A 102,748-nucleotide genomic window follows, 5' to 3' on the forward strand; every position below is an offset into this window, starting at 1 on the left:
TTAAAACTGGAGAATGGTTTATTCAAGTATTCAAGCAGGTGCGGAATAGAAACGAAACCATACACGATGCAGGAACCATTTCTGGAGGGACGTGACCTGCCCGCGTTCTCCGTGACCAGCCGTTGGTGGACCGTCAGGATGGACACGAACCATGCACGTTAGGCTGCAAAGAGCCGCCCGTCTTCCTAAGAGAAGACAAATCTCATTTGTCACTAACTTCATGGAGAAACTCCACATCACCAACAAGCCTTTAGATCACCAACCTTGTTTTGGCCCTATTAAAACTCTTGAGAGGATCCCGAGTTGGTATTTTTCTCTAATACTGCCCAAATAAACCTAGCCTTTAGTAAACCTAGAGATCACAGGCATCGATGCACACTCTGCATGCACAATAAAAAATACAACCGAAAGCAAACGGCCAGCAACTCAAAGACACCACTGAGAAAATCTGTATGTGTAGATGGATAGGTTAAAAAAATGCAAAGGTTCACATGAACACAAGTTTTTACCATTTAAAAGTCCACTAGAGGTTACATGTGAATTCTGGAAAGGGTGTGTGTATATAACATAATCAAGTAAAATATTTTAAACAAGTCCATTGTGCCTCAGTTAGTTTTAAATTGCAAAATCCAATACACAGGTGTTTAATAAATTAGTGCAATATGAAAGAGTTTGGAAGATGAACATGTGTCCATATTCGATCAAATGGAAGAGTTCACCACTTCTGCCAAGAGCCTTCTCTCAGCTCGTTCTCGAGCTCGCTCTTCCTGGGCTGTCGACGGATGCGTGCTCAGGTTCAGACAAACCGACCCCAGTTATCACACTGCCTGGATGAGATGTCGATTTTTATTTTATTTTATTTTATTTACTTTATACCTCAGTAAACACGTGGAATTTCACACACTGCCCTGGTGAACTGAGTATAGAGCCACCTACTTTGTTCCCTTCTTAATTATCCTTAGGAATAACTGCACTGATCATTCTATTTCTAAGGTCCATTTATTGACCCCGTCAAAACTGAGAGCCAAGTGGAATACTTCTGCTTCTGCTTCTACAGAGAAAAGGGAAGGGCTGACGCCTCCAATAAGGCAGATTTCCTACAAGTCTGTAGTTTTTTTGGGTGGTTTTCCTTTTTGAAGTCATGCTTGTTCTTTGGTAGTCACCAGGTGGGAGACTAGGGTTTCCTGGGGCTGGGGAAACCCAGAACCCAAGCTGTCATCCCAAACCTCTCTTCTCAGTCCCACTGCTGGTCCAGGGACGAGCCTGCAGCTGCTCACAGGGTCGCGGAGCTACAACAGAGTGCTGACAATCTTCTTTCAATACTAGTTTTATCTAGAAATAAAATAAATTCATAATGAAAATCATGTCTATTGTCAAAACCAAAGCAAGGAGAACTAATGGGGAAAAAAAACAAACCCATCACCATTAATTCTCCACGTGCACCCTTGCCCCTGACCTTTCTTTGGCCCAAAGTTGGCCATTCTGAGTATTTTGTCTTCCTTCTGCCTGATAATTGTTTGGATGCAATTTCCAGCTCAGTGACGCGCAGTGGCAAAACTTAGGCTGGCACGTAAAACACAGGACATTTAGATCTGAATGGCCAGCTTACTCCCAAATGCAAGTCATTTCAGAACTGGCATCCCTTCGAGGCTGTGTGGTGTGAGCATGTACACTCCGAAGGGCCCACCATCCCCTCCTCAAAACCCAGGGCTTCTTTCTGATAAATGATACCATCACCCGGCAGCCTATCAATCTCCACTCTGCTGTCTATCCTACATCTACCCTGGAGTCTTCATAAAAGTCTTCAGTCACCAATAAGCTCACGAGGCTTAGAACAGTTGCCTTCATTATTATTAACAATAAAACCAAAGCTCTCTACAGACACAAACACACATCTGCCAACACGGTCATGCAGTGTGAAAATCCGAAGCCACCAGGATTTCATGTGCATTATCTCGAGCCCTCGAACAACTCTCTCATCTTTCAGAAGAAGAAACAGACCACGGGTAGGGTAAGGGATTGGCCCAAAGCCAAGATCCAAACCCAGGCCGTATGGTGCCGAACTCTGCCCACTCCTCCTACTGCACCTGTAGGAGACAACTGGGTTGCCTGTGTTCTAAGTCGACTTACATTTATGTACATTTTCGATGTCGGCAGGGTCCTGGAGAATCTTAGTGAGGCCTTCCAGAAGAAGGGCTGCCTTATGGTAGCGATAAACGATGTCTTCGGTCTGCTGAAACATCTCATCCAGGGCGGCAGACTGAACCTGAAGCCAAGTCGGCAGAAATGAGAAGAGTCTCAACTTTTCCCCAAAGATACGAATCCATCTGGGCAAATGCAGCTTTTAATGGAATCTATCTAAAATTAACACATTTGACAAAATGATATCCTCTACCAAACTATATAAAACTCCAAAATTCATCAGAGAGGCAAAATAAAACAGGAGCTGCTTGACGAAAGAGTTTGTCTGCCATCTCACGTCATCTCAGACTCAGACGCAGGACTCGCAAAACTTACGTTCCTGAACTGGCTCTTCTAGGACTGCACTAAGAAGCTTCTTTTAAACATACACTTTCACACTAGCGCAGCCTGACACTTCATTAAAGTACATTTTGTAATAATAATGGGGCGTCTGGGTGGCTCAGTGGGTTAATCCTCTGCCTTCGGCTCAGGTTGTGATCCCAGGGTCCTGGGATCGAGTCCTGAGTCGGGCTCTCTGCTCAGCAGGGAGCTTGCTTCCTCCTCTCTCTGCCTGCCTCTCTGCCTACTTGTGATCTCTCTCAGTCTGTCAAATAAATAAATAAAATCTTTTTAAAAAAGTACATTCTGTAATAATAAGTAAGTGGTGTTAGAAGTCATCTCTTGGGGGGGGACGGCCCGGGAGGTGAGGGCGCGGAGGCTGCGGGGGGGGGGAAAAAAAGTCATCTCTTAGCCTGTTTTAACCAAAGCATTTTCAAAAGGGCGTAGTCGTTCATTTGTTCAGAGATGTGTGATGAGCACCTTCCCTCGTTCCCGGCGCTCTGCACATGGTGAAGGAGAGCGCACCGTCTAGAAGGACGTACGGGGCTGGGAAACATGGCATCCTAACGCCAAGGGATATGTGGTACTAGAGAGGGAGCCCCGAATGGTAGGGAATACAGGCTGGGTGCGTCTAACCCAACTATGGATGGAGAGAAGATCCAGGAAAGCCTCCAGGAAGTGGTGTTTAGGCTGAGTCTGGAGGAGGAGCAGGAGATGGCCAGGTGATGGGAAAGGTGGGGAGGAGCTTTCCAGAAAGAAGGGACAGCAGAAGTAGTCACAGGTTGTGAGTATTTCAGAAGTTTTCCCAACAGTATTCTGAAATGAGGCCCAGATGGCATCACTTAGGGTGAGTCAGCGAACCAGGACTTAATGCCCAACCTGAACGCAGTCTCGGTCACTCAGGAATGTGACGTTACCCAGTCAACATGGCATTTCCTAGTCAATGGACACGTTCTGCTCCCTCTTAGGAGGGCAACTTTGCCCGAACAATGCACTTCTGACTAATAAATTCCGTTCTTCTTTTTTATGACCTCTCCCTTCCCTTTTAAAAACCTTTGTTTTATTGAGCTCAGCAAAGGTCCCCACTGCTTGCTAGGTGGGATGCTGCCTGACTCGTGAGTCATTTAACAAAGACAGATCTCCAGTTTTACTTGGCTGAATTTTGTCAACATGCTCTTTAATCATTAAATGCCAGGACTGTCAGTAACCCAGTATCCTAATGTATTTGTCGATATCATCCGTGTCTTCCAAACAATACTTTAAAGTCACTTACAATTAAAAAAAAATTGGGGTACAGAAAGTCCATTCTGAAAAGGAAGAAGAAAAAGCTAACTAAAGATAGTGCTAATATCCGTGAGTTTGCTGTGCAGCCTGGGCAAACTTACTCAAGCTACACTGCTCTTACTATCAGAAAAGAAAGAAGCACCGTGAGTGCTTTGGAGAGAACGTTTTTCCTGGCAAACTTCTAAAAATCATATACCATATGAAGTCTTAATTCAGTACAGAGAGACAGAATGCATATTATTCATAGCAATAGTTTAGAGCAACATAATATCTGTTATTTTTATCAACAGTTTATATTCCAAAATTATTTTCCTATGACTTGATAATGGCTTTCAAAATGAGGCCAAGGGTAATGTAACAGTACAATTCCAAGTGGACAAATTTGGAGGGGAAGTGGGAGAAAATAAGGTTGGTCAATAATTCCCCCCACTTAATCACTTCTTTAACAGTCCCTAATTTCATCTCTACTTCAGAGCAATTCCCCCCCCATGAGACAGAAACAATATTTCCAATAGTACAACAATACAGTTGGAAAAGCAGATTTTACTTTGCGTCTTTACTCAGGTAAGGTCAGTAAGCAGTCGGGGCACATGCGCTGGTGAACAGCAGGATTTCTCCTAATGTTTTATTCCCAAGTTTCTGAAACAGTAGAAAATGCAGAAAATGCAGATCTAGCTAAAGCCTTTAGATGCGAAGTATAAAAAGATTAGACTGTGCCTAATGTGAGCAATTTTTAAGAGGTACAATAAAATGTCACCACATGTGGTAGCCAATGTCACTTAATGTGTTACTTGGGCTAATGACATCCAATTACCCCTGTCATTAAGAGGGAGTCACAATGTTTGGGGCTTGGGAATGGTTAAGGGCAGAAACTTTTTTTTAAAAGGATAACGTCAAAGGGCGCCTGGGTGGCGCAGTTGGTTAAGCCTCTGACTCTTGGTTTCAGCTCAGGCTGTGATCTCAGGGTCGTGAGACTGCGTCCTGCATCGGGCTCTGTGCTGAGCACAGAGTCTGCTTGAAACTCTCTCTGCCCCCGCAACTAGTGTGCTCTCTCTCAAAATAAATACATCTTTAAAAAAAATAATAAAGGGAAAGTATGAAGTAGGTATTCAACTCAGAAGATCGGCCTATATAATATTCAATATTTAAAAGGGTTACCATTTCTACAGCACAAGTATAGATGAGTTTCTCTGCAGTCACGCTGTTGATTTCATCAATAAATCTCTGTTTGTAGAGAAGAAGCGATTCAGCTTTTCTGTAAGTTTCTTGCACATGGTGATGCAGAATTTGTATCGTTCATTCAGATTTTTAACAACTGGAAAGAAGTCGAGATGAGAACTAATTTTAATTTTCCTCCCAAAATAAAAATAAAGTCATAGTGACATGCACCTTTTCTGCCAATTTAAGGAAAGTGGCACTAAATGATCCTTGGGGGAAAAAAATGACCAGAAATCAGGTTCTTTCATGGGTTCTCTTCCAGTTAAGGAAAAGTTGAGAATAAAGAAAGCCTTTTTGGCTGTTCTCTGTATCAATTAAATGGCAAGAGCACAACCCAGAAAAGTCAGCATCTTTGCCCATCTAAGAGTTTTTACTAGCACAGACTCCACATCAAACTCTCTCTAGGTGTAAAGGGGAAGAGGGCGGTGCGAGGGTGCGGGCGTGGACGCGGGTACTGTCGCACACCCCCTGTACCTTGTTTCACAGCTGTGGACGGGCTCAGCTTCCCGGACTTGATCTGGGCTTTGGCGAGATGCAGAGAGGCTGCTAAGAGCTGTGCGGCTTTCATGTATAACACCAGCTGCTCCACGCGCCTGCGCCGGAAGGAAGGCAGAGAGTGTTATCCCGCGAGCCAACGCGCCCCATTCCGCCCTCTACGCATCGGGTCACCAGAGAGCATTTCTAAAGGAGTATCATCCTCCTTGACATTTTTTAAAAAATATTTTATTTATTTACTTAACAGAGAGAGAGAGAGATCACAAGTAGGCAGAGAGAAAGGCAGAGAGAGAGGGGCAGGAGGCTCCCCTCTGAGAAGAGAGCCCAATGCAGGGCTCGATCCCAGGACCCCGAGACCATGACCTGAGCCGAAGGCAGAGGCTACATTTTTAATGCACAAATAACTCCTGAAGGGAAAAGGTTCAGCACAGAAAAAAACGTGTGTGAAAAGACTCAAGATCAATACAACCTCTTCATCATCAAATACTTTCAACAGTATAAGTCACAAGGAAGACGCAATACTAAGGCTGCAGAATCTTCAAGTCTTGGCTCACAAGTGGAATCTAGGCCAGTGACATAACCAAGAGCTCCCTTGAAGCTCTTCATGAGACACAATCCCTAGTGTCTGACAGGACCTCCATCTCAGACACGAATTTACAGAAAGCAGGGAGAATTTGGAAGCGAACGACAAAGGGGGCACGTACCCCCAGTCTTGGCTCAGCTGGCTGATCTGGTCCACGACCACACTCTCCTGGATTGGTACAAGGAGACAGCGGATGTGCACAGCTCCGGGTGGCTGCCCCGCACGGCCGTCAGGTCCAGCACGCACTCCGTGAACATCAGCATCACGTTGAGGTGGCGTAAGGTGTCTGTGTGTTCTCTCTGTGGCAAAGCCAAACTGTCTTAGAAACTTAGAAACTAAGAAGACGGGCATACTTGTTTCTGTATATACACCGCGGCCGAAGCTACCGTGTTTTTATACTTGCGAACATCAGAATGAGTAGAACAGACTACAGTTTTTAAATTCCCCGAAACTAGTAGGAAAATAAGCACAGGTGAAACACAATGTGGGTGTGTGGGAATTGTGTGCATGCGTTTGTGTGTATGGATGAGAGCAGCCACAAAATTAAGTTTCAAAAATATGAGGTCACGTGCTTTTACTAGAAACAATAACGACAACAACAAAACTAAACAATAAAATCAACATCTGAGACAAAACATGACAAAATAAATACCGGGATTGAAAGGCTATTCCATACACTAAACCACTCTTCTTGACAGGTCTGCAAATTCTACTGACTTACAGTTTGAGAGATGCCTTATTTTAATTCCCAGTGGGTTTTCAGTTCACAGTGATTCCTGACACCAAAGCTCTAAAATCTTGGTGAGCTGTCCAGTTAGTTAAAGAGGGGAGTAAGCGTAGACATAATAGCAGGCATTAAAAATGAGTAGTCTAAAATTAGTGTTGTTTTGAGATGTGTTTTTAGCTATAAATGTTTCTCGAAATCCTAAGACTAAGCTTCTCATTCTCCTTTTATGATTAAAAAAGGATGAAAATCATTTCCTCGAGAAAAGAGAATAAAACCAATTAACTTGTGACGGTCTCCCTACTCTCTTACATATATATGTATACATATACATGCATATAGCACTATATATTCTAATATACCGTTAAAAGTACTGGAAAGCAATTTGTGTCTAATGTGATTGAAAATACTCTGACAACTGCCTTTCCAATTGTAGCCCTGGGTTAAACACATGTTCAAAATTACGACTGAATTCACTAGGAAATCACTGATATATTTTGCATGCACCATTTTATAACTTCTCTGCGAAAGAACAGACATTCACACAAAACAGAAATGCTAGAGGTCCAGCATGGAGAGAGCATCTGTTCTCTGTTGGTCTGGAGAACTGATCATTTCGACTGGAAATGCAAGCCAAGTCAGCACTGTAATCAGCAGGAGGACACAGTGTGGGCTCCCGAACGATGTCCGGGAGGCAGGACTGAGGAACTGAACTGGCACTCCCTGTGCAGTCACCGAAGGAACCTCGCCTGTTCTCAGTCTGTGTTCGCAGGATTCTGATGCGGGTCTCCCTGCACAACTGGCTCCAGGAGGGCAGGGGCTGGTCTACCAATGCGAGCGTCTGCCTGCTGGGGTTATTTCTCCGGGTTAGTGACGCATCTAATTACACTTGATTACTTTTAAGCCTAAGTGTGTCATTTTTATGTTATAAAGGGAAGCAAACACTGAAAATAAAAAGTTCTGGTTTCAGGACCAAGATTATGCTTTCCAAGTCCTACCGATGGAAAGAAACTAAACTTCAGACGAAAAATCTGTATCTGTCGCTTCCTATCAACCAAAGCTTGTTCTGGATGAGTGTCACTGTCCACATTATTCTGAAAGCGTGTCAGCAGTGGCTTTCAAATAGAAAAGACAAGGCGAGGTAAAGAAAAGAAAAACAACAACAACAACAACAAAAACAAACAGGCACTTTTGGGAGCAGTCTGCTCTCCCCCCCCCCCCCGCCCCCCGTGGCTAGAACGCCCTCCGTGGCTCTTCTCACCTCCATCAGTGTCTCCTCCGGCAGCTCCGGGGCTTCAAAGGTGACGAGCCCCTCCAGGCTTGGGGGTGAAGCACCATAGGGCATGTATCTCAGGCTGGGAGCAGCCTCGGCTCCTGGAGGGGAAGCTCCCCAACCGGGCCCCGGCGGGGAGCCCACACACACGCGGCTGCTGGCAGAGCACAGGGAGCCCCCGGGGCTGCTGGAGCCGGCTGCAAGGGGACAGGACGGTGAGCACATGGGCCGGTGGGCTGCGTCCCCCACTCCCGCCAGGCCAGCAACCGTCACGGACCCCCCAGTGGAGCCTATGAAGAGGTTTTATTTCTCCAAGGTCAACTTTATTCCTTGTTTATACATCTATTTTATCGACATCATCATGGCTAGGTCGTTTTTTTTTTAAAGATTTTATTTATTGATTCGAGAGCGAGTGAGCCAGAGAGAGAGAGAGAGAAAGAGAGAGAGAGAGATCAAGAGCAGGGGGAGGGGCAGAGGGAGAGGCAGACACCCCACCGAGCAGGGAGCTGGATGCAGGGCTCCTTCCTGGGGTTCCAGGATCATGACCTGAGCTGAGGGCGGCCGCTTCACCGACTGAGCCGCCCAGGCGCCCCTTCATGGCTTGTTTTAAACAAGTTTATAGCGTATACATTTCTCCCCGTAGCCCCATAGTCCTCCTCATCATAGAACGCAGCAGAGGCACAGCAGTTCCCTAAACTTCTGTATGTGATGACTGTCTGGAGGATTTACACTATTTCTGGTTTTTTAAGCCACAGATAACACTGTAATGAAATCTAAAGTTTTCCCTTCATTTGGATGATGCATTTGTGATTAGGTACTCTGAAGTGGTATTATAAACAGGAATGGGGTTACCGCAGGTCAAATGTTACATCTTCACAGCTCTTGTGACAACTGCCACACTACTTTCGACCCCAGGTGTGAGCACACACACAGACCCTACCACACCTCAGCAATGCTGGGCACCTCCATCTTCTAGCGCTGGCTTAGCTAACAGGTATAAAATGTCACTTTCTGAAAATGACATTTTACTATTATTTAATACTTTCAATAATCCGAAGGACAAGATTATTGACTCTACTTCCTCTCTCACTACCTGTTTATAATCCTTTGCTTATAAATCTCCCGACATTTTGATTGGTAACTTACGTAGCAGAAGAGAATTTAAAGGACACAAGGTACAATACAGATGACAATGCTAAGTGATAACTCATTTCCAGTCCAAGCTAAATGCTTCCTTAATTTGGGGTATTAATAACCAATTTATAGAGAATGGATGATAAAACCAATCTACTGGCCTATCTAAATGCAGGTAGGGCTAAGTGCAAAGATTAGGACCCGAACTATGAAAAAAGGTGAAACTGAGGTTTCTAAGAACAAAAGCAAAGATAAACAACCATCTACCATTCCAAAAAATTTACCAGAGGTACTGAAATACGCCTTTAATATAAAGACATAACGAGCACCGCAGACGCGCCGCTCCTTCATCATGGAGAAGTCACAGGTACATTATACCACTATAATACAGTGTTATCAACATGCAGTGCTCTTATCTTACAAAGTTTCCCCCCTACAAATAACATCCCATTTATGCCTTATAACCCCTTTAAGGTCAAGAAAGTGATGATCTCAATGTCACTGGTAAGGAAACTGAAGTCCAGAGAGGCTGAGGGACTCGCCCGAGTCGCATCATCAAGTCATCGACAGAACACTGCACTCCAAACACAAGCCAAAATGATAATAAGACAATTCTTCACCTGAGGTTGTTCTTGTTCGAAGGACCATATGGGTACAAGTGGGGGCCGTGGCACTGTGTGGAGGAGATCCTACAGTGAACAGGACAGCTCTGGAACTTGCTGCTGTTCCTATAGGAGGTGCCAGTCCACCACCACAAGCTCCTGCAGGGGCTACAGCGAAAAGTTCACACAATGTTACGTCGCTTCCACGGTGTTTCGATTTGGGGGTGGGGTTACAGGGAGACCATTACTTTTATAGTTGGGTTTCTGGGGGCTTTTTTACATTAGGTACTTATTACTCTTAACATCAGAAAGTCAACACAGATCTGCATTAGTAGTATTTTACAGTACTCTCTTCTCAGCTGTGAACCTTCCTTACACCAAAAGTGACTCAGAGTCACTTCATAGACTTCTAAGGGACATGAGCTGCTGTCACACCTGTTAAGGATCATTCGAAAAAGTGGAAACCAAGAACTTAGGATAAAAATATGAGGGAAAGATGAAGGGAGATCAGCACTCTCCACGGTGTAAGAGCCAGAGAAAGTTGAGTCATAGTACACGTGGGCCTTGGAATTGCAGCCGTACATCTATCAGGAAGAAATGGGGGTGGACCCAATGTCAGGGGCCCTGATGGGTTGGTGTGGGTTAAAGGAAGGGAAGGTGGAGAGTCCCTCTCCACCAAACTACACAGAATCAATAAAAGGTGTCCAAAGCCTTTTCACACTCAAGCATCTCAAAAACATTACATTTCTGAGGACACAGAATGGAGGTGGGAGTTAACAATACAAATCACAAATTTAAAACCAGATACAGAAAAAACCTACCATCAGTGTCCATCCTATCCACAACAGAGCATAACAAACTTGAAGCATCTAATTAACAGAACAGAGAGTTTATACAAATCTCCTAGGAAGCCATGAACAGTAAGTGGAAATTAATTAAACAGTATCTATTTGTAGGTATTCCTGTATTTAAATATGATTATGGATGTATTTTAAGAGACAATGACCCTACTTCTTTTAAGGTCTTAAGTTTTTCCTATTATCAGCAGTTTTTATTTTCAGAAATGGAGACTTCATGATTAGAAAGAGAAATCTGTGATTTCGAAAGATGACAGTAAAGTTCATGTGGAAAAGAGAAGAGAAAAAGAGGATAAAAATGATCAAAGATGCATTTTATGCCTAAATGTTGTTTAGGGAGAAAAATCTGGTTTCATACACACAAACTTGGACTTAAATTACAACACATATTCATGCAGACCTTGCAAACCCTATAAATTTAAATTAATTTGTAAAAGGGGGTGAGACGTAATACGGTTTTTCAAACAAGCTAATTCCAAAAACTGTTCCAACTCGTAATGACTGACTTCTGGAAAACAGCACCAGAACGACGACTTTCAGAATGGCCGTGTTAAGTGTGAGCAGCATCAGAGACCTGCTTCTCAGTGCAACAACTGTAACTGGTGAAAATTAATTTTCTTATTCATTTAAGAAAGAGAGTGGGGAGTAGGGAGTGAGAGACACAGAGTCTTAAGCAGACTTGGTACTGAGCAGGGAGCCCAACATGGGGCTCGATCTCACGACCCTGAGATCACAACTGAGCAGGAACCAAAAGTCAGATACTTAACTAACTGCGTCACAGAGGCACTGTGGTAAAAATTCTCTCTTTAACAAACAACCACTTAGGGGCACCTGGGTACATGCACCCTTATGTTCAATGCAGCATTATTTACAATAGCAAAGATATGGAAGCAACCTAACTGTCCATCAACAAATGAATGGATAAAGAAGATGTGGTGTAGGTGTTTTACTTATACAGTGGAATATTACACAGCCGTAAAAAGGGATGGGCTCTTGCCCTTTGTGACAACAGGGATGGACCTAGAGGGTATTATGCCCAAGTGAAATAACTCAGACTGAAAAAGACAAATACCATGTGATTTCACTCACATGTGGAAATGGAAAAACAAAATAAACAAACAAAAAGCAGAATCAAACCTATAAATACAGAGAACAAACGGATGGTTGCCAGAGGGAGGGGAGGTGAGGGGAAAAAGGCAAAATGGGTGAAGAGGAGTAGAAGATACAGGCTTGCAGTTAAGAAATGAGTAAGTCATGGGAATAAAAGGTACAGCACAGGGAATACAGGCAATGATGCTATGATAGTGATGTATGGGGACAGATGGCAGCTACCCTTGTGGCGAGCACAGCATAATGTATAGAGATGCTGAATCACTATGTCGTACACCTAAAACTAATGTGAACTTGTATGTCAACTATACTCAAATAAGAAAAAAATTTTAAGGTAAAGTATGATCATAATGTCTCATCAAATAGAGAATATCATTAAAGAGAGAGATTATAAAAAAGAACCAAGGCAAATTCAGGAGTTAAAAAGAACAATAACTGAAATTAAAAATTCACTACAGGGGTTCAGCAGCACATGTGAACTGGCAGAAGAAAGAATCCATGAACTTGAAGATAAATCGATAGAGACTGTACAATGTGCAGCACAGAGCGAAAAGAGAGCCTCAAAAGAACTAGGAGACACCACTAAGTGTACCTATGCATAATGTGGATTATATGCATGCTAGGGGTGCCAGGAGGAGAGGAGAGGCAGAAAAAAGCAGAAAAGAATATCCAAATTGATAATGGCTGAAAATTTCTCAAGTCTGATGAAAAACATCAATCTGTATATCCAGGAAGCTCAACAAACTCAACGGAAGATAAACTCAAAGAGAGCCACCCCCAGAAACATCATAGTAAAACCGTAAAAGCCAAAGACTAGGAGACAACCTTCGGAGCAGTAAGAGGAAATCATGTGTCACATGCAGAGGTTTCATTCAGTCTACAGCTCAATTTGGAAAGTACAGCAACTTAACAATATTAAGTCTTCTGATCTATACATACAGGGTTTCTTTCCATTTATTTATGTCTTCTTTATCTCATCACTGTTTTGTAGTTTCCAGAACCAAAGTTTTCTAGTTTACAAGTATAAATTTGTTCCTAAGTATTTTATTATTTCTGATGGTATCTTACACAGAATTGTTTTCTTAATGTCACTTTCAGATCGTTTCTTGCCAGTGTATAAGAAATACAGTGGATTTTTGGGTACTGAAATACAGTGGATTTTTGGGTACTGATCTTGTACTCTGCAATGCTGCTGAATTTATTAGTTCAAATAGTTTTTTAGTGGATTACTTAGGATTTTCTACATACAAAATCATGCCATCTGTGAAGAGAGGGAGTTTTACTTCTTCCTTTCCAAGCTGGGTGTTTTGTTTTTTTGTTTTTGCTCCACTGCCCTGGTTAGAGCCTCTGATACAATGTAGAATAGAAGTGGTGAGAATGGGTATCTTTGTCTGTTTCGTGATCTTACAGGGAAAATATTCAATCTTCGACCTTTAAATACGACGTTAGTTGTGCATTTTTCATAGATGTTCTTTATCACGTGCGTAAATTCTATTTCTAGCATATTGAGTATTATGTATTACATTAACTGATTTTCATATGTGAAAGCAACTTAGCAGTCCAGGGAAAAATTTCACTTCATAAAATTTCCATTTCACAATGGAAACTCAAGGACCCAGAATAACCAAAACAATCTTGAAAATGAAGAACAAAGGACTCTCATTTCCTTGGTTACTATAATGGTATAATAATCAAGGCAGTATGGTACCAACACAATAAAAGACATATAGATTGGTGAAATAGAATTAGGATCCAAAAATAAACACATTTATAGTCGACAGATTTTTCTGACAATGCTAACAATGCAATATGGAAGAAAGAATAATCTTTGCAATAAACGGTGCTGGCACCACTGAATATCTACACACAAAAGAATGAAGTTGGACCCCTACATCACATCATCCACAAGAAAGTCAGTTAAAGTGGATCACAGGTCTACATGTAAGAGCTAAGATACAAAACTCTCAGGAAAGGGGCGCCTGGGTGGCTTCAGTGGGTTAAGCCTCTGCCTTCGACTCAGGTCATGATCTCAGGGTCCTGGGATGGAGTCCCGCATCAGGCTCTGCTCAGCAGGGAGCCTGCTTACCTCTCTCTCTCTGCCTGCCTCTCTGTCTACTTGTGATCTCTCTCTGTCAAATAAATAAATAAAAATCTTAAAAAAAAAAACCTCTCAGGAAAGAATACAGAGTTAGGCAAGGGTGTCAGATGTTATTTAAGAAGGGGTATCTACGGAAACCCAAAAAGAAAACAGAGAGGGTTAGCCTAACACCTACAGCTACAACAAACACTAAGCATGGCCTAACTCCTAGCCGGGAAAACAAAAAAACCTCGTAATATTTAATTCAATTCCTGCTATCCAATATATCAGGTCAGGCTTTCAAAAAAAAAAAATTAAAAGATATACTTAATGGTAAAAACAGTTTGATGAAACAGAGCAATCTTCATAACCAGACTCACATATAGCACAGACTGGAATTATCAGACTAAAAATTTAAAATAAATATGGTTAATATGCTAAGGGCTCATTAGGGAAAAGTAAACAACATGTAAGAAGAGATTAGTAACATAAGCAGAGAGAATGGAAACTCTACAAAAGAATCAAAAGGAAACATTATAAATCAAAATCACTGAAACAGAAATGAATAATGCACTTGATGAGCTCCCCAGTAGATGGACATGGCTCAGGAGAGAAACAGTTAGCTTGAAGATGAGCCAATATCAACTTCCAAAACTGGAAAGCAGATACAAAGAAAAATGAAAACAAAGACGGAATAGTTAAGAACTGTGGGACAGCTACGAAAGTATAGCATATATGTAAAGGGAGTATCAGAGGGGAAGAGAGAGAGAAAGGAACAGAAGAAATATTTGTAGTTGTAATGATCGAGAAGTTTCCAAAATTACTGCCAGAACCAAACCACATTTCCGGGAAGCTCAGAGAACACCAACCAGGATGAATCCCAAAAAAACTGTATCTAGACATACATCAAACTGCACAGAATCAAAGACATGGAAAAAATCTTGAAAGAAGCCAAAGAAAAAGCACCTCACCTATAGAAGAACAAGAGTAAGAATTACATTGGACTTCTCTTCAGAAACCATGCAAGCAAGAAAAGAGTGGAGTAGTCTCTTTGGATTAGAAACCATGTTCAATCAGATATTTGATAGTCCACATTATTTCCTTCTTCAGATGCTAATGGGGGAGTCAGTAAGAAATTATAGAGAAAATGAGAAAAGATGACAATGGTGAATCCCAAATTTAGGTGTATATAATAATCATGGGGAGAGTATTTTTTTTTTGAGATTTTATTTATATGAGAGAGCATGAGCAGGGGTGGGGAGGGGCAGTGGGAGAGGGAGAAGGCGGCTCCCTGCTGAGTGGGGAGCCCAATATGGGGCTCGATCCCAGGACCCTGGGAGCATCATGTGAGCTGAAGGCAGACACTTAACCAACTGAGCCACTCAGGAACCCAGGAGTTTGTTAAAAGTACTGATTCCCAGAATCCATTCCCTGAAAATTTGGTTAAATAAGTCTGGGTTATGGTCCACAACCTGCCCGTTGTTTTATTTTTTGACAAGCAGTAATCCAAGTAATCTAGTTGTGGATCTGTAGACATAACAGTCCCTGAAACAACTATGAAAAAGGCTAGGGGATCTCAGTGACCCATGGTATTTTTTATAGGATCTACTCACTCACTGTATAAGAAATGCTCAAGAGTACAAGTGTATTTAAGCTAACTTTGGTCAGTATTACCCCACCAATAAAAACCAATCTTGGGTCAGAAATCCTCCTAACTCATAACTGGTGGTGATTAAGACACCCCACAAGCATCTGTCTTGATGGGCTAAGACAAAAGATGAAGTGGCAGGGAGTGGGTGAAGAAATCTCAGGGAGTGTGTGAACAGTCAGCAGAAGCAGATAGGTAAAACAATTAATTTCTCCTGCCCTCCAACCCCACCAAAGATGTCCATGGACTAACATCTGGAACCTGTAAATAGGCTACATTACATGGCAGAAGGTAATTAAAGTTGCAGATGGAACTGGCTTAAACATAAAAGATTATCCTAGATTATCCAGCGGGTCCAACGTAATCACAAGGGTCCATTAAATGTAGAATAGGGAGGCAGGAGGCCGGAGTCTAGACCGGCCATCGTTGCCTTTCAAGATGGAAGGGGACCCCAAGCCGAGGAATGAGGGCAGTCTCTAGATGCTGGAAAAGCCTAGGAAATGCATTCTCCCCTACAGCCTCCAGAAGGAATGCAGCCTTGTCAACATACTGATTTTAGCCCAGAGAAACCCACTGCAGGCCTCTGACCTCGGAAACTGTACAACGCTACGTTTGTGTGGTTTTAAAAACAGCACACTTGTGCTAATCTGTGGCAGCAATAACAGTAAACCAATGCACATACTAGCAAATTACCTACCTAGAAAGAAACCCCATTTTCTTACCTATATCCATTGGTCGTTCTGTATTTAAACTGTCCGTGCTGCCCTGATGTCCACCTAAAGGTATCTTCGCTTGTTGGTCTGATAATTTCCCAGCACTGACAGATCTAGAAAGAAGGCATGATGTTCATAATGGAAAGTATACTTTATTTTTATTTATTTATTTATTTATTTATTTATTTATTTATTTATCAGTCAGAGAAAGAGAGAGCACAAGCAGGCAGAGAGGCAGGCAGAGGCAGAGGGAGAAGCAGACTCCCTGCTGAGCAAGGAGCCTAATGTGGGACTGGATTCCAGGACCCTACGATCATGACCCGAACTGAGGACAGAAGCCACCCAGACATCCCTGGAAAGTATATTGTAAAAATCCCAGTATTTAAAATAATAAGGGAGATTCAAGGCAAGCCATAAAAGGGTTAAAAGGAAGTCAGAGAATAAGGAGACAAAAAATAGATACCAGACAATTCAGGGGAGAGACGAACTTCAATAACCCAAACAAACAAAAAGCATACATAGAACATTCAGGAAATTCAGTGAGGACTCTGTATTCAGTCACAGGAAGCACCTGTGGTTTTCAGAAATTCTAAATGTATACAGTTCATATCATTACCCAAGTGGCGTAGACCAGCTACGAAACTAATTTGGTCTGGTCTGTCTTTATCGTAGACATATATGTGCTATTGCAGTTTTCACACCGAAGGCTGGGAGGAAACGGTGTCTTTTACCTGCCAAACACCGTTTTGTTCTGCTGCTCAGGCTTCTGCCTCTCGCCGCCTTGAGCCAGGAGACAATGAGGGCACTCCCGTGGGTCACTCCCGTCTTTAGTCTGCCCTTCAGAGGGCCCGTGGCGAGTCACCAAGGCTAGCAGGTTGGAAGACGCTTGCGTTTTAGGTATTTTGAAAGGAGCCGTGGTCTGAGGAAATACATGCAAGCCGGTTACTACCCCACGTGCAGCATTCGGAATCGTCAGACCTAAGTCAGACCTCGATTCACATCCTGACTCTTCCACTGACAGCCTCTGCGGCCGTGGACAGCTCACTCGTTCTCTCTGGCCTCAACTTCCTTTCTTCGGGAATCAGTGGCATCATGTATAAAAAGCATTTGGCATGAAGTACTTAGACTGTGCCTGGCTCACGGCAAGTCCTCCTTAAATGGTAGCTATTCAGTATCACCATGAATCTCTTCTATCAAGCACAGTAGCCCCCATCGTGGCTTCGCCTTCTGTGGCCGACCCCGGTCTGGAAGCAAGTGATCCTCCTTCCGATACACCGGCAAAAGGTCAGTGGTAGCCTAACGCTGGGTCACATGCCTACATCACTCCCTCACTTCATCTCCCCACGCAGGCCTGCTCCCACCTCACATCCTCCGCTCCTCCCTCTCCCAGTGCCCCTCCGGCCATCACTTGTGCTTTCTCTCTCTCTCAAAAAAATAATTTTTTTGAAGATTTTATTTATTTATTTGACAGAGATCACAAGCAGGCAGAGTGGCAGGCAGAGGGAGAGGGAGAAGCAGGCTCCCCGCTGAGCAGGGAGCCTGATGTGGGGCTCGATCCCAGGACCCCGGGATCATGACCTGAGCAGAAGGCAGATGCTTAACTGACTGAGCCACCCAGGCACCCCAATAAATAAAATCTTAAAAAAAACTGCCCCATGATTATTATATATTATATATATCTTCGGTGTATTTTGAGAGAGAGAGACCACATTCACTTAACTTTCACTGTGGCCTATTGTAACTGTTCTATTGTATTATCACTTTGGTTATTAATCTCTCACCGTGCCTAACTTATAAATTAAACTTTATCGTACTATCTGTGGTTTCAGTCAACTGCGGAGGGTCTTGGAGCATATCCCCGGGGGACAAGGGGACTACTGTCGTGAGCTCAGCTAAGCTACCCCACAGCACTGCGGACTCCGCGTCACTCCATGTGGCCACACAGCTGCAGGGCCTTGAACGGACACCGGCCCCGCATGCAAGTGCAGGCCCTGGAGAGCAGACTGCGGTCACAAGTACATTTAAATTCTGGAGATGACTCCTCCAACACCCCTGGTGGTCTAGTCTCCCCCATGCCCCAGGCTTTCCCCTTGGATGCTGCACACACGAAGACTCCTGTGGAGCTTACTAGAATCCCAGTTTTTCAGCTCAAACTGACCAATTCTGCTTTAGCTCAGGAACCCCAAAGTCCTCCATCCCGGACCCTAATAAAGCCATGTGCCCCGGTCCTGTCTCTGTCTGCACCTGCCTGGACATCCCCGTGTAGCCTCTGGAGGCATGCAGGTACTTCTGCCAAGACACGTGAGCAACGGACTTCTCTGTTCCAGTCTCTCTGTGGTGGTCTGCTGCTGGACCTGAGCTCACCACACGGCACCCCGTGCTCCACGTAACGAACGTTAACTGAACAAAGTCGTCATGCCGACTAAAGAGCTTAAGGAACACACCTTAGTAGGAGAGCCAATGATGGTTGGTAAAGGAGTTTTAAAGAACCAGTCCGAACTGCGAGGAGAGGACCCCGTGTGCTTGGTGGGAGAGGTTCCGAGGCTGCCGGGCCGACTGGGCTGAGGTGAGTAGCTGTACCCAACCCCGGCGTGGGACGGGCACACGGGGTCCGAGTGCTGCTTTCTGAGTTTCTGCTTGTTCTGGTAGATGTCGGTGAGGGTCGGGGCACTCTGCAGCCTAGCACCCGACAGGAGAGACTGTGGTGACGGAGCCGGTGGCACTGGGGAACCTGCCACGGACATGCATACAGGTTAACCCAGAGCACGGGCAAACACTGAAGAAGTCAGAGGACAGTTCTCAAAATGGAAAGTCGAATGAATGTCATGTTCTTCAGGAGATAAAAATTGTGTATTTGGCAAGAGATGATTTTGGGGATAGGTGGTAATGGTGGTGGGTATGTTAGCCGCTCTTAGCAGCAGCTAGCAGATAACTCTAATTAGCACAAGAAAACTACATCATAAATGATCAATGTCAATAAAAACTACAAAAACCTGGGTGCCTGGGTGCCTCCGCTGGTTAAGCGACTGCTTTCAGCTCAGGTCATAATCCTGGAGTCCCGGGATCGAGTCCCACATCCGACTCCCTGCTCCGCAGGGAGTCTTCTTCTCTCACTGACCTCACTCCTCTCGTGTTCTCTGTCTCTCTCTCAAATAAATAAATAAAATCTTAAAAAAAAAAACTACGAAAACCTCTGTTGAACTGAAAACAAATGATTTCTACTTTTTATGTGAATGCATACTTGGGGATATCAATGTATTACTCTCTTTTCCCACCTAGCAGCTAAAAGAAACTTTTCAAACCAATCCAGAATAACCTTTTATCTAATTAGATAATACACTTTTCTGGGATTTTATTTCACTTGCCTAAAAATCACAAGCAAATATGGATAGTTTAATTATTTTTATTAGTCTCATGAATGAAATTCATTTGTAACCTAAAGCGTCCCTGTTCCCCACAAAGAAAACCCTCGTCCACAGGAACTCTTGCCTCCTCAGGGGACACCGCAGTAAGAGCCTGAGAAATAGGGTCCTGATACGGTGAACGGCTGGAACGGCAAGAGGACTGCCCCGCACAGACCTTGTTGCCAACTTCAGCTCTACTAAGCCAGACCGGAGCTCCAGATACAAATTCTTCGGAACTTGTTGCAAGCCAAACTACCCCCAATAATTTATAGGTACGGACCTATAACCATAATCTTCCCAAAAAGGAAATTGTAGTTTTTGCTACTGACCGCTTCTAGCCTAATCTCATCCTAAATCTGGTATTTAATCTTTCAGAACTGGGTTCTGCCGACTCTGTGTGCGTGTGTGTGTGTACGTGTATATATGCATAAATATGCACATAGAAATAAATAAAATTAGTAGCAGAATGTTATAAATCTGGAAAAAGTTATCTAAGGTTTATTTTTAAGGAAACACAAAATATGAAAAACTGAAAAACTAAGAAAAGGTGCTTTCCTCAGTGACTCAGGATTCCTTTAATTAGCCAACTCCTCACATTCACATATAAAATTTGACTAATAAAAGTGTGATTTGCACATATCTTTTATATATTTTATATTAAAGCAAATAAACTATATTTCTTGTTTATCTCATGCTAACTAGCAGCTGTTATCAAGAACAGTATTAAAGGAACGAAATTTCATTTTCTAGATTGGTTTTCTTTCCTTTTTTTTTTTTTTTCAAAGATTTTATTATCTACTTGACAGAGAGACAGTAAGAGAGGGAACACAAGCCAAGAGGGTAGGTGGGAGAGGGAGAAGCAGGCTTCCCGCCGAGCAGGGAGCCCGACACAGAGCTCAATCCCAGGACCCTGGGATCACGACCTGAGCTGAAGGCAGAAACCAACTGAGCCACCCAGGTGCCTCTAGATTGGTTTTTATTATCTACGTGACAATGACCAAAATTTAGCTCCGTTAATTAACAACTTCCAAGAGAAAAGATACCCAAAGGAGATATCTGATTAACTATACGATATGCTAAAGCCTATTAGACCAAGATCCTAGAAAGTAGGACAACAGAATATTTCATATCAGTTCTATTCCTTTGGTAAGGCCAGAAAAACATAACTGAAATCCACTTATAACAGGATTAAAATTATTAATATGCCAAACAGATCTCCTACTTGATGAGTTTCTACTCCTGGATTCGTGACCCTGAGGATGCCCACAGCAGCACTGACTCAGCTGCTCCGGAATGGTCCCAACTGTGAGCAGGGAAACGGGGAAAGGAGAGAGAGAGGATTCAAAACCAGTGCCGGAAGGAGCAGGTGAGCCTTGCACCAGCTGCACCGTACATGACAGTCGGCAAACCCAGATGAGCACAGCTTTATTCCAGCGGGCACTTACTGACCAGCGTGCAGGATGCAGGGTGCTGGGCACACAACGATTGAAAGAACCACAGAATCGGCCTTGAAACAAGGGCAACAGGAAAGAAAGCCACGGGAACAAACCAATGCCTGCAACTGGTAGGTGACTTCAGACCGAGGAGGAAGGAGCTCGTGGTGTTGGAGGCTGTGGAGCTACAGGGGGCCCAGCCAGGGGACCGCACAGCCGGCGGATGGCCCAGCTGCTGTCCTTCTGCACCCACCACGCTCCTGCCGCCCGTCCCAAGCCTTGCTCCCTGAGGCTGCTCACAGCCAACACCTGCACGTGGACGCGGCACTCGTTCAGGCTGGTTCAAGCAGGTCAGGAAATTTGGACCATCTAGGGCTTGGGGACACCCCTGGGGCCTGGCTAAAACGTCCTTAGAATTAATTCACTCTAGTCACTCTATTCAAGGTTCCTGGGCCCACTCCTCCTACCTCCCCCTCTCCCTCACAGGGGTCAGGGCTGCAACGAGGTCTGAAGGGCCTCCCCGAGAGCCCTCCTATCCCTGCCCCTCACACCCATCCCAGGCGCCTCCCCTGTCGTTTTGGCACGTCTCTGCAGCTCCCTTCTCTGCATCCACCTCTGAGAACCCAAACCAAACAGAGGAAGAGCTGGGAGAGCTCAGGGAGATAAAGCAGACAGGAGACGTAGGTCTATAACCAGATGGTTACACAGGCAAGCAAGGTTAGAGCCCGAGGAGGGGCCTTTTCCTTGAGGGCAAGGACAAGGTTTGGCTCTTTTCTCAGGAGACCCTGAGGTGCCCCAGGAACTGCTGAGGGGGTGAGGGAGGGCCAGGATTTTGTTCAGGGAAGATTTTTCAGCTAAACAGCAGCTTCGGAACCACTGCAATAGGAGTGGTGATACACATTTTTAAAAACTATCATTATGGTGGGTTTTTTTTTGAATCAGGGCTCCTGGGCATACTTCAATCCTTCGCACTCTGCCTCCTTTTGGAATTTCTTCATGTTCCCTACTCTTATCTCAGCAGTTTTGCCTGAGAGTTGAGCCCTATACAGGGGTATAAAAATTTACCTTTTAGAAGTAAAAAAATACATATCTATTTATATGGGGGGCCCAGTTTGAGACCTGCTGCCCCGGGGCCCTCTCTGCCCCTGACCCCGCTCTGCCCCGTGACACCGGTGCCCTCTCCCTCAGATTCTGCAGTCTCCGCCGCTTTGGCCTGTCTTGCATGTTTTCTGAAGTTGGAGCATTTTGTCTCTCAGTTCATGAAACCTGTGGTTTTAGGTTCGTTTTTCTGTTTGTTTGGGGTTTTGTTGCCTGGGCTGTGGGGCTGCTCGTGTGGGGATCCCCGCTGTGCCCTGCATACTTCCCAGGCGAGGTGGAAAGACCCAGGCTGAAGCTGCCACCATCTTCCTCCCGGAGCTGGAAGGCCCCCGGGGGACCCAAGCCAGCGCTGCTGTACACACGAGTGTCTCTTAATCCTCACAAATCTGAGTGGTCAGTAGGGTAGGTGTTTCACTCAATTATTATCTAGAGTTTCTGATTTTGTGCGTTTGGAGCCCAAACCCAGTGGAGATACTTTTTATCCATGAGATCCATTTCACATTTCCAACAGCCGTCCCGACAAAGATAAATGTATCTGGGGATGCTGACACGGGCCCGGGAGAAGGTCGAGAGTGGGCGGGGTACGATATGGCTCCCCGTCAGCTGAAACTCACTGCCATCATGAGCCACCGCTCCTAAAGACAGTGTCATGTCAGATCTGCCACAGTGGAAAAAAGGTGAAAACAACAGTTCCACTCTCCTTACCCAAAGGGGAAGGTGAGTAAGGCCTGGAAGACCCAGTGGAGAGTCTTCGTCCGACTGTCTGCACTGTGTCTGCGGGCGCCGGGGAGCAGGATCCCAGCCGGAGGAAGCCCAGTGGGCTGGTGTTGGACCTTCGTACCACTGCAGATCTGAAAAGAAAAATAAAATGACTCCCTCTCTGGCAGGTTCTGGGCTCTCCTTCCTTTTTTCTACAACTTCTTAACAACACGTCAGGGAGTAGAACTTTTAAAACTATGTAATATAATCACATGGAACAAATAGAAAACGTATAAAGTTATATGGCGTGAAGTCTCCCTCCCATCCTTATATTCTGTCTGCCTACTTCTCGACACTCCCTCAGTCCTACTCCAAAGGTTACCACTATTTTTAGTTTCTAAGATATCCTTTCAGAATTCCTTAAGTCATATACAAGCAAACAAACTGAAAATATAATCTTATTTTCATCTTGTTTTAACAAAGGTAATGTATACCATACCATTTTCTTTTTTTTGTTTGTTTTTGGTTCCCTTTATACACTTAAAATTACTGAATATCCCAGAAAAAAAAATTTTTTTAAGAGAGGGAGAGAGAGGGGATTGGGGGTGGAGGGGCAGAGGAAAAGAGAGAATCTTAAGCAGGTTCCACACCCAGCACAGAGACCAACACAGGGCCTGATCTCACCACCATGAGATCATGACCTGAGCTGAAATCAAGAGACAGATGCTTAAATGACTGAGCCACCTAGGCACACCTATCCCAGAGTTTTTATTTATAAAACTTGAATCTATCAAAACTTACTGTATGAGAAGCTAAAACTGAAAACAACTGGTAATTAATAATTCATTAAAAGGAATAAACTTATTACATGTAACGTAAGATTATGAAAATTAATTATATTTTCCAAACAAAATAAACTCATGAGAAGCACGACACTGTTTTACATTTTTTTAAATATATGATGTCTGGCTCGGTAGCTGGGATTCTCAGAATTGTTTGTGCATTCAATCTTTTCTGTAGCACATATATGGGGGACTCGCATAGGAAAATCCAGCCTTACACGGACATGTAGCCAGAAAAGGGAGGAATATTTTGGTAGCCTTTTCAGATTTTTGTGATGCTTGTCTTGGAGACTACACCAAAACTCAGCCATTGGACTCCTGGATGATCTAAAAGAATCATTGCAATGTGGAATCTGAAACCATGCCAATGAAATTTTGTTTTATACCAGGCTCTAATCCTTTGCAAGGTATCTTGTGCTTGGACTAGATTTTTTTATCCATGCAGGATTTTTAAACACTTGGCATTCTGAAAGAGTATATGCAGGTATTCCAAATGTTGACATATCACACAGTATCAAAAAGTCACATCCATAACAAAATATCACCACAAATCTTAACAGAAGTGGCCATCAAGGCATAAGAGAAGCTGTCAAGATCACAGTGGTGAATATGGTGAGTATATTTTCAAAAATTCTAATTTTTGCTCAAGAGCTCAAATTTTATGTCAGTTGTTTTCTAGGAACGGCAGACTTCATTCAACTGTTTTCAACAAAATGGCTGCCCAATGCCCACAACTGATAGCTTGTCAGCTGTTCGCCCATGAAAAAATGGTGTTCCATGAAAAACAGGGTGAGTTCAACTTGCAACTGAAACAATCATGCAAGTGCTTTTCCTTAAAAGAACTACTCCAACGTGCACCAAAAGTGCTTTATGCCCACAAGCTACTTAAGGTTGCGATTTTCAGGGCGCCTGGGTGGCTCAGTGGGTTAAGCTGCTGCCTTTGGCTCAGGTCATGATCTCAGGGTCCTGGGATCGAGTCCCACATCGGGCTCTCCGCTCAGCAAGGAGCCCGCTTCCCCCTCTCTCTCTCTTTCTCTGCCTGCCTCTCTGTCTACTTGTGATCTCTCTGTCAAATAAATAAATAAAATATTTAAAAAAAAAAAGGTTGCGATTTTCAAAGAGAAATAGTAACTTTTACTGCTTCCTTAAAGACATTCCTTGGTACCACTACTGTGTGGTGGTAAGAGATATGAAAAATCACAGTGCATTTGGGTGCCACTACCTTGATGCATTTTAAGGCACCAGCAGTTTGCACGTCATTGCTTCTGTATCATTAGTGCATATGTCAACTTAGCGAAAAAAAGCAAAGAGTGTCCCAGTATCATTATGAAAATAGTCTTGACCTCATGAACCTTTCAAAAGGGAGTCACACACAAACCACACTTTGAAAATCACTGCTAATTCTGCTATTACTATGCTTTTCTCATTTTATAATATACCTTGGAAATTTTTCTACCTCAGTACAGAGAGAGCTTCCTTCCTCTTCAAGGAAGGTGCTCCACTGTCACAGACGGACGTTAAGGACTCAGTCACTTACTGGTGGGCACTTGGCTTATTTCTTATCCCCTGCTATTATCAAATTAACAACCTGTATATGTGTAGCTTCATACACAGGCAAGGACTGTGTAGCTACAGAATAAGTTACCAGAAGTTCTAATGCTGGGCTCAAAAGATATATGCATTAATAATTTTCACAGGTTTTGCGCTAAAACATCCTTTGTAGAAAGCTCTCATGAGTTTTCATCTCATCCTATGACAGCGTGAGTCTTTTTTCATTCATTCAACTATGCATTTGGTGAGCCCTTTTAATCTAAAATCATCTACTCTCCAATTCTAGAAAACTTTTTCTTGATTATTTCCTGGAAATTTTCTTCTTTAACTTGTTCTTTCTGGAATGCCCACATTCCCTAATGCTGGAAGAATATTTTTTATTCATAGTTTCCATCTTTATTTGATTCATCTATTTCAGATACAGCCTCAACTTTGTCTTTCAACATTTTTTTTTCAGTTATATTTTGGAATGTCCAAGAGGTCTTTTTGAAGTTGATGGTTTTCAACAGCATTCTGTTCTAATTTACAGATGCAGTCTCTACCCTACTTCTCAGGGTACACATTTTCCACATAAGCTTTCTTTTCTTTGTATTCTTGCTATTTCGTCCAGATTGCACTTTTTTGTCTTCAGCCTTACGCCTCACTTGCAGCCCTGCCTTCCCTGAGCTCTGGGGGCTGGGGTCTTGGGGGCACCATGGGGCACTCTGACGCTGGCCCTACTATAGCGGGGCCCCCTTTATCTTTTTTCTGTTTTCCAGAAAGGTGCTGAAACCTCTCATCCACTGACCATGTGTTCTTATCTGACTTAGCTTTGTGGACTTAGACCTTTTCGTTCTTGCTACCTTAGTGGTAGTTTCAGTTGGGTTTCAGGATGTAGAGGAAATAAATGATATGTAAATGATCTGTACAACCAGTGAGGTTTCATCTTTAATAAATTCTTCCTTAATTCTTAAGAGTTATTATATATATATATCCTACTATATCATCCAGCTAAGCTTAACCACCATTTAAATAGATTCATTATAGGGGTGCCTGGGTGGCTTAGTGGGTTAAGCCTCTGCCTTCGGCTCAGGTCATGATCTCTGGGTCCTGGGAAGAAACCCCGCATCAGGCTCTCTGCTCAGTGGGGAGCGTGCCTCCCCCTCTCTCTCTGACTGCCTCTCTGCCTACTTGTGATTTCTGTCAAATAACTAAATAAAATCTTTAAAAAAATAGATTCATTACAGAAGTCTTTTATTCTTCAGTTTTGTACATCTCCATGATACACACAGTTAAAGGATTATGTTAAACCATGGAAAGTAATAGATCTTTCAAAAACAACAAATTTTTTAAAAGAAAAAGAAGGGGAAAAAATACTCGCTTACCTTGGAGAACCATGTATATTTGTGCCAGAGCTGGCAGGAGATGTAAGATTCTGCTCTATGCGCTGATAATTCCTTATCTGAGTAGGAACTGGAATTGGTGCTGTCTCACTGTGAGGCGACACAGTGGGCTGACACTGACTGCAATGATCATGGATTGAAAAAGGAAAGAAATCCAAGTGAGACTGTTTCTCTTTCATTTGACACCTTGGTGATATTTAGAGAAAATTCTAGAAGAGACCAAATGATCATGTTCATGTGAATAAAAAATGATCATTTCAAAAATAAGGCCCCCCAAAAAAAAAAAACCACACTGGAACTCTCCAGGCATTTATAAGCGTTTTGAGGACTAAGAATCGTAATAAGAACTGGAAAAACATTCCTCTGCAACAGTAGGAGAAGTCTGTAGGCTGGCAAATTTTTGTTTCATCTGCTCACGTTCTGCTATTCATTATTATGTGAGGAGAAAAAAATATTTCTAGGAAAATATGCTGGGTAAAAGAACAGGAAGTTCAAGAGCAAAGATGACTGGAATGTTTACAAAAGTCATGAACGCAGTAAGCATTCCCAAAGAACTCTGACTTTTAAAAAGATTGAAAATAACATTGTACAACTCTCAAAGCACATGACTGATCTGAGGTCCACATGTTGAAGTGTTAGTGCTGGGTTTCTGTAATAGCCTCTCTCCTTGCTTTTCATAAATTTGGAAACAGTATGTCCTTTCGATTCAATCTACAACCTATCAAAAACATCACGGACAATACTGGACCTTAAAAAAGATGATTTATTTCATTATTCTGTCTGTCTATAATACTAAAAAGCCCCATGAATCTAACATTTTTTCTCAAATTACATTGCAGATATAAAGAGATCGGAGATCTAGTTAGCCTACAAACAGTATGATTATCTTTTAAAGTGTCACTTTAGGGCTTTCTGAACCATTAGACTATCTCATATTTAAATAAAAAGAAAATCTCATCCATCATAGAGATCGTAGCTGCTTTCCCCAATAGCCCAACCATTTATTTTGACTTCTCGTCTTGCGCGGAAACTACATCTTTGGTAGTAATAATTTTATAATTTTATATAACTTGAAAATTTAAAAAATTAAACAAAACAAAACAAAAAACTTCTACTACTGGAAACTAAACAGTGACAAGTGTAACATTAACTATCTTTTAAATACAATGATTTGTGCTTTTAATATTTATATACCTAATTGTGAAGTTGATCTATAACCTGAAAATTAAACAAGAATGTGAAGGAAGAAATATCATCTTTCTACAGTCTCACTTCAATGAGTAAGTACACTGTTGGTGAAGCAAGTACATCGAGGGCTTTTTTTAAAAAAAAACATATACATTTTCAAGTTCTGATATTTTCCTGTACTAGTTAATCACCAAAGGAAAATTAGAGTGGAATAAAATTACCCCAAGAAGTAAACTTAGCAACCTCATACATAATGCAAAGCCCCTGTCCCAGGGAATCTCAGGCAATCCTCCCCCAGCATGTGAGGATGTGAGCAGCAGGTGTCCTGTAAATCTGGTGTCTGGACAGAATCTCCAAGCAGACTTGCTCCACCTACACAGTCTTCCCTGGAGAAATTCGCAGAGCACCAGCTAGCTAAGACCACTGCAGCCACTTTTCTGTCTAGCTTTATATTAATAACACTATTCAACCACCACCTGACTCCCTAAGCCCAAGGTGAGGAGAGGGCAGGTCTACGTAGGCCCCTAGTCTCCAGCACGAGTGGAAAGTCCTCTTTGACCTGCATTGAATACTAGAAAGACTAAGCAGTCTGCCCAAATAAAATATGCTGTGATTTTATTGAAATGAAGAATTTTTGTCTAGAGGTCAGTATTTTCCTGGAAAGAAATACAGTGAAATATTTCAAAATAATTTCAATAAAAGTGAGGTTCTAAGGGAAGAGTGAGATATACTACCACTAACATTATAACGACTGGACTACGAGATGATAGTTGTTAGGACATGGAGCTCCAGGATTTCAATGTCTCTGCAGAGAATAGGTCTTGTTCCTGCATCAGACCATTTTGATTTTGATTCCCTATGGCCCGGGCGCAGATGGTGCCTTTCTTTGCTGCATAATTTTAATGTATTTGTAATAATCTGTTTCCACATGCACTTAATATCCTGTGGTACAGTGTATGATTTTTTTTAAACTACTCACTACCTCTCTCTGAACCCTTTTCTACAGCCCCTAGTGTGTGTACTCCTGCCACAATCCCTGGGCAGCAGGCTGAGAGAGCAGCTCCCATGGGGGACATGCTGTTCCCTCTGAAGAGCAGAAGCTGACAGAGCCATTATACAGTTCTGCTATCACTATTGTTTCCCTCTCTTGGAAGACCGGCATGTCCCAATTCCTGTATAGAGTCTGAGACAAAAGTACCAAAAAAGCTATAGATCTATGTGATTATTAGGAACACATAAACATGCAATTTGTGACATCAGGAACATAAGGGGGAAGGGGAAGTAAACTCCCATACTCTCTATAGTAGAATTTTTGTATGCAACTGAAGTTCAGCTTAAAATGGATTGTTGTATTTTTTTTTTAAGATTGTATTTACTCATTTGACAGAAAGACAGAGAATACAAGCTGGGGAGCAGCAGGCAGAGGGAGAAGCAGACTCCCTGCTGAGCAGAGAGCCTGATGTGGGACTCGATCCCAGGACCCTGGGATCATGACCTGAGCCGAAGGCAGAGGCTTTAACCCATTGAGCCACCCAGGTGCCCCTTAATTTAATTTATGAAAAGACTTTATTTATTTGAGAGAGAAAGAGAGAGAGCATGAGAGGGGTAAGGGTCAGAGGGAGAAGCAGACTCCCCACTGAGCTGGGAGCCTGAAGCAGGACTTGATCCTGGGACTCCAGGATCATGACCTGAGCCAAAGGCAATCACTTTACTGAGCCACCCAGGCGCCCAATAAATCTTAAAAAAAAAAAAAAAAAAAGATATTCCATGCAAATAGTAACCAAAGGACAGCAGGAGTGGCAATATTAATATCAGACACTTTCAGCCAAACACTGTTACAAGAGACAAAAAGAGACATTACTAAAGGGCCAATTAGCCAGGAAAGTATAGCAATTATAAATATTTATGCACCAAACATCAGTGCTCCGAAATATATGAAGCAAGTATTGACAGAATTGAAGGGAGAAATAGACAATTCCACACTAACAGCTGAACAACTCAATACTCTGCTTTCAATAATGGACAGAACAACCAGATGAATGAGCAAAAAAGAAATAGGACTTGAACAACGTTCTAGACCCTGTAGATATAAACAGAACACCCTTCCCACCACGAACAGAAGAATATACATTCTTCTCAAGTGCACATGAAACATTTTCCAGGATAGACCACATATTAGGCCACAAAACAAATCTTAAAATTTTAAAAGACTGAAATCATACAAAGTATCGTTTCCAATCATGATAGATAGAAAGTAGAAATCAACAGAAGAAGGAAAACTAGAAAATCCACAAATACAGAGAAACTAAACAACACACTCTCCCATCCAAGTACTAACCAGGCCCGACCCTGCTTAGCTTCCGAGATCAGACGAGATCGGGCGCGTTCAGGGTGGTATGGCCGTAGACTAAACAGCACACTCTTAAACAAACAATAGGTCAAAGAAGAACTCACAAAATAAATCAGAAAATGTCTTGAGAAAAATGAAAATATAAATACAACATACCAAAACTTATGGAATACAGCAAAAGCAGCACTAAGATAGATGTTTATGACTGTAAATGCTAACATTAAAAAAAAAAAAACAAACTCAAGTCAAAAACTTAACTTTACCCCTCAAATTATAAAAAGCAAAACCTAGGAGCACCTGGGTGGCTCAGTCAGTTGGGCATCCAACTCTTGCTTTTGGCTCAGGTTGTTATCCCACGGGTTGTAAGATCAAGCCCCACGCTGGGCTCCATTCTCAGCAGGGAGTCTGCTTGAAGATTCTCTCCCTCTGCCATTTCCCCCACTCACACACACTCAGGCACTCTCTCTCCAAAATAAATAAATCTCACAAAAAAAAAAAAAAAAGGAACAAACTAAACCCATTTCCTAAAAAAAAAAAAAAAAGGAAATCATGAAGATTAGAGCAGAGATAAACAAAACTGAGAAAGCAGAAAAATTAAACTAAGAGTTGGCATTTTAAAAAAATCAACAAAACCAACACTTAGCTGGGTTAAGTAAGAAAAAGAGAAGACTCAAAATCAGAAATGAAAGAAGGAATGACAACTAATGCCACAGAAATAGAGAGGATTACAACAGAATACCATGAACAAACAAGTGCTTGCCAACAAGTTGCATAACCTACAAGAATCTGATAACTTTCTACAAACACACAGCCTACCAAGTTTGAATGATAAAGGAAGAGAAAAATCTGAACGGACCATAACTAGTTAACGAGATTGGATCAGTAATCAAAACTTCCCAGTAACATAAAAAGCCCAAGACCAGATGTTTCACTGGTGAATTCTACCAAATATTTAAAGAATTAGCATCAACATTTCTGAAACTCTTTCAAAATATTGAGAGGAGGAAACACTCCCAAACTCCTTCCATGAGTTCAGCATTAGACTAGTACCAAAGCCACGCAAAGATACTACCAAAAGACAAAAACAAAAACAAAAACAAAAAACCAGAACAGTTACCCTGATGAAATTTGATGTAAATCCTCAACAAAATACTAGCAAACCAAATTCAACAGTACATTGAAAGGATCATGTACCATGAGCAAATGTGATTTATAATATACCTACATTAATAGAATGAAAAACAAAAATCATATGACCATGTCAATTCATGCAGAAAAAGCATTTGACAAAATTCCAACATCCTTTAATGATAAAAAGCATTCAGCAAACTAGGAATAAAAAAAAAAATTACCTTAACATAAAAAACACCATATATAAAAAGCCCATAATTAGGGGCGCCTGGGTGGCTCAGTGGGTTAAAGCCTCTGCCTTCGGCTCAGGTCATGATCCCAGGGTCCTGGGATCGAGCTCTGCATCGGGCTCTCTGCTCAGCAGGGAGCCTGCTTCCCTTCCTCTCTTTCTGCCTGCCTCTCTGCCTACTTGTGATCTCTGTCTGTGAAATAAATAAATAGAACTTAAAAAAAAAAGCCCATAAAAAAGCCCATAAAAAAATAAAGCCCATAATAATATCATACTCAATGGTTAAAGACTGAAAGCCTTTTCTCTATAGTCAGGAATAAGACAAGGACGCCTGCTCTCTCTGCTTCTACATAGAATTCCTAGCCAGAGCAATTAGGCAAGAGAAAGAAATAAAAGGCATTAGAACTGGAATGGAAGAAGTAAAGTTATTTCTGTTCATGGATAACATGATCTTAAATGCAGAAAGCCCAAAAGATTTCACACAAAAAAAGCCATTAGAACTAATATATTCAGCAAAGTTGCAGTATATGAAATCAACAGACAGATATAAGTAGCATTTCTATACACTAACAATGAGCAATGAAAAAAGGAAATTAAGAAATCAGTGCTAAGATGGGATTGGGAGGGAGACAAACCATAAGTGACTCTTAATCTCACAAAAAAAACTGAGGGTTGCTGGGGGGAGGGGGGTTGGGAGAAGAGGGGTGGGGTTATGGACATTGGGGAGGGTAGGTGCTATGGTGAGTGCTGTGAAGTGTGTAAACCCGGCGATTCACAGACCTGTACCCCTGGGGATGAAAATATATGTTTATAAAAAAGAAAAAAAATTTTTTAATTAAAAAAAAAAAGAAATCAGTGCTATTGGGGCGCCTGGGTGGCTCAGAGGGTTAAGCCTTTGTCTTTGGCTCGGGTCATGATCTCAGGGGCCTGGGATCAAGCCCCACATCAGGCTCTCTGCTCAGCGAGGAGCCTGCTTCCACCCCTCTCTCTGTCTGCCTCTCTGCCTACTTGTAATCTCTGTCTGTCAAACAAATAAATAAAATCTTAAAAAAAATAGTATCGAAAAGAATAAAATACACAGGAATAAATCTATTTACAATACTTTTTACAATACTATTTTTTACAATTTTTATAATACTCTATTTATAATACATTTTACAATACAATACTATAATACTTTTTTGATACTATTTACAATAGTATCAAAAAGAATAAAATACAGAGGAATAAATCTAACCAAGGAAGAGAAAGTCTTGTATATTGGAAACTACAAAACATTGCTGGAAAAATTATAAATAACACCCTGTCTTCATTGACTAGAAGATTTAATACTGTAAAGATGTCAATAGCACCCAAAGTGATCTATACAGATCAATCCCATCCCTACCAAAATCTCAATGGCATTGTTTTGCAGAAATAAAAAAATCTATTCTGAAATTCATATGTAATCTGCAGGGACCCTGAATAGTCAAAGCAATTTTGGAAAAGAAAAACAAAACGGGAGGTTTCATACTTCCCGATTTCAAATCTACAGTAATCAAAACAATATGGTTGGCATAACGACAGACACAGAGACCAACAGAATGGAATCGACAGCCCAGAAACACACCCTTGCATATATGGACAAATGATCTTCAACAAGAATGCCAACACCACTGGATGGAGACACAAAAGACAGTCTCTTCAGAAAATGTGAAAACTAGGTATCCACAGGCAAAGAATGCAGCTGGACCCTTACCTTATACAATACACAAAAATTAGTTCAAAATGCATTAAAGAGCTAAATATAAGACCCAAAATTATATAACTTGTAGAAGAAAACACAGGAGAAACGATTCATGACACTGGATTAGGCAATGATTTCTTTAAATGACACGAAAAACACAAGACAACAGAACAAAAAAAAAATAGACAAATGAGACTACATCAAATCTAAAATTTCTATGCTCAAAGGACACATCAACAGAGTGGGAAGAATATCTTTGGGATGGGAGAAAACATCTGTAAATCATATATTTGGTAAAGGGTTAATATCCAATATATATAAAGAACTCCTACAACTCAACAACAAATGATAGACAAATGGCCAATAAGTATATGAAAAGACACTCAAGGGGCGCCTGGGTGGCTCAGTGGGTTAAGCCGCTGCCTTCGGCTCAGGTCATGATCTCAGAGTCCTGGGATCGAGCCCCGCATCGGGCTCTCTGCTCAGCAGGGAGCCTGCTTCCTCCTCTCTCTCTGCCTGCCTCTCTGCCTGCTTGTGATCTCTCTCTGTCAAATAAATAAATAAAATCTTAAAAAAAAAAATTAAAAAAAAAAGACACTCAAAAACCACTAGAGAGAATAGCAAATTAAAACCACAATGAGAGAAGAGAAGTCAAGATGGCGGAGAAGTAGCAGGCTGAGACTACTTCGGATAGCGGGAGATCAGCTAAATAGCTTATCTAAAGATTGCAAACACCTACAAATCCAACGGGAGATTGAAGAGAAGAAGAACAGCAATTCCAGAAACAGAAAATCAACCACTTTCTGCAAGGTAGGACTGGCGGAAAAGTGAATCCAAAGCGATGGGAAGATAGACCGCGGGGGGAGGGGCTGGCTCCCGGTGAGCGGCGGAGCAACGGAGCACAAAATCGGGACTTTTAAAAGTCTGTTCCGCTGAGGGACATCGCTCCAGAGGCTTAACTGGGGTGAAGACCAGGCGGGGTCAGCGCGGCCTCAGCTCCCGCAGGGTCGCAGAAGGATCGGGGGTGTCTCAGTGTCGCAGAGCTTACCGGTATTAGAACGGGGAAGCCGGCTACAGAGATAGAGCCGAGGAGTGACTCTCAGCTCGGGGTTGCCTTGAACCGGTCGCAGGCTCGGTCAGCTCGGAGCACGGCCAGAGGCCAGGGTGACGGGAGTAATTGGGCGCTGTTCTCTGAGGGCGCACTGAGGAGTGGGGCCCCGGGCTCTTGGCTCCTCCGGGCTGGAGACCGGGAGGCCGCCATCTTCATTCCCGTCCTCCGGACTCTACGGAAAGCGCTCAGGGAACAAAAGCTCCCGAAAGCGAACCTGAGCGGATGACTCAGCGCGGCCCCGGGTAAGGGCGGTGCAACTCCGCCTGGGGCAAAGACGCTTGAGAATCACAACAACAGGCCCCTCCCCCAGAAGATCAACGGGAAACCCAGCCAGGACCAAGTTCACCTACCAAGGAGAGCGGCGGAATTCCAGAGGAGAAGAAAGCAAAGCACGGATCTCATGGCTTTCTCCCCATGATTTTTTAGCCTTGCAGTTAATTTAATTTTTTTTTCTTTTTCAATTTTTTTTTCTTTTCCTCTTCTTCTCCTAAATTTTTTTTAACTTTTACCGTTTTCTTTTTTTAACGTTTTTTAAATAGTTTATCTAATATATATATATATATATTTTCCAATTTTTATATTTTTTCTTTATCGGCTTTCTTTTTTTTAATAGCTTCTTTCATTTTTTTTTTCTTTCTTTCTGAACCTCTTTTTATCCTCTTTCTCCCCCCTCACAATTCGGGATCATTCTGATTTGGCTAAAGCATATTTTCCTGGGGTTGTTGCCACCCTTTTAGTATTTTACTTGCTCCTTCATAAACTCTTATCTGGACAAAATGACAAGGCGGAAAAATTCACAACAAAAAAAAGAACAAGAGGCAGTACCAAAGGCTAGGGACCTAATCAATACAGACATTGGTAATATGTCAGATATAGAGTTCAGAATGACGATTCTCAAGGTTCTAGCCGGGCTTGAAAAAAGCATGGAAGATATTAAAGCAAACCTCTCAGGAGATATAAAAGCCCTTTCTGGAGAAATAAAAGAACTAAAATCTAACCAAGTTGAAATCAAAAAAGCTATTAATGAGGTGCAATCAAAAATGGAGGCTCTCACTGCTAGGATAAATGAGGCAGAAGAAAGAATTAGCGATATAGAAGACCAAATGACAGAGAATAAAGAAGCTGAGCAAAAGAGGGACAAACAGCTACTGGACCACGAGGGGAGAATTCGAGAGATAAGTGACACCATAAGACAAAACAACATTAGAATAATTGGGATTCCAGAAGAAGAGGAAACAGAGAGGGGAGCAGAAGGTATATTGGAGAGAATTATTGGAGAAAATTTCCCCAATATGGCAAAGGAAACAAGCATCAAAATCCAGGAGATTCAGAGAACCCCCCTCAAAATCAATAAGAATAGGTCCACACCCCGTCACCTAATAGTAAAATTGACAAGTCTTAGTGACAAAGAAAAGATCCTGAAGGCAGCCCGGGAAAAGAAGTCTGTAACGTACAATGGCAAAAATATTCGATTGGCAGCAGACTTATCCACAGAGACCTGGCAGGCCAGAAAAAGCTGGCATGATATATTCAGAGTACTAAATGAGAAAAACATGCAGCCAAGAATACTATATCCAGCTAGGCTATCATTGAAAATAGAAGGAGAGATTAAAAGCTTCCAGGACAAACAAAAACTGAAAGAATTTGCAAATACCAAACCAGCTCTACAGGAAATATTGAAAGGGGTCCTCTAAGCAAAGAGAGACCCTAAAAGTAGTAGATCAGAAAGAAACAGAGACAATATATTATAACAGTCACCTTACAGGCAATACAATGGCACTAAATTCATATCTCTCAATACTTACCCTGAATGTTAATGGGCTAAATGCCCCAATCAAAAGACACAGGGTATCAGAATGGATCAAAAAACAAAACCCATCTATATGTTGCCTACAAGAAACTCATCTTAAACCCGAAGACACCTCCAGGTTTAAAGTGAGGGGGTGGAAAAGAATTTACCATGCTAATGGACATCAGAAGAAAGCAGGAGTGGCAATCCTTATATCAGATCAATTAGATTTTAAGCCAAAGACTATAATAAGAGATGAGGAAGGACACTATATCATACTCAAAGGAACTGTCCAACAAGAAGATCTAACAATTTTAAATATCTATGCCCCTAACGTGGGAGCAGCCAACTATATAAACCAATTAATAACAAAATCAAAGAAACACATCGACAAGAATACAATCATAGTAGGGGATTTTAACACTCCCCTCACTGAAATGGACAGATCATCCAAGCAAAAGATCAACAAGGAAATCAAGGCCTTAAATGACACACTGGACCAGATGGACATCACAGATATATTCAGAACATTTCATCCCAAAGCAACAGAATACACATTCTTCTCTAGTGCACATGGAACGTTCTCCAGAATAGATCACATTCTTGGTCCTAAATCAAGTCTCAACCGGTATCAAAAGATTGGGATCATTCCCTGCATATTTTCAGACCACAATGCTCTGAAGCTAGAACTCAATCACAAGAGGAAATTTGGAAAGAACCCAAATACATGGAGACTAAACAGCATCCTTCTAAAGAATGAATGGGTCAACCAGGAAATCAAAGAAGAATTGAAAAAATTTATGGAAACAAATGATAATGAAAACACAACAGTTCAGAATCTGTGGGACACAACAAAGGCAGTCCTGAGAGGAAAATATATAGCGGTACAAGCCTTTCTCAAGAAACAAGAAAGGTCTCAGGTACACAACCTAACCCTACACCTAAAGGAGCTGGAGAAAGAACAAGAAAGAAACCCTAAACCCAGCAGGAGAAGAGAAATCATAAAGATCAGAGCAGAAATCAATGAAATAGAAACCAAAAAAACAATAGAACAAATCAACGAAACTAGGAGCTGGTTCTTTGAAAGAATTAATAAGATTGATAAACCCCTGGCCAGACTTATCAAAAAGAAAAGAGAAAGGACCCAAATAAATAAAATCATGAATGAAAGAGGAGAGATCACAACGAACACCAAAGAAATACAGACAATTATAAGAACATACTATGAGCAACTCTACGCCAACAAATTTGACAATCTGGAAGAAATGGATGCATTCCTAGAGACATATTAACTACCACAACTGAACCAGGAAGAAATAGAAAGCCTGAACAGACCCATAACCAGTAAGGAGATTGAAACAGTCATCAAAAATCTCCAAACAAACAAAAGCCCAGGGCCAGACGGCTTCCCGGGGGAATTCTACCAAACATTTAAAGAAGAACTAATTCCTATTCTCCTGAAACTGTTCCAAAAAATAGAAATAGAAGGAAAACTTCCAAACTCATTTTATGAGGCCAGCATCACCTTGATCCCAAAACCAGACAAGGATCCCATCAAAAAAGAGAACTACAGACCCATATCCTTGATGAACACAGATGCAAAAATTCTCGCCAAAATACTAGCCAATAGGATTCAACAGTACATTAAAAGGATTATTCACCACGACCAAGTGGGATTTATTCCAGGGCTGCAAGGTTGGTTCAACATCCGCAAATCAATCAATGTGATACAACACATTAATAAAAGAAAGAACAAGAACCATATTATACTCTCCATAGATGCTGAAAAAGCGTTTGACAAAGTACAGCATCCCTTCCTGATCAAAACTCTTCAAAGTGTAGGGATAGAGGGCACATACCTCAATATTATCAAAGCCATCTATGAAAAACCCACTGCAAATATCATTCTCAATGGAGAAAAACTGAAAGCTTTTCCGCTAAGGTCAGGAACACGGCAGGGATGTCCGTTATCACCACTGCTATTCAACATAGTACTAGAATTCCTAGCCTCAGCAATCAGACAACAAAAGGAAATTAAAGGCATCCAAATTGGCAAAGAAGAAGTCAAACTATCACTCTTTGCAGATGATATGATACTATATGTGGAAAACCCAAAAGACTCCACTCCAAAACTGCTAGAACTTGTACAGGTTTGCCTCCCTCTATGTTTTTATTTCATTTTTCCTTCTCTTCCCCTATGACCCCCTATGATTTTGTGAGATACACATATTCTTGATTTGGCAATTTAATATTGTAAAGATCATTAACTGTTCCTGTATAGGTCTTATAAAATCAACCAAATACACATCAAAATCCCCAAATGTTTTTTTGTAGGATTTGTCAATCTGAAATTAGACTACATGGGGGTAAAAGTGGTCAAGAGTAGCCAGGGTGATTCCAAAGAATACTAAAATGCTCTCTACCATCACCCCTTCCCCCCCCCCACACACACACCACACACACACATACACAAACACACACACAAATTTAAAAATGATTATAATACAGACAAAAAGACCAACAGAATAGAACACCTTAAAACAAACCCAATTCTTTATATAAACCTAACAGGACAAATCTGGAATTGTCTATCAACAGAGAAAGGACAGAATATTCAATACTAAGATCCCTACCTTATTCCATCTACAAAAGTGAATTCCAGGTAAAGTTAAAGATGAAAAAAAAAAAATCTTTATAAGTCACCATTATTCCATTGGGGCAGCATGGCACAAACTACTGATTGCCTACAACTTGTCTGTACCAATATTTTATAGATCCGAAGTTGAAAATTTCTAGAGCATCCATGTGGAAGAAACTCTGATACAAGGACATCTGTTACAATATACTTTGAACAGTGAAAAGATAGATATTATCCAGGTCAACCTCAGCAAAAAATGGAAAAACATGTGGTTTAGTTGTATTACAAAATACAGTTATACTATAAATTTCAGATATTAAAATAAACTGCATATGTATCTAGATATGTACCTAGGTATGTAACAAAAACATGAATAAAAAACTAAGCTATAGGAACGTTCCTTATACCATTTACTTAAAACTGTAAAAACACAAGAACACGGTACGTCATTTATAGATATAGGATATGCAGAAGTATACAAAACAAAATCTACAGTAAGAATTAACCTCTGGCAAGAGTGGAACAAGGAAAAGGACTTTAGCTGTACCTATACAGCATTTTTTATCCTTAAGAAAAGACATCTAAAAAAACATGGCTAAACACTGACATAAATAAAATTAGAATGGGGTGGATTTGTGTATCTGCTGTATTATTTCCTGCTTGAAATACTGCATAATTTTTAAAGTCTTAATTCCTTTTTTAAAATAGAAGAAAACCACCGTATGTTGGATTTTTACAGGGAACTCCCAGCTATCGGAGCACCGATGGTGAACCGCCCCACCTTCTCCTGCAGCCTTGTCCCTGGCTCCCCCCTCCCCAGGGGATACATCCCCAAAGCTCATGCTCTGGGGATGACAGCCTTCACACCTGGCATGATGCCTAACAGTAGCAGCTGTGCCATCAGTATCTGACAAACAACTACACAGACCTCTGGACACGAACTTCTCCAACCTGCACATGATCAACTTGATACTATTCAATTATCGAAGGAACCCAATTTCTCGTTTTTCTGATCCCGTTCCTTTACCACCAAACCACAGTTCCTTCTTTCTTGATGGTTTTGTCAACTTCTTTTTTGTAGGTTTTCTGGTGCCCTTTACTGCTCCTCAGAGCCCTGACCGTATTTAGTCAACTTGGATTCTGCTTCCTTTATAAAAATTCTTCCCATATATTTGTGAAACTCATTCCTGACCTCATGCCAGTCTCTTCTGAAGGGCATCCAGACTGGTTTTAAATTCCCTTGACTCTTAAGGTGGTTTTTGCAACAGAGGTCTTCCTTTAATTCTGCTGACTTTTCTATTTCTTTCTGTGTGGATACAAACAGAATTTGAGATCATTTCCTGCAAACTTCTCATCTACCTTCAGAATCCAAATTTACTGCTTCATGGAAGATGACTGAGCAGATTTTAGAATGGTAGGTATATAGTTCTGGGAATTCACACAACTAAATAAAGTGCCCCTTTGAAAAGGTGCCCTGCACGAGAGAGCATGATATAAAGGTTAAAAGTAAATGCTAGTCTAGTAAATTAAGAAATATAATGTGTACAAGTAGAAAAGATTCTCACATGAGTGGTCTGACGAGATGTTGTGTGGAACCAAAACAAAGTCATCCGTGTCACAAGAAGAGTTCTTGCTACTAGTACTGGCAGAATCTTTGGACACTTGTAGATAGTTGGGAGGACCCAATGGTGGGGAGGATAAGTTTTCTTCCTGAATATGCTGCATATCTGGAAGGGACTAAAATTAACAACATAAAATTAAAACTGGCCTAGTAATAAAATGCACGTCAGAATAGCCATTAGACTAAGGAATACTGTCTTCATAAAAGTGGGCATAAAGTTAATTCCATCTTAAAATTTTGGAAAAAGAAATCTCTTTGGAAAATCTTTCCCTTAGAAAAGCACAGTTTAAAGTGTCTTCATATAAAGATTTCTAAAACGTTTTCCAAAACTGTTCCTAAAAAATATATCATACCACTTATCACGTACATGTCTCCCTCTCCTGACATTTCTGAGGTGTGTTCTCGTCATCTCAACATGCCCAGTTTTGGCTCTTGGCCTAGCAAAGCAGGTACTCAAGAACTATTCACTTGATGACTAAAACACTATGTCCAGGGACTTTCGACTAACAACATCCTGCACACATTTTAAAAAGTTTTAAACCTCCAGTGAAGAAAACATTATAAACAGGAAAGCAAGAGACCACGTTATGCAAAAAAAATAAATCGATAAGGATAACTACGTTCCAGCCTAGAGATTTATGTATGCTCACAGAAAACAAGATCTGGAAAACCTTACAGGCTGTGGGTACATTCCTTTTGTTCTTCTTTTGTTAGGGGGAGGAGTGGGTTTGCAGGAGAAGGACAGGAAGGAAAGGAAAGCATATAAAAGGTATATAAGCAAATACACAGATGTAAGCAGTTGTATATCCTGTGGCATTTGCCTAGTTCAAGGACTCAAGTGACACCTCTAATTAAATGTCTTGGTTACACAATGGTTTTCTGAAACAATGAACTTCCTAATTTATTGTGTTAAGTCCTCTATGACCTTGTTTAACCTTCGTTTCTATTTAAAAAAGGAAAAATACTACACAATGCCCTTTGATCTTAAACCCATGTCCTAAACACCCAATTCACTGCTAGGGCTCCTTCGAATGTCACTGTGCAATGAAATCTGTATCAGATCTCCTATCGTGTGTGTGTGTCTGTGTGTCTGTGTGTGTGCGACACACATGACATACAATCTCCTCATCACTTTTTTTTTTTAAAGATTTTATTTATTTATTTGACAGAGAGAAATCACAAGTAAGCAGAGAGGCAGGCAGAGAGAGAGGAGGACGCAGGCTCCCTGCTGAGCAGAAAGCCCGATGCAGGGCCTGAACCCAGGACCTGGGATCATGACCTGAGCCGAAGGCAGGGGCTTAACCCACTGACCAATTCAGGCGCCCCCCCTCATCACTTTTTAAAGAGACCGTATGTGTCTAGGTAATAAAGGGAAGGGACAATGGAAAGACTACCATGACCGATCATCTACCATGGACTAGACACCGCTGGGTGCTTTCCATGTCTTACCTAACCCCAGTCCTGTTCTGAAACCCACGTCATACATGGATACAAACAGCTCAGCTCAGAAATTTAGGAAATTTGCCTGAGATCACACAGCTAAAAAGCGCTCAAGCTGAGATGTGATTCTAAGCAACTACTCCACAATTCCTTTCCAGTCGTTTAGGCAGGCCCTTTCTCAAGCTCTTCCAAGCCTTCGTCAAACCGTCTGCAGCCACAGCATCTGAGTGGAAGGGATCTTCTCCTTGCTCATCTCTCCACCCCACGCTCTAAGTCCGGTGCCCCCCGCCACCTCCTCAGAGACCTGGACCAGCTCCCTCTGCCCTTGAGGGTCTCACCCTCTTCCCTCTCCTCTGGTTTTCTTCCCCTCTGTGCATAAACACATTCCATTTTCTCACACCTCAAATCCCTGCGGTCCTCTTAATTACCATCTTCTCTCACTTCTTTTTAACAATGTTTCTCGAAATTATCAGTCTTCACTGACTCGAGCTCCTCCCCTCCTATGTATCGCTCAACCCACCATAACCCGCTTTCTGCCTTCTCCTGTGCAGTCACACGGTCTTCACCAGGCTGGCCAGGCTCCCCCCGGCCACGTCGTGGTACCCGCGCTATGCTTCGCCCGCGCTGCAGACCACTCAACACTCTATCCCTTCGTTCAGTGAACTGGCTTCTCCTCCTGCTTCTTAGTCTGTTCTGTGGGTGCCTGCTTCTCTTTCGTCCCTTAAAGGAGAGAGATGGAGTATGGCGTTCCCCAAGGTGCCACTCTGGACCCTCTACGCCTCACATTTTTAAAAAATTCTGTTCAGTTAGCCGCTGCACCGTACGTAATTAGCGTCTGATGCGGTGTGCAGTGACTCACTGGTTACGTGGAACACCCAGTGCTCATCACGGCCCGCACTCCTCACAGTTTTAGACGCACCGCAGCGACCACTCTCACCCTCCAAGTACCCCCTCACTTCTGTGGCCTAGATCTCTCCAGTGAGCACTGGACTAACTCCCCACCTTTCTGCTCCAAAAGCGTTGCTCCCCGCACTCCCTGCCGGAGTGACTTCGCCATCATCCATCCATTTGGTCTCCTGTTCAAGCAGCTCCAAGCCTGGTGAACTCTACCTTTCTCTTACCTGGCCCCCACCTTCCCTGTAGCTCAGGCCCTCATTCTCAGAAAAAGAAAAAACAAACAAGAAAGGTGCAACAGTATGCGGGGTTCTCCGTGCTCTAATGGAGAGACCACTCTACTCTCTACTGCTCTCAAGCCCCGGCTTCCACCCTGCGGCGGCTCACAGCACACCTCCTCCTAAAAGCACTCGGAGGGCTCCCACAGCCGAATCCCGTCAGGAGACAGCAGCCCCCTGCCTCTCTAGCCGCACCTGCCCCTCCGCTGGTCACCAGTGCTCTGCGTCCCCCAGCCTGGACTGCTCCGAGGAGCCTTGTCCTCAGAACTTCCAGCAATGATGGAGACGGTCTACATCTGAGCGCCTGGTGTGCTGGCGACCTACTAGCCACAGACGGCTGAACACTTGAAATGTGGCTAGCCTGACTAAGGAACAAAATGTTAAATTTCACTTAATTGTAACAAATTTAAGTGGGCCCGGAGGGGCTCCAGGGTTCCTTCAGGGCATCATGCTTCCGGGACTCCATGAATGGGAATTCTTCTGCCTATAATACCATTCTTTTACTAATTCACCTTGCTAGGTCTTTCTTCAAAAGTCAGCTCAATGCCCTCCCCTGAGCAGCCTTCCCGAGTTCTTGGTCTGATTTCACGCTCCCCATTCATGTTCCCACAGGCAATAATGAGACACACACATAAGCTTCCAATAGTGGTTGCTTTATCTACCTCGTCCCCACACAACTAAATTAAAAGCTCCTTAATGTAAGGGACCTGGTCGTTTCATTCATTAGTATCAACCAGAACCTTACACAAGCTAGGTGTTTAATAAATGTTATGAAACCAAGAAACATGATCTAAACAGCATTTAACCTATAGCCACTATCATAACTAAAAGACTGATTTGGATTTTTTTTTTTCCTTTCAAGATTTCTCTGGAATCAAGTAGCAGCTGGGTATTTGTGTGAAAATGTAAAAAGAGAATGTTGTATGTGCATGCCTGTGAGTATCAACCCTCCACACGAGTCTACTCCAGCCGTAGGAAGGAAGGGGAGGCATACATAAAATCATCTTTTTTTTTGGCAGTTAACATTAAAAGCAAGGCCTATTAAACCATCCCCTTTCTCACTATCTGGAAATTATACAGAAACATTCTGGATTTCCTTTTACTCCTCAGCTTTCCTTTTTCTCTTTTTATTTTCATTTCAAGCTGCCCTTTTTTTTTTTTTTAAGTCAGCTCCATGCACAGTGTGGAGCCCCACATGGATCTTGAACTCACGACCCTGAGACCAAGCCCTGGGTTGAGATCAAGAGTTAGATGCTTTATGGACTGAGCCACCCAGGTGCCCAACCATTAGCTTTTAATAAAAGCCATCTAAAAATGGTTTTCCCACCAAAGTTTCTAGCATCTAAATATGCTTCCTCTCTCTCCCTGGCATGTCCTCACCTCTCTTAGCACTCCATCTCTTGGCCAGCAGCCTGAGCCAAGCTCCAAGCGCTCTCCCCTTCAATGCTGCCCCACCCAACAGAAAACCCCAACTGGCTCTCTCCAGTCAAAGCAATCTCCAATTCAATGAACCTCCTACCGGACCCCCTCTTTCTCATTCCTTGGTCATCCTACAAACAGGCTCCTCTCTTCTTGCTCTCTCCCACATCTTTCTCATAATTAGATTCTTCCCTGTGGTTCCTTTCTCAAGCATCAACTTCGCTTTTCACGTCTCACACCGCATCAAATATAGACTTCATAATAATAGCTACAATTTAACAAGCGCGCCCAAGGCTGCTGTTCAAGAAGCCTGCCTTACAGAGGAGGTGGCCCCGGCTCAGCGCTGGAGCTGCTCCAGGTGAAGCATGAGCCAGTGGCCTGGCCAGTGCTGAAGCCAGATGGGCCTGGCCCCAAATAAAGCCAACTGTCTTTCCATGCCAGTACACTTCCTCCGTGTTTCTCGCCAGTCACTCCAAATCCAGTGTTTTCTAATATTCCAGACTGAAGCAGGAAATCCACAACACTTTTTTTCCCCTCTTAGCTTTTTAAAAAAAATTTAGGGGAATATAATGTCTTATTAGCCCATCTTCTTTTTCTACTAGGTTTAAGTCTGGAGGGTTAGGCAAAAAGGGTTTTCTTGCCGGTTTTCAGACTCGTCTGTTTGCGATCGGCTGCTTCAGCATCTGCCTTAGCCAGAGGCTGTTAGGTTTTCCTTGAAAACAACAGTAACAGCAGTTGCCACTTACTGAGTATTGTGTACCAGACATTATAGTAAAGTGCTTTTGCTCATTTACGCTTAAAAGAACCTATGAAATAGGTCAATTACAGCTTTCCCTATGAGAAACAGGCTCAAAGAGATTACGTCATTTGTCCTGGTTAATGCCGCAAGTAAAGGGTGCAGAAGCTCCAAGTCCCATGTTCTTAAACCTCTGAGGTGAACCCACTAATTACACAAACACTTCCTCTTATGACTGCCTCACCCTCCACCGGCAGAATTCAAGAAATTCACATCTGCCAGGCTAATCTGGAAAACAGTCACCAGAGCTACACAAGAGCCCTTGGAACTTCAGCTGATGGGAAAGCCTCAAGGTCACAGCCCACAGCAAGGAGTGGGGGAGGAGTCGGAAGAGGGCAGAGTGAAACCCTGGCAGCACAGAGCAGAAACTCTCAGGATCTAGAAGCAGCACTTAGGCTGGAGGCAAGAGAGCCACAGAGAAAACGGCCTGGGAAGCCCAGAGGAGGGAGGCGGCTGGGGTGGAGCAAGTCCTGAAGGGCTGGGAACCGGCATTCAGGGAACTGAAGTGCAGGGAATGTGGCTCCAAGGTCACTCACCACCACTGGAAATTCTATGTGCAATAAATATCCAGACTGATGCGATGATAGTTGGAGAAAATGAAGTTACTACCTCCCTGCCTCTGATGGGTACTCTGCAGCTGTCATCCTTTCCAACCCACGGGGCATGAAAAGTCGCGAGTACTATACTCGCTGTTGAGAGGAAAATGGCCCAGGGGATGACATTTCTGGCTGAAGCTTACAGAGCTACAGAGGGCAGAGTGCAAATCTAGGTCCACTTGACTCAACAATAATGTTCTCTGCCCAAAGCCCAGCAGTAGCACTGGAATGGGCAAGTCAGAATGTAAGTTCTAGTAAACGCTGCATGTCAGAAGGGAATCCACAATGTATCCCAGGCTCCCTTAGGGACAGAGGCAATAGCCTCACTCTGAAATTATAGTTAATAAAACCAAAACTTACTGGTGGAGAGGCAAAGCGACAGGATGGAGAGCTGCCACAGGAGCTCCCAGAGATGGAGCCAGCATACACGGCACTGGAACTGGGCAGGCTGGGGGGAGAAACACAGGTGAGGAGAGATGTGCGCTGCAGAGACTTACACAGCTCGTCTAAGAGAAAACCTGTCGAAACGACGACATCGCTGTGCTGGCCAGATTCATTTACCTACTTATTACAGTCCTTGTGGGTAAAACTAAACCTGCAGCAATTACTACAACTATTTCAACTGGGACTTGGGGGAAAAAATGACTGGAATTCAATAAATAAAGCTCAATGAAATCTTGAGTAGCACAATCAAAAATTAATTTGTGACACAAAATACTAATTTTTCCTTAAGTCTGCCTTCACTCTTCAAGTAAAAATGCAAAAAAAAAAGGGTACTCACATTTTTTCACTGGAACTTGTTCAAGAAAAGGATGGCTAAAAAATGCTTCTGTAATGAAAAAGGAGAATGCAACCCTTAAGCTCAGGTTGAGTAGCAGACGGGTTAATCTTGTTGATTTTTTAACAGTGCCGAGATCATAAATAATTATTATTAACTTCTTTATGTAGCCTCCATCTCCTTCCACTGTAGAAGCCTACGATTTTTATAAATCGTCTATAAAAATTATCAGATTATAAATAAATCTTAATCCACGAAAAATTTAAAGTAATAATTGTGAGTTTTGCAAACACGCGTTACCAACGCGGCAGGCTCCACGCAAGCAAGCATGTTCAGGGACCTGTGCTGTCCTCCTGCGAGGGGGCAGGGGGCTGTGAGCAGGCTCCCTGAAGTGTATACGGAAGCATGGCTGGGGTTAACTGTCCTAGAGGCAATCCAGGCAGCTGATTTATATAATAAATCCCATCCTTCTATCCCAGAAGAGATATTCCTACAGCTCGTTTCACGTTTTGTTTTGTTTTTTTTTTTTTAATCTGTAAGTCTGATTTAATTTCTTTGGCTGTCTACCAAGGATAAAACCTACATGATAAGCCTGCTAATTAAAGGTAAATAAGTCAGTGAGGTCATGGCCGTTCATTATTTTACTTTAGCTTCCTGTGTGTTTAAAGTATTTCATTAATTCTTTAAAAACCCATAAAGCGAATCTCCTGTCCCAGACCTGTATGCTAGTAAATCTCACAGAGCAGGCAAGGAGGGCGGTGTGACACCAGCATGGGGTTTAAATGAGGAGGTACGAGATCAGGAAAAGCTTAACTCAGGGTCAGTCTAGCATATCTTCTACTCTGAAGGGCCCTGGGGGTCTTACTGAAATAAATCGCCAAAAGCCACTCAGTGTAAATATCAGTTACAAGACTTGCTAAGGAATAGACATGTGGAGGGTTTTGAAGAAAAATATATTTTCTACCAGAGATCATTTTTGGAACAAAAATTACTATACATATACATACATTCTAGTTTGACCTATAAGATTTTTAATGCTAATTTTTTAAAAGATTTTTATTTATTTATTTATTTATTTGACAGAGACCACAAGTAGGCAGAGAGGCAGGCAGAGACAGAGGAGGAAGCAGGCTTCCTGCTGAGCAGAGAGCCCAACGTGGGACTCGATCCCAGGGCCCTGAGATCATGACCTGAGCTGAAGGCAGAGGCTTTAACCCACTGAGCCACTCAGGCGCCCCTTTAATGATAATTTTTACACTGAATATCATAGGGATAAAACAGAATGCATTGAATGTATTGAATACATTGAATGCAAATGCTCTGAAACCACATCCCAAATCGATTGCTACAGCAGGGAAAATATACAAATACTTAATATATAATCTAGTATTTTAAAACTATTATTGATGAGTATATTGTTTCAGTATTGACCCCTATTTCTCATGCTTACAGAGCAACTCTCAATTTAATTTCTCCCCCTGAGAGATAAAAATATTTACCAAGTCCATGTGCAGAAATTTAGTTCCAACTTTACAAAACTTTAAGGAAATACATGTTCAGACTATTTCACCTTGTCCCCTATATGGGAACTTTCAGAGCTATTGTCTACTGAGGACATTTGCTAAGACAACAAACTGAGTGATTCATATACCAGTTTATTTAATCCTCACAAACTTAACTCACAGGATTATCTTCCTTTTATGGACAAGGATAAAGTGCATAAAGGCCATGTATCTTCTCCAACGTCAAAGCTAGCAAGCTGAGGGACTAGAATTCAAACCCTGGTCTGTCTTATCCAGGAACCTATATGGACTTCCATAACACACATGAACAGACCAAAACTCTGGACTAAGGTTTTGCAAATCTCTACTGATATTACAACTAATTACTACAGGAAAAATCAAACACTTTTTTTTTCTTTCTAAAAATGTCAAGATCAAGGTTAATTTAAAAAGCATTTTCACTGAACATGTCTTATGGCTTTTCTGGTCTGACATTTAAGTTGTGTTGTTTTTACATATGACTGCTAAGAGTAACATCGAAGAACAATCTTTTACATGAGATTGATAAAAACAAGTTAACAAACTGCCCCCAAAGAGGAGCTGAGACCCAGATAATTTCAGGGGAAAATGTTCTTTCAAAGCCTTCCGAGACTGGACAATCCCTATAGTATTAAGCATTCCTAGACCATGTAAAGTTAAAATACTCAGAAATTTTTAGCTTTAGGGGCACCTGGGTGGCTCAGTGGATTAAAGCCTCTTCCTTCGGCTCAGGTCATGATCCCAGGGTCCTGGGATTGAGCCCCACTTCGGGCTCTCTGCTCAGCAGTGAGCCTGCTTCCCCCCTCTCTCTCTGCCTGCCTCTCTGCCTACTTGTGATCTCTCTCTGTCAAATAAATAAATAGAATCTTAAAAAAAAAAAAAAGAAATTTTTAGCTTTAAATGATTGTATTATAAAAAGAAGAAAGGCTCAAGATCAGTGATACGGCTTTCACCTTCAGAATGTAAAAATCTGAACTCACAGCCTTGCAGAGCACCCAGAGCCCGTTCTCCCAGAGCCCTCACACCACCGTGAAAACCAAACTGCCACGGAGCGGCCCCTGCCTGTCTCCTGAAACCCCATCTTCGAGGCCAGGGACTTTCCACCAGGATTCTGGAGTGTTTCTCCTCCTTTGCCTCCTCCCAGATCTCCAAAATACATCCCCAGCCTAGACCTCTCCTCTGGACTCCAAGTGCCCTTTGGGCATCTGCACCCCTCCGTTAAATGTGTGTCTTCAGTTTAACAGATCCAAGCTGAACCCCTGCTTTGCCCCAGAGCCTGCTCTGGCCACAGAGCCTCAAGCATGCCTGTAACAAGCAACTCGATTACTTCACGCACCCAGGCCAGACACCCTGGAGGCATCTTTGAGTCTTCTCTCTCTCACACCCCACATCCAATTCATCTGTAAATACTACGGTCTCTACCTCCAAAATGATGCAGAATTCAAGGGACTCCCCACCACTTCCATGGCTGTTATTCCAGCCTAAGTCCCTTCATCTCTCACTGGGGTAACTGCTGTAGTCCCTAGATTGGTCCCCGGGCTCCTGTCCACACCGCCCCGCTCCACAGTCTGTTGGCAATAAGCAACCAGAATGATCCTTTCTAAAACATCGGTCAGATCCTATACTCCTGAGCTCACACTCTCCCCATCACACTTTGAGCAAAAGCCCACGTCTTTAACTGGTCTTCTAACTGTTCCTCCAGCTGACATGGCACTCCCAGCCCTGGGCGTTTGTACTGGCTGTTCATTCCGCCTGGCAAGCTCTTCCCACAGACGTGCACACCGCCCACTGTCTCACTATCCCACTGTCCATCAATCAAGTCTTTATTCAAAGGCCACTTCCTCAGAAGGGGCTTCATGGAATTTAAACTTTCAATCCCTCCCCCATGGGCATTTCCCTTCCCTCTTCTTTCCCAGAGCACTTATCACCTTCTTTATGGTGCGCTGATTAAACTTTACCCCTTGTTTGCCTCTCCTGCATGAGAATATGTGCTATGTGATGACAGGGATTTTCTTTATTATTTATTACTCTATCCCCTGTATCTAGAACATAGCGAGCACTCAATAAATATTGACAAAATAAGGGAAGAAAAAAGATGAAGAGAAAGAAAGAAACTGACTTGAATTTTCTCCTGAAAACTCTGTAGTATCTTTTTAAAAACAACTTTTGGGGGGATACACAAAAATCAAATTAGAAAGCACACAGAATTTGAAAATATTACTTACCAAAGTCCATTCTATCTTTCTGGTTTCTCTGAAGCAAACCCAAGAGGAGATTAGCCAAGTAAGGTGATGTTTCTCTGGGAATACTGGGGGAAAGGAAGAAAAAGACTCTTAAGTGGTGAGTTTATACAGATTAAACACATGACTTTCGCCTTCACGATGGTACGTGAAAATGTATATGTAGATTCACAAACACATCTTAAACCAAGAAGATCATGGTAAAGCTTCATTCCTTACAGAAGAAAAAGAAAACAAAAAACAAAACACTAAGCCACTGCCTTTGAGAACGGGCATCCATTCGGGAGTTTCCTGCATTGTGTTTATTGATATTATCTGAGTATGTGCAGGCATAAAGCACTTCAGAAGCACAATCAGCCTGGCACTCATATTTGCCAGAACTCTCTATTAGAAAAAGAGCCACCTCCTGTTGTCTGGTAAAGGGCACAGCTCCAATTCGAGTGAGCAATAATACAGCTTCCTAAAATCCACTAAGAAAAAGACAAACCAGTAGAAAAATGAGTAATAGGACCGTGCAATTCACAGAATAAAAACTACAAAAGGACATGAGACAAATGAAAGAGCACCAACTTTATTAGTAAAGAGAATAATGCAAATTAAAGAGCCAATTGGTCCCCTTCTGTTTGTGAGGCACCTGCTGTGATAACATCCCATGTTGGTGAAACTTCGGGAAACAAGCACTCTGTCGTGGTGCTGCATTAGCTAATTGGGAGAGCGTCCCTTGTGGTCTCCTAATTCCATGTCCAGGAGTCTATCCTAAAGAAATACACAGGAGTGTACACCAACACACACACACTTCACTAAACACTGTTTGGAGTAATCAAAAAATGAAAACAAGGATCTGATTAAACAAAATATGACAAATTTAGCCATGGAACTCTATGAACCATTTAAAAGAATGAAGTTGACGCTAACTGGTGTCTATGATACACTGTACAGTAAAAAAAAGTTGCAGAACAATTTGCCAAGTATGATGTAATTTGTACGAAACATGTACGTGTACATATCTACAGGAGGTACAGAGCCAGCTCATGTCATCCTGGAGAGCAGGGAAGACCGAGGGAGGTACTGACCGTCTAGTTCACGCACATCTATTCTGTTTGTGTCTCCCTTCCCCCCAAGAACATGTAAAACTTCTGTAGTTTCTTTTTTCCCTTTTAAATATACTTTACATTTTAAAAAAGAAAAAAAAAAATGGTACAGCACTATCCAGGCACCTATGATGCACCAGTAATTTTCGGATTTCTGGTTAAAATGAATGTTCTCCCATTACTGTCAACTGAAGAAAGATTCAAGACTGGATACCGGTAACACGAGTTCAAATAATGCTGCATTCACAGACAGTAAAACCCAGCGTAACCAAACACGTACCTAGGCATTAAGCTCCTGTTTTTTTCATAAAACATCCTGAAGTCTTGAGGACTATTGGCCTGTTTAAAAACAACAACAACAACAACAACAAGGTTTTATTCCCTAGACAATGGGGGCAGAAAGTTCAAATCACGTGATCCACACTCAAATGCTTGCTCTAAAGCACATATTCTGAACCTGAAAGTCCTGGGTTGCAGAAGGGGCCACATATGGGCACCAGGAACTTAAAAACCTCTGGAACTTTGTGCGAATTCTGCCTATCTGGACTTAGGATATCTTTGCCGAGGTCAGCCTCCCAGAGGAGCCGAAACTTAGGAAGAGTTCAGAACCACTACTCTGGCGGTCACGCAGCCGGCCCAACACCTACATTTTTATTGTGTAAAGTCAGGGTATGTTTTCTCTTAGGGCTGCCAAGGGCACAAGGAAGGGAAAGAAACAAACAGCTGCTTCTCAGTCCCTCCTGGACAGCAGATGCCGCCCTCCCACACAGTAAGAGCTGCAGGATTAGTGGCGCCCCCCCCCCATCCGCCCCTCCCGCTGCCCCTCTGTACCCAACGGGGCTGAGAGGGTAAGTGTCTAAACCAGGCGGGACACTGATTTTACATCCTTTTTTACTGTACTGTTTACTCTGTTCCAGTTTTCAAGTTCAGAAAAACCTCTCTGTAACCGGGCAGTATGAACTCATGGCGATTAGTTCTAGAGGGCCTCTTTCTGACAGGATGTGAGGGGAGTGGAGAAGAGGGAAGAATAACCCCAAATCATGTCCACCAAAACTAAACCATCAGCCTTCTCTCACCGAGCAGTGCCAGGACCAGGAAGCTGGAGGCGGTTTCCGCTCATCTTCCGAGTCCAGGCCTAGCCCTCATGTGGAGTGCAGGGCCTCCCACACCCAGCTAAGCAGGAAGCACGGAACATCCCTGTTCACACCACTTCCCACCAGGGTGTCAGTCCTGTCCCTGGCTAGTTGTCACCAGCCTGGGAAACATAAAGCGAGCTTTATGCCCAGGCCAACGACAAAGGGAGGGCAGATAAAAAAAGGAAAAGCCAAAGATGTTCTGGCTCACTATAGCAGTTTCTGCCTGTAACAAAATCAAAACAAGTCACAAGGGAACCAAAAACACCGTTTTCAAAGAAAGTATTCCCTGTTTTCTAAGTCAAAGGCAACTGCGAAATGAGAAGATCCCAAAACTGAGCACAGAAATAAAAAGTCCGGCTACCTGAAAAGGTGGTTTTCCAACTAGGCATTGATATATCACCGTTCCTATGCTCCACAGGTCTGCCTTAGCATCATAATGTTGAGACATAATAACTTCAGGAGCCTGGGGATAAAAACATACCAGACACATGCATGATGTTATTTATCTTACTAATATTGATAAATTAACTGGTAAAGTTCACACTCCCAACAAATACTAAAATGAGATCACACTACGACACTTGCCTAATCAGGTGATCCTGCTGTGAGCTTAAACCACATTCGTACACTGGGATTTACTAGGAAATCTCAAAAACAACATTGCATGAAAAGAAGCAATTTATAGAAACAAACATTTCTATGTATTACTATGGGACAGCAATGCAGTAAGAGTATTAAGGTTATAACTAAAATACACACCAGCTACAACACAGAGGTGACTTCTGGAGTAGAAGTGTGGGATATGGGAAGAGGGAAAGATTTAAAGGACTTGGGCTGTTGCTGAAATATTTTACTTCTTTCTTAGGGGGAAAAAAAAAGATCAAGGCACATATGGCAAAATGTTACCTTTGTTAAAAATGGACAATAAGTACACAAGTGTTTGCTGTATTACTCCCTGTTTTTCTGCTCATTTGAAAGCTTTTAAAATAATACACAAACTATGATGAAAATACAGTAAGGACTGTCTTAAAAGCAAAGCCATTTGTCTTCTCTGCTGCTTTGTTACAGCTCTCTTCCCACCTCTTACTGGATGCTGCTTCTTAAAAATGCCAGTAATCTGGATAAACATTAAACAGAAATGTCAAACACGCTCAAAGCCAGAGAAACTTTATTTTCCAGGAGTACGATTTTTAGCTGTCATCCCTGGTAAGCTTCACACTGACTTAGATCAGAGGAAATCCTTACTGAACGCAAGCCCATTTTACATTTAGAACTGAGACAGGTACATGCATTTACTTGGCAGAATTCTGAAACTCCAGAATTAAGCTACTTCCAGGCCTGATGCTTCCCACTGGTCCGGAATTTTCATAGCCTTCCCTTTTCAGACATGACAACATCCGTACGGAAGGATGAAGACGGAACTACAATTTTTCAGCTTTACCTCTAACACTAACTGAAAAATCTTCTATGACCCAGGGATCTTGTCAAGAGAAACAACATGAAAAGATGAGCATGTCCACCCTAAAGATGAAGAAATGCCCAAGAGGGTTTTGTTGTTGTTGTTGTTGTTTTCCCTAATATCACACTCCAAGTACAGCATGACCACGCTTCATCAATCTGTATTTTCAATTTACTCTAACAAGGAATTTTTTTTTACCCCCAATAACTAATTTTTAAAAAAACTTAAAGCTAAAAAGCTTTAGCCAAAAACTCAAGCTAAAAGAACTCCATGCTGGGTGTGGGGCCTACTTAAAAAAAAAAAAAAAATCAGCTAATGGGTAAAAGTGACCTTTATAGTCCACTATTTTAAAGCAAAAGATGACTTAAAGCATTATCAGTAATACAATCACTGTTAGTAATACAGCAGTTTAGGCTACACATAAAATCACACCTGAACTAGAAACCAGCATCATACTTAAAATCCCAGTGCTAATGGCACCATACACAGGCAAGGACAAAAAAACTCACTCACCATGTACATTGGGGACCCACACAGTGTTGCAGCCATCATGTTACTCTGCAGGTAACGGGCAAACCCAAAATCCGCTAGTCCACAAAATAAAAGGGAGAAAAACAAAACATACCTTTACTCACACTTCACTTAGATCACACCTTCAAGACACAAGAGGGCACAAAGGAACTGTGAGAAATTTGCAGCTTATTGGGTAAGCCTGCCTGCCAAGGAAGAAAATTTCTACCTCAGTTTCAACACGCTAAGAACGGTTAGTGATCACCAACTGTACAAGTCCCTACTCTGCCAGTTTCGTACTCAGGGAGCGAGCACCAAGCTTTGTGAGAGAAAACGCTAATTGCTGTAAACGACTCATTAATACTGTTCTAAGTATCAGTGCCAGGTGGAGAATTAGTACTTCTTCTTTTCCCTTCTCCAGATCCAGATGTAAAATACATAAAATCAGAAACTTCCTAATTTTTTAAAGATTTTATTTATTTATTTGAGAGAGAGAGAGAGAATGAGCTGGGAGAGGGGCAGAGGGAGAGGGAGAAGCAGACTCCCGGCTGAGCAGGAAGCCCAGCGCAGGGGTTCCCTCCTTGGACCCCAGGATCATGACCCGAGCCAAAGGCAGACGCCCAACCAACTGAGCCACCCAGGTACCTCCGGAAATTTCTTTCCATACTGGTTAAAAAAAAAATTCTAACCACACAAAGAAAAGCTTAAAAAAATACCTAGGATTACAAACTGCTTCAAATAATTGTTAAAAAAAAAAAAGAAAGAAAGAAAGAAAGAAAGAAAGAAAGAAAGAAAGAAAGAAAGGTTGATCTAAATGGTGTCTTAGATCCCTTGTGTTACAATTCCATGAGCTGTGAAGGGCCCAGGTTCTTCAACTGCATCTACGACGACCATACATCAGCTTCCCGCTGATGAGAAGCAGAACAGCGTTTGGTGCTGGGAGCTGTGTTTGGAGTTCCTAACATGGGCCCCTCGGTTCTGAGACTAGGGGTAGGCTGCCAGTAATGTACAGGGTTCCCATATCCAAATGCACCTTGCTGAACTCAATAAAAATTTCAAAACTGCATCAACAAAACCCATCATTCCAACAAAGTTGAGTTAAAATTTTCTAAAACTACAGAGTCTCAAGGCTGTCCTTTGCATCAAACACTACATAGCTGTTTACCTATTTTGATGAATACTACTGATGGTGGATTTTCTGCGATTCGCATATGACAGCAAGATGTTCTGGGGTTTGAGATCCCTGTGGATTATTCCTTTGCTGTGCAGAATCCGCATGGCAGCTGCGATCTGATGCAGAAACACCCTAATAGTATCTTCACTGAGAGTTCCTTTAGCTGGTAGAAAAGGAATCGCGTAAATATTTAAGCACACAAAATCAAATACCATCTGCATCTCCCATCAACAGAATCAAGTTAATAACAGAGAGGGAATGAGGAACCGGGAGTCACATTTTTTTTCTGTTTTACTCTAATAATTTAAGTCTATGAAAAGATAGCAGACACCTTGAACGTTTCACTCGATCTGTTGTAAAGAGAACTGATTTAATTTGCATCTCTTGTTTTCGCTGGTGTTTTTCTTTCCCCCGGTTTTTACTGGTGAAGGTGCCCACGAGACTCTAAGCACAACAGGTACCCTGCAAACGGGAGGCGCCTCGGCAAACTAAAATAGAAGTGCCCCCTTGTTATCAGCCAACAGTCTGGGAGAAACGTCCAGATTTCATTCCGGGCATTATGTGAGCACAAATTAAAAGCAGGTGGGGTCAATGAATGGAGACTGGGACCTTTTACCACCACTTGTAGCTGTGAGGGGTCTGCGCTCCCACAGGGCTCTCCCTCCTCTTCCCTGCTACAACACTCCTGTCCCACCACACTGTCTCTCATCACTAGGCACCTTTAAGAAGGAACGCTTCTACTTGTTTTCAGTACTATAGAGAGATGGTATGGACGTTACTGGAAGGTAGTCATAAGACAGTGGCCACTCCAGTGTGTCTGTGTGTATGCTGGGGCATACGGAATGTTAACAGCTTGATCGGGAGTCAGGCTGCCTCTCTCCAAATCCCAGCTCCTCCACCTCCTCACTGCATGACCCTGGATGATGAACCCTCTGGGCCTACTTCCTCATCTAGAAAAGCTGGAAACAGATTAACCACATGGGGTTGTTGTGACAGTCAAACAAGATAGCACCTTTAGCAATGAAGACTTTAGAAAAAGCCTGGCACAGAGTAACTATTCATATATAGTCAATACACAAAGATAAACTTTTTATTACAATGGATCTAAAAGTCACAAGTGTGATTCCTTGAATCCACATTAGGGATTTAATATCCATGACCCTCCCTACTAAATCCTTTGTGAACATACGTCTGTATGTGAGCATACAACTCTAGAATATGCTCTACATAAACTTTCCATATGCAATTAAGAAGATAAAAACAACGTTATACTTGAAACAAATGAAATGTTAGTTTTAAGATCATTTAAGACATATTATAATGACATTTTATGTCTTTAACATCTTCAAATAAGGTAAGTCCCCATGGTTTATAAATAGTTTCTTCTGTTTTACTTTTTTTTTTTTTAATCCTTTGGGGCTCTTTTCTTGATGTTTACTGAAAACAAAAAGGAATATAAATACACTAAAACCTATAAAAAGTGGTATCTTCCATATGCCATCCCTTGGGATTAAGCACTGCTAAAAATATGGAGTGTATTCTTCCAGATCTTAGTGGGTGGGTCAAACCAATGATTAGATCTTTATTTTTGTAATGTTTTACTTAAGTTACTTTGCAAAAATTAGAATGAACAGTTTTCATTCATTTACATTTTCGCTCTAGGGCTACTTTAAATGACTGCAGCTGCTCAGAACTTGAATTTTTGCCTCATTACATACAATTGAGTATACTTAAAATTTATTTTAAGTATAAAATTTGGACTTCAGAGTCCAAATTCTAGCACTGTTCTTGGGGGAGGGGGATGAGTGATCTAGTTTAAGCTGTTTTTGAACACAAACTATAGTAAATATTCACATAGTTCTATGAACATGGAATGCATACTTCTCAACACAACCCCATAAACTCAATTTCTCATGTTAAAAACTTAGTATTTTAAAGGCACGGCCAACATCAAAATTGTTCCAAATAAATGAATTCTTGAGCAAGTTAGCCCAGAGGGAGGATACTCAGCACAGCTGCCACACTCAATGAATCCTGCCAGAATGCACGGTGGAGTACACCTTGCTAATTAATTTAAAATGCTTTTAACTTACAATCCATAGAATTTGCTTTCTGTCCTTTGAAAATGTGAATGGCATTTTACTTATCAAAGCAAATAAAGGACTAAATGATCACGTTGTGTTAGAACAGCATTAGATCGTCCAGACCAGTGCTCTCCAACAGAAATACATGACCCACATATGTAACTGTAAATTTTCTAGTAACCACACTTTAAAAACTAAAAAGAAACAGGTTTAATTAACATATATTTAATCTAATAGATCCAAAACAATTTCACTTGTAATCAACATAAAATCCTTAGTGACATATCACTGTTTCTTGGAGGTAAGGCTCTGGTTCTCTCTCTCGTTGTGCAGGCTCAGGATTGAGAAGGCATCCTTCTCCGTTGAGCGACGTGTGCAGGGATGGTGTTGGCATCCCACACTGACTTCTCTCTCACAGGGAGGCAGAGGGACTTTACCTCAAGTGTTCACACACACTCAGAGTTAGCAGACCGCTTCCCCACGGAGGGCGCCAGGCGCTGAGCCGGCAGAGGCCGGCCCCTCAACCCGGGCGCTCAGCCCTCAGGAAGGGGGCCGCTTCGTCTCTCATCCATGCTCTCTCTTCTCAGATGCTCTTTGGGGGAGGACGCTTTTCCTGGAGATGACGGTTGCTCTGAATTCAGGGCCCCGCTGGCTCCTTCAGCTTCCAAGCCGGCTGAGGACGCCAGGACATTCAACAAGGTAGGCAAGAAACCTATTCAAAGGGGCGCCTGGGTGGCTCAGCGGGTTAAGCCTCCTGCCTTTGGCTCAGGTCATGATCCCAGGGTCCTGGGACCCAGCCCTGCATCTGGCTCTTTGCTTAGCAGGGAGCCTCTTTTCCCCTCTTTCTCTGCCTGCCTCTCTGCCTTCTTCTCATCTCTGTCTGTCAAAGGAAGAAATAAAATCTTTAAAAAAGAAAAACAACAACAACCCTAAATATTCTTGTTGTTCATTAGTACCCCATGTGTCTCCCTTTTATTTTTACTGATTTAATTTAAAGAATTGGTTGATTGATTGACTGATGTGACAGAAAGAGAGAGACGGTGAGAGAGGGAGCAGAAGCAGGGGAAGCAGGAGAGGGAGAAGCAGGTTTCCTGATGAGCAGGGAGCCCCAGGCAGGGCTTGATCCCAAGACCCTGGCATCAGGACCCCAGCAGAAAGCAGATGCTTTACAGTGAAGCCACCCAGGTGCCCCACTCCATTCCCTATTGAATAAGTTTGATGAAGCAACACTTTTTTGGGTCTGCCTTCTGTGTGTTAACACTAACACATTGTGTTTTCCTTTGCTCTTTTGTGATCACTGAGGATGTTAGGAATCTTTTCATGTGTTTATTGGCTGATGTTTTTCTCCTTGGGATATTTCTGTTCAAGTATTTTGATTGTTTTTAAGTTACCTACCTTTCTTTATTGATTCCTAGTTATCCTATCTAGATTTGTATACAGTTCCTTAGTTGGTATATCGATAGAGCTTTTCATAGTTTTAATCTTGTCATTTGGTGGGCAAGATTCTTTTTCTAACCTTTCAATCAGTGGAGTACAACTTCCCAACCTTTCTTATGCTTCATGGTTTTGGTGTCCTGTTCCACTGATCTCTGCCACCTAAAAATGTTTTTATCCTAAAATAAAATGTTTTATCCTAAAAATGTTTTCCTATTGTATCTTCCAGAAAACTTCTGATGTCCTCTTTCATATTTAGACTACATCAGTGTGGAATCGAGTTTTAGGCTCTTATGTTCCATGTGGATATTCACGTCGTTTAGCACTGCTTTGCCAAAGTCTGCCCTTTTTTGTTTGTCTGTTTTCTCTGGTCATTTCAATAATCTTTTTGTAATAAATCCAATCCCATCGGATTCTCCTCTCACTCTCTTTCTCCCTCACTCTTGCTCTCGCTTCATTCTTCAGATTTGCTGGGGAATGACTAGTCCTTTTCATTTCCATGGAAATAGGAGAATTGGCTTATCCACGTACACAGGCACTTGCTAGATAGGAAACTGGGATTGCATTGAATCTCTCCATCAAGCTGGGGTCAATTGAAACTTTACAATACCGATCATCCAATCTATGAACCTGTTCTATTAACCTAGGTAACATATTAACATACTGGACATCCCATTTATTTAGATCATAAATTCCCCTTAGTAATCTTTGATGGTTTTCTGGGTGGAGACTTGCTGGGTAGAGACTGTATAAAGTCTTTGGATAGATGAAGTCCTTGTTTTGGTGCTCTCATCAATAGGATTTTCAACCTTTGTTCGTATTTCACAGAATTCCAATGAATTTTTCTTAATTTTTAACTTATATCTGATGACCTTGATTAATTCACTTCCTGATTCTCATACTTTGTACATTCTCTTAGAATATCTTTCTATACAAATTTCACTCATTTTATCCAGTTCTTATACCTTTAATGTTTCCTCCATAATTTATTATACTGGCTATGATGTCCCCTTCTAGGTTTGTAGATTAGTTGTTCAATTTTAGGTATTCAATAGTACAAAATTTTTTCTCTGCCTTGGTGAGCTTATTACGTATCTCCTAGAAGCAGCACATCATTATGTGTGTATTGATGCAATCTAACACATTTAATCTTTTCATTAGAGCATAGAACCCATTGACATTTCATGAAATGACTGAGCCCCTAAATTTTTGTCCATTGCCTTGCAATTTGTTTGCTTCATCACTTCTTATATCCCTTTTTAAAAATACATTTTTTTCCTTTATGTCTTTTAAATGCTGATAAATGCTGTCAGCCTCCAAATCTCTGGTCACTTAAAGTACATACAAAATGAGAAAAAGTAATGTAGACTTACAAAGAAGAACCATTTAGCGTTTATAGATCCTTCTTTTAAAACACTAGAGAATTTACTTTCCCCAAAAGAAACAAATTCAGAAGGAAAGAGTAGGATGAAAGTCACCTTCGTCAGCCCATAAACAGATACTCAATACCAAAAAATACTGTAAACTCCAAAAAGATGCGAACTGTTTTTAAAAGAGATGGCAGACGACTTTAGGTAACAATAACTTTCATGGAGATTGAGGAGGTAGAGGTGGTCGAATTGTTCAGTAGGCACCAAAAGCATGCGAATAACCTTGTACTGAAAGGAAGGAAGACTGAGATTCTTAACAAAAATGTTGTATTAGCAAAAAAAAAAATAAAAATAATAATAAAAAATTAAAAATAAATAAAAAATAGAATATATATATATACATATATATATGTGTGTGTGTGTGTGTGTGTGTGTGTGTGTGTGTGTGTGTATGCATATAACCTACCCCAGTCCTTAACCCAGCACCTGGGAGCATGACCTTATTTGTAAATAGGGTCCCTAGAGATGTAACTAGCTAGGATAAGGTCATATTTGAGTAGGGTGGGCCCCTAATTCAGTAGGACTTGTGTCCTTCTAAGAAGGGAAACTTGGGATACACAGATATGCACTGAGGGAGAAGGCCATGTGAAGAAGTCCAAAGCCAGGGCAATCCTTCAAGCTGGGAGAGGGGCCTGGAACAGATCCTTCCTTAATACCTACAAAAGGAGCATGACCTACCAACATTGTAGCCTCTAGAACTGTGAGACTGTCCATTTCTATTGTTTAAGCCACTAGGTTTGTGGTATCTTGTTAGAGCAGCCCTAGAAAACTAATATAAACCTTGTTAGAGGAAAAGAAACCAACCATAAGCCCATGGGGAATTGGGGGGAAAATTATATATATATATATATATATATATATATATATATATATATATTTATCTAACTCTTTAAAACATTGAAAAGGAACACACATTTGTGAACCCTGTGAAAAGGAAAACAAGCAAACAAACAAACAAATAAACAAAAACTGAGCCCCAGGATTTACTCGGCTTTTCACCTGGAGGAGTTCTGGATGGTGGGGATATGGAGGAGATTCCAAGAAAAAGGCGGGAGTCTCACTGGTGTGAGGATAAAGAGATTGGAATTCAGGAAGGCTGGAGTGATGAAAAGGTCATGGGTTCCAGAAACAAGGAAATCAAGTAGAAAACAAGCTGTTGGAAATACACACTGGAGTCCTCTTTAGTCCTTGCTCAATAGGAAGAAGTGTGTGTATAAGAAAATGCCCCAGGTTCTAACAAGGAGGAAAGGGAACTGAACTAGATGGTTCCCAAGACTCATACAAGGCTAGAGGTCATTTGAGTTCCAACCAGCCAGAGGGAAGTGTTCTTTTGGCTAAGTCAGAATATTCAGTAGAGACCCGGTAAGGATCGTGAGTTAGTAGCGGGACTAAATGATCCCTCAAATAAAGGTTAATCTACAGATTCCCTGAACAAGTGGGAGAACAACTTTAGAAAGAGTCAGAATTACCTACTAATATCTCACTGCCCATGGGACAGCCAATAATAGAAGGCAGATAGCAGCCTACAAATGACTCAGTTCATCTAAAGGAAGGCAGTTCAAAAGGGAAGAAGGAACAGACGGGAAAAAGAAAACACGACTAGCGAGGTAGTAGACTTCAACTTAAACATTTCAACAATTACCTTAAGAAATAACTACTAATATTCTATTTAAATAAAAGACCTAAATGTCAGTGAAAAATCAACTTTAAATAGAAGGATGCAGAGGATAATATGGATTTTGTGAACAAGAAAAATGATGGAAGGGGCTATACCATACACATACTAATCCTAAAAGGCTGAATTTCATAGGTCTTGACAAGAGACAATAGAAAGACAACAAAGATAATGAACAGAGAAAGAAGACAGTTCAGGACAACAAAGGATCAATTTAGAAAGACATGGCCATCATAAAGGTGCCTGCATCTGATTAGAAAGCTTCAAAATCCATGAAGCAAAAACATCCTGAAAAAAAGACATGGACAAATCCACAATTCAATTGGGAGAATTCAACACTCCTCTGTCAATAATTCATAGAAGAAGCAGATAGAAAACTGGGAAGTAAATAGACCTAAAAATCCATTCAACCTACTTGACCTGTTTGGCACTCGAACACAACGCCCAACAAATGCAGAATGCCCACGGACGCAGGAAATACTTATTGAGATCAACCACAGTCAAGCCCATAAAACAAGGCTCAAGAATTTTTTTTTTAAGATTTTATTTATTTATTTGAGAGAGAATGAGTGAGAGAGAGCATGAGAGAGGAGAAGGTCCGAGGGAGAAGCAGACTCTCCAAGTTGCTGGGAGCCCGATGCGGGAGGAGTTCCTGCAGGTCCCGGGTCATGACATGAGCCCAAGGCAGTCACTCAACCAACGGAGCCACGCAGGCGCCCCTCTCCAGAAATTAATTGGTCAACAACAGCTGAGGGGCTCCTGGGCCGCACCCTCAGTGAAGAGCCCAGCTCTTGGTTCTGGCTCAGGTGGTGATGTCAGGCTCTTGAGATTGAGCCCTGAGGCAAGCTCTGGGCTCAGGGCACAGTCCACTAGGACTCTCTCTTGGTCCTGCCCTTCCCACCTCCCCCACTCCCGTGCGCTCTTTCCCTAAAACAAACAAACAAAATCCTTCACAAAAATGAACAATGGTTGAGAGTGGGAGGGGTGCGGAGAGAAGCAACCAGGCCGGGCGAGCAGGAGGAGCCCGAGATGCTGCCCGCCCTTCCCGGGCGCGCTTGCTCAGCCGCCGCTGCAGGGAGCAGCCGAGCGCCGGGAGCCGCGGCCGCGCCAGCCAGGCGCAGGGGCCCAGACCGCCGCGCTAGCAGGGAGTGTCGCATCCGCCATTGGAGCGCGCTCGCTTGGGGGCCGCGGGGCTGCAGACCCGTCCAGGGAGGCGGCGAGGGCGGCGCCCAGGCTCCGGCTGAGGGGCTGGCGGGATGTGCAGGGAGATCGCTGCGGGACTGTCGGAGCTGCTGCAGGGCTTAACTGTGGAGGTGGCGAGGCACCAGCCTGCGGACCTGCTGGAGTTCGCGCTGCCGCACTTCAGGCGCCTGCAGCAGGAGAACAAGGGCAAAGGCGCCGCGTCCCTTGGCCATGAGGGCGGGACCTAGGGGGCGCAGGCACCGCCGCCAGGGGCCGCACCTCCAGTAAGGGGGCCACTTAGCGGAGGAGCCAGGAGGCGGGGAAATTTAGTTTTCTTTTGACAAGGAGGATTTTACCAAACAGCTCATACCTAGTCTTCAGAAAGTCAGAATTGCAGGCGCCACCAATGCCTCTTCTCAATCCTTGGCGCCTAGGGAAAATGTTGGGGGAGGGAGGTGAAGACAGTGGTTGAGACGGAGGCAGGCTAATTTCAGGACAAGGGCCCCAGTCGCGCCTCTCCCACGCTGACCGCCAGGGGGCGTGCCCGCTGGCGCAAGGCAGAGCCTTGGACACGTGACCACCGGCTGGCCCTCCAGCTGTACTGCCCCGGGCCCTGGCGGCGGTTACAATGGGGCGGGGCTTGGGTAACAACCATAGGTAGGGAGCACGTGGAGGAGAAAGCAGTGGCCACTGGAGGCTGGGGAGGTGACCTAGGGGCCCAGGTGGCAGGAGGGCCAGGCCTTTGAGGCCCTTGGAGGGCGCACTCTGTGAGTCGGGGTTGGGGTTCCTGGTGTGGGAGGGCCTGGTGCCCCACAGGGGGTTGGGGATGCTTGGGGGCCAGGTCAGCCTCAGAGAGACCTAAGCTGGAGGAAGGACCTGTGCCTCTGTGTCCCCCTTCCCTCCCCCACAGACCCCTGCACTTTCCTCCCCTCCCCTGGGCCCTGGCATCAAGATTCGCTGGCAAAGTTTGCAGTTGGAGCAGGCCTGTACTCAAGGCCCTGGGCTTGAAATCTTAGCAATGCTTTTTCCACCTGAAGGAACAGAGCATTAGAGAGGTCTGCCTCTTTCCAGCGCTGTGAGCCGGTTATGTCATTTCAACTCCCAGAACCTCAAACTCCAGTTTGTCTGAAGAAATGAATGAGAGACTATGGTAGAAGGCTGTTAAACTTTGTAAACGATTGCTGCCTTCCTCAAGCCCTCTGTGGCAGCTGCACTGAACATTTTACATAGGTCATCTCAACCCCAGAATTTAGGGTTCTCACTTTTATCCTGCCTGTGAGCAAATATGCACTCTGAGGGTACAGCGATTTGCCCATGGTCTCAGAGCAAGTGAGTGGTGGAACCAGGATTGGGTGCTAGGAGAGGCCGACTGCAAAGCCCACGCTTTTAACCACTAAGCTGTTGCTTCTGTCCTTATTTACATTATGAGAATTGTTGTAAATGCCTGGCTTATCATTTCGCTTGCCTGTGGGAATATGAATGTATACAAAGTGGGTTACAGAGCTCTAACATTATTCCTGTAAATTGAAAGGTCCTGGCATCAATATGCTTCCGATTAGGTACAGGCTTTCCCAGAAGTATGAAATTCTTTTTATTCCCGTGGGAAGGAACCAGAGCTGGTATTGCACAGTTCATTGATAGGTTCATGCACTAGGAAATTAAAATGGGAAGCAGAGTGAACTGCTGATGGTTATGGTCAATATTTCTCTAAAGGAAACTCCACAAAGAAGAATGTCAGGTGCAGGGGAGATACTTACACTGACTGATTCCCAGTCAGTCATGTCAGGAACTTCCCTAGTAAGTAGTAATTTTAAGTCATTCATCTATTCTTTCTTTCATTCATTCATTCATTCATTCAGAATCCTGGAATGCTCACCATTTGTTAGGCTATGGAGATAATACAAATAAGATATAGTCCATTTTCTTAAGCAGCTTTAGGGTGTGTAGGGAGGCAGACTGATACCTGAGCACCATAAAACAATGCCCTAAGTGCAGTGATTGAGTGATGCATGGGAGATATTTAAAAAACAAAAATCAAGGACACTTAGCCCAGCTAGGAGGATGGTCAGGGAAGGCCTCCTGGAGGAGGTGTGCAGGGGAACTGACAGAAAGAGTTCCTAGGGGTTAGTTAGAATGCACTTGTCTTAGAACAGAGTCAGCGTGATTGTAGTAATGTAGGCTCTCCCCCTGAAGGAGAACTCAGCTGTGGTCCAAGGAGAAGTGACTGACTCACCCATCCTTGGAGATGACCAGGGCCACTTAGAAGAATGGTTTCCTGTGTGGTTCTGCTTGGAGGCCAAGAATAAACTTGGCACACGCGTGATTCATGTTATTTAAGTACAAAATGTCCCAGGCTCCTTTTTATTTTTTAAATTATTATTATTTTTTTAAGATTTTACTTATTTATTTGACAGAGAGAGTGAGAGAGAGCACAAGCAGGGGGAGAGCAGGAGAGGGAGAAGCAGATGCCCCACTGAGGAGGCAACCCAATGTGGGGCTCCATCCTAGACCCCAGGATCATGACCTGAGCCAAAGGCAAACACTTAACCAACTGAGCCTCCCCGGGTGTTCCCCAGCTACCTTTTTGAAAGAGATCATATTTCCAGTGTGAGAGGAACACTAAGACTTGCTGAGTAGGAACAGAAAGAAAAGTAAAGGAGGGAATGAAGCAGCTATACACTGTATTTGGAATCACAATCTTCTTTTATTTCTTTTTTAAGAGAATTCTTGGTGAGTCAAAGGATGCATTAGAATCAGAGCATTTGGAAACAAATGAGCCTTTAAGAGACTTGAGCTCAAAAGGAAAATTTCTTGATTTGGATCAAAGCGGTTCCGAGGAACCAGAGATTAGTTTCCCTGAAACACAGCCCTCAAGTGAGCTTGGGGACAAAATCGACCAGATGCCTCAGGATGAACTGGGACGGGAAAGGAGAGAGGAAAAAAGATGATCAGACTTAAGTGAGCGAGGAGAGGAAGAATTCCAGTCCAAAGCAGAGATCCCGGAGAAATCACTGGTGTCTACCAGCGAGGACATACTGTTTCGAAAGGATGACCGCGCCAACATGTATCCTTCGGTAAGGGAGTGTTACATGGTTTTTAGTGCCCTCTAGTGCTTTAAAAGCACTGTGAAATAAGGGGATTTTATGCATATGGAAGAAAAAAATACCACCAGAAATATCCTTTTGAACTAATAATATTCTCGTATGTTTTAAAGTTCAGTTCAGTGCTCTGGAGGGACATGTGTGACAGGAGTGCTGCCTCTGGGCCTGACATCTGGGTCAGACAGTGTTGCTCCCCAGGCAGGAAATTCCAGACGTGGTTTGTCTGTTACATAGGGTGCCCTTTCTTGTGGGAGACTCAAGGACAATCTCTCCCTCTCCTCCCCATTCCCCTTCTTTCTCACTTCGTCCTCCTGCTCCTCCATTCCTTTCCCCTTTCCCTCCTCTCCTCACCTCTTCTGCCTTAGATGGCTTGATACCTCTTCACAAGCTCCTAAAACCATTACGGGCTCCTAAAACTGCACATTCAGAGACGGACCAGAAAGCAAAAGGTATGGAGAAAGTGAAAGCCACTGAGAAAGGCACCAGGGGGTCGACTGGCATCTGCCTTTGTTGCACAAATATTACCATTTACCAAGAGGAGAGTTTTTCCCTTCCTCCTCCATGTGCCACTGAAAATTGCTTTCTAGGATTCACCTCCCTTTTTCCCTGTAGATTCTGCCTTTGGAAGATTTGTAAGTGATCGGATGCACGTAAAGTGACACATAGTGAGCACTGGACGGGTGTTCACATCTAGATGGTGATAGTGGTGGTGGTGGCAAGGATGGTAGTGATGATGAGGATGATGGCAAACTCCTAGTGGGAGATGCAGACAAATGACAGCCTCGTTTCTGTAGACTGGGTTTACTTTGAGCAGTGGAGTTCAAGGTCAAAACTTGGGCTTGTCCAGTCTGAGAGATAGAACAAGTTTTAGAGCCCGTGAAGACTTTTGGCTTGATTAGCCAGCTAGCACGACATCTGGGGATATCGCTAATGAGAGCAAGTGTCCTGCATGCCGGGGTTTGGGTCCCCTGTTAGCCTTGGGCTCACTGCAGAACTCAACTCTTTTAGACCACCTCCCTCCACAAATTTGTTTAGCTCCTTGAGGACACCGTCTTTCTATTCCTTTCTGTTCCTGTTCCTGTATTGGTTTTCTCTCTCTCTCTCTTTTATTTTTAAATTTTATTTATTTGACACAGAGAGAGAGAGATCACAAGTAAGCAAAGTGGCAGGCAGGGAGAGAGGGGGAAGCAGGCTCCCTGGAACACGCCGAGATCAAGAGGCATAGGCTTTACTGACTGAGCCAGCCACATGCCCCTAAAAGTCTATTTTTTGGAGCAGTTTAGATTGATAGCAAACGAAATGCAAAGTACGGAGTCCCCATATACTCCCTTGTGCGCCCCACCGGGTTCCCCTTTTGTTAATATCTTCATTAGTTGGGGACATTTGTTAGAGGTGATGAGCCCATGTTGACTGTTATTATTAACTAGGGTCCATATTTTACTTTAGTGTCCACAATTGGTGGTGTGACATTCTCTGGGCTTTGACTAAGGTATGATGAGGTATATCCACCATTGTAGTGTCCTACAGACTTGTGTCACTGCCTTCAAATCCCTCGTGCCCCACTCTCCATCCCTGCCTTCACTGCCTTGCTCCCTGGCCACCATTTATTTTCCCCCCGTCTTCATAGTTTTGCTTTTCCAGAATATCATGTAGTTGGAAACATACAATGTGAAGTCCTTTAAAAAAAAAAAAAAGATTTTATTTATTTATTTGTCAGAGAGAGAGAGAGAGAGAGAGAGAAAACACATGTTGGGGGAGGGGCAGAGAGAGAGAGAGAGAAGCAGACTCCTGGCTGAGTAGGGGGCCCAATGCAAGGCTCAATGCAATTCTAGGACTCTGAGATCATGACCTGAGCTGAAGGGAGACACTTAACCAACTGAGCCACCCAGGTGTCCCCACTGTGAAGTCTCCTTAGGTTGGCTCCTTTCACTTAGCAAAATGCATTTAAGATTTCTCCATGTCTTTTCCTGGCTTGCTAGTTCATTACTTTTTATTTCTGAATAATACTCTTTTGTATGAATCCACATTTCTTATAAACTGTTTTAATCACTTCCGTGATTTTTATAAAAGACTTTGCACACAAAAATATGCATAAGTAAACTACTATTGAATTAAAAGTAATAGATTTGTAATACCTCAAATTTTTCATTTCAGAAAATTTTTATCTTGGATTTATTCCTGGGAATATGGAATTTTAAATCATGCTTAGGGAATTTTGTCTCTTCGTGCTTTATTCTTCCAGGGGAAATGGTATATGAGGACCAAATACAAATATTCCCAGCTGAATCATTGCCTTTCTTATGAAGTTCCTCAGTGACTATACTGCAACTTCCCCCTTCCATATATTTTCATGAAGTAAATTGAATTTCACAATATTAAGTGCTCACTATGTGTCAGGTACTGAGCAGTCTAAGTTCTGGGGATTAGGAGGATAGGACGTTCTTTCTGTTTACTGTTGACTTTCTTTTCTTTTTTAAGCAAGGTATAATACACATGCCATTAAATTTACCTTCTTAAAATTTAAAATTGTGGTAAAAAACACATAAAGTAAAATTTAGCATCTTCCAAAAAAAAAAAGATTTTATTTATATATTTGACAGAGAGAGAGGCAGAGGGAGAGGGAACATAAGCAAGGGGAGTGGGAGAGGGAGAAGCAGGCTTCCCAAGGAGCAGGGAGCCTGGCAGGGGGGTCGATCCCATGATCCTGGGATCATGACCTGAGCCGAAGGCGGACACCCAATGACTGAGCCAACTAGGTGCCCCTCATCTTTCTTTTAAATATTTATTTATTTATTTGAAAGAAAGGGGGGGTGGGGAAGGGCAGAGGAGAGTCTTAAGCAGACTATTCCTGGAGCCCAATGTTGGGCTGGAGGCCACAACCCTGAGATCACGACCTGAGCCAAAGCCAAGAGTCAGTTGCTGATCCAACTGTGCCACCAGGCACCCCTAAAATTTACCATCTTAACCATTTTGAAGTATACAGCGTCGTAGAAGGTACATTCACACTGTGGTGCAACCAACACCTGGAACTCATCTCGTGAAACGGAAACTCCCTACCCATTGAAAAATTCCCCGTTCCCCAGCCCTGCCCCTGGCAACCACCATTCCACTTTCTGTCTCTATGGATCTGACTCTTCTTGGGACCATGTCCATAGAATCCTCCCGTATTTGTCTTTCTGTGACCGGTGGATTTCACTTATGTGATCTCCCCAAGGCATATCCATGTCGTCATAGAGCGTCGGATCTCCTTCCTGTGGAAACCTGAACAACACTCACATGTCGTTCATCCCTTCATCCGTCATGGGACACTTGGCTTCCTTTTACCTTCTGGTTTCTGTGAAGTATGCTGCTCTAAACATGGGCGTGTGAATGTGTCTTTGAGACCCTGCTTCCAGTTCTTTGAGCTAGGTATCCAGAATTGTCATTGCTGCATGATACACTAACTCTGCTTTCAGTGTTTGGAGAGCTCTCCTTGGGGTTTTCCACAGCAGCTGCACGATTTCACATTCCCACCACGAGTGCCCAGTGGTTCCAATTTCTTCACATCCTCCTAAAATTGACCCCTTTAAAGCGTACCATCCATTACTTTTTAGCATGTTCACAAGGTTGTGCAGCTGTCACCACTGTTTAATTCCAGAACATTGTCATCCCCCACAAAAGAAATCCATATCCCCTAGCCGTCACTCCCCGACCACCTTCCCCAGGCCCCCAGCAGCCACTGGGCTCCTTTCCACCTCTATGGATTAGACTGACCCTGCACTGTGTGTGGCCCCTTTCACTCAGCGTCATGGATTCGAGGGTCCTCCATGCCCTAGCATGCAGCTGAGGACGTTCTTGAAGTGATTTCCCTCACTTTGGACCGATGATGTGAAATCTTTCCCCTCCAGAGACTGTGTCAGGGGTCTCTGGCATCACAGTTCTGGGCTCGGCACACTCAGGGTCTTCTTGGTCTTGCCTCTTTCTTCCAGACCATGACTTGGTCTTTTGGATGGAACAGTTCTCTTCCTGTTTCCTACATTTGAGATGAAAACCAGTGAGTTCTTTGGTACGCCTGTGCTCATACTGCGGTCATCTACGATGTCTTCAAGAATACTCAGCACCATCTTCAGGTATGCAAGTTTTCGTTGTTGCTTTTTAAGATTTTATTTTATTTTATTTATTTATTATTTTTGAGAGAGCAAGCAAGAGAGAGCAATAGGGAGAAGCAGACTCCCCTGCTCAGTGGGAAGCCTGATGTGGGGCTGGATCCCAGGACTCTGAGATCAAAGCCTTAGCTGAGGGCAGATGCTTAACTGACTGAGCCGTCCAAGAATCCCCAGACATATATTTTAATAAGGACCTTCCTTAAGTCAATGCCTAGGTCAAAAACATCACAGAGGGTTTCCCGAAAGCCTAGTCTGTACTCAAGGATCCATGCCACGTAGGAGCAGAATTTGCTCTCTAGATGTCCAGAAACACACACAAGCCCAGCAAGCAGCCCTTCTTGGAGCTTAGTTGAATGTGCAGCACTGAGCACAATGCTGATGGGAGGGAGAGGGGGTAGTTTGTGTCTGCAGAGTGAGGAAGGAGCAGCAGGCAGATGGGCTGAGAAATAGGGACCATGCCAGGCAGCTGTCCAGCCTCCTGCAGAGTCAGGTGGCTGGGAGTGGACTTGACCATCCATCCATTCATTCATTCATTTATTCCATAGGTATTTATCAGAGCCTCTTTGTTTCAGACTCTGGGTCTGTAGTCAAGAACAAAACAGATCTAGCGCCCCCCCCCCCCCCCATGGATCTTATAGTCTCATAAATACACAATTACGAATTACAACAAGCACTCCAAAGGAAATGTGGGCTGCTGCAGGAGAGAGGTCAGGAGTGAGAGATGGCCCTCCAGTTGGTTGCGCTGGCAAACATGCCCTTTGTGCCGAGATCTGACTGACTGAGCAGAATGAACCAACCAGGGGCAGTTTGGGGAGGAGCAGTCCATACCCAGGGAGCTCCAGGTTTGCAGGCCTGCCCAAGGGGCCCAGAAAGAAGGCTGGTATGACTGACATGGAGTGAGCAAGGGGAGAGGAAGGAGGGAGGAAATGGGCTATTTCCTGGCAGGGAGCACTAGCATCTTCTTTGTTTCCAGAAGGTTCCTGAGTTACTGGGAAAGGATTCTGGGTGGATGGGAATGAAAGCAGGGAGACCAGCGGACAGGCTTTTGCTCCAGATCTGCTCAGTGGCCTGAGTGGACACTGTTTAAGGGAGAGGAGGCCAGCAGGGCTTCAAGGGGGCTGGAGGTGAGGCAGAACCCCAACATTTATTCCCCACCTGGGTTCAGAGTTGGGCACATGCCTACATCTGTAGGGAGCCCCTGTCCTTGTGGGGAGTGTGGCTTACCCTTCAGGGGTTTGAGGGAGAGAAAATCAGAAAACCACTGGCTATGGTGAAATGCCGTGGAAAGGCCATAGGAGTGGACATTTTAGCCCGGTGAACCTGGAAGGGGAGCTTAGTTCTCTCTGTGGGGCTCAGACTCTCTGGCCATCATGAATGTTTCAGAGCATTTTCTCTGCGTTTCTGCAGGGCCTCGCCAACGTGATCTCCTGCCTCTTCTTCAGGGAAGACAGGCGGTGGATTGCCGCGCCGACAAAGGGCCCGACTGCCTGATAATCATATGGGACTCCTTCACAGGGTAGGCGTGGCGCGGGCATGTTTTTCCCTACTCAGCGTAGCGTATCTGCAACCAATGAGAAATGCCAGTCCAGGCATGCAGAAGCCAGCGGTGGGATGCCGGGTGAGGGTGAAGCGGCCTGGGGAGGCTGGCCATCCTGTTGCCTTGCGGCCCGGTCGAGTGACATTACCTCGTGAATTTCCCCAGTTACAATTCTTGGCTCTTTAGGCCAAGAAACTTGGTTTGGCGATGTCCCAGAGTAGATGAGGGAGGTTAACACTAACCCAGCTTGGAGGCCTAGAGAAGCGAAGTGATTTTCCCTATCTACAAAAAAAAAAAAAAAAAAAAAAAAAAAAAAAAAAAAAAAAAAAAAAGAGGCTGATCATACCCACTATTTTAGTTTCCTTGGGCTGCTCTAAGAAATTACCACATTCCTTGGGCTGCTCTAAGAAATTACCACATGTGGGGCACCTGGGTGGCTGAGCAGGGTAAGCCTCTGCCTTCAGCTCAGGTCATGACCCCAGAGTCCTGGGATCGAGCCCGCATCAGGCTCTCTGCTCAGCAGGAATCCTGCTTTCCTCTCTCTCTCTCTGCCTGCCTCTCTGCCTACTTGTGTGATCTCTGTCCATCAAATAAACAAAATCTTAAAACAAAAATAAGAAATTACCACATGCTGAGGAGATTAAAATAACAGAAAGTTATTCCCTCACAGTTCACGAGGCTAGAAGTCTGAAATTAGGGTGCCCAAAGGGGTAATTCCTCCTGGGGCTCTGAGGGAGAACCTGCTCCAGGCCTCTCTCCCAGCTGCTGGTGGTGGCTGGCAGCCCTGGGTGTTCCTTGGCTGGTAGACTAATCACTCTATCTCTGCCTCTTCACATGGCGTTGTCCCCTGTGTGTCTCTTTGTGTCTGCACTTCTATGAGTTCAGCAGTCATTGGTTTTAGGATCCATCCTAATCCACCCTCATCTGAACTAATACATCTCAAGGACCCTGTGAGCATTATATGCTCACATCCTGAATCTCTGGGTGGACCTGACTTCTGAGGAGGCCCTCAACACACTGCAATTACCTTACAGAACTGTCATGAAGACCAGTAGCGCACAGTACATGGCCCATGATAGGTGTTCATGTGTGTTTTCTTTCTTCATTCCTGGTCCTAGAGGCAGAGTGCAGTGCTAGATTAATAAGATTGTAAGGCCCTGGTTGAGTTGTGGGTGTGGTGACATGGGGGTGGATGAATCCAGTTGGGGACGATTAGGAAGAAGTTGTTTAAAGCTCTTGGGTGTTCTGGAAAGTTAGGTTGAATATTCTAAGATACAGGTCCCCCAGGTGACTGGTGATGTCCTAGGGCCCTGTTACTTAATCCTGGTCCGCATCTTACTAGACGTCTCAGTGGCATTTGACACTTGTCATTTCCTTGGCTTCTCTGATCCCACGTCCCCTTGATTTTCATCTGCCTTCTGAGACTCTGCTTCCTCTGGCCCAAGATGGTGAGGAGGATGCGGTTGGTCCTTTTCTCCAGCCAGGAGGGAGCAGACCTGGGGTGGTAACCACACCATCTTCATCTCCCTAACCACCTCATAATTCCTCTTTTCATGGATGAGGTAGCTGCTGGACCTGGATGTCCCATGGATATCTCCTGCTAAAATGTCCCCAAGCCCTGTTGCATCTCCTCCCAGAGGCCTTCTAAACCCACCTCTGCTGCCCCTGCCCACCCACTCCTGCCTGGCCAGCCTCCTTCTCTGCAGCTTCACTCTGCAACCCAGCCTCCAGGATGGTGATTTAGAATACACATAACATGAAATTGACCATAATAAAAATTGACATTTTTAGAAAAGATTTCTTTATTATTTATTTTAGAGCAAGAGAGTGTGAGTGGGGGAAGGGCAGAGGGAGAGGGAGGGAGAATCCTCAAGCAGACTCCTCGCTGAGTGCAGAGCCCAACATGGGGCTCGATCCCAGGACCCTGAGATCATGACCTGCGCCGAAACCAAGAGCAAGCTGCTCTACCAACTGAGACACCCAGGCGCCCCATTGTAAACATATATTCTTTTTTAATTTAAAGATTTTATTATCTCCTAGAGGTAGAGGCTTTAACCCACTAAGCCACCCAGGCACCCCAAATTATGATTTTTAAACGTCTAATTTGGTGGCATTAATTACATTCACAATGTTGTGTGACCATCAGCACTATTTCTGGAACATTTTCATCACCCCAAACGGAACCTCTGTGACAGTGAGCTCCCCATTCTCCTTCCTCTCAGCCCCTCACCAACTTTCTGTCTCTATAGGTTTGCCTGTCATCATTTTATGTCCGTGAATCATATGTGGCTTTTTATGTCTGGTTTTTCTCTCAGCATAACGTTTTCAGAGTTCTCCCGTGCTGTGGCATCAGTCAGTGCTTCCTTTCTTTTCAAGATTCTATCACATGGATATACTGATTCTGCTTATCTACTCATCTGTTGATTTTTAATTATCTTTTAATTGAAAGCTAACGTCTCCTTTGGCCATCATCTCCAATCTTCGCCCTCTTCCTGGAGGTAGTCAATTTGGTGTGTTTCCTTCCAGAACATTTGCTGTTGTCCTAAATACAGATACATGGACATGAGCGTGTAGCATCGTGTGGTTGTTTTCCACAGCATTTTGAGTGTGATCTTTTCCCAAAGGCAAAATCTGTTTGTGTTACTCCCCTGCTGAACACCCTTCAGAGGCTGCCTCTTGCCGACCCAGCCTGAGATAAGAGGGAAAAACGCATCTTGCATTCTAGTCATGGGAACTCTTCCCCAGAAAGTGGAATTCCCCTTCCGTGTGCCTGGCTGTCACCTGTGGCTGTCACACGCTTCCAGCTGCACGTAGTGGGATATCCGACTTATACATGAGGGAAAGTTGTTCTATCCCGTGATAGAGTCCACAGGAGGAAGGGTGGGCCCATCACGTGTGTCTCTTCTCTGAAACTGTTGCCAATAGCTCCCCTTCCCCAGGCACAGCTGGCCCCTTAAAAAGGCTTTATTCTTTGCTTTTTTCTTTTCTTTTCTTTTTTTCTAAGATTTTATTTATTTATTTGACAAAACAGAGAGCACAAGTACGCAGAGAGGCAGCCGAGGGCGGGGGGAGTAGACTCCCTGCCAAGCAGGGAGCCTGATGTGGGGCTCGATCCCAGGACACTGGGATCATGACCCGAGCTGAAGGCTTAAGTGACTGAGCCACACAGGTGCCCTTCTTTGCTTTTCTCTTGCTTATAAAGCTGTCTCCCCGACTAGACTAGGAGTGACTCTGGCAGTGATCTTTTCTTCTTTTTTCTTTTTAATTGCAAAGTAAGTGTATCTGTGGTTAACAATTCAATATGTCAATACGAGTTTTGTGATATAGTAAATGATGACTTTGGGACCCAGAAAAGGTTACTTGGTTTTAGAATTAATATTCACTTTATTAAAGTTATAAACTAAGAACCATAGTTTTCCTTAAGCTTTTTATTCAACTTTTAAATCTTACTCTTTTTATAAATTAGCAGATTTTTACAATTGCCTTTAAGGGGGTTTTGATTAATTTTGACCCAACTCACAAATTTGATTATTAATTCTTTTTAAACATTTTTAAACTGCACTTAGAAATTGAATATATTTGGTTTTATCTCTAAGTTCTTTAGTAGTCTGATTAAAAGATAAACCCTTCACGCATACTTAGGGAATTCTTGTAAATCTAGTAAATTAGACATAACTATGGCAAATCTTAAATACTCATAAGTGTTCTAATATTGTTTATAAACCAGTGTGATTTGAATGTAAAATCACAAGTCTGAGTCAATGACGGGCTTTAAATTAGAGTCACAAATTTAATCCATCAGAGGCTCTGATATGTTAAATTTTTTTAAACTTCACCCATTCCTAAGCAAAATAAACAGATTCTCTTCCCACCATTATGTTTACAAAACATGCCCAGCTGACATCACTGGCTCTCTGTTTAATTCTGGAAACCACAGGGATAAGATGCTTTTCCCCACTAAGGACATCACTGTGGCATTCACAGCAATGTTAGGACTGCCTTCTCTCAAATGATTTTGGGGGCTAGTTCTCAGGGGGATGAAGTCTTCTCCAGTGACAAAGAACCAGCCAGGTCCTCAGCTGGGGCACAGACTTGGTCCCAGCCAGTTGGGGCACTGGAGTGACCTACGAGGCCTGCTGATATTTCCTGGAACAAGGGCTCTGTAATGAAAAACAATGGGGAACCACCAGCCCGTGGTCCTCAATCAGGACGTCCTACCACCGGCCTTCACTCCCCCGACCCCCGTGCTGCCGCCCATTCACATCACTCACAGCCTTGCTTCTGTTGTGTTTTTCTGGCATGCTTAGATATTTAAGTATCTCATTTAATTCTGCATGTGACAAGGTTTTTCCTGCTTCTTAGGGTTCTACAGTCTTGCCAGTGACACGGTATAGTAGTGAATGAGGGAAGGAAAAGTGAGTCCTTCCTTACCCAGACACATGTCCAGAGTCACCCTTGTTTAGTTTAGAATCTGTTCCTCTAGACTGTTCTGTGCGCAGAAATGTGTGCGCTCTCTCTCCCTCATGCAGGATGAAGCTAACTACACTGTTTGGCAATTTGCTTTTTTCACAAAATTTTGGTCACCTTCCCACATCGGCCTCATTCTTTTTTTTTTTTTTATGATTTTATTTAGTTATTTTGCAGAGAGAGAGAGAGAGAGAATAAGTAGGCAGAGCCACAGGCAGAGGGAGAGGGAGAAGCATGCTCTCCACTGAGCAGGGAGCCTGATAGAGGACTTGATCCCAGGACCTGAGCTGGAGGCAGCCCCTTAACCAACTGAGCCACCCAGGCGCCCCTGCCTCAATGTTTTTGCAAGTAGCCTAGTTTTTCATTATATGGTTATGTCATAATGTGGATCCGTGGATATTTGTGTTTTGAGACTTTTTTGCCATTAAAGCAGTGCCATTTTGAACATGATTTTATATTTATCTCTGTTTAATTTCGCTATTATTTTTCTGGGAAAAAATCTGTAGAAGAGGAATTGTTGAGTCCTAGGGTGTGTGCATTTAAAATTTTGACAGATGCAGCTAAGTTGCTGTCTAGAAAGCCTGTGCTTATTTTCATTCCCACTTAGGCGGGAGGCGCTCGTTTTCCCGAGAGCTGGGGTATTGTCCTAGGCATCTTTTTTTCCTTATTTGCGTCCTTCATGCCTGGCACAGAATCAATGCTCAATAGTGGGTGAAGTCGACTTCATAAAGAGAACAAATAGCACATTTGCATAATGCTGAGTTAGTTTTATTATTTTTTAAAATGAGGTAAAATTCACATAAGGTAAAATTCGCCGTTGTGAAGTCTGCGATTCAGTGGTATTGAATGTGTTTACAATGTTGTGCCATTGCCGCTTGTATCTAGTTCCAACTGCTGTTTTAAAGTCATCTCTATGCCCAACGTGGGGCTGGAACCCACAAATCAGAGGTCAGGAGTCACATGCTCCGCCAGCGGAGCCCGCTGGGTGCCCCTAGTTCCAAAACCCCAAAAGGAAAACCTAAAGCCATCATCATCCCTCCCATTCCCCCTGACAGCCACTGACATGCCAGTCCGTCCCTGTGGATTTTCTAATTCTGGACACGTCATATCAATGAGCTTGAACCATGTGTGGTCTCTGTGTCAGGCTTCTCTACTTCACGTGATGTTTTGGGGGTCCACCCCTGATACAGCAGGGGTCATGCTTCCTTCCTTTGTATGGCTGCATCACAGTCTGTTGTATGGATGGAGCACATTTGTTTCCTCCATAGCTTTTGAAGCGAGTCCCTCCGGGGAGCAAGGCAGACCTCCGCAAATGGGTGTTCCCTGGTCCTGTTTTGCAGCATTCCTGTGCACACAATATTTGACAGCTGCCCAGAAGGCAACGGCATCAGGGCCATAGCCATCACCCGGGATGCCAAATATCTGGCAACCATCTCCAATGCTGAAATCCAGGTATGGGGCACGTGGAGGTGGCCTCAGGGGGCTGGCCGGCCTGTCAAGTGGGTCCCGGTGAGCAGCTCTGCTTGGGCGGTGTGGTGATGTGATGCTCTCAGGGAAGGACCGGACCCCATGGCCCCTCGTTGGGGGTTCTCTTTCTAGGGTTTAGCTCACAGTGCCATGTTCCCGAGCCAAAGTTACATGGCTACCACGAAAGGTGTCGGGTTTGTCAACAGCCTTCAGGAACCTTCTCATTCTCCTCCATCTGCTGTCACTCACAGGAAGTTTGCATCTGGAGGTGGACCTTAGCCGTGGAAACGCCAGCATGTACCCTCAACCTCTTCAAAGAGTATGGTGTTCAGGTGAGCTCAGTTTGAGTGTGCAAAGCTAGTCTACAGTCACACCGAACCCAGGTCCAAACCTACTTTTGGTTTTGCTGGCGTTCAGTTATGGTACACTAGTGCGTGTAAAAAAAAAAAAAAAAACACTGCCGTGTCCTTGATCTCATTTTAATCTTCTTGATAGTGAACAATATTTTTTGAGCATGTGTTATGTGCCAGGTTCTGTTAAGTTTGTTACAGCAAGTATCTCCCGCAGTCCATGCAAACGTGCTGGGAAGGAGTTCTTTAGTAACACAACGGACTGCTACTGTTAAGTACTAGGTAATTTGTCTGAAGTCATGGGCCAGTGGCCTTTCCTGTTCTAGACATGCTCTTAACTGCTCCTGAGACCCAGAAATTATTAGTCTCAGTTTGCTTGAAGCAACTTGCCAAGGACACCCACCAAGCCTACTCTTCCGTTCTGTGTCGTCATACTCATACTTGTACCCTTTGCTCACCACATGGCTGCTCGGTCCCTACGATGTGCCAGACACTGTGCAAAGTGCTCACCTGGGTGCAGGACCCAGAACCTAGTCAGAGAGCATGGGTAACTGGGCTCAGCCAGGCACACGTCATGCTGCAGCTTCATGTCCATGTCTCTCCTTCTGACCCCCCACCGTCCCTCTAGTCTCCGCAAAACATTTCCTCACAGCTTTTATAAGCTGAGCTGATACAGTAGTCACCGGCCATAGCGAGTTTTTCTGTTGCTGCAAGAAACCGCTCTGGGACTTTTTAGAGCTTGCCCAATTGCTTTGGGCAGTTGTCCTCTTAACAATCCATGAGCACAGAGGCGCCTGTGTGGCTCAGTGGGTAAAAGCTTCTCTGAGCTTCTGCTCAGGTCATAATCCCAGGGTCCTGGGATGGAGCCCTGCATAAGGCTCTCTGCTCAGTGGGGAGCCTGCTTCCTCCTCCTCTCTCTGCCTGCCTCTCTGCCTACTTGTGATCTCTGTCTGTCAAATAAATAAATAAAATCTTTAAAGCAAACAAACAAACAAAAAAACAAAAGAATCCACAGGCACAGGCTGTCTTTCCATTCTCTTACATCTTCTTGAGTTTCCTTCAGCAGTGTCCTCTGCAGCAAACAAACCCTCCACCAAAGGCTTATTCTTAGTTCCTTTTATGATATCATAAGTGGATTGGTGTTCTTCATTCCCTCCGTGGGTTTTCACTGCTAGCCTATAGAAACACAATTGATATTTGTAGGATTTTGTGTCATGAAACTTTGCTGAATACATGCGACTACTTGGATTTAAGTTGATTAGAGTGAGATAAAACTAGCGATTCAGGGGTGCCTGCGTAGCTCAGTGGGTTAAGCTGCTGCCTTTGGCTCAGGTCATGATGCCAGGGTCTTGGGATCGGGCCCCGCATTGGGCTCTCTGCTCAGCAGGGAGCCTGCTTCCCCACTCTCTCTGCCTGCCTCTCTGCCTACTTGTGATCTCTGTCAATTAAATAAGTAAAATCATTAAAACAAAACAAAAACAAACAAACACATTCATTTCCTCGGTGTCACTACATTTCAAGTACTCCCCAGCCTCCTGTGGCCAGTGGCTGCCATGTTTGACAGAACAGATGAGCCAACATCTCGGTCACAGAGGAATGTGCTGTGGACAGCGCTGCAAGGCCCCAGGTCAGGAAGGATTCTGCCATCTGCCTGCTCTGCATTCCTGCCCGCCCAGCTGGACAGAGCCCTTCGTTTGGGCTTGAGTCACAAAGGGTGAGCGAGCTCTCAGCCCAGCCCAGCCCAGCTTTCTAGTAGGCTGGCTGTTTCGTTTCTAGAGTGAACTGTCTCACACCTTCTCTTCATCCCTCCACAGCCCTTCCTCCTCCTCTTGGCTGATGACCTCTCTCATTTTGCGTTGAGAGAATGGGGGCCATCGGATACAAACACTGGCCTGTTCTCACTCCCAGCCTACAACATGCTTCATCCTCACCACCGTCTCCTGCCCTTCTGCGTGTAAGAGCGGCCAGTGCCCGAGATGCCACTCCTCTCGGGCGCCCGAGGCCCTCTCCTGCAGCAATCCGCTCTCCCTCCGCTGGGTGGCTATACCCCGAGCAGACACACATGCGTTCGTTTCCCCCAACTCTGGGGGACACCACTGATGGCGCGTCTCCTTCCGGCTCTGGCTCTCTGCGCCTCTTCACAGTTCCATGTCTCTGAGGTGCTGTCTGTGCCTGGTTTCTGACTTCATCATGTCTCATTTACTCTTTTGTGCACAAAATATTTGATCTCTTTGTATTTTCATTGCTAAAGGAGGCATACATCCAAAATGTGTACATTTTAAGGCATGAAACAAAAGGTACCTGTGTGTTTCCTGCCGCACAAGAAAGAACATCACCCAAACCCTAGAAATCCCTTTGTCCTCCTTCCACAATCCCATCTCCAAGTTAACTAGGGTTAACTACTTAACTGGTGTCCCAGATTTTGTGTTACACATTCCCATGCTTTCCTGTATACTTTTGTCTAGCAAGTATCTCTCAGTACTTTCTTTTTTTTCCCCTCTGAGTGAGAGAGAGAGAGAGAGCGAGCAAGAACATGAGCAGGGAGGGGCAGACAGAGAGGGAGAGAGACTCTCAAGCAGACTCCATGCTGAGTGCAGAGCCTGATGTGGAGCTCGAACTCAGGACTCTGAGATTCTGACCTGAGTCAAAACCAAGAGTCAGATGCTTAACCAACTGAGACACCCAGGTCCCCCCCACCACTTTTTTAAAGTAGGCTCCAAAGCTAGCATGGGGCTGGAACTCAGGACCCTGAGATCAGGAGCTGCGGGCTCTATTGGCTGAGCCAGCCGGGCGGCCCTCCCTCAGTACTATCCTATTTTGTTTTACCTGTTTTGTTTGGTGCATCGGGAATCATAATTGCTTCATTTTGTCTGCCTTGTTTCTGAGATTCATCCATTTTGATTGCTGAGCTATAATTCACTATTTTCATGCCTATCTAGTCTCTTCTTGTCTGAGTATAATATAGCTCATTTATCTATCCTACTGATGATGAACATTTTGGGTCTTCTGATCTGTCTTCCACCTACCCACAGCTCTACCAAGTCTGTGCTTATCACAGTCACTGGCATTTCCAAGTGAAGCGAGCACTATTACATCGGCATGAGCACCGTTCCCAGTGGGTGCTGAAGACACCTTCCCTGGGCTCACAACCTTCCCTGGGCTCCTCTGTGGGCTTGTCCTCTTTCACTGCACGCCTTCTAAATGCTGGCTGTCCTCAGAGTTGAGTTGTGGGAGCTCCTCTTATGGCAACACCTTCTTCCTGGGTGTTCTCATCCATTCCCGTGACTTTTAAGTCCTGTGCACTCCCAAGATGCACCCGAAATCCTTCCTCCCCTCTCCATTCCCACGGCCACCACAGCTCCCTGCGTGACTACAACATCCTTCCAGCTGGGCTGTGTTCACTCTTGTCCCAGTCCTTCCTGCCTTCCTGCAGCAGCCAGAGCGACAGTTCTTAAGTGAGCTGGACAGATCATACCATTCTCTTACTTAAAGTCTTTGAGTGGCTTCCCTTTGTGATGGGGATAACCCTAAGCTAATTTGAGGCTCAGGATGGTACCTTCCTCCAAGGAAGACTCACTTTTGCTTCTTGCTGGCATCTGGCAAAGTTAAGGAGATTAACTGTTTAATTGCTTCACAAATCGCAGTGATTTGAGGCTGATTTCCAGCCTTTTTGAGGACTTGTCCATGCATTTGCTTCCAACAGTTCTTCCCCCCGGCCACTCCCCCCCCCCCCCCGCCCCTCCTGAGGCCGTTGAGCTGTCCTGAAATTACTTCTCAAACATTGGTACTGGTCCTTCACATTCCTGGAGCAGGCAAGGAGTAGGTGATGGTGTGGAGGTGGCAGGAAGGGAACGTAAGTCATGTTTCTAGAAGCTGTCTCCCAGGGCTGCCCCCTGCATCCCTTCACCTCAGGCCACAGCCACCCCCTCCCACACACATACTCCCACAGGACACGTGCCTCAGTCTCCCCAGGGAGCTCCGTTGTGGTGTGGCTGTGGTTCAGCTTCTGCACTTTGTGTGGTTTCCTCACTTGCATAGTTACCACAGGGTGATTTATGGGAAGGGAGCCAGGCAGTCCATGCTATTCTCCGTGTTGGCAGGAATCAGAAACTCTCTCCAGTATTTGCATTCAATCCAAGTTACCTTGCAGCCTTGTCAAATTTAGATATGTGTATGTAGCAGTTTTTGTCCAAAAGGACACAGGGTAGAGGTTATTAGTGAATATTGTGCTACTTTTGCTTTTCCAATTTACAGATGATGAATTATAATAAATAAGACTAAATAAGAAAGAGAGCACATTTGAGACCATTAATTTTAACACTCAGGGTTTCAATTCTATTCCTATTGCTTACAAAATGCTGTTGTCTTTTCTGTTTTATATTCCTACTCAGCTATTTAATATAATATAAATATTATTTATTTTTAATGTTTAGCTTAGCCAGAGAAAAACAGAAAATTTGTCATAATGTAATATATTTCCATACTTTATATTTCAGAGCTATCTTACTTTTAATCCAACAAATAATAAAGAATTGGTGAGCAAAAATAAAACACAGGCAATATATTATTTGTGGGTAAGTAGAAATATTTTGATTTGTCTTAAATGTAGCGACAAGTATATGTTCATTCCCCGAGTAGAGATGTTTTGGTAATGTAACCGTACAGCATCTACTTAGGAAGCAATAAATATGTATTAAAATGTTTTGATTTAATTATAGCATTTACTTTAGTCTCATTGGAAACTAGTGCATTAAATCAGAAGCAGATAATTTAAATTTCATTTAATTTTTTAAAGTAGTGAGGCAAATATTTATTTGAATGTATTTAACATGTTTAAAAAATACAGGGTTTTCCAAGACCTTGGTTTTTACCCCCTTTAGGAAAGGAATTAGCAAACAGATCAGCAACGTACATACTGACACAGGGCAGAAACGTGAGATTAAAAAAACATCAAACTTAAACATAAAATTACCACATGACCCAGCAATTCCTAAATCCAAAGGAATTTAAAAGAGGCATTCAGACAAATACAAACATACAAACCTTCATAGCAGCAGTATGATTGTCAGTAACCAAAAGGTAGAAGCAAACCACATGTCCCTCAGCTAAGGAATGCATAAACAAAATGTGGTCCATCCGTACAATGGACTATGATTCGGCCATACAAAGGAACGAGGCACTGACACCCACTACGACATGGATGAACCTTGTATACATCATGGTAAAGGAAAGAAGCCATACACAACAAACCATGTGCTGTATGAGTCCATCGATGTGAAATTTCTGGAAGAGGAGAATCCATTGAGACAAAGTACAGAATGGTGGTTGTTGGGCCCGGGGGAGGGGCGTGCATGATAATTTAATGGAGGGGGTCTTCCTTTTGGGGTGATGAAAATGTCCTGAACTAGACAGAGGGGATGGTGCCCAGCATTGTTAGTGTACTTAGTGTCCCCGAATTGTACACTTTAAAATGACTAATGGTCAGAATGCCTGGCTGGCTCAGTCAGTGGAGCACGTGGCTCTTGATCTTGGAGCTGTTTGGTGTAGAGATTACTTCAAAATAAAATCGTTATTTATTTATTTATTTATTTATTTATTTATTTAAATTTTATTTTTTATAAACATATATTTTTATCCCCAGGGGTACAGGTCTGTGAATCGCCAGGTTTACACACTTCACAGCACTCACCATAGCACATACCCTCCCCAATATCCATAACCCCACCCCCCCTCTCCCAACCCCCCTCCCCCCATCAACCCTCAGTTTGTTTTGTGAGATTAAGGGTCACTTATGGTTTGTCTCCCTCCCAATCCCATCTTGTTATATTTATTCTTCTCCTACCCCCTTAATGCCCCATGTTGCATCTCCTCTCCCTCATATCAGGGAGATCATATGATAGTTGTCTTTCTCCGATTGACTTATTTCGCTAAGCATGATACCCTCTAGTTCCATCCACGTCGTCGCAAATGGCAAGATTTCATTTCTTTTGATGGCTGCATAGTATTCCATTGTGTATATATACCACATCTTCTTTATCCATTCGTCTGTTGATGGACATCTAGGTTCTTTCCATAGTTTGGCTATTGTAGACATTGCTGCTATAAACATTCGGGTGCACGTGCCCCTTCGGATCACTACGTTTGTATCTTTAGGGTAAATACCCAGCAGTGCAATTGCAGGGTCATAGGGTAGTTCTATTTTCCACATTTTGAGGAACCTCCATGCTGTTTTCCAGAGTGGTTGCACCAGCATGCATTCCCACCAACAGTGTAGGAGGGTTCCCCTTTCTCCGCATCCTCGCCAGCATCTGTCATTTCCTGACTTGTTAATTTTAGCCATTCTGACTGGTGTGAGGTGATATCTCATGGTGGTTTTGATTTGTATTTCCCTGATGCCAAGTGATGTGGAGCACTTTTTTCATGTGTCTGTTGGCCATCTGGATGTCTTCTTTGCAGAAATGTCTGTTCATGTCCTCTGCCCATTTCTTGATTGGATTATTTGTTCTTTGGGTGTTGAGTTTGCTAAGTTCTTTATAGATTTTGGACACTAGCCCTTTATCTGATATGTCATTTGCAAATATCTTCTCCCATTCTGTCAGTTGTCTTTTGGTTTTGTTCACTGTTTCCTTTGCTGTGCAAAAGCTTTTGATCTTGATAAAATCCCAAAAGTTCATTTTTGCCCTTGCTTCCCTTGCCTTTGGCGATGTTCCTAGGAAGATGTTGCTGCGGCTGAGGTCGAAGAGGTTGCTGCCTGTGTTCTCCTCGAGGATTTTGATGGATTCCTTTCTCACGTTGAGATCCTTCATCCATTTTGAGTCTATTTTCGTGTGTGGTGTAAGGAAATGATCCAATTTCATTTTTCTGCATGTGGCTGTCCAATTTTCCCAACACCATTTATTGAAGAGGCTGTCTTTGTTCCATTGGACATTCTTTCCTGCTTTGTCGAAGATGAGTTGACCATAGAGTTGAGGGTCCATTTCTGGGCTCTCTATTCTGTTCCATTGATCTATGTGTCTGTTTTTGTGCCAGTACCATGCTGTCTTGATGATGACAGCTTTGTAATAGAGCTTGAAGTCCGGAATTGTGATGCCACCAACTTTGGCTTTCTTTTCCAATATTCGTTTGGCTATTCGAGGTCTTTTCTGGTTCCATATAAATTTTAGGATTATTTGTTCCATTTCTTTGAAAAAAATGCATGGTACTTTGATAGGAATTGCATTAAATGTGTAGATTGCTTTAGGTAGCATAGACATTTTCACAATATTTATTCTTCCAATCCAGGAGCATGAAACATTTTTCCATTTCTTTGTGTCTTCCTCAATTTCTTTCATGAGTACTTTATAGTTTTCTGAGTATAGATTCTTAGTCTCTTTGGTTAGGTTTATTCCTAGGTATCTTATAGTTTTGGGTGCAATTGTAAATGGGATGGACTCCTTAATTTCTCTTTCTTCTGTCTTGTTGTTGGTGTAGAGAAATGCAACTGATTTCTGTGCATTGATTTTATATCCTGACACTTTACTGAATTCCTGTACAAGTTCTAGCAGTTTTGGAGTGGAGTCTTTTGGGTTTTCCACATATAGTATCATATCATCTGCAAAGAGTGATAGATTGACTTCTTCTTTGCCAATTTGGATGCCTTTAATTTCCTTTTGTTGTCTGATTGCTGAGGCTAGGACTTCTAGTACTATGTTGAATAGCAGTGGTGATAACGGACATCCCTGCCGTGTTCCTGACCTTAGCGGAAAAGCTTTCAGTTTTTCTCCATTGAGAATGATATTTGCGGTGGGTTTTTCATAGATGGCTTTGATAATATTGAGGTATGTGCCCTCTATCCCTACACTTTGAAGAGTTTTGATCAGGAAGGGATGCTGTACTTTGTCAAATGCTTTTTCAGCATCTATGGAGAGTATCATATGATTCTTGTTCTTTCTTTTATTAATGTGTTGTATCACATTGATTGATTTGCGGATGTTGAACCAACCTTGCAGCCCTGGAATAAATCCCACTTGGTCGTGGTGAATAATCCTTTTAATGTACTGTTGAATCCTATTGGCTAGTATTTTGGCGAGAATTTTTGCATCTGTGTTCATCAAGGATATTGGTCTGTAGTTCTCTTTTTTGTTGGGATCCTTGTCTGGTTTTGGGATCAAGGTGATGCTAGCCTCATAAAATGAGTTTGGAAGTTTTCCTTCTATTTCTATTTTTTGGAACAGTTTCAGGAGAATAGGAATTGGTTCTTCTTTAAATGTTTGGTAGAATTCTCCCGGGAAGCCTTCTGGCCCTGGGCTTTTGTTTGTTTGGAGATTTTTGATGACTGTTTCAATCTCCTTACTGGTTATGGGTCTGTTTAGGCTTTCTATTTCTTTCTGGTTCAGTTGTGGTAGTTTATATGTCTCTAGGAATGCATCCATTTCTTCCAGATTGTCAAATTTGTTGGCGTAGAGTTGCTCATAGTATGTATTTATAATTGTCTGTATTTCTTTGGTGTTCGTTGTGATCTCTCCTCTTTCATTCATGATTTTATTTATTTGGGTCCTTTCTCTTTTCTTTTTGATAAGTCTGGCCAGGGGTTTATCAATCTTATTAATTCTTTCAAAGAACCAGCTCCTAGTTTCGTTGATTTGTTCTATTGTTTTTTTTGGTTTCTATTTCATTGATTTCTGCTCTAATCTTTATGATTTCTCTTCTCCTGCTGGGTTTAGGGTTTCTTTCTTGTTCTTTCTCCAGCTCCTTTAGGTGTAGGGTTAGGTTGTGTACCTGAGACCTTTCTTGTTTCTTGAGAAAGGCTTGTACCGCTATATATTTTCCTCTCAGGACTGCCTTTGTTGTGTCCATTTGTGGCATTTTTTAAAAAAACATATTTGCTTTTCTTTCCGAATGCTTTCAGATGTTCCTTGAAGCAGGCTCTCTTATCTGATGAGGTTGCAAAGCTCTGACCCTGTTTAGATGCATTGCTTTTGATTTTGTGGTTATAGTAGTTCTTTCCTTTAAAAACCAGATCTTTTTGTAGTAGTGATTATTTTTTCTGTACCCCTCAGTATGAAGAGGGAGATATACTTGCTCACAGTGTCCCACGTTTAACAGAAAAAGTGAGTAATGCTTCCTGCATTTTTATATGTCAGATGTTGTGGAGAGTAAATATGTGTAAGCTTAGTCACTTCGGGCTACTCTTTGTTTGTCTTGATAGTACACCATGGGCAAATCATTTGACATTTTTACTTGGCTCCTTTACTGTATTGAATTGTCAGCTGAAAATAATGGAACCATTGTTCAAAATAAAATATTATGGAAAAGAAATTTGACTACCCTGAGAAAATACCCCCCAAAAAAAGTGATGCCTGTACTAATATATGTGTGCATATGACAAAGAATGAAAAGTTATTTCGGAGTGATATAATAAAGGGTTGAACATGAGTGGCTCATTTTTAGGCTACCCAGTTCTCAGAATAATAAAACATGATCTTAGGTATTTAGACGGTTCAGAGCCAGTACAAAGGTGGTGCGGCAGGTGCGGCAGGCAAGTTATCTTGCCTGCCTGCTCACCTGGAGCCATTGTCGCATCCGAGGTGGACCTCGGGTCCCATCTCCTGCCACAATTTTTGCATTCGACACCCATGTAAGCTGCCCTCAGTGAGCACCTGATGGTGTTTCTTCTGCTTCCTTTCTTCACTCTTGGTAGGATTTATAGAGATTTATTTTTAAGAGGGCAAGCAAAAAAAAATTTTGCAATGGAGAATACAAAGATGATTCTGTCCAAACCTCTTTTTCATAAATCAAAGTTATCAAACAATAAAGTCAATTCACATTATGTGTGGCAGTTAAGTTTCACAAAGTCTCTGCAGACCTCAGCGAGTACAAAATCATTGCTCCTAGGAGAAGCACAGGATTAGGTTCCTGACAGCCTCGGGTCATAACAGTTTCCCCAACACATAGATACATAACCTTGTCTTATGTGTGTTTTCTTTTGAAGACACCGTATTTAATACATAATGTTGATGCATTGGCGCTGACTCACAGCCAGCAGCTCCGAAACGCATGCCTGAATGACGTTTATCTAACTCAGGTATATTCTCTGGAAGGTACATCACTAGACTGCCTTTCAGTACCGTGTTTGCATTAGTTTAAATACTGCCCTCACCAACAAAAAAAACACCTCAAAAATGTGACCCACGTGGCACTAAGCAGATCCTGGAATGACACTTGTTTACAGTTTGAAAGCTGGAATAAGAAGGCAGAGCATGTCCTCACTGGACTCAGCTAGGAACGTGTGCACAGGGAGAGTCAGATTTTTGCCACTCTGCACATGCACTTGTCTGCAAACCATCATGAAAGGGCCACAAGGGTTGATTTTGGGGTTATAAATTTTAGCGAGTAGGTGAGTTTGCACATACAGAACCCACAAGCCATGACAATGCCTTATATGGAAGTAGAGCAGCTCTTAGGAAGAGCTTGATGGCCTCCCTTGACCAGTTATTGTTTTTCTGACCCTCTGTGTTCACGGCAGAAGAGGTGAGCCCTAGGGTCTTCTCTGTGTTGTTAGAGAAGGGGGCAGCAAACTTGCTGTATCACGTGACAAATGAAGATGTTTCTTTGATTGATTCATTCACTGTACATTCATTGTGGGGCTCCACTCACTGCTCTGGGTTCTTTCTACACTTCGTCTCCAAGACATTGCCTAAGAAAGATGGTTCTCGTACCTTATTTTATGTAGCACAGATTCCATGAGGTGTCAGGGGCATGTCTGAGTACAGTACTTAATTTCTACTGATGGGAAAATAGTTTATGGGAAAAGTTTATAGTTATAAGACTGGGATAATTATTCTGTGATATCTTACAACTGGAGCATGCTTTTGCACAAGACAGACATTAGTTTCTTTTATCAGTCTCCGAAACCTCGGTAAGAGAAGTTGAACAGGTATAAACAAGTGGTTAAACACTTTTTCATTTGCTTGAAGCAAACAGTTTAAGCAAGCCCTTCACTTGCTCCTAGCAAACCTTCAGAGGTTCAGAACGGCCTGCACCATGGCAATTCATGGGGGAGAGTTTTCTTAGTGATTGGTTTTTTGATTTTTATCTTTTTTCCTACTGTAAATCAATGTAATTTATAAAATATGCCATACTGAAAAATGCTTTGTTTTATATTTATCACCAATGTAATGTGTAATCTGTCTTCTGAAATGCAGACCTTCAACAAGATCGTGGGAAAATTTAGCCAGTCAGTCTTTCATTTGAATTTAACACAAATACTTTCCACGACAATGGAAGGGAAGCTGGTTGTCTGGGACATCCACCGCCCACCATAGCCTATCTCCGCCTCTGTGGGCTTTCCTCAAATCAAACCTTGTAAATTGGTTCATTTTCAGAGAGAGGGCATCACTGTGCTCACTACAGTGGATCTGTAATTAACTTAATAAAAAAGCAGCTAACAGTGATTACCAAAATATATTACAACCCTTTAGGATGTATACACATATTTTGTATATGCAGTGAATATTTCTGGAGAAATTCCTTGTTAACTGGGAATGTTTGGTGCCTCTGAGGAAAAGAACAAAGAAGCGGTATCAAGGGTGGGGGTGGCTTCACCTCTTCTTATGATCTCATTTGTACTAATTGGTTTGCCTTTTAAAAAAAATTATTTTTACAAACATATAATGCATTATTAGCCCCAGGGGTACAGGTCTGTGAATCACCAGGTTTACACACTTCACAGCACTCACCATAGCACATACCCACCCCAATGTCCAAAACCCCACCACCCTCTCCCTACCCCCTTCCCCCAGCAACTCTCAGTTTGTTTTGTGAGATTAAGAGTCTCTTATGGTTTGACTCCCTCTCAAACCCATCTTGTGTCATTTATTCTTTCCTAACCCCCAAACCCCCCACGTTGCATCTCTACTTCCTCATATCAGGGAGATCATATGAGAGTTGTCTTTCTCCAACTGATTTATTTCACTAAGCATAATACCCTCTAGTTCCATCCATGTCGTCGCAAATTGCAAGAATTAATTTCTTTTGATGGCTGCATAGTATTCCATTGTGTGTGTATATATATATATATATATATATATATATATATATATATATATACCACACCTTCGTTATCCATTCATCTGTTGATGGACATCTAGGTTCTTTCCATAGTTTGGCTATTGCGGACATTGCTGTTATAAACATTTGGGTTCATGTGCCCTTTTGGATCACTACGTTTGTATCTTTAGGGTAAATACCCGGTAGTGCAATTGCTGGGTCATAGGGTAGCTCTATTTTCAACTTTTTGAGGAACCTCCATGCTGTTTTCCAGAGTGGTTGCACCAGCATGCATTCTCACCAACAGTGTAGGAGGGTTCCCCTTTCTCCGCATCCTCGCTAGCATCTGTCATTTCCTGACTTGTTAATTTTAGCCATCCTGACTGGTGTGAGGTGCTATTTTATTGTGATTTTGATTTGTATTTCCCTGATGCCGAGTGATGTGGAGCAATTTTTCATGTGTCTGTTGGCCATCTGGATGTCTTCTTTGCGGAAATGTCTGTTCATGTCCTCTGCCCATTTCTTGATTGGATTATTTGTTCTTTGGGTGTTGAGTTTGATAAGCTCTTTATAGATTTTGGACACTAGCCCTTTATCTGATATGTCGTTTGCAAATATCTTCTCCCATTCTGTCAGTTGTCTTTTGGTTTTGTTCACTGTTTCCTTTGCTGTGCAAAAGCTTTTGATCTTGATGAAATCCCAATAGTTCATTTGTGCCCTTGCTTCCCTTGCCTTTGGTGATGTTCCTAGGAAGATGTTGCTGCGGCTGAGGTCGAAGAGGTTGCTGCCTGTGTTCTCCTCAAGGATTTTGATGGATTCCTTTCTCACATTGAGGTCCTTCATCCATTTTGAGTCTATTTTCGTGTGTGGTGTAAGGAAATGGTCCAATTTCATTTTTCTGCATGTGGCTGTCCAATTTATTGAAGAGGCTGTCTTTTTCCATTGGATATTCTTTCCTGCTTTGTCGAAGATTAGTTGACCATAGAGTTGAGGGTCTATTTCTGGGCTCTATTCTGTTCCATTGATCTATGTGTCTGTTTTTGTGCCAGTACCATGCTGTATTGATGATGACAGCTTTGTAATAGAGCTTGAAGTCCGGAATTGTGATGCCACCAACTTTGGCTTTCTTTTTCAATATTGCTTTGGCTATTCGAGGTCTTTTATGGTTCCATATAAATTTTAGGATTATTTGTTCCATTTCTTTGAAAAAAAATGGATGGTACTTTGATAGGAATTGCATTAAATGTGTAGATATCTTTAGGTAGCATAGACATTTTCACAATATTTATTATTCCAATCCAGGAGCATGTAACATTTTTCCATTTCTTTGTGTCTTCCTCAATTTCTTTCATGAGTGCTTTATAGTTTTCTGAGTATAGATCCTTGCCTCTTTGGTTTGGTTTATTCCTAGGTATCTTATGGTTTTGGGTGCAATTGTAAATGGGATTGACTCCTTAATTTCTATTCCTTCTGTCTTGTTGTTGGTGTAAGGAAATGTAACTGATTTCTGTGCATTGATTTTATATCCTGACACTTTACTCAATTCATGTACAAGTTCTAGCAGATTTGGAGTGGAGTCTTTTGGGTTTTCCACATATAGTATCATATCATCTGCAAGTTTGACTTCTTCTTTGCCGATTTGGATGCCTCTAATTTCTTTTTGTTGTCTGATGGCTGAGGCTAGAACTTCTAGTACTTTATTGAATAGCAGTGGTGATAATGGACATCCCTGCTGTGTTCGTGACCTTAGCGGAAAAGCTCTCAGTTTTTCTCCATTGAGAATGATATTTGTGGTGGATTTTTCATAGGTGGCTTTGATGATATTGAGGTATGTGCCCTCTATCCCTACACTTTGAAGAGTTTTGATCAGGAAGGGATGCTGTACTTTGTCAAATGCTTTTTCAGCATCTATGGAGAGTATCATATGGTTCTTGTTCTTTCTTTTATTAATGTATGTATCACATTGATTGATGGTGGTTGTCGAACCGACCTTGCAGCCCTGGAATAAATCCCACTTGGTCGTGGTGAATAATCCTTTTAATATTCTGTTGGATCCTATTGGCTAGTATTTTGGTGAGAATTTTCACATCTCTGTTCATCAAGGATATTGGTCTGTAATTCTCTTTTTTGATGGAATCCTTGTCTGGTTTTGGGATCAAGGTGATGCTGGCCTCATAAAATGAGTTTGGAAGTTTTCCTTCCATTTCTATTTTTTTTTTTTTTTGGAACAGTTTCAAGAAATAGGAATTAATTCTTCTTTAAATGTTTGGTAGAATTCCCCTGGGAAGCTGTCTGGCCCTGGGCTCTTGTTTGTTTGGAGATTTTTGATGACTGTTTCAATCTCCTTACTGGTTATGGGTCTGTTCAGGTTTACTATTTCTTCCTGGTTCGGTTGTGGTAGTTTATATGTCTCTAGGAATGCATCTATTTCTTCCAGATTGTCAAATTTGCTGGCATAGAGTTGCTCATAATATGTTCTTATAATTGTTGGTATATCTTTGGTGTTGGTTGTGATCTCTCCTCTTTCATTCATGATTTCATTTATTTGGGTCCTTTCTCTTTTCTTTTTGATAAGCCTGGCCAGGGTTTTATCAATCTTATTAAATCTTTCAAAGAACCAGCTCCTAGTTTCGTTTATTTGTTCTATTGTTTTTCTGGTTCCTATTTCATTGATTTCTGCTCTGATCTTTGTGATTTCTCTTCTTCTTATGGGTTTAGGCTTTCTCTGCTGTTCTTTCTCCAGCTCCTTTAGGTGTAGGGTTAGGTTGTTCTTTGGAGAACTTTCTTGTTTCTTGAGAAAGACTTGTATCACTATATAATTTCCTCTAAGGACTGCCTTTGCTGTGTCCCACAGATTTTGAACCATTGTGTTTTCATTATCATTTGTTTCCATGAGTTTTTTCAATTCTCCTTTAATTTCCTGGTTGACCCATAAAGATGCTCTTTAGTCTCCATGTGTTTGGGTTCTTTCCAAATTTCCTCTTGTGACTGAGTTCTAGCTTCAGAGCAGTGGTCTGAAAATATGCAGGGAATGATCCCAATCTTTTATACCAGTTGAGGCCTGATGTATGGCCCAGGATTTGATCTATTCTGGAGAATGTTCCATGTGCACTAGAGAAGAATGTGTATTTTGTTGCTTTGGGATGGAATGTTCTGAATAGATCTGTGATATCTATCTTGTCCAGTGTGTCATTAAGGCCTTTATTTCCTTGTTGATCTTTTGCTTGGATGATCTGCCCATTTCAGTGAGGGGAGTATTAAAGTCCCCTACTATTTTTGTATTATGGTCGATGTGTTTCTTTGATTTTGTTCTTAATTGGTTTATATAGTTGGCTGCTCCCATGATAGGGGCATAGATATTTAAAATTGTTAGATCTTCTTCCTGGACAGACCCTTTGAGTATCACATAGTGTCCTTCCTCGTCTCTTACTATAGTCTTTGGCTTAAAATCTAATTGATCTGATATAAGGATTGCCACCCCAGCTTTCTTTTGATGTCCATTAGCATGGTAAATTGTTTTCCACCCCCTCACTTTAAATCTGGAGGTGACTTTGGGTCTAAAATGAGTTTCTCATAGACAACCTATATATATATATATATATATATATATATATATATATATATATATATTATTTTTTTTTAATCCATTCTGATATCCTCTGTCTTTTGGTTGGGGGCATTTAGCCCATTTACATTCCTGGTAACTATTGAGAGATATGAATTTAATGCCATTGTATTGCCTCTATGGTGACTATTACTATATATTGTCTCTGTTCCTTTCTGGTCTACTATTTTTAGGCTCTCTCATTGCTTAGAGGACCCCTTTCAATATTTTCTGTAGAGCTGGTTTGGTGTTTACAAATTCTTTGTTTTTGTTTGTCCTGGAAGGTTTTTATCTCTCCTTCTATTTTCAATGATAGCCTAGCTGGATATAGGATTCTTGGCTTCATGTTTTTGTCATTTAGTGCTCTGAATATATCATGCCAGTTTTTTCTGGCCTGCCAGGTCTCTGTCGATAAGTCTGCTGCCAATCTAATATTTTTACCATTGTATGTTACAGACTTCTTGTCCTGTGATGCTTTAAGGATTTTCTCTTTGTCTCTAAGACTTGTAAATTTTACTATTAGATGACAGGGTGTAGACCTATTCTTACTGATTTTGAAGGGGGTTTTCTGCACCTCCTGGATTTTTTTTAACATTTTATTTCTTTATTTGACAGAGAGCAATCACAAGTAGGCAGAGAGTCAGGCAGAGAGAGAGGAGGAAGCAGGCTCTCCACAGAGCAGAGAGCCCGATGCAGGGCTCGATCCCAGGACCCTGGGATCATGACCTGAGCCAAACGCAGAGGCTTTAACCCACTGAGCCACCCAGGCGCCCCTCACCTCTTGGATTTTGATGCTTTTTCCCTTTGCCATATTAGGGAAATTCTCTACAATAATTCTCTCCAATATACCTTCTGCTCCCCACTCTCTTTCTTCTTCTTCTGGAATCCCAATTATTCTGACGTTGTTTCATCTTACGGTATCACTTATCTCTCAATTTCTCCCCTCGTGGTCCAGCAGTTGGTTGTCTCTCTTTTGCTCAGCTTCTTTATTCTCTGTCATTTGGTCTTCTATATCACTAATTCTCTCTTCTGCCTCATTTATCCTAGCAGTGAGAGCCTCCATTTTTTGTTGCACCTCATTAACAGCTTTTTTTATTTCAACTTGGTTAGATTTTAGTTGTTTTATTTCTCCAGAAATGGCTTTCATTTATCCAGACAGGGTTTCTCTAATAGCTTCCATGCCTTTTTCAAGCCTGGCTAGCACCTTGGGAATCATCATTCTGAACTCTAGATCTGAAATATTACCAATGTCCATATTGATTAGGTCCCTAACCTTTGGTACTGTCTCTTTTTCTTTACTTTCTTTTTTTTTTTTTTTTTTTTTTTTTTTTGTGGTGAGATTTTCCACCTTGTCATTTTATCCAGATAAGAATATATGAAGGAGCGAAGAAAATACTAAAAGTTTGGCAAAGGCCCCAGGAAAATGTGCTTTAACCAAACCAGAAGAGACCCCAAATCATGGGGGGAAGAAAGAGGGTAAAAAGAACTTCAGAAAAAAAATTTAAAGAGTAAACAAATAAATAAATATATATGACTGTTGAAGAGAACAGGGTCACCCATAATTATGGGAGTATTTTGGTCTCTTAGAAGAAACTACCTCCCAAAATTTTAAAGAATGAAAAACATATATAAGGGAAAACACAATGAAGGGATGTAATATGATTATAAAGATGAAAAAATTTTTTTAATTTCTATAAAAGGAGTTGATAAGGATAAATTGGTTGGGAGAATAAAGAAAAAGAAATTGGAGACAATTTGCTCGGGCTGGAGACTATAACAAATCCCTGTGCTAGATTTAGGGTGTATTTTGATCTATTAGAAGAAGTTGAAACCCAATTTTTTTTTAAACTTTTTTTTTTAATATTTTTTATTTTTTCAGCATAACAGTATTCATTATTTTTGCACCACACCCAGTGCTCCATGCAATCCGTGCCCTCTACAATACCCACCACCTGGTGCCCCCAACCTCCCACCCCCCACCCCTTCAAAATTCTCAGATCGTTTTTCAGAGTCCATAGTCTCTCATGGTTCACCTCCCCTTCCAATTTCCCTCAACTCCCTTCTCCTCTCCATCTCCCCTTGTCCTCCATGCTATTTGTTATGCTCCACAAATAAGTGAAACCATATGATAATTGACTCTCTCCACTTGACTTATTTCACTCAGCATAATCTTTTCCAGTCCCGTCCATGTTGCTACAAGACTTGGGTATTCATCCTTTCTTTTTTCTTTTTTCTTTTTTTTTTTTTTTTACAGCTTTATAAACATATATTTTTATCCCCAGGGGTACAGGTCTGCGAATCGCCTGGTTTACACACTTCACAGCACTCACCATAGCACATACCCTCCCCGATATCCATAACCCCACCCCCCTCTCCCAACCCCCTCCCCCCATCAACCCTCAGTTTGTTTTGTGAGATTAAGAGTCACTTATGGTTTGTCTCCCTCCCAATCCCATCTTGTTTCATTACTCTTCTCCTACCCCCTCAACCCCCCATGTTGCATCTCCTCTCCCTCATATCAGGGAGATCATATGATAGTTGTCTTTCTCCGATTGACTTATTTCGCTAAGCATGATACCCTCTAGTTCCATCCACGTCGTCGCAAATGGCAAGATTTCATTTCTTTTGATGGCTGCATAGTATTCCATTGTGTATATATACCACATCTTCTTTATCCATTCGTCTGTTGATGGACATCTAGGTTCTTTCCATAGTTTGGCTATTGTAGACATTGCTGCTATAAACATTCGGGTGCACGTGCCCCTTCGGATCACTATGTTTGTATCTTTAGGGTAAATACCCAGCAGTGCAATTGCAGGGTCATAGGGTAGTTCTATTTTCCACATTTTGAGGAACCTCCATGCTGTTTTCCAGAGTGGTTGCACCAGCTTGCATTCCCACCAACAGTGTAGGAGGGTTCCCCTTTCTCCGCATCCTCGCCAGCATCTGTCATTTCCTGACTTGTTAATTTTAGCCATCCTGACTGGTGTGAGGTGCTATTTTATTGTGATTTTGATTTGTATTTCCCTGATGCCGAGTGATGTGGAGCAATTTTTCATGTGTCTGTTGGCCATCTGGATGTCTTCTTTGCGGAAATGTCTGTTCATGTCCTCTGCCCATTTCTTGATTGGATTATTTGTTCTTTGGGTGTTGAGTTTGATAAGCTCTTTATAGATTTTGGACACTAGCCCTTTATCTGATATGTCGTTTGCAAATATCTTCTCCCATTCTGTCAGTTGTCTTTTGGTTTTGTTCACTGTTTCCTTTGCTGTGCAAAAGCTTTTGATCTTGATGAAATCCCAATAGTTCATTTGTGCCCTTGCTTCCCTTGCCTTTGGTGATGTTCCTAGGAAGATGTTGCTGCGGCTGAGGTCGAAGAGGTTGCTGCCTGTGTTCTCCTCAAGGATTTTGATGGATTCCTTTCTCACATTGAGGTCCTTCATCCATTTTGAGTCTATTTTCGTGTGTGGTGTAAGGAAATGGTCCAATTTCATTTTTCTGCATGTGGCTGTCCAATTTATTGAAGAGGCTGTCTTTTTCCATTGGATATTCCTTCCTGCTTTGTCGAAGATTAGTTGACCATAGAGTTGAGGGTCTATTTCTGGGCTCTATTCTGTTCCATTGATCTATGTGTCTGTTTTTGTGCCAGTACCATGCTGTATTGATGATGACAGCTTTGTAATAGAGCTTGAAGTCCGGAATTGTGATGCCACCAACTTTGGCTTTCTTTTTCAATATTGCTTTGGCTATTCGAGGTCTTTTATGGTTCCATATAAATTTTAGGATTATTTGTTCCATTTCTTTGAAAAAAAATGGATGGTACTTTGATAGGAATTGCATTAAATGTGTAGATATCTTTAGGTAGCATAGACATTTTCACAATATTTATTATTCCAATCCAGGAGCATGTAACATTTTTCCATTTCTTTGTGTCTTCCTCAATTTCTTTCATGAGTGCTTTATAGTTTTCTGAGTATAGATCCTTGCCTCTTTGGTTTGGTTTATTCCTAGGTATCTTATGGTTTTGGGCGCAATTGTAAATGGGATTGACTCCTTAATTTCTATTCCTTCTGTCTTGTTGTTGGTGTAAGGAAATGTAACTGATTTCTGTGCATTGATTTTATATCCTGACACTTTACTCATTTCATGTACAAGTTCTAGCAGATTTGGAGTGGAGTCTTTTGGGTTTTCCACATATAGTATCATATCATCTGCAAGTTTGACTTCTTCTTTGCCGATTTGGATGCCTCTAATTTCTTTTTGTTGTCTGATGGCTGAGGCTAGAACTTCTAGTACTTTATTGAATAGCAGTGGTGATAATGGACATCCCTGCTGTGTTCGTGACCTTAGCGGAAAAGCTCTCAGTTTTTCTCCATTGAGAATGATATTTGTGGTGGATTTTTCATAGGTGGCTTTGATGATATTGAGGTATGTGCCCTCTATCCCTACACTTTGAAGAGTTTTGATCAGGAAGGGATGCTGTACTTTGTCAAATGCTTTTTCAGCATCTATGGAGAGTATCATATGGTTCTTGTTCTTTCTTTTATTAATGTATGTATCACATTGATTGATGGTGGTTGTCGAACCGACCTTGCAGCCCTGGAATAAATCCCACTTGGTCGTGGTGAATAATCCTTTTAATATTCTGTTGGATCCTATTGGCTAGTATTTTGGTGAGAATTTTCACATCTCTGTTCATCAAGGATATTGGTCTGTAATTCTCTTTTTTGATGGAATCCTTGTCTGGTTTTGGGATCAAGGTGATGCTGGCCTCATAAAATGAGTTTGGAAGTTTTCCTTCCATTTCTATTTTTTTTTTTTTTTGGAACAGTTTCAAGAAATAGGAATTAATTCTTCTTTAAATGTTTGGTAGAATTCCCCTGGGAAGCTGTCTGGCCCTGGGCTCTTGTTTGTTTGGAGATTTTTGATGACTGTTTCAATCTCCTTACTGGTTATGGGTCTGTTCAGGTTTACTATTTCTTCCTGGTTCGGTTGTGGTAGTTTATATGTCTCTAGGAATGCATCTATTTCTTCCAGATTGTCAAATTTGCTGGCATAGAGTTGCTCATAATATGTTCTTATAATTGTTGGTATATCTTTGGTGTTGGTTGTGATCTCTCCTCTTTCATTCATGATTTCATTTATTTGGGTCCTTTCTCTTTTCTTTTTGATAAGCCTGGCCAGGGTTTTATCAATCTTATTAAATCTTTCAAAGAACCAGCTCCTAGTTTCGTTTATTTGTTCTATTGTTTTTCTGGTTCCTATTTCATTGATTTCTGCTCTGATCTTTGTGATTTCTCTTCTTCTTATGGGTTTAGGCTTTCTCTGCTGTTCTTTCTCCAGCTCCTTTAGGTGTAGGGTTAGGTTGTTCTTTGGAGAACTTTCTTGTTTCTTGAGAAAGACTTGTATCACTATATAATTTCCTCTAAGGACTGCCTTTGCTGTGTCCCACAGATTTTGAACCATTGTGTTTTCATTATCATTTGTTTCCATGAGTTTTTTCAATTCTCCTTTAATTTCCTGGTTGACCCATAAAGATGCTCTTTAGTCTCCATGTGTTTGGGTTCTTTCCAAATTTCCTCTTGTGACTGAGTTCTAGCTTCAGAGCAGTGGTCTGAAAATATGCAGGGAATGATCCCAATCTTTTATACCAGTTGAGGCCTGATGTATGGCCCAGGATTTGATCTATTCTGGAGAATGTTCCATGTGCACTAGAGAAGAATGTGTATTTTGTTGCTTTGGGATGGAATGTTCTGAATAGATCTGTGATATCTATCTTGTCCAGTGTGTCATTAAGGCCTTTATTTCCTTGTTGATCTTTTGCTTGGATGATCTGCCCATTTCAGTGAGGGGAGTATTAAAGTCCCCTACTATTTTTGTATTATGGTCGATGTGTTTCTTTGATTTTGTTCTTAATTGGTTTATATAGTTGGCTGCTCCCATGATAGGGGCATAGATATTTAAAATTGTTAGATCTTCTTCCTGGACAGACCCTTTGAGTATCACATAGTGTCCTTCCTCGTCTCTTACTATAGTCTTTGGCTTAAAATCTAATTGATCTGATATAAGGATTGCCACCCCAGCTTTCTTTTGATGTCCATTAGCATGGTAAATTGTTTTCCACCCCCTCACTTTAAATCTGGAGGTGACTTTGGGTCTCAAATGAGTTTCTCATAGACAACCTATATATATATATATATATATATATATATATATATATATATATATATATATTATTTTTTTTTTAATCCATTCTGATATCCTCTGTCTTTTGGTTGGGGGCATTTAGCCCATTTACATTCCTGGTAACTATTGAGAGATATGAATTTAATGCCATTGTATTGCCTCTATGGTGACTATTACTATATATTGTCTCTGTTCCTTTCTGGTCTACTATTTTTAGGCTCTCTCATTGCTTAGAGGACCCCTTTCAATATTTTCTGTAGAGCTGGTTTGGTGTTTACAAATTCTTTGTTTTTGTTTGTCCTGGAAGGTTTTTATCTCTCCTTCTATTTTCAATGATAGCCTAGCTGGATATAGGATTCTTGGCTTCATGTTTTTGTCATTTAGTGCTCTGAATATATCATGCCAGTTTTTTCTGGCCTGCCAGGTCTCTGTCGATAAGTCTGCTGCCAATCTAATATTTTTACCATTGTATGTTACAGACTTCTTGTCCTGTGATGCTTTAAGGATTTTCTCTTTGTCTCTAAGACTTGTAAATTTTACTATTAGATGACAGGGTGTAGACCTATTCTTACTGATTTTGAAGGGGGTTTTCTGCACCTCCTGGATTTTTTTTAACATTTTATTTCTTTATTTGACAGAGAGCAATCACAAGTAGGCAGAGAGTCAGGCAGAGAGAGAGGAGGAAGCAGGCTCTCCACAGAGCAGAGAGCCCGATGCAGGGCTCGATCCCAGGACCCTGGGATCATGACCTGAGCCAAACGCAGAGGCTTTAACCCACTGAGCCACCCAGGCGCCCCTCACCTCTTGGATTTTGATGCTTTTTCCCTTTGCCATATTAGGGAAATTCTCTACAATAATTCTCTCCAATATACCTTCTGCTCCCCACTCTCTTTCTTCTTCTTCTGGAATCCCAATTATTCTGACGTTGTTTCATCTTACGGTATCACTTATCTCTCAATTTCTCCCCTCGTGGTCCAGCAGTTGGTTGTCTCTCTTTTGCTCAGCTTCTTTATTCTCTGTCATTTGGTCTTCTATATCACTAATTCTCTCTTCTGCCTCATTTATCCTAGCAGTGAGAGCCTCCATTTTTTGTTGCACCTCATTAACAGCTTTTTTTATTTCAACTTGGTTAGATTTTAGTTGTTTTATTTCTCCAGAAATGGCTTTCATTTATCCAGACAGGGTTTCTCTAATAGCTTCCATGCCTTTTTCAAGCCTGGCTAGCACCTTGGGAATCATCATTCTGAACTCTAGATCTGAAATATTACCAATGTCCATATTGATTAGGTCCCTAACCTTTGGTACTGTCTCTTTTTCTTTACTTTCTTTTTTTTTTTTTTTTTTTTTTTTTTTTTTGTGGTGAGATTTTCCACCTTGTCATTTTATCCAGATAAGAATATATGAAGGAGCGAAGAAAATACTAAAAGTTTGGCAAAGGCCCCAGGAAAATGTGCTTTAACCAAACCAGAAGAGACCCCAAATCATGGGGGGAAGAAAGAGGGTAAAAAGAACTTCAGAAAAAAAATTTAAAGAGTAAACAAATAAATAAATATATATGACTGTTGAAGAGAACAGGGTCACCCATAATTATGGGAGTATTTTGGTCTCTTAGAAGAAACTACCTCCCAAAATTTTAAAGAATGAAAAACATATATAAGGGAAAACACAATGAAGGGATGTAATATGATTATAAAGATGAAAAAATTTTTTTAATTTCTATAAAAGGAGTTGATAAGGATAAATTGGTTGGGAGAATAAAGAAAAAGAAATTGGAGACAATTTGCTCGGGCTGGAGACTATAACAAATCCCTGTGCTAGATTTAGGGTGTATTTTGATCTATTAGAAGAAGTTGAAACCCAATTTTTTTTTTAAACTTTTTTTTTTAATATTTTTTATTTTTTCAGCATAACAGTATTCATTATTTTTGCACCACACCCAGTGCTCCATGCAATCCGTGCCCTCTACAATACCCACCACCTGGTGCCCTCAACCTCCCACCCCCCACCCCTTCAAAATTCTCAGATCGTTTTTCAGAGTCCATAGTCTCTCATGGTTCACCTCCCCTTCCAATTTCCCTCAACTCCCTTCTCCTCTCCATCTCCCCTTGTCCTCCATGCTATTTGTTATGCTCCACAAATAAGTGAAACCATATGATAATTGACTCTCTCCACTTGACTTATTTCACTCAGCATAATCTTTTCCAGTCCCGTCCATGTTGCTACAAGACTTGGGTATTCATCCTTTCTTTTTTCTTTTTTCTTTTTTTTTTTTTTTTT

General features: G+C 42.4%; 1 protein-coding gene and 1 long non-coding RNA gene across 3 annotated transcripts; one reads left to right on the forward strand and one right to left on the reverse strand.

Annotated features, from left to right (window-relative positions):
- Positions 1-844: 844 nt before the first annotated feature.
- On the reverse strand, positions 845-56,018 carry LOC125087326 (serine/threonine-protein kinase ULK2-like). Its single transcript, XM_047707527.1, is given in 27 exon segments — positions 845-1,332; positions 2,131-2,266; positions 4,963-5,036; positions 5,039-5,119; positions 5,497-5,615; positions 6,222-6,273; positions 6,276-6,399; positions 8,086-8,294; positions 9,852-10,001; positions 16,248-16,351; positions 16,970-17,157; positions 18,683-18,969; positions 20,865-20,945; positions 22,879-23,024; positions 26,630-26,767; positions 30,925-30,940; positions 39,591-39,621; positions 39,675-39,688; positions 40,375-40,546; positions 46,214-46,281; positions 46,284-46,301; positions 46,635-46,682; positions 50,398-50,480; positions 51,784-51,842; positions 53,001-53,102; positions 54,612-54,690; positions 55,777-56,018. Coding segments are annotated over 27 exon segments (2,865 nt in total). The 5' UTR covers positions 56,004-56,018; the 3' UTR covers positions 845-1,273.
- An 8,094-nt stretch (positions 56,019-64,112) lies between these two features.
- Positions 64,113-67,137, forward strand: LOC125088182 (uncharacterized). Of its 2 annotated transcripts, none has more exons than XR_007123601.1 (3): positions 64,113-64,354; positions 66,308-66,661; positions 66,802-67,137. It is a non-coding gene; the product is annotated as an uncharacterized LOC125088182 (long non-coding RNA). The 2 variants fall into 2 exon arrangements; XR_007123600.1 differs by lacking the exon at positions 64,113-64,354 and adding an exon at positions 65,205-65,384.
- Positions 67,138-102,748: the final 35,611 nt, after the last annotated feature.

Source organism: Lutra lutra, chromosome 16, assembly GCF_902655055.1.
Source record: "Lutra lutra chromosome 16, mLutLut1.2, whole genome shotgun sequence".
NCBI classification, from domain to species: Eukaryota; Metazoa; Chordata; class Mammalia; order Carnivora; family Mustelidae; genus Lutra; species Lutra lutra.